The following is a 121,896-nucleotide window of genomic DNA, read 5'->3' as shown; positions in this document are numbered from 1 at the left end:
CACATGCTCAGTAGCTAGGGAAGGACTACTAGCCAGTCAGAAGCAGAGTATGAGGGCGTGCCACGTTAGCAGCTAGGAGAGCATTATGTGTGTTTGAAAGTGACCACATTTGTCTCTGAAGTAAAGGCTGGACTAAACAGAGCTGTTTGTGAACAGTGTTTTGTTGGAGATGGTAAGTCCCTTTGGGCTTTTTCACTTTGTAAACCTATAACCTGCACAAAAAAGGAAAAGCATAATGAGCACTTGAATGCCACTTCTTCACTCTCTAGCCTAGCTTGACGGACGTGCCCGCGGCTGCTCGTTGAGCCTCTACTCTAAACTACCATTTTGAGAAGTTGACAGTTTGTAAGTCTGATATAAAAGCAGATCCATGTAATTTAAACTGTTACAACTAGTCTCTCTTTGCCAGACCCTCTTGTTACAACTAACAGATATACAGTAATTAAGCACAATATTTGGCATATTCTAGGATGTGGGACTATGACAAGCATGCACACCCTGAACAGTTTCTTTGAATGAGCTCGGACGCTTAACAGGGGAAGTACTTTGACACTTTATTGCATCGGTTCCACTAATAAATAGTGCCCCACTTCCTCAGTAACTCAACAGATGTTGCTAGGATTCAGTGCAGTGTCCTTTCATTGCCTCCAGTTAAGAAATCAAAATGTGCTTACAGCATGTATGTGGGTTACAAAAAGTACCTGTAACAAACATCCAGTTTTTAATTTAAACCTGTTCACTTGCTCAGGAGAAGCTCAATGTTTAAGGGGGAAAAAGAAAAGCAAAAGTCAAGTTAAGGCTTGATTGCAAAAGCAAGATAAATATGTAACCTAAAATATCTGAGTTAAAAAAAAAAAAAAACTCCACATCTATTTCTTCACTACACAACTGCACGTGTACATCACTCTTTCCTTGGTGTTTGAAACAGACATTTGGGATCACACACACAGTTGGCATCTGACTTTCTATCTAAATAGACATCTGCAGTATGACATATTGCCATGAAACTGTATATTCTACCTTTAGGACTCGAAGCATCTTCGTACTGCACAAATCTACCAGCATCAGTACACGTTTAGCTACAATATACAGTAGGATAACCATACAAAATATATACGTTTTGGTTTACAAATGTAACCACATGCCATTGCAGAGATTTTTGGTTTGACAGGACATTTCAAATGACAGTAACATTCACATTTCAAACCAAAGAGTAACTTCAATTACATACAAATCCCTTAAAAAAAACAAAACAAAACAAAAAAGGAAAGAATAGCTACAAATGGTCCCAATATTGCAGTAGTCGTGGTGGCAAGGTGTGGGCTGGCAACTGGGTGCAACTTGTATTTCAGGTTAGTGAATTCATCTCAGAGTTACTTCAGTTAATAGGTTAAATGTGAACGAGATCTGGAATCCGCAGAAGAATCAAACACTAAATAATAGCTTTAAAGTAAGAGGGATGATGTACAGAGAATGGTAAAAGCAGAAACAGCGTATGGTGGCTCAGTAAACAAGTCTTATTCGTGTTAACTGAGCCCATCAAGACCAGAACGTGAAATGCTAAACACTAGGTTTATACACAAGAACAAGCTTTTGTAACCAACACAAGAAGATTTTCAGCACAGTAGTGTATTCGCGAGCGTTTCTGGGACCTAACTTGTGACGTTGCTCCTGCAGTAAACTCCGTGTCCTCAGAAGAAAGTCCAAGACAGAAACCGAGGCAAAACTGGCAAAGTGCGCTGCAATTAACGAAGAAGCGATGACCTGTGGCTTGGAATGATTTAAGATTGTCGATTACGTTCAGACGATTAGCTGCCAAGGAAAAAAAAATATCCAAACTAAACTACAAATCATTGCACTAAAAAGAGCCAGTAAGGTCTTTAAAACCAAACTTCTGTCAGTCAACGGCTTAAACAGCAGCTCCAGGATGCTTCCAGCGAGACTAATCGGCACAAAAACATTTCTCAAAAGTTTTTGAGAATTGTGAATGAACCCAAATGGTCACGGTCAGTTGCTACAGCTTCCCAAACCCAGAGCGTAATGAAGATAGGTCAGCGCCAGGCCGGACCTCGCCACCACGGACAAAACCGCTTCTCTAACAATCGTACGACAGTGATGCCAAAAGGTTTCTGGGAAAAATAGACAGTGAGATACAGATACTATGCAACAGTGAGATACACACCTGTTGAGTAAAGATTGCATTTAAAAAAAAAAAAAAAAAAGCCCTGACGCGAGACACAAACAGGACATTGTTTTCTCTTCGTTTCTGCATTCAGATGCTCCCTCGCCGTCTGTGCGCGTTTGAATGTGCGTCCGCCGGGCTTTTGCCGTTATGTGATGAATGGTGCGGTTCACTCTACGGTCACGGACTTGGCCAGGTTCCTTGGACAGTCCACCTGTACATGAATAGAAGAGGTCATTTACTACATGACAAACAAGCTGCTGCTGTTTACTAAATGCAACTGTCAAACTATCGAGTACGATTTACCAAAATCCTAACAAAGAGACACTTTAATGCCCGTCATATGACAGCACTGCTCTAACTTCCAAATCCTCGGCCAGAACGCGTCTCATCACTCAGACTTCAGATACTTGGACATACTTGAAAAAAGAAAAAGAAAAAAAAGGAGTGTGGGCGTGCTACAGAGCTGTGTGCACATAAAAGTTTGCCTCGAACAGCAGCGCAATTTGGCAGGGTTATGAATAGCCGGGGCAGCCCAGTTAGCTCTCGTTTTTAAGTCAATGCCAGGACACGTCTCCGTAGGGAAGTGCTCTAAACGCAGCATCAACACTGGCTATATTTAAATGCTGTACTTCAGTTAAAACTGTTTACTTAGACCTTTGACATCCTGCAATACAGCAAAGCCAGTGAAGTACACAAAAAGGTACATAATAATACACAACACTAATAATAGTGATGTTTTTTTTTCAACCTGGACCCTATTTCCCCGTTTTTGTGTCCAAGTGACTGACGGGAACAACAATCTTTTGAAAAAAAACATTTGGTCCAGTATTAAGCGAGATCGCTGCAGTAGGCGGGGGCAAAACAAGCTACAGTGTAAGTTAATAGGACAATTGTCCAGCTTGTATTTACCTTCACTAACGTGCTCGTTTTGCCGCTGGCAGGCTCAGATTAATATTCTAAGTGTCTGACAACATTATGGGAAGGATCCCTTCAGAGATAGACCTTTAAAACTTCTTTGAGACCTTTCTGTTTAACCAGAAACAGCTCTGAAGTTGCTAGCGCTAAACCCACCAGACTCCATTTAAAAAAAGAAATACTTTTAGCGTGTATAGAGCCAACATATTATCACATGTAAAATCGGTAAACTATGTTTATTTCAACCAAAACTAGAGTTGTTTTGGTTGGAAAAGTGGAAAGACCTGTCGACCTTCTGTCGACTTTGAATGAAAGTGTGTTTTACGATGCTAAAATGACTGTTTATTTACATGGAGTCTGGTGGGTTTAGCGAACGCAATTTTGTGGATGTTTTTGTTTAAAAAAAAAGATCTTACTCTTTAACTGAAAGGTCGACCTCCTTAGAAATCCTTTCCATAATGTTGTCAGACACTTAGAATATTAATCTGCGCCTGTCAGCGGCAAAACAAGCACTTACAGACCCTCCTCCAAAGTGCACTGGAGGGGGTCTGGCTAGTCCACAGAGCAGTCGGGGATGGGAGTAAAACATGCTCTGGTTTAATGGCATTTCTTTTAAACCAATCAGAATCGTCATGGGCGGTGCTAAACTCCGCACAGAGCCGCTGCAAAATAGTCGTGCGAGAGAAAACTCCGATTGGACAGATAGTCTAGCTAGCTGTCTGGATTTACCCTGCAGAGATCTGAGGAGCAGTTAACCATAGTCCTCAGAAATCCACCGCAGTTTAAAATTCAAACACAAAGAAAGCAGAAACGGAAAATACATGCATCTGGCGAAATTTCCTGCAGCACCGGAGCATCCCGGAAGTGGAACGGGAAGTATATAGACTACCCTTTAAGTGACAGATGAGGTAATTTATCTCATCTGGTAAAACAGTCAGGATCATCAGTTACTGCTCAACCTTGAAGGGACAGTACTCACGTCGAAACCTCGGAGGACAGCCAGGTGGAAGGACAGCAGCTGCAGCGGGATGACGCTCAGGACGCCCTGCAGGCAGTCCACACAGTGAGGCACTTTGATGGTGCGGCTGGAGCACTTGGCGGTCTCGTAATCATCTTTGTCACAGATCACGATGGGGCGGCCCTGTGAATCAAACAAAGCAAATCATCTGTCAATGTAATACCTTCCTCCCCCCCATCTCTGTTGATTTTTCCCCCAACTCTTAAACCTGCATCTGTTGCAGATTACCAACAGCGATGATGTCACGCTGAACCGACCCCTCCCTTGTATTTATTGAGGTGAAGGATCACAGGTGTGGCGCGGACAGGGCTGCGGAAATTAACACTAACGTGCAAAACGTGCTGCGCTCATCAAGTGTTCGGGGAGGTAAAAATTTAAATACTGAGTTGTAGATTCTTCAGATGTTCTGAATCACAATAACGGCACAAAAAAAACAACAACTTGCTTGTAAAATCAGAATTCAAATGTAATGACTAAGTCGGTTTCCACGACGTAATGTTGTACATTTGTAAGGCATCAAAATATTAGTTTTGGACGTGTAATAGTGTGTTCCCTGAGCATTTTAGTGAGTGAATAAACAATCTGCAGGGTCAATCGCACTGCAACAGGATATTTAAGACTGGATAATTTCACTTTTCCCCCCCTAAATATATCAACATTTGGTTAACATTAAATCACATTTAATATTTTTTTTTTGTTGAGTGTGTATGGTTCTTACCTGGCGGGCAACAATTTGCTGCAGTGCGTTCTGACATTTGGTGTAGGTGTGGTCTCTCATGATGATCATGATGACCGGCATGAGTTTATCCACCAGGGCCAGGGGGCCGTGTTTCAGCTCTCCAGCCAGGATGCCCTCTGAGTGCATGTATGTGATTTCCTTAATTTTCTACACAGGATAAAAAAAAAAAAAATAAAAAAACACACCCACAGGTTAGTCCCGCATTGCCAGACCTTAGTCCACACAGCATTCTGGGAAGGGAGAAAAACGTGCTCTGGTTTATTGGCATTTCTTTAAACCAATCACAATTGTCTTGGGCAGTGCCAAGTGCCGGACGGAGCCGCTGCAAAATAGCCTCGGGAAGGAACTTTTTTTTGGTGGAACATGTGTACGTTCAAAAGTAGTTTTAGTCGTGCAACAGAAAACTCAGATTGAACAGATAGTCTAGCTAGCTGTCTGGATTTACCCTGCAGAGATCTGAGGAGCAGTTAACCATAGTCCAGCAATCCCGGATGTGGAACGTCGTGGATATAGACTAGGAAAGTCTAAGCTGATGTTGTAGTCATTATGGTTTACATTTCAAAACATAAAAAAAACCTTCTTTTCTAAGACTTGAAGCCATTTTGCTCTGCATTTTATTATTAAAAACGGAGGAGTGAAATGTATAACATAACTCACTACAACTTGCCCAACTCTTTTGGTTTCTCAGAGTGAAGAAAAGGTCAAATATTTCTAAAAGTATTGTGAACGTCTGCTCCAGTTAGCAGAGAGACTTTTTGTGTTTCCTTTGGGAAAAGCGCGTGGTCCAAAAAGCCAAACAAATTATTGATCAAATCGTCCACTTCCTGTCTACACGATTCACATGAATGCCCTCAGGCCGACGTTTTATTGCGCCACTCAGGAAAACAAACCGCTACTTAAAGTCCTTCATTCAGCCTGCTGTCAGATTTTCAAACCTTTACAATAGTCTCTTGGAATGATCATCTTATTTTAATATTCTGAGGTTTTTAAATGATTATGAACCATTTGTCCACCCTGGAAATCCAGAGATCTCGCGAGAGCACAATTTGAGTCCCTCTGGCATTGAGTAATGATGCTCATTAACTATGACCTGGTAGCCGAGCTGCACCAATCACATCAGTGTATCCTATATAGGCGGGCCAGAGGCGAGCTAAACAGATGACGACAGTTTAACCTCCCGGTTAGCTCCGCTGGTAGCTAAGCGTACGGGGCTCTGGATACGTCACCCCGTGTATTGTTGTGATTGGTCGTAGTGTTATCCAATTGCGTGCAGTGAGATTTTCAAATGCATGCTTGGTGCCGCCCCTCCAGTTGGGCCATTTTCATTACTCAATGCCAGACCCTTAATCTTTCGGATTTGGGTCTGGATTTCCAGGCTACCATTTGTCTGGGAACCTTATTTATTTATGTATTTATTGTATCATTGTTCTTAACTTGAACTGAACTGTATTATCATACTTTCTTGCAAGCAGGTACTACTTTTCTAAAGCTCTCCAGAAAGACATGGCAAAAAATTTGACAAAAGTATTTTCTATTCTTTTTCTAAGACATTGGAAGGGAAAAAAACAATTAATATAAATCAGACAAAGTTGGCAATAAAAGAAGGCTGTACTTGCTCACCAGTGCTCCTTCCAGGCAGGTAGCATAATGGTAGCCTCTGCCCATGATCAGTACACTCTTCTGCTGGTACAGCTCTTCTGCCAACTTCTGGATCTCATCATCCAAACTGAGGACCTCCTTGATCAGATCTAACACAGAAAAACAGGAAAACAGATGCATTTGAGGATTTTTTTTTAAAAGCAAATAGGAAGCAAAAAAATAAATAAATACCATGCATAATCTTGAATAAAACACCGTGTCAACATGCTGCTGCTGTCACATGCTGGAATATGGTCTCAGACTCAAAATGTTGGGCAGGCAGCGGCAGAGCGGCCAGACATTCCTCATTAGTATACGATTAGGGACACGCCGCCATATGCTTTAGATCTAGAGGAGCATGCGAGAGCCTACAGCTCTCATCACTTGGCTTCCTCTTCCAAGAGGATAGCTCGAACAAACACAAATTAAACAGGCTTTGGGTGTACTTGATCTTTGCTCTGAGAGCGCCGTTTTCCATCCCTATACATTGTAAATCTCACATGATGATCACGATTTCCCTGGCTGAACCTGAATACTCGTGGCTTGATTTACCTGGAAGCACTCTCAGGCCCTGGATTATCTCTCGGCGTCTGGGCTGCATGGAAATCCTGTCATCGCACATCAAGAGCGCAAACATGATCAGGGCCACAAACTGGCTGGTGTAGGCCTGCACAGAGCACAAAGTCAGAAAAACAAAGCGTAATGTTAGCAAATCGTTAAAGTGCAATTGCTGAAACACATGTTCATATTTCATAGTTTTTCTCATCTACAGATTTATAAAGAAAACAGCTGTCCGAAGCCCCGTGCATGAATGTAGAAAACTACTACTGGAAAACCTTGGTTGTTGTGAACCGATGACTAAAAAGGTATAGTACTTTTCCTGTATCGCAGCTGAATATTAGGGCAATTATTTTGGTTGTCAATTAATCTGTTGATTAATCAATTAGTTGTTTCGTTTATAAAACGTCAGAAAATTGTGAAAAGCGCAACCCAAAGCCCAAGACGACGTCCTCAAATGTCTTTTGTCCACAAATCAAGAGATATTCAGTTTACTGTCACAGAGGAGAGAAGAAAGTACAAAAATATTCACATCCAAGAAGCTGGAATCAGAGAATTTGTAGTCTTTTTCATAAAAAAAAAAAAAAATGACAAACCGATTAATCGATTATGAAAATAGTTGGCGATTAATTTAATGGTCGACAACTAATCAATTAATCTTTGCAGCTGTACTCAATATTGAACACAAAGAGCAGGACCATATCCTGACTTGAGCCTCTTTTCAGTACAGTTATTTGAGTCCGTGAGTCTTCTTCTCCCTGTTTTGATGGTGGACTCTGTCTCCAGATAATAATCGGCACCAGATGAGAAATGAAAGGAGAGGTGGGTTTTAGTGCACGCCAAGCAGCATTAAAATGCATGAAGTTGAGCTCACTCAAGCTAGTGCTGCTCATCCTGGAAAACTTGGTGAACACACAACATCACATCAGAGAGCACACCCTCTGATCATTCATGCTCACACAACCTCAGCACAACGGAGACTCCATTCGTGCCGTCATCACTGCCCACTCTCCCTCTCTGTTCCTTCATCTCTGAGCATGTTTGGAGGCCTTCCATGCCCATGTGGGAGACTTAAACAGTGCTCGAGTGAAGCCAAGTCATTTCACGGGACCCTCCAGACTCAGAAATGCCCGTGTCTAGGGCCAAGAAAATTGCTGTAAAACCTTTACACTGTTTTTTTATTTCCCGCTGACAGCACGCTAGCCACAGTTCCTCAGAACTCTGATAGTCAGATGTGGCAACATATTTAATCCACATAGTAAACTGTAGAGTTGTTCTGTGTACGTATAGTGTTTTGTTACGCATAACATGCCGACTGTTACCCTGCAAAGCCCTAACCCTTACATACAGCTGAAACACGACCAGATTCCTCTCAGACAGACACACAGACAGACACAGTTATGGACTAGAAAACAAACCGTAACCCTGTAAATTCCTAATGATACAGCTATTCTCTTCTCTGCTTCTCTTCATAGTCATTCACCTACCAACCTATACCAACTTATAGAACTGGCTCAGGTTTGCCTTGCACCAGCTCTTAATTATGCTGTTATAGTTTTAGATTGCCGGGGGACATCCTTTGACACACTGAGCTCCTCTCTCTTTCCATCTGTGTGCATCCATGTCCCAGAAATGCTTGTTACTAATGTGGCTTATTCCCCGGGTTCCTTGTGTTTTTTCACCCAGCAGTTTTCCTTGGATTAGGGTGGCACCTACTGTAAATCATGGTTGCAGCTGTCACCGTGGTCCTGCTACGCACCCTGCTATGCTCTCTGCAGTGCCTTGCTACGTTCTGCTATGTCCCGCTACGTCCTGCTATGCCCTGCAGTGCCCTGCTACACCCTGCTATGCCATGAACTACTACAACTACCATTTCTAGTCATAGTTCCATTATAGTTATAGTTCCACCAAGAGCCTGGGTCTGTCCGAGGTTTCTGCCTAAAAGAGTTTCTCCTCGCCACTGTCGCACTGAATGCTTGCTCTTGGGGGAATTACTGGAATTGTTGGCTCTTTGTAAATTATAGTGTGGTCTAGACCTACTCTATCTGTAAAGTGTCTTGAGATAACTCTGTTATGATTTGATACTAAAAATAAAATTGAAGCTACGTAATTCATAAATTCATCTTCCACCATTTAGTCAGGTGACCTGCCAGAAGGATTTGCCTTTTGATAGCATCAAAGTATTTTGTCTCCACCTAATCAATAAATCTTGGATATGATCATAGAAATTGAAATAAAGCAACAAAAAAAATTCTCTTTTCCAGTTAAAACAAATAAAATAAAAACGCAAATTGGCGTGAAACTGAGAAAATAGAGGCCAAGTAGATGAATTTGGGGCTGCTAAGCAGTTGGGTGCAATACGTATTCTCCAGTGATTTGACGAGCTCGGTTGCAGCATTTGGTTGAGATGGGTGTGGGTGTGTGGCCCAGCCAGCTAAGCAGTAAACGATGGCGTCTCTGAGGCTCTGGAGCAGCACAAAGAGTCCCTGAGCCAAGCCCAAGGGCTGGACCAGAGAGGGACCAGCTCCACTCGCTCTCCTCACTAGCTGGGGCCGGGGCTCCACTATTTCTCTGCTCTGTCCAAGCTGGCAAATCCTTTTGGTTTTGAGAAGGGGGTGAGCGGAGAGGCAGAAAACAAAGTGTCCTAGCTTTACATGAGAATAGAGATGAGAATCTCAGGCTTCTTCAACTCCCCAAGGGTTCAGAGTGGAGGAAAATGTCAGCTTCCAGGAGGCGGGGACAGACTAATAATGGAGTTTTCATCTGGGTTTTATTCAGTGTCAGTGGGCGGGGAGTTCATTTATGAGATGATGCAACAAATTGGTGTACAGTTTCCTTAAACTGTATAAAAAGGTCTGTTCACCCTAATTATAAGTAGATTTCTTCTAATCCGGGTGCCATCTAGCCATGGTACACCACCTAACTAAGAAGAACTGGTAATGTGCATATACATTTGTGCTAGCGGTTTGCATCCACTTGAATTGCCACCAACTGGTCGGTTCTGTCTGAATGTATTGGCAAACATCCCTCAGTAACAAGTTAGACAATTGGCAGGTGTATGTCAATTCAAACTAGGGCTGCGACTAACAATTTTGTTACCTAGGCTATGAAATGTGTCAATAAAATATTGTAAATAAAAGTACCAAAAAAAAAATTTGTCTGACCAACTGTTCAAACCCAGAAGACTAAGGGAACAAGCACATTAACATTTTTATAAGCTGGAAGCAATACTGTTTGGGCATTTTGTGATTAGCAATCTTGTTACCAATTCATTTTAAGTTGATGCGTGCACGCACATGCACAGATAGAACTGTCACCCTGAGCTTAATGCAATAATGGACTATGCAATAACTTTCTGTAGTATTTATTTATAGTATGGGTATTAATGTATAGGTGGTAATGGGCATACGTGAGATGTGTGGGTGTGCATATATTTTTACATTTTATCTTGTATTTTAATGCTGCAAACTGGATTAAACCAACAAAGTTGTGTTGTGTAAATATATGCAATGACAAAGATCTACAGAAAGTCTGGAGCATTGGGAGTTACGCTCACAATTACAGCCAAGGGAGTAATTTATAAGGCTTGACACTGGGAACCGTGTCAACTCAAGAATGGAATGTAGGGCGAGGCAGACTTCCAGGTTGCAGGTTTTATGCACAGCAAGCATTTTTAGTAGGCTATATTTATCTATGTATTTACTTATCTAAATGTAACTTTTGTAAAGTCACTTTTTAATGAAATGTATTGTCTGTTTTGCCCGTGTTGCCGTCTTAGCTATGTACTGTTTCTGTGCTGTAGCTGTGTCCTGTCTCTCTTGTATGGTGATTTTTCGCATCTGTGGACAAAGTTTTTCGTATTCATATTCATTTTATGGCAAAAGTGTTATTGCATTTTGTGCGACTGAACCCTTTGTGTGAAAAAAGGTTGTAGATCTCATTACTGTAGACATTTCCCAAATATTGCAGCTTGCCGGAATACATAAAAAAACAGGCTCACCTTGGTGCTGGCTACGCCGATCTCCGCCCGGCATTGATGTGGACTCCGCAGTCGGTCTCCCTGGAGATGGAGCTGCCCACTGTGTTGGTGACGCCCACAGTCAGAGCTCCTCTCTCCTTGCAGTAGCGCAGGGCCATGAGGCTGTCAGCAGTCTCCCCTGGAGATTCGGCAGGGATAGAAAACAGTTGCAATGTAATGGTTTTCTGACAATAAAATAATGCTGATTTATTAGTTTGTTGGGAAATGGCTTTTTGTACCATATTTAAAACAGCTTCAGGGAAAAACCAACAAAAAAATATCACACAAAAGAAACAAACACATTCAGAAGACTACAGCAGAGCAGATACCGTCAGAGGAGAGTCAGGCCTTTTAATAGACAACGTACTTATTCCTTTTCTTTATCTACGTATTAGGGGTGCATGATATATCGACTCAATATCGTTATCGCGATATCACGCTGTGCAATATTATATCGAAAGTGTCACGATAAGTATGCAATATTTAGTTTATTTTGTGGAGCGCTGCGTCCCATCCGTTGGCTGTGTGGCTTAGTTGTGTTTGATGTAGAGCCCGCTTGAAACGCTATAATGATCATGTTTCATTGGCCAGTTACCGCGCCACTTGCACACGTTAGTGCACGTCAGCGCACGGGTCCACTACGTGACAAACCCTATGGAGCGTACCACGTGTGTGCATATTTGGACAGAGTGACAGTGTAAGTGAAGAAATAGATAGAGTCAACAAAATGGAACGAATCAAAGAGAAAGAAAAGTTGTGTCCTGTTCTCTTTATTTATTTATTTTATACTGTACCACCAGTAGAACATGTCTGGTTCTCTTTATTTATTTATTTTATACTGTACCATCAGTAGAACATGTCTGGTTCTCTTTATTTATTTATTTTATACTGTACCACCAGTAGAACGTGTCCTGTTCTCTTTATTTATTTATTTTATACTGTACCATCAGTAGAACGTGTCCTGTTCTCTTTATTTATTTATTTTATACTGTACCACCAGTAGAACGTGTCCTGTTCTCTTTATTTATTTATTTTATACTGTACCACCAGTAGAACATGTACTGTTCTCTTTATTTATTTGATACTGTACCATCAGTAGAACATGTCCTGTTCTCTTTATTTATTTGATACTGTACCATCCGTAGAACGTGTCCTGTTCTCTTTATTTATTTATTTATTTTATACTGTACCACCAGTAGAACATGTCCTGTTCTCTTTATTTATTTATTTATTTTATACTGTACCACCAGTAGAACATGTCCTGTTCTCTTTATTTATTTATTTTATACTGTACCACCAGTAGAACATGTCCTGTTCTCTAGACATGGTCCTTATTTATTTATTTATTTATTTATTTATTCATTCATGTTGGACCAGTCCAATATGACGGTCAGTTGAAATAAACCTTGTGTTGTAAGAAAACATGTTTAATTTGTTATGAATTCAATTTGATGCATTTTCCCGTAACTTTTGTAATTTTGTTTAAAAAGGTTAAAAAATATGGAAATTAATATCGATATTGCAGTATTCATAATTTATATCGCAAACTCACATTGTGTTAATATCGTGCAACCCTACTACTTAGGTTCTATTTTTTATTATTTATATTTATATGTTGTTTGTTTTAGTAAGTTTAATTATTTATTTTATTTATCAGTTGTTTTTATTCTACGTATTTATGGATTTTGTTTTAACAATCTACAAGTTATGCACTTATTAGCCACTGTTTAGAGCCTTTATTTATATATTTAAGTATCTTTTGGTTTGTAAGTGTCATGCTTCTGGAGTTTCCTCGCTTATGATCGCGTTTCCTCAGCTCTGTTCAGCTGTTTTTAATTAATACATTTTTGTCGATTTAGGGTTGGGTGGGTGAATGGGGCAGGGCAACTTTGTGCTACATTTACATGTATGGAAAGTGCTACATAAATACTGATTGATTGATTGATTGATTGATTGATGGACTGACTGATGGAGTAAACTCAACTGTACAAGTTTGACTTGACAATTTGCGGAGACTCAAGATGAGCACAGGAAAAGATAAAGCAGGAAGAACCACAGTGGCTCCCAGGGATGGAAAGAGGAACAATGGGGAATGTGCATTAGATCAAGTCCAGATGGCAGCGGCCTCCGCACCTGACTGGCTGATGAAGAAGCAGACGTCGTCTCGGAAGACGGGAGTGTTCCTGTCCAGGAAGTCGCTGGCCAGCTCCACCATGACCGGCAGCTCGGTTAGCTCTTCGAGGACCTGGCGGGTCTGGGGGAAGCGACAGAGCATTAATCAGCATCATTCTGTAACGTGCCAGCGCACAAACCTCACTCTTGTGTCCACAACACAGCCTGGGGCGTAATCTACTTTTGATTTCACTTGTTTGAATTCAGACGTCACGTTTATTCATTTGAAGACATTTTTTAAGTTACACATCTGTTGTTTTGCACAGTTTATACAAATAAAAGGAAGATTTTTCAGTCATTTGTCTGCAGCTCATCTGTTGAATAAATCGTGAGATATTCGTATCGTCAACTTAAACTTGTGCATCTTATCGAATAGCGTGCTGAGTGTATCGTTGCATCAATACCTGCTAGTCTGATGGATTCAATGTGAATGGCAATACAGACATGCTTTCATTATGTGCATTTAGGCCAAAGAAGAAAAAATGGCTACTCACCGCTACCCCGGCATGGTAGCTGGTGCCGCAGGCAATAAGGATCAGCCGCCGACACCTCTGGATCTCTTTGATGTGGTCCTTCAGTCCACCCAGTATCACTGAGAAGCAAACAGCTAATCCATCATTCTGCTCCGTGACTCATTAAAAACATGATGTCATGCGGTGATATGCAGGCAACTGAAATAATGTGTTCATATGTGCTTTCTTTTTTTTTTCCCTTTCAAATGCTGAATAGAAGACATTTGAGCATGACTAATGGGACAGAGTGGAAAATAGTGCATTCACAGGTGTTTTACTACATCAATGCCCCACTGAGAAAAACTAAACTGTATTAGGGCTGGGCAATTAATCTAATTTTAATCGTGAATACGATTTCTGCTCCTAAGGATCACAAATCGAGAAAAACGATTATTTTTGCACATTATGTAGGTTATAAGGAAAATTTTACAGTTAAAAGGTGTTTTCACTGCTGATTTGTTTAACATTTCACTATTGTTTTTTAAGTTCAATAAATTCAACATCTTTCCAAAAGTCAATGATAAATAATCGTGATTTCAAAATTGAAAGTAACTGCGATTATGATTTTTTCCATAATCGAGGAGGCCTAACTTTGTGAATCCCTATGGAAGGGCCATACTAAAATCACAGCAGTACTCTTATGAAAAATATGAGACAGATCAACAATGCAGTAATTGTTATGTTGAATATAATTGAGAGCTGAGAGGTTATGTTTTTTTTTTCTCTTCTCCATAACTGAGCAGCCCTAACCTGTGTTGTCGTTGAAGTTGATTCTCCCCCTCATGGTATTGACCACAGACTCGGGCTGCTCAAAGATCTCCTTCTGCATGAAGGAGCTGTAGTTGCCTGTGGTGGGAGGATCAGAAATCAGGGGAACATTTCCAACACTAGTAAAAGAATAAATAAAAGGAGGTCAATGCCTCTTAAGAACACAGTGATGGACTTTTTATAAAGTGTGAGCCCACTTGTGGCTGTCCGAGAAGGGTCTTGTTGACACACGTTAAATACCTGAAAACTTAAAACCAAAAGCTCCGAGAGGAGCAAGAAAATCTTTACAATGTTTTACTGGCTGGCCTGAGAATGTAGGGAGTTACTGTCTTATGTTGCTTTATTAATGTATTCAGAGCTAGAGGGTTAGTCATCCCTTAAAGTCAAGGAAAACAAACATGAGCCATCAGGGAGATAGTGTTTTTCCATCAATAATAAACCGTGACACTGAAATACGCGAGTGTTTTAAAGCCTGCTGCTGACAGCTATTTGGGTCATGCAAATTAGGTTATTCAGCAGAAAGGCTCCAGGAACTGAAACGGAGGAGAGAGGCTGAGTAATGACAGGACCACAAAGGAATGTCGAGAGCAGCCAACATCAGTTTACCTCTGCCCTCTGCTGGATTACTGAGGGAGAGTCGGTGGAGAAGAAGGAAATGCAAAAATCCACGTTTTTTTATTGTGTGGACATTGTTATTGTGAGTTGAAGTTGATTTGGTTTGATATTTACCCTACAGACATGAGAGAGGTTTCAATCTTCTCGCATAACTCTTGTATAGAAGTATAAATCACGCTTAAGGCTAAGAGAGGGAAGGTAATAAAGTCCTGCAACTCCGTCCAGCTTCCCTCGGGGTTCAACTGCTCCAGCAGGGTTGTAACAAACTGCATGATAACAAGGATGGCCTAAGGGCTGCACGTTAAACAGGCAGCTCAGTTAAATAAGCAGCCAGTGTCCAATAGAGACTTACACAATAATAACAGGGTTTCAGGACAAAATTACAAAGCAGCTCACCAATGATTTATTTGCAAATATGGGCAGGGGCACATGTATGGTGGGAAGAAAAGAGAGAACAGGTCAAAGGCAGACCTTCCACTCACCCTTCATGATCTGCTGTAGCTCCATCTGCAGGGTCTGGATGGCGCGGGCAGGGTAGTCTCCGGCCGTGCGCTTTATCCTGTGGATGGACAGCCGGCCTTCCATCACGGCAGCCACGTCGTCGTCCTCCAGGAAGATCACCCGGTTCGTGTGCTCGATCACTGCGCTGTTGTGACGAAAGAAACGGTCAAAAAAAACAATCAAACAGAGCTGCACAATATATCGCTTTTTCTTTTTTAACTCATCATCGCAATATCAACTTGCGAGATAAAAGACATATCACCAAAGACCCTCAGAGATTTGTTTTGTTAGTTGAAAGAAAATAATCAGCAGAAGAACTAAACTTCATAATGTAACAGTCGTTCTTTTGTTTAGTGGTGCCTTTTATATTTCAATTCGATGTTCAATTTGTTCAATAAAAGACTGTCGGAAATGTTTTCCTTTCATTGGTTTTAAATTCAACAAGCAATTTGTTGTATTTTACCAGAATACTGAAGAGCAGCAGAAATGCAGAACCGAGTACATTTTAACATCAGTTTATTTATCACTACAGCTGTCAGTCTTCCTCTATAATACCATTCAAATGTTATTTTTTTTTTAAATATTCAAATAATATTCAAATATTTAATGCTCATATGCAGCCTGTTATAAATATGTACTACACTACTCAGGCATATGCATTGTCAATGCCACTATAAGCATGTGGTTGTTGTTACACGTTCTGTCCACTAGAGGGACTTCTAACATCAGCCTGGTCTCGAAGGGGGATCTACGTCACGGCGCATTGCATTTCTGGCACGCCGCGCTCTACATTATTTTCCACCACGAGCACACAGCGACACAAATCAACAAAGAACTGTAATGAAACATGATCTAACAAGTGTAGTGAAGCAGCTCTGTTGTAAAGGCTAACGTTGCTCAGTTAGCACAATGACATCATGTTAGAAAGCACAGCCGAAACGATGTGTCATAAACTAAAGTAACAATAGTGTTAGCCACAATGCTAAGGGCATTGATAACTAAGCCAAACGGTGCTGTCACTACTATTATAGTGATTTATAAGCAACCCGTTTCTTGCAGATTGGCACATTACTGAGAATGCAGCTGTAAGAACATATGAAGTCAAAGCTAACTCTGACAGCTGTATGGCAGCTAACATTAACTTTAGCTGTCTCCATGAAGCTCCTAAGCTCCTATAACTCGCGACGCAGTTAGGAAACCAGAACGAACTAACTAATGATAACATAAGCACTTTGGCTCGGTGGATGTCGATTTTAAAGTCATGTTAAAACCATTTCCTGTCCTTCTTCCGATTTCCAGCCGCAGCCTGTCACTCACGCGGTACGTAACGTTAGCTCACAATGCCTTGCGTTTCTCACTTCCGTAACTTTTTATTCAGACGTGACAAGAGAAGACGGAGATTAGCTAATGTTAGCCCACCTATTTACAAAATGTTTTTTCCCCCCGAATAGTATTTATTTTTTTACTATTCGAATTATATTCGACTTTCGGAATTTGCTCCAACAGCCCTAATACACACTCCACCGATAAAGCGGAGACATATGGATCTGCGGAGCACGCTTAATGGAGCATCTTTGGACGCAAAGACATGGGTATCTGCTTACCTTGCATCAGAGGCAAAGTAGTACTCCACGGCTTTCTGATCCACGGGGAACAAGCAGGTGTCCTGGTCCATCCTGGGTATGGCACTGCAGCCCTTCTTGTCTTTAGCGGCTGGAGGGGGGTGGGGGGTTTAGGGGGAGAGAGAGAGAGAGAAAGAAAGAAAGATCTGGGCCTCAGAGACACTTGTGCAATCACACATGGACAAATTAGACAAAAAAATAAAAAACAAAACAGACATTTAAACTTACTGGAGCGGTAGAGCACAGGAATATGATCGGAGGACAGTTTGTGATCACTCCTCACTCCCATCAGCAGGGGACTTCCCCTCCTGCACAGCAACATTTTTATGAGCCAACAATACTTTAATCTTTAATTACTAAAGTATACAAAATAGAAAAAGGAGTAAGAGTTTTTTTGTTTTTTTTTACTTCTTCCTTCTCCTTTTTTGAACAATCCTTATTTGAATCAGTTACAAAAACAAACTTATTCTTACTCGTTACATACACACAGTACAATGTAGTGAAAATCTATTTTCTGCATTTTAACCCATCCTAAGTATTAGGAGCAGTGGACAGCAAATAGCATTGGGGTTGGTGGGGGATTTATTTATTTTTTAAAGATAATCTTTTGGGCATTTTCGGCCTTCATTTTTGACAGGACAGCTGAAGACATGAAAAGGGGGGGGGAGAGGGGGAATGACATGCAGCAAAAGGGCCGTAGGTCGGAGTCGAACCCGGGCCCGCTGCGTGGAGGAGTAAACCTCTATATATGGGCTCCTGTTCTACCAACTGAGCTATCTGGGCGCTCGGGTTGTCGGGGGATTGAACCACCAACCTCATGGTCGTGGGGCGACCACTCTTCCCGAGCCACAAGCAACCCTAAATGGAATTTTGAAAGATATGTTCGCTGAAGATTTTATTTGTCTTGGTTTTCTTGCCTGTACTCAAACGTACATTTTCTTATTCATCTTAACATGTTCAAAATGAAACTAAATAAACAGCTTTATTATCCGCAATCTTATCTGCAATAACTAACAGTTTGACAGCATCAGCGGGAGCGTACCTTGTGCCAACTGCCTCTCCGGGGTAGTGGACGCTCTTGAACACCAGGGCAAAAGCTCCCTCCTGGCAGGTGGAAAAACAAACACATCAGACAGGCTCTTCTGTCTGCTGATCACTTCAGGAGCAGCGGTGTGCTCGAGCATGCCCTTACCAGCTGCTGGGTGACCCGTTCCACCAGCGTGGCGAAACTGATGTCGTCACTCTCCCGGTTGTCAAACATGTACTTCACCAGCTTGGCGATGGTCTCTGTGTCAGTCTCTGACTCAAACTCGTAGCCTTTGCTCTCCTGTGGGGGAAGAGGAGAGAGTTAGTCCTTTCTAGTCCTGATGAAAAAATGTCTAGAATAGAGCTGCAATGATTAATCGATTAGTTGGCATCTATTAAATTAAATCGGCAACCATTTCTTGATTTCTGATTCTGGCTTCTTAAATGTGAATATTTTCCAGTTTCTTCACTCCTCTGTATTTTTAAGCACAAAACAAGACATTTGAGGACATCAACTTGGGCTTTGGGAAACTGATACACATTTTTCACCATTTTCTGACATTTTTATTGACCAAACAACTATTCATTGAGAAAATAATCCACAGATTAGTCGACAACGAAAATAATCGATAGCTGTCGCCCTAGTTTAGTTGAGGCCTCTGTGGATTTATCTGTCTCAGTTTTAAAAACTATATATTAATTGAGAAAATAGTCGTCAGATTAAATCGACAATGTAAACAATCGTTAGTTGCAGCCTTAGTCTAGAATGGTTTATGAAAAAAAATATTTGCTCACCAAGAACTTCCTCAGGTCTTTGTAGTTGGTGATAATTCCATTGTGGATGACGATGAACTCTGCAGACCAGAAAGATTATCAGAAACTTTACGATAGCTGCAACCAGGTCAGAAAAAAAGTGACTGAGCTGTTGTGAAATACAAGGTCAAACGTTTAGCGGTGTGGAGTCCGTTAGCTTTCCCTCCGTAAAACACAACCCACCGTTGGTCTTGTCAGATCGATGTGGGTGGCTGTTGACTGGGCTTGGGACACCGTGAGTGGCCCAGCGGGTGTGAGCAATGCCGACATGAACGTCAAACTCCACATCCAGGTCCATATCCTGCTGCTCTAAAAGGTGAAATAAGCAAACGCCAACACAGACAATATTTAATATTCCAAACCAGGGTTTCCTCCCAGTGCATTGCAAGCCTGGTGGCCCACCGGGCCCAAGTTGCCCCCCCACTGGGCCTAAGCCACTGGGAATTACTGTTTAATGTATTTTTAAGACGTTTTTTTTTTTTAAACTACAGTTACAGTGGGGGCAGCTCGATTGGAAACTTAGACATAGTCTCACATTCAAATCTCCAGTTAGCTTTTAGCGACGAAACTTTGATAAAATTGTCGATAAAAAAAACTTGACAAATGTCAGAAAATCAACAAAAACTTTGAAAAACCTAAGAAAAGGGCAACAAAAATGTAGAAAAAAGCGATAAAAACCATTGCAAAATGTAATCCCCCCGTAAATTACGCCTAAGGATTCCGTCCATGATTATCACAGAAACTTTACATTAATGCTGCCATCAGTCTGTGACTGGCCCCAGCCGGGCCCTTGTCGAAAATACAGACACTTGCCACCGGGCTAAACAACTCTTCTGGGGGAAACACTGCAACTGCACCAAAGTATAAAGAATGATAATCAATAAGACTGCATTTGTTAATCCATGGCACTTGGCTTACTGTTGATCTCCTCATCCAGAGCCTTCACTTTCCCACGTTGCTTGATCAGGTGGATGGACTTGGCATTTGACTCCCAGTCCTTGCCATTGCCACCATCAATTCCCACACCTAACAAAATGATAACAAAGTAAGAAATAGCGTTGAGTTACAGTAATCACAGCTCCTTAAGTATAGAAAAGAAAAATGCTATGGTGCTATTACCACTTTGCAAGTAGCGTCCTGTTTTTGTGGTCTAATGTCAGAACAGAATTCCAACATAACATGCTGCTACACTCATCTAGTACATGGGGAAGACGGCGTGAAACGCAAAATGGACTTTACATACAGGGAATTAGCTCCATTAGTGGTGCAGTAGGTCTAACCCAGCAACATGATAATGGACGTTCAGTTATTCGGTGTACATCAGACATGTCTTTTGTTTAGAGCTGCATAGATTAATCAATTAATCGATTAGTTGTCAATTAGAAAATAAAAAAAATCGCCCAAGTCGGTTGGAGTCATTTTTTTTATATATATATAAAAAAAAAAAAAATTATATAGTTATGGTGCGTTCTTTTTGTCTTGTAATCGCGACTAGTAGCTCGAGCGTGAAGTCACATCCGTGTCGAAAAACGAATAACCAGCGGGTTGTTGCGTTCTTTTTGTCACACGATACTACGAGTCGGAGAAAAGATGGATTTTTGTAACATTTTTAGTAACATTTAGGATTATATTCACCCAGTTATTGACATATTACACAGATATATTTAACAGTTTGATACATGAAAATTACGTTTTGATTAACGTTAACGTTAGGCTACTGCTCTGCTTTCTGCTCAAGACTCGGCTTAAAGCCATTGTTGTCATATAGCAACCGAGCGTCTCTAGCCAATTTCAGCTGCACAAGCTACAAAATAACTAATCAGGCAGTATTTAACTCCTAATAAGACTGTGGAGACATGCCTATAGGTAGCAGTATACAGCGCTATGTTTAACTCCTAATAAGACTGTAGAGACATGCCTATAGGTAGCAGTATACAGCGCTATGTTTAACTCCTAATAAGACTGTAGAGACATGCCTATAGGTAGCAGTATACAGCGCTATGTGTACGACTTCTTCATTTGGTTACAACAAAGACAAAAGTGCTTAAAATTGTAGAAAACCACAATGTTTACTACGTGTGATGCACGACGTAGCCATCTCTGAAAGTGAGCTCGGGGTCCTGAGATCAGACGACTTGACGAGTCGTATATACGACCTCGGGGGCGTTCTTTTTGCAACTTCCGGGTCGTAACTCCGGAAAACGACTCTTAAAACTACTTTGGTGGACAAAAAGAACGCACCATTATTGTTGTCTGTTTCCAGCTTCTTAAATGTGAATATTGTTCTAGTTCCTTCTCTCCTCTGTGACAGTAAACTGAATATCTTTGAGTTGTGGACAAAACGAGACATTTGACGACGTCATCTTGGGCTTTGGGAAACACTGATCCACATTTTTCACCATTTTCGGACATTTTAAAGATGAAACAACTCATCGGTTAATGGAGAAAATAATCAGCAGCTTAATCGACAATGAAAATAATTGTTAATTGGCCCTACTTGTGTTACTAACTCATTATAACAGATGAACAAAACATCAAGTGTGACTGATAAGAAGATTGTAAAGCTGCATTAACTTTATTTTGGACTGTAAATACTATTATCATCAACTTGGTGGCATTAACATTACATGTCATTTAGCGGACGCTTTAATCCAAAGCAACTTCCAATTAAGCGCTTTCAACCTTGAAGGTGTGTAGGCTTTCGTCCGTCAATCAATGGGAAGCTCATTCCACCATTTAGGAGCCAGGACATGAGCCATTAACAGAACAACTGTCAGACAGTTAAGGGGACAGTGAAGAAAAGAGGCCTGATAAAAAACAAAAGTGTGTGTTGTTGATTAGGGCTTTGACTTTTGCCCAAAAATCATATTCGAAGTTCGTTTCTTTATTAATATTCGAATATTTATTAATAATATTTTGACCATTAAATGCCTTCAGTAAGACCTATATTGGTATCAAACTTAAGTAAAAAAAAAAAAAAAAAAAATGAAAAGTCAGAACCTGGATTAAACACAGCTTTCACTGTAGTGGTCTGATGTTTATACTTGTGTGCTGGTGTGTGCGTCAAGCTGGCGTGTATGTGTGTGGGCAGCAACTTTTTTTTCACAAAAGCGACTAGCGATAAATCTGGCGACTTTCTGTAGAAAAGACAGCGACTTTCTGTATAAAAAAAAAAAAAAAAAATATTGTCCAGAGGGCACGGAAGGTATTGCTGCGGCCCCAAAACAGTCCCCTCTCTCTTCTGTTGAGTGACTGAGGAGCAGCCCCTCCCTCCCCTCTGTGCTCTCTCCTCATGTGCAGCAGCACTGCGAGCAGGCAGGTAGAAAGGGGAGAAGGGACAGGGTGCGGGGGCCGGTGTAGGTAGGAGAAAAAGCGGCACGCGACGGGAGAAAGACGCCGCTGAGCTGGCCTGGCGCTGGGCGAGCCAGCCTTCTTTGAGAATTAGGGGGGAATGCAACGCTACCAAGCCACGGCAGAGAGACGTGTGTCGGCGCGACGTGTAGTTACATTTTGAAATGCGTGAAAAAGTCTCGGAATCTGAATTGAAAACAACGTTTACAAGCAAACGCATTTACAAAAAGTAATGCCCATAACCGGTTCGAATATTAAGGGCTGCCTAATATTAGTTCGAATGTCATTTATTTTTTTATTTTCGAATGATATTCGAATATCAAAGTTCGGAGTCAAAGCCCTATTGTTGATATGAGCCTTTTCCTTCTCTCACCAGCTGAGTCGTAGCCTCTGTACTCCAGACGGTGCAGACCTTTGAGCAGGATCTCAAGGATCTCCCGGCGAGTCCTTGGCACTTGGTAGTTGAGATAGGCAAAGATTCCTGGGGAGAGGAAAGAACAACATGTCAAGATTCAGTGCGGTGTTTCTAGAATTACAGCCCTCAAATAGTTTTTTTGTTCATTACTTCTTCCTTTAAAAGCAAGGCCGCCCAATTCGGGGCCCGTGCTCCCTTTGTGAAACTCGTGCTTACTCTCCTCTTATTTTGAAAGTGCTGTAAAATCCTAGACGTAATGACTACGAAACGTACATTTTGTGCAGCTCAAGAGTAATTCATCCGAGTTTGACGGCAATGTAAAGCACAGCACTGGTAAACTCGTCGTCATCTGGGTGCTGGTAAACTTATTAAATTACATACGTTTTATCTGCGAACAATTATGGTATTCTTTGAGATCAACATTTATTTTTAGCACGTGGCCTTCCATCCAGATACATTTTGGCCCTTCATCTGAAAGAGTTTGGGAACCTCTGCTTTAAAGTATGCTTAAGAGTGCAGCTGAAGGCACAGATCGATTGAAATGCCTGTGATTCTATGTGAAAATGTTAAGTTAGTGGGACAAGAATTACTTTGTTATGTCAGCCTTTTATTATGTACAAGACTAAAAGTAAAAACAGTATTGTGCATGATGCACGAGAAACCAGTCTTACAAGCACGGGAAAAACAGATTTCTGTCTTGGCAGTAGGACATGCTAAGAGACAAAGGAGCAAAGCTACAGCCTTGGTGTTTGGCAAACTGGTATCTCCTGCTGTCACAGCAACACAATAAATCTCATCAAGATGTTTTGGTTTTGTTCCAAGATCCTCACATAGAACGCAAAGAGAAGATGTTTACAGAGTCACCTTGTAAGTCTGACTGAAATGTGTCGGTGTACAATTGCAAAACTGACTCGAAGACGATTATGGTTAGAGCTGAAAAGATGAATCTATTAAGATAATCAGTTAATTGGTTTGAGTCATTTTTTTTACGAAAAGAAAAAAGTAGAAATTCTCTGAGCCGAGCTTGTTAAATGTGAATATGTTCTAGTTTCTTCTCTCCTCTGGGACAGTAAACTGAATATCGTTGAGTTGTGGACAAAAGACATTTGAGGACGTCATCTTGGGCTTTAGGAAACACCGATCCATATTTTTCACCACTTTATAGACCAAACAACGAATCGATTCATTGAGAAAATAATCAACAGATATAGTCGACAGTGAAAACAATCGTTCATGGCCGACATGGAACAGTGGGTAGAGTGGGGTAGAGTTATGGTACAATAACAAGCCCACATGAATCAAGACCTAAGCATAACTAATTTCAGCAATAATCAGCAGTCTTTCCTGCATATATTTGACATCCACACAGCTAGTGTAATCCTTATCCAGCGTATAACTCACACTGAAAGGAGTTTCACCTTAATTAGCCAAAGGTGGGGCATTAAATAAAGTTCAGATAAGTGCAAATATAGCGCCAGAGGGCTGGCTGGTTCAACAGAGCATTCATTCAGAGCAGCGGGTGATGGAGGGAGGCAGTAAGGGGAAAATCCCCATGGTGCAGGGCATGCAGGGAAAATAATTTACACGGACAGCATTTTCTATTTCGATATCCTAATATGTGTTATGTAATGTATGTGTGTAGGCTATATATGAATGAGCTTATGTACATAAATGTCCATTGTGATGTCAACTTTGTCAGTTATATGTGGGAATATTGTGTTATATGTTAAATTAGTAGTTTTTCCAGACATTCTACATGTGAAAGGGATGGGGGTAGGGATATTATTGAGAGCTTATTTGTGTATAGAGTGTGCATGTGTTTTTTTTTTTTTTTTTTCCTATTTGTTTGTATCTACTCTGTTGTTCTGCTGTTCTGTTGCTCTATACATGATCCGGAGGACCCCCATGAAAACGAGATGTTGCATCTCATGGGGCTGATCCTCTAATAAATGTTCATAAATAAATAAATATCCTAAGAATGACAACTAGTCTATCTGGTCTGATAGGTCTGGTTTACTCAGAGATTGTAGTGACAGTGATGGGAGACAGAGAGGAATCGGTTATCAGGGCTGAAAGAAGGAGACAGACACCGTGGGACACAGTGGTGTAGTCTAGCTAGTAGCGGCCGGTAGTCTCTCTGCATGTTCAAAAGAGTTTGTTCGGTTTGCAGTAACATTACTCGACTCGTATTTGCGAAAAATAAATGGCTAGATGAAGTAAATGTTCTGTCACAAAACGTATGTTGTTACGGGGTATAAGTGCAGTTTAGCGCCCCAAATTATTTTCCAAAAACTGAGTGTCCCAAATGATGGTGGTTATTGTTAGGGATATACAACACCTGTTAGACAGGTGGTTTAGCAGGTTCAGGACATTGTGTGGGGAATTTGGGACACTGAAATGCACGTATACCGTTGTTACGTATCATTGCACATTTTTAAGTGGGTATATGGAAATTATGGAGGTTTCTTTGTGGGTATACGACGTAAGCCTGCGTATCACGTAGACTGGGGACACGGGCAGATACACGTAAAGCATCCAAAACTACATTCCCCAAACGGATCATGACGAAATGAACATTTCTGGGTACTTTCTCATAAGTTAGCTAGTGCAGTATGATGGATACACGAGTGTTGCATCCAACCAGTCGACACTTCTTTCACCCTTTCATTTTTTAGCACAAATAGTATGCGGAAGACTCCAATTACAACAAGTCAATGGCAATGTTAACTCTTAGCTAGTCCAAACATTCAACGCTTGATAACAAACCAACGCGACAGAGGTTTAGTGAAAAATTACGCGATGGACGTAACGTTAACTTAACGTTAACGTCGTCGCAAACCACGTTAAGTAAAGCTGCGTTAGCAGGATGAAACATGTCATCGTTAGTCCCAGATGTCGGCTTGCCGTCAGACACTGACAACTTTAAACACAGAGATAGCTAGCAAGTAGAGCAAAATGAAAAAGGTGCTTTATATTTTGCTAGCTAACAGCATCAGCAGCAGCTCATGTTCGATAACGCAGGTTAGCCACCCTTAGCTATTTTCAACTAAGGTTAGCTCATTTAGCCTAACCTAACGTTGCTTTTGCTGTTCTGGTAAATAATATATAAGACACGTTTCCCACTTAATAATATAAATGTAGGATTAATTCAGTACTCACCACACATGTCTGCAGTTTGGATGCCAGTTACAGCTACTCTGGTAGCTGGGGAACGCCTGTCAGTTAAAGCTTCGCCCCTTCTGTCTCCACACTGACTCAGAGCCAACCGCCTTCGACCATAGCGCCTTCTGATTGGTCGAGCGGTCTGTCAGTCAGGTTGCACCTACCGACGCAGGCAGACGCAGGCACTCCTGACGTGGCATCAGGATGCATTTCCGTGAGACACCCTAGACACCAGACACCCGAGACACCCAGCATGTATGGGGCCATTATTGTAGCAAAACTATTTGCATAGGTGTGTGAAGGGTTTTGCAACTGTATCTCAATCCGTGTGTGGATAAATGTGTAAAATAATACTTAAATGTGTACTGACATTTGTGAATGTGTACAAGAATGTGTGTGTGGATTTGGTTAAGTTATTCTCATATTTAGGAGATACAGAGGTGATATGATTCAGGTGTATAAGCTTGTACAGGGAATATATGAAGTAACAGTTGAGCCTATCTTTCAGTTTTGGAGCGATAGGTATGAGACACGAGGTAATTCTTTAAAACTTTACCCTAGAACATGCCTGTCTGAAAAGAGAGAATTTTTTCACACTCTACACGCGGTAAAATCACAGAGCGAGCTTCCAGAAGAAGTTTTGCGTTGCCCCTAATTCTTTTAAGAACAGGTTGGGTGCATTTTGCCTGTCAAAAGGTATAATGTATAATTATAAAGCTTGTCAGTAATTTATGTAACTTATTTATGAATTGTTAGAAAACTTGTTTTATGAAAATAAGATGATAAAATGTGAATATATTTAGTATTTGTTTTTGTGTTGCTAGAGTCTGGAATAGAGGATTTTATATCCTGTACCAGAATTTTGCTATAAATTTATCAAGAAAGTCTCTGAAATGTATAAAAATCACAACTCTTTATCTTGTACTTAAATTATATTTTCTGTTGATTTTATCGCTCTACTCTATTGTATAAATACTAGGTCAAAAGCAATCTCTACAATGTATGCAATACTGCGGGAGAATACCAAATCCATTTTGTTTTAATAAAATCCAATACATGTAATCAAAGTTAAAGCTTTTAGAAAACATGTTATGTGTGTGATCCATTAACAGTCTATGGTATCATCATTGGATATAAACACCCGTTTGTGTCATCAAACCCTGAGAAATATAAGGTTCCATAACCTAAATTACACCTGTGTCAGTAATCTCTCTAAAATTGCTTAACTTGGGTGCCTGGGAAGCTCACCTGGTAGAGCGTGCGCCCACATACAGCGGCCGCTGGTTCGACTCAGACCTGCGGCCCTTTGCTGCATGTCATTCCCTTCTCTCTCGCCTTTCATGTCTTCAGCTGTCCAATTAAAAAAAGGCCTAAAATGCCCAAAGAATAAAAATAAAATTTGCTTAACTAGTCTGAAAAACAGCCCTAAGTATTACATGTGTCACGACAAGCAACAAATGCAGTTCTTTGTAGTTTCTAAGTATATTCTAATCTATATATATATATATATATATATATATATATATATATATATATATATATATATATATATATATATATATATATATATATATATATAATATTTATAATGTATAGAGAGAGAATAAAATAAAGATACCTGTTATCTTGTACTTTTGCACTGGCAGACATTAAAAAAGCATAAATGTAATATTAAGCACATAAACTATTCACTCCACACATACACAACAAAATACAATTAGATTAGGAGGCACAACAGTTATGAAATATTTCAACAAACTTTATTTATGTACATACAGTATTGTATTTAAAGCCTTTTTGAGGCTTTTTTGGACTAGTTAGCGATTCAAAAGGTGTAACAATGTGAAATAGTAAATACAATTTCTTTCAGCTCAACAGTCATCAGTTCCTATGATTGGGCTCTTCTGTCCCACCTTTTATTTTATATCACTGTTCAGAAAAATAACCACCAAAATCAATAATGAATGATGATGATGAGTTCCCTCACACAGCTATGATATACACATTCTCATTTTATTGCAACTATGGCTTGCATTAACGGAGGCGGTCTGGGGGGAGGGAGGAATGTGTAAATGTGCCTTCAGTGGAGTTTAAACTTGAGCAGCCTCCTCCTCATCCTCATCCTTCACCTGTGGAAGAAATAAGTTCAGTTAACACCTTCAAGTAACACTTTTCCCACCGCATATTTTCTTCTATGTATTTCTGAAGAGTTTGGTTACCCTACAACTTTGTGTGTTAATTGTAGCTGGTAATTATGAGTAATGGCATGCAATAATATAAAGTAATCCGATAATAGAAAGATATTTAAATATACAGTAGCTGCGTTCCGTTCCACGGTGTACATAAAAAGTACTTCCTACTCCCTGCTGTGAATAAATGCGATTCAAATAATTTACAGGGTGTACGGTGTCAGACTAAAGGCGCAGATGCACTTGCTTTTAACTACGCGTTCGTGTATGTAAGATGGCTGCCACGCGTATCCTGCGTTCCTTTGGAGCGTAGGTTGTGCACGTCTTCAGAAATTAACGCTACGATGCAAATCAGCACATGAACGTGGGGCCAGTATATAATCTGACAGGAATGATCAGCAGCTGTTCCATACTCCAGCCAAGCGATATCAGAGAATGTCTAATAAGGGGAGAGCTTACACTCTCGGGAAAACTTATGGCTTCTAAACTGGTTGCAGTTCCACGCTGGTTCCATATGAGGGCGCTCCCGGGCAAGTGCAGAATGAATGGAGGTCTATGGAGCTATACCCCTCAAAATCCACTTTTCTCAGGATATCATTTTTTGTCTAGTAATTTGAATGTTGCATTCGAAAGGGGAGGCAAAGAAAATACACACTGCTGGGTGTTAGATTTTTTTGAAGTCGCTTTTTTTGTTCTAAAAAGCCTTTTAAAAAGTCAATGAGGTCCTACACATCGTACAGCCGGAGATACTGCTTTACGGCAAGCTCTGAGTCACTTCCTTTGTTCTCTCGAGGCATCGACAACACAGCTGACAGGTTCTCCCCATCAATACACGTGCTAGAAAGAGGTTTTGTTTGCTAATGATTTAAAGACCACGCCGAAATATTCACATCCACACACTTCGGATGCCATCAAGTGGGATCTCTGGTTGTAATCAGTCCTTCACTGACCAATCAGCATTCATTAGCAGAATGCTAGCGTGTTATGGGCAACAACGACTGTACCTGTAAGAAATCAAAAGGACATAAGTACTCGTTCATTCAACTTTCAACCTATAATCCATGTTGAACTTGCAAAAAATACAATCAAATCTGAGATTTCTCAACGACAATCAGGCGAAAGAGACAAATTTAGCCGTCTAGCTCCATAGCCTCCCATTCATTTTGCACTGGACCGCGATCACCCCCAGTGGAACTCTGGTGGAACTGCAACCAAATTCAGTACAATGGGGCTTAATAGGGAGTGAACAGGCTCTCCGTAGACGGGCTCTGGGATCTGCCCCCTGGTGGATATACGTTTAATCCTCCAGGTACACGCAAAGTACGCAGGCAAGTATGTGAACTATGCCGTTCGCGTCGCTGCCGCTTGTCTACATGTACGCAAAGCTAGTATATCTGGGCCTTAAAGATGCAGTAGGTAAGTCTTATAAAACTAACTTTCTGTCACATTTGCTGAAACTGACCCCATGTTCCACTACATGAATTATGTAAAAAAAATAAAAATAAATCCAGCTCCTCTGGCACCTCCTACAGCCTGTAGTGCCATTGGCAAAAATCCACCGCTCCCGGTCGATTTTCTCCAATCAAGGCCATGGGGGGGTGGTCTACCTGCCTGTCAATCACTGCTCAGGCACACGCATATATAGCGTTCTCCCCTCGCCCCTCCCCGCGCACGAGCTGCAGAAAAGTTTTCCAAAACTCCGTGAATAATGGAGTGGCTTTTCAGAGGTGGCGTGGCTGCAGGATTTTAAAGATCTGAAGAACGATGCAGATGTAGCCACATTTCCTCTCAACAGGTAACATAATTACCATGAATGATTTATCTTTCACTTGGTTATTAGTAGTCAAAAGTCCACAAAGCTACGTTGGTGAGGATGATAGTAACGTTAGCACAGTGGTCGGTCTGATGTGATGCTGAAATGGCTAACGGTAGCCTGCTAGTTAGCATCGTTTTACTGTTGGTGAGTAAAGTTAACATTGTGTTAGTGTTTAGTTATTGAAAATGTTGTCTGTCTGACATGCCGGCAGTTCTGTCAAACTCCGTTGTGTGGGAGGGGCTTAGGAGACGGTTTGGGCTGCAGCAGAAAGGGGGGAGGGACTGAGAAGTTGTCGATGTTCAAATTTGTTTGCAAAGTCCTGGATCTTCACAATCTTACCTACAGCAGCTTTAATAGGTAATCTTGCTTGTGAACTTTTGGCAAAGTGATGAACCGTTGCTTAGATCACAGTTCCCTTTGAACTGAGCATGTTTGCTCCCTACGGTTTTGGAGTTATACTTAACATGGCTGAATACCCTGTGGCAGTCCACTTCGCAGGGAACTACAAGGCGATCAAAATGCACCCAGTGCTTAAACAACTTACAAAAATGACAACATAAAACATCTGTTTGTATTTTTTAAGTATTGGCCCCTCTAAAAATGTATGCAGCATGTCTGCAACATATCCTCTGGCAGGAGAACAGACCTGCTCCACTGATTCAACTTCTGGGACGTAAAACTGCAGCATGTTTTGGATTCCACTCTTCAAAGTAACAATGGAACTGGGACAACTGGTGCAGGAGCCCTGCAGCTTCAGTTTAACGACGCCGTCAACAAAGCCCCTGTATACAACGTCGCCTCCATCCTCCTGCACTGTTGGCCTGGGGGGAGAAGAGCATCAACACGTGTGGAGAAAGGACAGAAAGCCATGGTACCAGAGTGCATCTTCACAAACAGCTACCTTATTCGGGTATCCAGCAGTTCTTTGATCATTGCGACTACTTCATCATCATCATCCGATGGGGCTGAAAAGACACATGGAGATTCCTTAGCGTTCACAAACACTTTGCCCCAAGTTCCTAAGTCTATTTCAACGTTTTGCGAGCACAACTGGTGGAAATCCGTACCTGTATCTGCACTAGGTGTGCTGTCCTCATTGACCACAGGAAGTCCAGAAGTGAAAAAGTCCATAATGGCAGCAAAAACATCGGGCTTGATTACTCTCCATTCCATATTGCTATCAGGCTAAACAGAGACAAAAAGAAAAACAAGCTAGTCCAAGCAATGCCATTACGATGTGCTACACTATGAGGTTCATATAAAATGTTACCCTGGTTATGGTGATGAAGTCGGGGCCCAGGAAGACACTCTTGACTCCCTCAATCCTAAACAGCTGTCTGAAGACAACACAGAACTTTACTGAGGTTTTGTTACATTTGGGACGAATTACAGTATGTCTGTTTACAACTGGTAACAATGAATGATTTAAAGCACAATTAAATTTAAAAGCTCAAACAAGCAGCATCAGTAACGGAATCTAAACAGTTCATTTTTATTTTAACACATTTATAGGAATTGGACTGGACAGATAAGCTTTTGAGGACAGTGTCTGCAGACTCAAGGACAACCTGAGGAGCACACAGAAGTCTTATTGCCATTTTGTATTTTGGGAATACAGATGCTGCTTTGCTTCTCGTGCAACTGCTACCGCAGTTGACATCTTCACAGGTTACTTACCAAACACAAGTGAGATTAAAAGTAAATAAGGGATGCATTCCTTTTGGGTGTGAAATGCTGGAACACAGCCAACATCAATATTATGATATTACAATATTATTTACTAATAATACTAACAACTTCCCTGACGCTATCAAAAAAGTATTTGGATCATTTAAACCGGTTCTTTTCTTGCCAAGCCGTATCGAAATTCCCGCTGTTAAATCAATGTTTCACTCTCTCCATTCAGTAACCTTGTATTTAAAGGTGCTCTAACATTTGTTGTCACATACAGCAAACATCTCCTCACTGTCCGCTAGCTGCCTGTCCCCTGAACACACTGTAAAAAAAACGGTCTCTGTAGACAGCCCAGGCTCCACAAACGGCAACAAAAACAAACTGCGCCAACCTGCACCACCAAACATAACAAACAAAAGATTTTGGGGGTGAGGATTGGGGGATGTGGGGGGGGGGAGGTTAGTGCGCAGAAGGGAGGGGGAGGGGACAGGATGAGGAGGAGGGAGGGGCGAGCTAGCCTCCGTTTTGTTTGACAATACTTCGAACGTCAACAAGAAGTGACATCACCCAACATCGCTTAGAGCACCTTTAAGAAGTCAATATACCTGGCTAAGGGTGAGCAGTGTGCGTCACGAGGGCTGGCAAACTCCATAGTCCCTGATTCAAGAACTGTACAACCGGGCAGAAACTTTAGGCTGTTTGGATTCGGTGTGTCCTGCGTCTGCACAAACATGGTCCTGCCTGGAAGGAGACAAAACACAAAGAACAAGAATGTAACATCGGTCATGATGTAGTGTTTTTCAAGTTAAGACAGCCACAAGGTTCTGCAGGAATACAAACCAGGAATAACCCAATGGGGGTTTTGTGGCCATCTGTTTGGGACCGCGGTGTTCTGTGAAGGCCAGTGAAATCGGGCGCTCTGACATCCACTGACTGCAAGACTGAGACAACACAAGAGAGAGATTCAAAAGGTTACTACAGCGAAAATCACACTTCATTAACAAGTCTATGCTGCTTTTGTGCAAAGTGACAATACACTACTAGGTTTTTAAGATTATTTTTGGGGCATTTTAGGCCTTTATTTTCATAGGACAGATGAAGACATGAAAGGGGAGAGAGAGGGGGAATGACATGCAGCAAAGGGCCACAGGGCGGAGTCGAACCCGCAGCCGCTGAGTCGAGCAGTAAACCTCTATATATGGGCGCCTGCTCTACCAGGTGAGCTACCCAGGCGCCCAATATATCTTTTAGGCCCAGATATACTAGCTTTGCGTACATGTAGACAAGCGGCAGCGACGCGAACGGCATAGTTCACATACTTGACTGCTTTTTTTTTTTAAATCGTCATTGCGATATCACTTGACGCAATAAACACATCGTGAAAAGCTGCGACATATCACGAAAGACACTCAAGAGATTTTTTTGTGTGTAAGTTTGAATAAAATATCAGTAGAAAACTGCACATTAAAATGTTACTGTCATTCATTTTTAGTGGTGCCTTTTGTCTTTAGATCAATATTCAATAAAAGAATGTTGGAAATGATTTCCTTACATTTGTTTTAGAAATTTGTTGTATGTTAGCAGAACACTGAGGGTAGCAGAGAGGCAGAACGGAGTACATTGTAATATCCGTTTATTTATCGCAAATAATATCGTTATCGCGATATTCAACAACAATATCGAATATTGCATATTTTCCCCTTATTGTCCAGCACTATACAACACTTAATTCCTTTGTAGTAGGAGTAATCCAAACGGTTAGGGCAATAAGTAACACTAGCCCTGCAATGGCTCATGCAGCAGATATTATGTTCTTTAGTCATCATTTGTCTCGTCCCTGCTAAGGAGAATGCACATTTCATGTCTGTATTTGACCTAATTATATTTATATAGCTTTGATTTTATTCTATAGCACCTTTATCTAGCAAAATACAGCCTGATTATTAGTCGACTAACTGCCGACTAATCGATTACTCGGCTCATTGCCAACTATTTTGATAGTAATTTTTCAAATGTCTCTCAAATATGGAGGTTTCCTGCTCTTCTCTGTTTAACGTCATATTAAACAGAATATCTTTGTGTTTTGGACTGACAAAACTAGGACATTTAAAGACGTCACCTTGGACTTTGAGAAACTGGGATGGACATTTTTCACTACTCTCTAAATTTACTAAATGACTATTAATCGAGAAAATAATCGGCAGATTAATCGATAATGAAATGAATCATTAGTTGCAGCCCTACTTGCTATTAACGAACAGTCCCTGTGTAAGTGAACAGACTTTTAGCAGAAATAACACGTACTGAAAAGGCCACACAACTACATTTTGACTTCGTGTAGGATACCTAATGTTGTCGGACTTGTGAAGAAGTATGAAATTAATGAGTCATTTTAGCTGAACAGTACTTTGAAAACGGACTCTAAAGTAACGTTAAACAATAAAAGACACGTTAATCATGCTGCTCTGACAATAATCCTTCTGCGTCACTTTGCAGCTTAGCTAGTAACGCTAACTCGCTAATAGTTAACGTCAGACGACCTCTGGTAACTGAGAGGTCGATGCATTTGTACAAGCATTAACAAAAGCAGAAGGAGACGGCATCGAACTCGCAACTGACAAACTTACGGACGCGAAAGCCTTGCTGAAATACCCAGCAACCTGCCGACCTGCATGTAAGTCGCCATGTTTGTTATGGTTAACTAAAAAAAACCCGAATAAATCGGAAATGGTCGCTCTATTTGCGGAAGTGACGTAATATTATTGTACGTTTGCTAAAGTTTACCCATCAGAATCCAACCGTCTGCTATCGTCAAGCGCAATTTTGCGAAATCTCAGAAATAATATTAAACCGCATTAAAAATGCCGTGTGGCAAAAACTTTAGGCGGAGAAGGGACTCGTCGGACGTGGAGGAGGACGAGACAACTAATGAAGTCAGGTAAAGTACTTTATTGAGACTACAACATGAACAACAATACTTAGCTACATTTAACGTGATGTTAGCTAGCTAACGTTAACGTAGCGTTAGCCAACTGGCCATCAGATAAAAATATACTGTCTATGATTAAAAACAAGTAAAAAACGATAATTTAATAAAATACAGCATGTGTTTGGTTTTAGTTGTATTGTCTTTCGTAACTAATGTCATTTAACGACGTTGAAGTTAACTTCCGTGAAAATGCCCAAAGGTACATTTCATTGTTGTTTTTTCACAGCAAGACCACATTGGACCAGGTCTATATATATATATATATATATATATATATAGATATAGATATAAAAACACTAACGTTATAAGTTAGAGAGTCTAAAGATTCTTTAAAACAGTTTCAGATGTGTTAAAGTTTAAATCTATTTGTTGAAAAATGCAATAAAAGGGGATTTAACAGATTTGTTACGTAATTTATGTGTTTATTTCTATTCTAGATCCAAGCTGTCAGAGGCCAAAGAGCTTCAGAGTTTGCGGAAACGACAGACCGGAGTCAGGTAACGTGAACGCAACAGTTGTGTTGCTGTTTCTCAAACTATGAACACGTTTGAAAAGGCGGCGTCTAATGACGTATAATAAAACATATGAGATCATATATTCATATTTCCTTTTGTTTAGTGTGACCGCCCTGTTGGTCGGGGAGAAACAGCCACACGACGCTGAAGCTGATGCAAGTGACCTTTTTTTTTTTTTATTTGTTTGGATTAACCAGAATGTGTGTGTTTTAATTGTCTACTTGTTAACTACATCGTTACTAAACTAAACATTTCTCACAGAATGACCCGTTCAAACTGAAGACTGGAGGAGTTGTAGACATGAAGAAAATCAAAGACAGGAATAGGGACATGTAAGGAAATCTGTGACTGTTTCAATCATTTCGACACAGTGTAGTTAACATATTGTGTATGTTTTTACAAAATGGAAAATGTGTGTCATTGTTACATATGACACTGATTTGACTCGAGATGACTTTTGTTCCAGGGGCAGAGCAGAAGAGGAGACAGACCTGAACCTGGGCACCTCCTTTTCCGCTGAAACTAACAGAAGAGACGAGGATGCGGACATGTACGGAGGCTTTTTTTCCCCCACTTGTGACATACACACACATACAGACACAACCTCGCTCTCCTTGGTATTCAGAAAGTCGTGACTTAAGTCCAGGGCGCACACACTGGTCAGATTACAGTTAGGGGGAACGGATTCATCCCGATCGCCACCTAGGGCTGCTCGATTATGGGGGAAAAAATCATATCAAAATTATTTTGGTCAATATTGAAAGCACGATTTTGGAACACAATTACTCATTGACTTTTAGAAAGATGTTGCATTTATTAAACAAGAAAATACAGAAAAAAACAGTTAAACAGGTAAAACACCCTGAACTGTGAAATATCCCTTCATACTTTCCCCGTTGAACTTTTTGAATTCCCCTTAAAAGAAATGATTTAAAAAATGTTACAATAGTATTAAATAATAAACACAAACTGTCGTAGTGCACTTTCACAGTCTTTTGAGAACAAGTCATAAATAAAACGCCAATAAAAGAAAAACAAAATAATGGTTGTTCCCGATTAAATTGTTTTTGTGATCGTTAGAAGCCAAAATCTAAGTGTGATTAATTCCACAGCCCTAACACCTCAACCAGAGTTCATATTACTTCAGTTCATACTAGAGGACATTTACATTTTAGACAGCAACATCAACAACATATTTATTTGGATTGGTTGGTATTTTAGTTTGAAAGATTAACGAATTGAATGAAATCTAAAATCACATCAAATACAGACATCCCAAACATTTAGGACACCATCCGGATGGATTGGATACTCGCACACAGTTGCTTCATAGAAACATTTTAAAACCCTTGATACCTTTTTTTTAATAAATCTACCCCCACAGGATGAAATATATCGAGACGGAGCTGAAAAAGAAGAAGGGCTTGGTGGAAGCGGAGGAACAGAAAGTGAAGGTGAAGAACGCCGAGGACCACCTGTACGAGCTGCCTGAGAGCATCCGAGTCAACTCTGCCAAGAAGACGGAGGAGATGTTGTCCAATCAGATGCTCAGCGGGATCCCTGAAGTCGATCTCGGCATTGAGTACGTATAGAAGAGTCTCAACACTACCCTTTAGATTAACTGTTTTAGAGTCTTCATGAGTTGTCTTTAAGGCTACATCAACATTGCTAGGTTAGGTCCGCCCCCCCGACTCATTTCCTGGTTCTCCTTCTCCATAAACAACATAAACTCAAGGAGAGGGTTAACTTTTCCTGCTCCAGATTTCTCACCTTGGTCAGAAAGAACAGGGGAGACACTTTGTTTCTCTCACTAGGACTCTAGAGTCAGTAGTCGCTCCGAAGCTAAACGCTGTCACTCTCTCACTTCTCCCTCGCTCTATCACCCACTCCTCACACACACACGTGCCGGCTCGACGCACACACCTCTGCACAAGTCTAAACTTCAGGCCACTTACGTGGCTATGGCGAAAGCTCTGCGTGGAGCCTCCGCAGGACTGTAAAACAGGCTTACGTCTCAGAGAAGGAGATGCAATGACCCAATCAGGCTGTGGAATGTTGGCATCAGGTTGTATAAATAGGTATTAAAAGGAAAGAGTAGAATAAAGAAGAAATACCTGAAAAAGTAAAGGTCTCTGTTTGCGGCCACTGAGACTGCAACACAAACCCTGCAGATTCCAAACCAAAACGGGGTCAGAAGTGTTTTCAAATGTCTCCGTTTTAGGAGCTCTATAACGCCAGAGCGGTGTGAATGCGAGGTGTAAACGCAGCCAAAAATATTGGTTTCTAAACCAAAACGTTGCAATGTAAATGTAGCCTTAATATGCTAGAAAGACATTCTGAGACAGGTCAGCGACCGGCTGACAGAAAGGACACAGCTGTGTTACTGATGGCCTGTATCTGTGCTATCTCTCCCAGTGCAAAGATAAAGAACATTATCCAGACAGAGGATGCAAAAGCCAGACTTCTGGCGGAACAAAGGAACAAGAAAAAAGACAACGGCACATCTTTTGTTCCCACAAACATCGCCGTCAACTACGTTCAACACAACCGCTGTGAGTGCTGTCGATCTGTAAACACCGGGGGCTCAAATAGTGAGAGGACACCCGATAGGTAATGAGTGGTCGGTTAAATAATATGTCATTGTCTTTTCTCAGTCTATCACGAGGATGTGAACGCACCACAGAGGCACCAGAGACACAGAGAGGAGCCCAAAGCGAGGCCGCTGCGCGTGGGAGACACCGAGAAACCAGGTCCAGAGGGTAAGAGGTTTAAAAAAAAAACTAGAAAATATTCACATTTAAGAAGCTGGAATCAGTGAGAGATGCCTCAAACCGATTATCAAAATATTCTGCGATTAATTTAATAGTTGACTAATCGATGAATCTTTCCTGCTCTACACTGTAGGGGTGTGACTCTTCACTGGTCTCACGATTCAATTTGATTACCATTATCCTGTCAACGATTCGAACGGATTCAATATCACGATGCATCACCTCCTCAATATTATTATATACTGCTACACATGGTTTTCATCGACAAATTCAAGCAGTCAGATATATATGAACTCCCCTTTTTATTGTATCTGCTCTTAAGTCTGAACACAGCAGACAAAAGGCAGAAACAAAATAAAGCAGCGAGCGGAAAATCAACAAGTAACATCAGTAGCCAATAACCGATTATGGTCTGTCACTGCATGGATGCAGAATCGCCCAGGTCCGCATTGCGATGCAATGATTAATTTCAACGCCCCTACTACACGGTTCCTTTGTGTATCGCAGCTCAGTGCCACTAGACTGCAGACTAGGGCTGTTGGAACAAATAGTCGAATATAATTCAAATAGTAAAAAAAAATCAATACTATTCGAATGTGACTTTTTTTGTTGTCTAACGTTAGCTAATCTCCCTCTTCTCGCCTTGGCCTACCCGCATGTGTCATGTCTTATGAACAATAACTTAGCAGGAGTGTGAAACACAAGGCATTGTGAGGTCTAAGCTAACGTTACGTACCGAGTAACATTAGTACAACATTGTGGAACTAACGTTACGTAACGAGTAATGTTATTACAAAATTACGGAGCTAACGTTACGTACAGAGTAACATTAGTACAACATTATGGAGCTAACGTTACGTACAGAGTAATGTTAGTACAACATTACGGAGCTAACGTTACGTACCGAGTAACATTAGTACAACATTATGGAGCTAACGTTACGTACAGAGTAATGTTAGTACGACATTATGGAGCTAACGTTACGAACCGAGTAACATTAGTACAACATTAAGGAGCTAACGTTACGTACCGAGTAACATTAGTACAACATTACGGAGCTAACGTTACATACTGAGTAACATTAGTACAACATTACGGAGCTAACGTTACGTACCGAGTAACATTAGTACAACATTATGGAGCTAACGTTACGTACAGAGTACAAGGGGGAGTGACCGGCTGCGGCTGGAAATCGTAAGGACGGGAAATAGTTTTAACGTGACTTTAAAATCGACATCCACCGAGCCAGAGTGCTTATGTTATATTCAAATGGTGTTATAGAGGAAGATTGACAGCTCTACTGCAATAATCAGTGTAAGCTCAATTAAAAAAAGGGGCATGTACTATTTGTACTACTTTCTATAAACTGTCTGGCAGGAGTGACTTAATTTGGAACATTGTTTATACAAATAGTAGAATAGTTGCTCACCACTCTTCTGAAACCTGCAATCTGATTGATTCCTTCTTGTGTTACTCCACAGTTCCAGAACCGCCCAACTACCGCAAACGTCCCAACAACGAAAAGGCCACAGACGACTACCATTACGAGAAGTTCAAGAAGATGAATCGACGTTACTGAGAAGCTGGATGATGTCGTTTTCCCCCCTCCCCCCAAAGTTACCTATTAGTGGTTCTCAAAGTGGGAATTATTTTTCACTCAAAATCCATCCATAAGTAACACGACGACAGGATGTATGGCTATTTGGATCATGGCTTTCATACTTGGTGTAATAAAACATCTAAACGTAGAGATTCAGCTACAGGACCCTGGGACAAAATCTTATTAAAAGGTGTACATGTTCTAATTTATGTCAGCTTAGGGATCCTTTTTTGTGATACTTACTTTTTTTGATAGCTTAGGGATCCTTGATGTAAAGTTTGGGAACCTATTGACTTAACTTGATATCATCTTAATAAAGATTGAGGCCTCCAGATGAACCGTAAAGATAATTTGCAGCGCGGTTTTCTCGAACGTCATCTGTTAATCAGGAGTCTACAGCCAGTGCAGTAGTCGGTCAAAAGGCTCCTTGTGGATGTCTGTGTACAGTGTTTGCTTTGTGATATGTTAAAGTATCATTCCATGTCATTGATGAAATGGCTGAGGATTGTCAGACATAAGAAATGTTAAATGGAGTGCTATTCCTGCTCCGTATTGTGAGAGATTTGCTTTTTAGTACACTTAAATGTTGACTTTTAGTTGTAGAATTGTGTATTTAGGGCTTTTTAATAGATAAAAAAAAAACAACAACACAAGATTGAAGTTGTTCTTTAATGTGACAAGTGCTTGGAGGAGTAAAAAACAAAATTAAACATGAAATCAATGTAAGCACATACACTCAAAAACAAAAATGCTATACTGATAACTAAATGCGGCAAAGGTACACAGAAAAAAAAGTGGATTTTTTTACTCAAGTATTGTCTATATACAGTATAAAAGTGTAGCGTGTATGCAAATGTATAAGTTCATTTTGAAAAAATGAATTAATACAGAGGAATGTTACTTCTAAACCTTCCTGTTATTAACTTTTCCAGGTATTTCTTCAGTAGTTTCTTTATTCTACTCTTTTCTTTTAATACCTATTTATGCAAAGAGAAATCCTTAATATCAAAAGGTTTAGTTGCCGTGGCAGACGCTAGTTCACAATGTGTAATGGAAACTAAATTAGCCAAACCACTGAAGTACAGATTGAGCACAAGTGTTCATCAGCCTTCCTTCCTCCTCATGGCTTCTCTATGGAGGACGTCCCGTGTCCGTTGAGGTGGTGTTGGGGGTTCGCCTCCTGTGACGGAGGTCCCTCCGCGTCCTCCCGGTCGCCCTGCGTGGAGCTGCAGCTGCTGCTGCCTGGCGAGGCCCAGCTGTCTCGCCGGCGGTACGCCTCGCACAGCGGCAGATCAGTGCTGTCCCACTGACTGTAGCTTTGCAGAGCGGAAACCAGTAGGAGGCAAAGAGGCAGCGCAGCGCAGAAAGAGAAGCAGACGAGAGCGACAGGTCAGAATAAAGCACATTCATCCGCATAGAGGAGCACATAAAAAGACACGCATACGATAGAAGCGTGGAGGTTATGCAGAAGCACTGGAAACGGGATCAAAACGGCGGCTTATTCACTAGATACTGTAGTCAGAGGTGTGACTTATCAACTGCTGATTTTAAAGGGTAATTTCGGTTGTTTTTTTCTTCCAACCCTATTTTCCTGTTTTTGTGTCTAAGTGACTGATGGGAACAACCTCCTTTGAAATGAGTCCAGTATTAAGCGAGACCGCTGCAGTCGGCAGCAACGAAACAAGCTGCATTTAAGAGAAATGGGCAATTGCGCACCTTCAATTTTCGTCCACCGAAAGTGCTGTTTTTTTTTCTTCTGCTGACAGACTCAGATTATTATTCTAAGTGTCTGACAACATTGTGGAAAGGATCCCTACAGAGACAGACCTTTTTTAATATTAAACAACCCCCAAAATATCACCATCAACAAACTCACCAGACTCCATGTAAATAAACAGTAATTTTATCATCGTAAAACACACTTCATTCAAAGTCGACAGAAACAAAATAAAACTATAAAAAGTCGTCCTGGTTCGTCTTTCCATTGTTCCAACAATCACCACTCTGGTTTGGTTGAAATAAACCCTTAATTCACCCATTTACATGTGGAGATATGCTGGCTCTATACACGCTAAAAGTCCTGATTATTTACATGGAGTCTGGTGGGTTTGGAGATGGGGATTTCAGGGCTGTTTCATGTTAAACAAAAAGGATCTTACTCTTTAACAAAAAGGTCCATCTCTGTAGGGATCCTTTCCATAATGTTGTCAGACACTTACTTGCATACTAACAGAACTTTTAGTGGATGGAAACTGAAGGTGTGCAGTTGTCCTATAGGTTACATTACAGCCCGGTTTACAGCTGCCGGTTACAGCGTTCTCGCTCAATACTGGACCAACTTCAAAGATTTTTGTTCACATTAGTCACTTAGACACCAATGCATGGCAAAATAGCGTCCAGGTTGGAGAAAAAAAAATAAAAAATAAACACCGAAATGACCCTTCAAGTTCAGCAAAAAGGTGCGATTAGTTGCTGATGGAGGAGAAAGCAGAGCGAGTGCAGTGGAGGAAGGAAGGCCCACAGCCAGCATGCTCCACACACGCCGGAGAGACATGTCTCAACACTTTCTCACAGAAAACAAAGACACACTACTACAGTGTTTTGTCTCTACTTTATTTCTTAATCATTCTGGGTCTCTACTGGAACAGCTTGCACGGTTACAGCCTCGAGACACTTGTGGCATTAGGACGGAACCAATTCAAAATAATCACCTTTTTAGACTTGCTTTTACAGAAAGAAAGAAAATAAAAATATTTGAGAAACTCGTTTCAGATTTGATCTTGAATAAATAACAGCAAACAGGTCGGGTCTAATTTTACAGTCGATGCCAAACATTCATGCACCGACCCTCCCTAAAATCTACAGTACAAATTGTCACCACTGTTCCATTCACGATTTAAATATTGCATATAAATACTCTTGAATAAACACGAATGGTCTATAAAATCTTTATGCTGATAAAAGTTTGAGTTCTTTCCATGTGTAATTCTTCTAAAAATGGCCTCCCTACAAAGCGCTGCGTTGCAATACCCAGAAGCCCTTTATTAACAACCATCTAACAATTCATCCATGAAGAAAATAAGTCAAAGTTCATTACTTCATTTCAAATGACTGTAGCAGTGAATGAACTAGGAGCAAAATCACACTAAAGCGGGAGCGGCAAACTCAACTCTGAGGGCCACGCTGGGAAAAGAGAATCCCATCCAGTTCATTAACATGCTTTGATTTCATCGAAAAAGTCAAATATGCCAAGAATGTCGGAAACCGTGAGAAAAACGTTGAGAAAAAAAAAAGCACTGAACATTTTGGAAAAAGTAGCAACAAAAAAATAAAAAGCTCCCAAAATGTCAGAACACGCGACTAAAACGCGACAGGCCAAAATGTATTGTGAACCTAAACTGATGTCCGGGCCGGATCAAAGTTTGCAAGGGGGCTGGATTTAAAAAAAAAGAAAAAAGTTTGCGTTTTGCAAGCAAACTTATTGTGTTGAAAAAAATAAAATAAATAAAATAAAATCTAAAAAATAAAAAAAGAGTTAAAGTTATATTGCGTAGTTTCTGTCTCTCCCATGAGCAGGGCTCTTATTCTACTTATTTCACCATCCTCCCGGAACCGTCCCGAAGTACAATCTAAGCCGCCCCGAAAGTGAATGTGGACCGTCCCGAATTTGAAATCTTTATTTTTCATAATTTATCCATAGTATAAATATACTAACCCTTTTTTTCCGGCTCGGGGACGACGGGAGGTCCTTAACCCTTGTGTTGACTTCGGGTCAAACTGACCCGTTTTCAATTGTTGTTTTCTATCAGAAAATATGGGACGTAGAAATAAGCGCTGAAAATGTGTAGAAGAAAAATTTTACAATTTAAAATGTTGGAAAAAGCAAAAACAAACTGTGGAAAAAAAAAGGCGTCAAAAACGGCAGAAAAAAATGGGGAGACAACACAAGGGTTAAGCTCGGGCCCTGAGCCCGTGAGCAATTCCGGCGCGTCGACATGATACAAGCCTTCTGGGATTTTACGGTTCAAGGTGCTCAAGGTGTAGTTAAATAAATGCAACATCTTTCCTGAAGTCAATGTGTAATCGTGTTCTAAAGAAATCGTAATTTCAATATTGAACAAAAATAAATCGTTCTCATGATTTCTCCCAAACCCGAGCGGCCCTAACTCCTCTCTCTACTTTGACTTAAGTATGACACACGTCATAGAGCAGAAAAAGAAAAAAACACGTCGAGGTACTTACTAATCAATAACAAAGTCATTTAGCGAGATGATCTCCGTCACAACGAGCGGCGTTGATGAACGGCGGCTGTTTTTATATATGACATAGTAAGTAAGTAAGCTTTATTTATATAGCACCTATCACAGATAAAATCACAAAGTGCTTCACAAGCAACGAATATAACAATTTGAAAAACATCACACAAAACATAAAAATGATAGCTCAGTCAACTGAAAGCTTGTCTGAATAGTAGTGTCTTCAGCTGTTTTTTTAAAAGAAACAATAGAATCGGCCACACGCAGCGACAGGGGCAGGGCGTTCCACAATTTGGGAGCAACTGCCTGAAAAGAGCGGTCTCCCCGAGTTTTAAGGCGGGTTTTAGGAACCATCAGGATCTGGAGATAAATTCAACCCAAAAAGCTGCCATTTTTTAGATGGCGGCAGAAGTAAACCCGTGCTGGGGTTTCAGCAGTGAATGGTGGAAGGTGAGACAGCACATGGTGCGGGCGGGGGGGCATGGGACACAACAGAGGAGCGGTGGGATATGGGGGCGAGTATGAGCCTACTTGTACCTGGAGGAGTAATATTCTTCCTCTAGCTCATACAGGTCGATGGCGATCTCGTCCCGGAGCGACGTCAGCTTCTTGTCGCACTCGTCCTGCAGCGAGCGCAGCTGCTGGTTCTGGAGGCTGATGGCGTCGTTCACCGACGGAAAGTCGTTCAGGATCAGGAACTGCTTCAGGTCCGACACCAGCTTCATCAGGGACTCGCCGGCTCGAACCTGACAAGCCGACACAGACCAGACAGATTGTTGTTGTTGTTTGTTTTTTCCTGGACTGAAGACAGAGCTGCAACGATTATGGTGCGTTCTTTGGGTCTTGTAATCGCGACTAGTAGCTCGAGCGTGACGTCACATCCGTGTCGAAAAACGAATAACCGCGGGGTTGTTGCGTTCTTTTTGTCACACGATACTACGAGTCGGAGAAAAGATGGATTTTTGTAACATTTTTAGTAACATTTAGGATTATATTCACCCAGTTATTGACATATTACACACATATATTTCACAGTTTGATACATGAAAATTACGTTTTGATTAACGTTAACGTTAGGCTACTGCTCTGCTTTCTGCTCAAGACTCGGCTTAAAGCCATTGTTGTCATATAGCAACCTAGCGTCTCTAGCCAATTTCAGCTGAACAAGCTACAAAATAACTAATCAGGCGGTATTTAACTCCTAATAAGACTGTAGAGACATGCCTATAGGTAGCAGTATACAGCGCTATGTTTAACTCCTAATAAGACTGTAGCGACATGCCTATAGGTAGCAGTATACAGCGCTATGTTTAACTCCTAATAAGACTGTGGAGACATGCCTATAGGTAGCAGTATACAGCGCTATGTTTAACTCCTAATAAGACTGTAGCGACATGCCTATAGGTAGCAGTATACAGCGCCATGTTTAACTCCTAATAAGACTGTAGAGACATGCCTATAGGTAGCTGTATACAGCGCTATGTTTAACTCCTAATAAGACTGTAGAGACATGCCTATAGGTAGCAGTATACAGCGCCATGTTTAACTCCTAATAAGACTGTAGTGACATGCCTATAGGTAGCTGTATACAGCGCTATGTTTAACTCCTAATAAGACTGTAGAGACATGTCTATAGGTAGCAGTATACAGCGCTATGTTTAACTCCTAATAAGACTGTAGAGACATGTCTATAGGTAGCAGTATACAGCGTATGTTTAACTCCTAATAAGACTGTAGAGACATGCCTATAGGTAGCAGTATACAGCGTATGTTTAACTCCTAATAAGACTGTAGCGATACGCCTATAGGTAGCAGTATACAGCGCCATGTTTAACTCCTAATAAGACTGTAGAGACATGCCTATAGGTAGCAGTATACACGCGCATGTTTAACTCCTAATAAGACTGTAGAGACATGCCTATAGGTAGCAGTATAGCGCTATGTTTAACTCCTAATAAGACTGTAGAGACATGCCTATAGGTAGCAGTATACAGCTATGTTTAACTCCTAATAAGACTGTAGAGACATGCCTATAGGTAGCTGTATACAGCGCTATGTTTAACTCCTAATAAGACTGTAGAGACATGCCTATAGGTAGCAGTATACAGCGCTATGTTTAACTCCTAATAAGACTGTAGAGACATGCCTATAGGTAGCAGTATACAGCGCTATGTGTACGACTTCTTCATTTGGTTACAACAAAGACAAAAGTGCTTAAAATTGTAGAAAATCACAATGTTTACTACGTGTGATGCACGACGTAGCCATCTCTGAAAGTGAGCTCGGGGTCCTCGGAGTTCAGACGACTTGACGAGTCGTATATACGACCTCGGGGGCGTTCTTTTTGCAACTTCCGGGTCGTAACTCCGGAAAACGACTTGTAAAACGACTTTGGTGGACAAAAAGAACGCTCCATTAGTTGACTGTGGGGAAACCATGGGGATCAGGAGCCTCTCTCTGACCAAGTAGTTACAGGAACGTAGTTCTAGGAACAGTCCACTTCTAAACAGTTCTACTAACTACTCTCCCCCAAAACCGTTTTTTCTATTTGCATTTAAACTGGCCCTAAGTGGCCATATGGACTGACCTTTTGTTATTATAACACAGCCATCTAACCACCACTATGCAGAAAAGGGAAAAGACCGTGCCCTGAAGTAGGAGCTGAAAGAGTTAAGACAGGGACACACCAAGCCGATAATCAGCCGTTGGACAGTCTGGCGAGGTCGGTGACTCGAGTCTGTTCGGTGTGTCCCGTGCCGTCGTCAGTCTGGGGGGCTGTCGGCGTTCATTTTGGCCGACCTGACATGTTCAGTCGGCAGTTGGGACTCACCCGGAAATGGCGAGCGGAATGAGCGTGACTAGAGCCTCTCAAAATCTGACGAAAATCTTTTAAACTGACCTTTGTTGATCTGAAATGAAGACAGATTCAGCAACTGCATCACGGCCTATTTCTCTCTTAAAATGTTTTCAGAAACATGTTTCAGTGAACTATTTTAGTCCGATATGAGATCGTATTCTAAACGAGCCGCCATGACAGTCTGGCTTTGAATTTCCAGAGAAAACAAACCCACGTGACGCGTTCGTCCAATCAGCTGCCGGGTTTCATTTCCTGGGCAACAATACAGAGCAGCGCCGCCTGCTGCTATGGAGACGTATTACGTTTCTCAAATCGGTGTCGCCTCAGTGTGTCCCGGGGCAGTTTTTTGGACCTCGGGGACGCGACTGATCATCTCGACTGGCTTTTCTGTCGACGGTCGGCCCGTCAGCTTAATGTGTCCACACCTTTACAGGAACTGTGGCCAGAGGAACTTAAAAATCCCCAAATTGCAAAGCCCAAGATGACGTCCTCAAATGTCTTGTTATGTCCACAACTCAAAAGATATTCAGTTTATATATTCTGTCAGAGGAGTGAGGAAACTAGAACATATTCACATTTAACAAGCTGGGATCAGAGAATTTTTACTTTTCATAAAAAAAAAAAAAATACTTACAATGTTGGCTGCTCTGACGTGCATCTCATAATGGTCCTGCTCTGCCTGGGTTGCTCTGGAAACCTGTGTCTCATCTTCTATCTGGAGGAAGAAAACATTACATATATACTCATGTTTAAAAAGGCAAAAAGGAACAATGTTTAGAGAGGAAAAGGATGGAATATGTCGAGAGAGAGAGAGAGAGAGAGAGAGAGAGAGAGAGAGAGAGAGAGAATTGATCCCCAAGGGGAAATTCAAGGTCCCAGTAGCTTAAAGGTCCCATGGCATGAAAATTTCACTTTAAGGTTTTTTAACATTAATATGCATTCCCCCAGCCTGCCTATGGTCCCCCAGTGGCTAGAAATGGCGATAGGTGTAAACCGAGCCCTGGGTATCCTGCTCTGCCTTTGAGAAAATGAAAGCTCAGATGGGCCGATCTGGAATCTTCTCCTTATGAGGTCATAAGGAGCAAGGTTACCTCCCCTTTCTCTGCTTTGCCCGCCCAGATAATTTGGCCCACCCATGAGAGAGAGAGAGACATCATGGCTTTCAAACGAGCAAAGTGGCAGTTGGTCAAGGCCAGGAATTGGGTAGAGTCGCTCGGTTGCTATATGACAACAATGGCTTTAAGCCGAGTCTTGAGCAGAAAGCAGAGCAGTAGCCTAACGTTAACGTTAATTAAAACGTAATTTTCATGTATCAAACTGTGAAATATATTTGTGTAATATGTCAATAACTGGGTGAATAGAATCCTAAATGTTACTAAAAATGTTACAAAAATCCATCTTTTCTCCGACTCGTAGTATCGTGTGACAAAAAGAACGCAACAACCCCGCGGTTATTCGTTTTTCGACATGGATGTGACGTCACGCTCGAGCTACTAGTCGCGATTACAAGACAAAAAGAACGCACCATAATTCTGCACCAAGGCTGAATTTCGGGAAAGAGACTTCAGATACAGTATTAGGGGACCACTAAGGCCTATATAAAAGAGACTTCAGATACAGTATTAGGGGACCACTAAGGTCTATATAAAAGAGACTTCAGATACAGTATTAGGAGACCACTAAGGTCTATATAAAAGAGACTTCAGATACAGTATTAGGGGACCACTAAGGTCTATATAAAAGAGACTTCAGATACAGTATTAGGGGACCACTAAGGTCTATATAAAAGAGACTTCAGATACAGTATTAGGAGACCATTAAGGTCTATATAAAAGAGACTTCAGATACAGTATTAGGGGACCACTAACAGGGTTATATAAAAGAGACTTCAGATACAGTATTAGGGGACCACTAAGGTCTATATAAAAGAGACTTCAGATACAGTATTAGGAGACCACTAAGGTCTATATAAAAGAGACTTCAGATACAGTATTAGGGGACCACTAAGGTCTATATAAAAGAGACTTCAGATACAGTATTAGGGGACCACTAAGGTCTATATAAAAGAGACTTCAGATACAGTATTAGGAGACCACTAAGGTCTATATAAAAGAGACTTCAGATACAGTATTAGGGGACCACTAAGGTCTATATAAAAGAGACTTCAGATACAGTATTAGGGGACCACTAAGGTCTATATAAAAGAGACTTCAGATACAGTATTAGGGGACCACTAAGGTCTATATAAAAGAGACTTCAGATACAGTATTAGGGGACCACTAAGGTCTATATAAAAGCATCCAAAGAGCACCATGTCATGGGACCTTTAAAGACATCACACACAACATACATATACATCATAAAAAGGATGATAAAATCCACATGAATAATATGGACAATAAACGAAAAGATACTAAATGAAAAATCCACATGAATGTACTGAGGGATGTATAAGCATGAGACGCCTGCAGTGACCGGGCAGGGACTGACCCTGTGATTCAGTATGCATGGTAAGGTGCTCTATAATAGGGGGTGTGTAGGGCAAATAAGTCGAGAGACCAGCATTAAATATGGACAATATAAGAGAATAATGTAGACATAGTAATAATAAATGAAAAAAACTATATAGCAGTGCAAGAATAAAGTTGAAAAAAGACAGCATTAAATATGGGCATTATAAGGGAATAACGTAGACAGTAGGATATACACAAATCAACAGTCAGTATTACAGGTTTGAAGTAATTGGGTCACAGCCATTGTTCAAGTAACAAGCTACACATAAAACAGGGAATTAGAATTAGGGGCTTAGCATTTCTGTACCTTTGCCGTTTTGATAATTTCTGTGAAGTTGTCCAGGATAGACCTGATGTCATCTTTCAGCCTCTTGTTGTAGTTCTGGAGCAGGGACTCTTTGCTCTGAGGGAGACCTCTCTGGGTAGCCATCGTGCAGCGAAGCGCGCGCCTTAACGTTACCTGTTCACATTAGGTTCGCGCTCATGAAACCACTCAGCCAACGAGGATGGTAAAACAGCATAAATATCATTTATTCCATGTTGTGTAATGGTTAGGACTTACTTCTTTTTACCGCATACTTTGAAAACAATCTCGCTGTGTATAACGAGACCGAGTACGTTAGCTCTTCTTCTTCTTCCTAATGCTATATCGGCTAACTTCCGGTGTGTCTGCGGGTTACCGCCCCCTAGCGACAAATCTGATGATTTCACACTAACAAAAATCTATATCTATTTTTTTTTAGCGCCATATAAAGAGGTTTTTAAATTTAAATACATCTATTTTATTATAGCATAACTCAATGCATAAACCACTGAAAATGAACCCTTTCAGCGCGGTTTTATGTGACAGGAGATATATATATTTCAAAGTAAAAGCACAACAGAATTATCAGCAAAATAAAGCAGGAACAGTTCCAAGTTCTCACTATGCGCCAAAACGGTCCCTGTCAGTGCGTGTTATATTATAATATTGGATTTTATTGTTAATATCATTAGGATATACGCATGTTAATGTTGCAGTTGGTCGAAGTGAAGCTCTGTATGTGAAAATGGAAATCTACAAAGCATTGTAAAAAGTGGGAGTAAAACTGTTTAACACTGAAATGTAGTGGAATAGAGGCATACGTTCGCACATAATAGAAATTCTCAAATTAAAAGTGCCTCAAACTGTATTAAAGTGCAGTACTTGAGTATATGTGCTTCGTAACATATGATAAGTATGATAGATAAATAAAACAAACTGTGCAAACATTTGATTTACATTCATTTAATATGTTTTTTTTATGACTTACATATTATAACAGTTTTTAAAGGTAGGCTGTGCAGCAAGTAGTTAGAGTGCTTTTTTTGTCCAACAGTATTATCATCATGTTGTTGAATCCTCCGAAGATTTCCTATACAACGGTTTGAAATACATTTTACAGCGGTGTTAAACTCAAAACACATTCTTCTTAAGGGAACCCTTGACTCTGTGTCAGTGACTATGTGCAACCTTCATGTATACAATTTGGGTGAGAGAAAAAAAAAAAAAAAAATTATATATATATATATAAAAAAAAAAGATTGTACACTTCAAAAAGAAAGCAGAGGATTTTACATTGCAACAGAGGAATACATGAATTAAACTTTGGGCTGAAACAGGTTGGATCCCCTTTTCTTAAAAAGGTGCCGTGGTGAGAACCAAAGAGTGTTCCATGATTTTACAAAGCACAAAAGACAAAAAAATATTCCCAAATGACGATGGAAATAAATTCAAAAAGGAATGTCATCAATCAGTCACCATTCAAGTTCTCACTTACAAGACACTACCGATACAATCCCTGACTGGAACTGTGAAGCAAAGTTTTCACATCAGTGTGAGTCACAGTGAGTACACATTTGGAGTTTATAGAGACCTACGATAGAGATGTATTACAGAGTTGAATGAAAATCTCGGTGCATTAGTGGACCGCAGACAGCAAAAGGAAGTTGTACATGATTGTTCACAAGTATTTTGGTGCTGAATGCAATGAAGTGCAATAAAACGATGTAAACGCGGCAGTTTTTTTAAGGAGGGCACAAAAGGCAAAAGTGATTTATGCTGTTTGATGTGGTTGGAGGGATGTACTGTAAGGGTGTAAGGCTTCAGAGATATCATCTTGTAAAGGAAGTAGAAACCAAGAAAAGGGAGTCTTCTACACGTATCTAACATAGGAACAACTATAATGAGTTTTCTGTATAACATTTTAATGACGGTTTGGACGTTACGTGGAATAGACACCGATATTCCATTTAAATTAGACAGAGTAGTGACCACAAACATAAAACATGACAAAATGCAAACATTTTGGAATGAAACAAAAGTTACATTTCATATCAACAAATGTTATTCTTGAATGCATCATTATCCAGCATCTGCCTTGTAACAAACTGTCAGGCACGAAGACCAAAGAGCCCAAAACTATGGCCTTTGAGGGGAATCATTGTAACGTTGATGTAATTACAGATACATTCCCCCGAAACATCTTTACAGTGTCTTTTCCTCTTCCGAGCTTCTGTGAAGTCATGATCTTGTTGAATTATAAGAACTAATACAAGAGGAGGAATGAGGCGTGATCAGACCATAGTTTCACAGTGAAGCTCAAATATACAGGAAATGAAACTGCCAAAGCTGCAGACGTTCTACGAACTAGGGGTGTCACGATTCGATTCAATTTTCTATTTAAACATTTTCTTTTCAGCAGTGACAGCAACGCCACAAGAAGAGCCACTAGATGGCAGAAGGGTACTTTACAACAGCTCGAGTTTCTCAAAATTAACAAAGTGCAAGTGAAAACACCATTAGTTTACCGAGATCCACATGAACGCACCATGAAGTCCCGCCGGAGCCCACGTGCTTTACCTTCATTCTATTTCCATAACTCACTCACGGGGGGGAATAAATGTTGCCACACGGTGACTTCAGGGAAGCAGCAGGAGGAGTTTCCAGTTCGGTTGTTCCTCCGTTATCTCAGACTCCGGCAGTGGCCATGGGGTCTGGAAAAGAGCAGCTGCAGGCTACCGCTAAATTAACGTTACCTTGTGTCTTTAGCTGCATGCTACCAGCCGGTAAGCTATGCTGTTTTTCTTTGGACGTGCGCAAGTAGGTGCAGGTGGGGAGAGAAACAAAGATACTGGGGTAATCGCCGACCCTGCTTTTGATTACGATAGTCGAAATTGAAAGCTCAATTTTGATTTAAAAATCGGAAAATTGTGACACCCCTACTACGAATCACGTCACTGCGTGGTGTTTTAGCGCCGATACGAAAATTAACTGAGGTAGGCAAGAAAACAATCAAATGCTTGACCACCATATTGTCTTTGTGTTGTAGATGTACGTACCAAAAGGACCAAGGACGATTCAAAAAAAGGTAAAAGGACGCGACAGGAAATATTATAAAAAAAAAAGAAGAGACTAGGAGTCAAGGATTTATGTCAGTTTTCTTACTCTAATGGAGCATTCAAGTGTAAAGATGACCTCGCACTACCACTAATTGGAGCCAGTTAAGAATGAGATCCATGCAGGCCTGCAGTCCAGCTGCAGCGCTTGCAACAGCATGCAGGACGCCTGTAATGGTTTGCATAATTCAGTTATGAGCGCTGACCTCTCCCGAGCGTGCGCTCAGGGCTTTTCTTGCGGGGCCTTGAGGTGAAAGGGGGCAGAGACGAAAGGGTCTACGGCGCTCACTTCCGAGGTCCATGAGTGAAGAGGTCCGACGGGGACCGACGCCACAGCGGCTTGCCTGCTCACGTTCGACACTACCCGGTGAGCTGCTACTGGCTTGTGCGGCGCAGGTCCCTCAAAGTGTCTGGAATATTTGGCCAGAGCTTGTGGGCGGAACGGCTGCTGGACAACTTGTCCCAACACGCCGTGGTCAGCGGTCACAGCGTGATGAACTCCAGACCCATGAGGATACGATTGCGGAGCTCCTGGAGCCTCTTTTCTTTTTCCGAACGGAGCCTGAGAGAATACGTCGAAGTGCTGCGGAGCCGCAAGGGGGCCGCGTGGAAACGGAGCGCTGGCAAACACGTCGGCAGTTTCTTCTTGCGCAACGCGAAAGGGTGCTTTGGAGAAAACGTCTGCGCCGACATCTGGCCCTTTTGCTGGCTCGTGTACATGCTGGGAATGATTCGGAGCGAAGGTGCTCGGAGTTGGTTGGTGGAAGGTAGCGGGCGGTTGCGTTGGGACTGCGCTGGAGAGCGGTGACGAGTGGACGAATAACCGAGGTTCTTCTTCGTCCTCCGAGTCGAGCAGCAGAGGTCTGGAGCCGCTGCAGTCCTGGACGGCTGCCTGACTCTCAACGGCTCCATCATCCTGCTGCTCTTCTTCGTGGGCTTCATCCTCCTCCTCCTCCTCTTCTTCTTCATCATCGCTGGAGTGCACACATCCCTCGTTTGCGCGAGATTCTCTTTTTGCAGGTTCAGTCTCCTGTCCCTCACTAAGAACTGAGTAGCCATTGCTTTCCCCTTGAACATCTGTATTAGAGAGCAGAGATAAAGAAAAACATGTCAGATGTGAGTACAAACGTTAGAAAGTAGAGCTGCAACTGCCGATTATCTTCTCGATTAATCGATTAGTTGTTTGGTCTATAAAATGTAAAAAAATAAAATTAAAAAAAAGGTGAAAAATGTCGAGATGACATTCTCAAATGTCTTTTTTTGTCCACAACTCAAATATATATTCAGTTTACTGTCACAGAGCAGTGAAGAAACTAGAAAATATTCACATTTAAGAAACTGGAATCACCGATTTCTTTTTACTTTTTCCCCCCCATAAAAAATGATTTAAACCGATTAAGCGACTATCAAAATAATTGGCGATTAATTTAACAGTTGACAACTAATCGATTCATCTTTGCAGCTCTATTAGAAGACATAAATATTGTCAACCTGAGGTCCAGCGGCTCATCTATCTATCTATCCAGACCATCAGACCTCAGTCACACAAACATGACACATACAATATGACTGATGGATCATCTGTAACATCTGTAATCACTGAAGAATGAATAACGACGACGCAACAGTAAGAAACCGGCACAGGATTACAACAATACAGACACAGTCTACTCTGAACGAGTCACGTGCGACAGACAAAACTGGCCAGCTCTACAGCATTACAACATCAAATAACCTTGTTTCCACAAATTAGCTTCAGCACAGCTGCAGCACCCTCAACCTTTTAAATAAAATAAAAAAAACAGCGCTTCGTGTTAGGGGAAACAGCGACAGCGGTTTTGCTTTTAAGTTAGAATTGATTGTGTTGAGGCAGAGGGAGTCATTAGGTCTGTGGAAACAAGGACAAAGAGCGTTCACAGCAGAAGTAGTAGGTAATTAGGGACAGACAGGTTTGCACAGATGAGCAGAGACAGATCAGTCTTACCTCAGCAGGGTTGACAGCAGCCGTTAGCTGGCAGCTCTTGGGAAGATGTTAGTTGCAGCCATTAAAAAAGGAAAACGCCAGTTTTTGTTTTACTTCTTGGGTAATTCCCTTCATCGCTCGTCTGTTTCAAACTATCCACAGCCCATTTCATATATTATACACTTGTCTACATGATTTGAAGCAAGAGTTAATCAAACTGAAACGATCATCTCACGGGTCAGAGCGCCGACTACCAAAACAGCAACAAACCGTGAGACTGCTCGTGTAATCGCGTGGAATAACAGCCATCAAATCCTTGCAACACAGCTCACAGGCTCTACAGTCGCTCTACGGGACAATTTAACTAAAAGGAACACAATCTGGGAACCCAAAGCTCTTTACCAATCACGACAACAGTAATGAGATTTTAAAATTTAAAAAACAACTTTGATATGGAGGGGTGACATGAAAAAGGAATAGGAAAAAAAACATGGAAAACACTGGAATAGTCCTTTAAATCTGAGCGGAAAGCTTGAAGGACAACTGCACAAGCTGTCAAAGACAATCTAACAAAAAGGAACACAATCTGGGAAACCAGAGCTCACAACAGTAATGTGATTTTAAAATGCATGTCTACCAACATCCAGGAAGCGTAGAACTACTTAGATATGAAGGGGTGACACAAAAAGGAATAGGAAAAAAAAACAACTAGAAAACAATGGAATAGTGCTTTAAATCTTAGAGCATTGCTAGCATGCCTGAAGGAGAACTGCACACCTTTCTGATGACGCATGTACTAAGAGGCGCAAACTAATAAATTATGGTTTAATACTGAAATCTGAGCCGAAAAGGCCTTCGTTAGTGGATACCATCAAGTTAGATTTGAGTATCTGAAATCTAATTTGTTTCCAGAATGAATAATAATCTGCCTGCTAATTAAAATAAAGAAACGTTAGAATCAATCTTTAAACTCTCTTCTCAGAGTAAAAAAAAACAAATAATATGACCCAAAGAGACTTAATTTACATTCACATTAATGAGTTTTATTCAGTCTCTCTTCCTGAACCTTAATTCATGAAAATAGAAGTACACACTCCACAATGGTCCTGCTTTGACATACAACATCTGCCAAATCATGTCAAACATTTTGATATAATCAAAGTATTTTCTACACCTGCCACCATATCCACCCAACCGGCACAAGAAGTACATTTGTTTCACAACAGCAACAAAAGTTGAACTCTACGGCCAAGGCGAGAACTCTACAGGATACAGCATTTTAGAGTTGGATGAGAACATGCAGCGTTTCTGTAGGATTGCATAGATTAGCCACAAAAAATGCAAATGACTTAACTGAACAACATTAGATGAAGAAAAAAAAAAAAAGCATAGTTTTATTTACCCATGCAAATTCTTAGTGTTGTCGATGACTAACCTTTACAATGTGTCATACTGGGTGGAGCAGGAAACTATTTAAGTCCCAAACTTCAAGTTTACACTGTATACCACTGACGGCATATCAGTGGAAATGAGTGTTTTCTGTTTCTATGTGCATATACCTAAGGTGATATGAACCCTAAAAAGAGACTTATGCCTTTGCAACGGACCTTCCTTGGCTAGAGAAAAGCCAAAATGAAAGGTAATACTTGTAATGCAAAGTCAGATGTGATTAGTGATTGTGATCAGATGTGATATACAGTACAGCTGTTTTTTCAAGTCGCACAAGCCTTTCTTAAAATCATTAGCCAAACGAAAGAGAGCGGGTATCAGAGGTGAGAGGTGCTACAGAGATATCAGGAAGTTTATTCCGTCATTAGCTCCGTTTTGCGGTTGTGGCTAGAAGGTATACAGCTATGGCCGGAAGTGACGCAAAATCTCACAAAATCTAATCTAATAATAACATTTTAATACTTTTACCCAGGAAACGTGTGTTTGTAGTGTTTTAATCCAAAGCACGACCCTTTTCCTGAACTTAACCCTCGTGTGGTCACCACACGAGGGTTAAGTCACACAAGGGTTATGTACTTCCGTTTATTTTGTTGAGAATTGCTCTCTAAACCCTGTCTCTTGTAAAGTAAGTAAGTAAAGTTTGTTTCTAGAGCACATTTAAACACAGTTTAAGCTGACCAAAATGCTGTACAAACAAGCACTAAGGTGCTGTATTAACCCTTGTTTTGACCACACAAGGGTTAACTAGTCATTTTGGTGCCTAAACTTAAAAGGTGCTGTAGGTAGGATAGTGAAGATCCAGGACTTAGCCAAAACATTTGAACATCGAAAACTTCTCAGTCCCTCCCCCCCTTTCTGCTAAAGCCCAAAACGGTCTCCTGAGCTCCTCCCCCCACAAGGGAGAATGAATGCGTGTGCATGAGCAGTGATTGAGACGCAGTTAGACACCCCGCCCCCCCTGGCCCTGATTGGTGCATCTGAACAGGGAGCTGTGGATTTTTGCAAATCGCTCTACAGCCTGTAGGTGGTGCCAGAGGAGCCGGATTTTTTTTTTTTTTTTTTTAAATAACCTGCTTCACGTACAGTACAGGCCAAAAGTTTGGACACACCTTCTCATTCAATGTGTTTCTTTATTTTCATGACTATTTACATTGTAGATTCTCACTGAAGGTATCAAAACTATGAATGAACACATATGGAATTATGAAGTTTTTCCTTTATTAATAAATAAGCAAAGGGTGGCTATTTTGAAGAATCTAAAATATAAGACATGTTTTCAGTTATTTCACACTTTTTTGTTAAGTACATAATTCCATACGTGTTCATTCATAGTTTTAATGCCTTCAGTGAGAATCTACAATGTAAATAGTCATGAAAATAAAAAGGAAACGCATTTGAATGAGAAGGTGTGTCCAAACTTTTGGCCTGTACTGTAGTTCTACTGGAACATAGGGTCAGTTTCAGAAAATATGACAGAAGGTTAGTTTTATATAAAGTAAGTGTTACCTACTGCACCTTTAACTGTCGTCACCGCATTACGCTCACTTTTTCTAACAAAACCCAGTAGCTGTGTCCCTTCTAGCCACAACGCTGTTTTGCTGCCCGTTTGATCAAATCTCTCCCAGTAATATACAGTAACTGACGAATACCGCTGTTATGTAAAGAACTGTAGCGGAGAGATAAAAATACTACCCAGTCAGGTAAGTCATGAGCACATTTGCGTCGATGGTGACGATCTAAAACAAAAGCGCTAGCTGAATGCTTGACATGGATGAAGAGAAGAGACAAGAGGAGAGGGTCAACATCTTTGCACTCTAAAATACAGCTTTTTACACAAATATTTGTTTTGAACTATATATCCTTATAAAGTTTACATATTACATAATGGTACTCAGTTCATACAGTCATTCTAAAGCGCTATCAATAATAGTCATTTTTATTCATACCATGATAGATGAAATGCCTTTATATATTACACACTAAAAAAAAACAAAAAAACCCAACATCTACTTTTACGAGTGCCGACAAGAGCAGAGGTCCGACGGGACAGTGATTTTATGTACACATAAAAGGACTTATTTTTCTGAATTTCTTTGGCCAAATGCCCTCAACGTCTGTTGTAGGAATAAATTGGAGAGGATGTCAAAAGGAGTGAGATTTTCATGTAAAACTCATTTCTTAGCCCAGTAACTACAATTAAATATTACGGAAGCAAACAAGAAGCATAAGTATTTGAAATGTTAAATGTAAAATAAAATAGATTCAGGTGGCTCAAATTCAATTGGTCCAATTCTAAGATCTAAAAAATTCAAGTTGAAAACTGGACGACTTACCGGGGCCCCGTTGTTCACGCGCTGTTCGTCACGTGACTGACCAGCACGGCTCTGATAGGCCAGAAGTACGTTCGATTGCATTCAGGGATCGATTGCCTCTCCTGTCCCAGGTAGCCCAGCTGTTGCTATGTGAATGATTTCAACTTGAATTTTTGGATCTGAATTTGTGACCATTAAAAAAATCCAAATATATTCAATCTCAGCTTTTGAAATTGCAAAACAAGAAACTTCATATTTAAATTTCAAAAAGGTGAATTCAGAACAAATACATTTTAGAGGCATGGTTTTCAAAATTAAAATATTTGTATTTAGTGGCTTTTAAAACTTGAATACTTTTGTCTCATATTCGCTACGATAAAATCTATATTGTACCCCCCTCTCTGTAAAAGTGGTATGCTGCCAGAAGAATCGGCCCATTCTTCACTGACCCTGAGAGCAGCCCGACACATGGCAAACGCAGCATAATAATAAAATCTTTCCTTTAGCTTTGGCATGGCTACAGGTCAAATCATTTGATTCCCTTTTGTTTCCGCTGTGCTTATCTTGACAATAGGGCTGCCCCCTCTTAGACGATTAGTCGTGCTAATGTAGTAGTAATGCTTTTTTCATGCTTAATGCCTTATTTTCAAGAAAATTATGAGCACATTTCTGGTAAACACAAGATTTAAAGTGGTACTTTTGCATGATTCTTTGTGGAGAAACGCAGTTTTACAGATGTAAAATGAACTGCATTGATATTGCGCTTCACTAGTCTGAACGACCACTCAAAGCGCACAGATGTGCCGATTAAATCGACTAACCGATTAGTCAACAAAATCATACGAGTGCTAGTCGACTAAGAATTTCTTTTGTCGAAGACAGCCCTACTTGACAATGGGTCAAAGATATGATGGTGAGTTCATGACCTTACACATGAAAACATGTATAAAATGCACACACACCATTAATGGTCTTGCAAAGCGTTGTAGGTAATGCTGAAAAAGAAAGCGTCCTGCCATGGCAATGGAGCCGAATTAATCAGCCATGTTAACACTGAGTTCAGACGGTTTCAGACGGACAGTTTCAAAAGGTGTAGTTTTCTAGGATACCCGGCTTAACATCCAGAGAAAAGAATCGATATATACGGTTGATGCTGAGGCTGCAGCTCTTTGAATGCATGTACTAAGTTAGCTTAGATACTGTTAAAACAGGATTACTGATCTATATTGGAGTAGTCGCACAGAATAGAGCAGATTTGACTTCCTAAGGTGACTGAAATGATTCTCCTTAGAAAACCACAACACAACCGCTTGAGACATCTGTATAGACTTCCCCGAAGCTGACATTTTTGTGCCAACTTTTCTCAGTGGTTCGCTCTGGGTGCGTCTTTGATCATCAATAGTTTAGTTCAAAGCTTTCACAGGAGAGTGCAGCGTCACACATTACCCTGGTGGTCTACAGCGTTTTGACTCCTCACTCTTTGGTCAGACCCCTGACACAAATGAGCATGCCTGAAGTTGGCGTGTTCAAACAAAGCTTCAACCCTGGACAAGTACACAAAGTGAAAACAATGCAGCTGTGATCAAGCAAGTTTTATGTGTGCATACAATGAAAGTGGATCACCATGGCAGTGCACTCAATGAGGGGATATTAATGCGGAGTATGAGGGAAAGCATGAGGAAGACCATGGTGTAGCCGGGACAGAAGCAAGACGATATGCTCAGGCATTAAAGAAAAGATTTTTTTTTTTTTTTCAGCGTGGGAATGTCAATGGCCAGCGGAGATATAAGAAGCCAGCTTATCATCAGGCAACTACAGATGGAGTTGAGGCCAAGGAGGCACATAGAAAGAAAGATTCAACTGAACCAATCTATGCTGGCTCCTTTTGTTTCACTTCATAAGGTGCTACATTAAATGATTCAGAGTCCCCATCTCCCCCACCCTCCCCCTGTCCCCCCGTCCCTTTGTTAGGATTGCACACTGCCCCCTTCAACCTCTCCCACCCCCTCTAGAGATCGATGAGCTGATCCACCAGCAGAAGGGATCGGGCCAAGTTGGGGATGCTGGATTCTGAACTGCCACTGTTGCTGCGCGAGTGACCACCTGAAAACGTGCCAGAAAGAGAGAGAGAGAGACAGAGAGACAGAGACAGAGATGGGCATGGAAGGAGAGCCGGGGAGGTTGTGAAAAAAACAAGCAAAAGAATAAGTAATGTTAACAGAGATTGTATGGACAAATTAAGTGCAGGGAGTTGATGAAGATGAAGGGGAAATGATGGCAGAGCAGAGAGATGCATGAACAGGGGGCAAAAAGAGAAAGAGAAACAGGCAGAGTGTGAGCTGGGGTAATTTTATACAGCTGCATCATTACAAGGGGGAGGAGGGGGGAGTAAGGGAATGCCATTCTAACATAAGGAGACTTTGAAGATAAACTACACAGAGCCAAACACCTTTCAGGGGCGGAGAATCACCGGCAGTATAACATTAGAAACAAAAGATAGGAAGACGACTGACGTGAGAGCTTGATGGGATAAAAAGCCTTAATGTGACAAGCACACCCATACAAGACTTCACATCAGCAATCACAGGAAAGAGCTATGGTAACGGAGCTGGGGCTGAGGCATTCATCTTCGTGGCTCGTAGCCTGTGTGAGTGCTCATCTCGGGATTCTGTTAACCTTACCTTGATTTGAGTTTTTGGAGATAAGCACGGGAATAGGGTCAAACTCGTCGTCATTGCCCTTCTCCCCACACGGCATGAGAAAAGCAGAGTCTGCGATGAAGGAAGAGGAGGTGGAGGAATGATAGAGGGGGGGGGAAAGAAGTTAACTCAGCCAAGCGAGCAAAAAGAAAGGATGATGCAAGTAGAATAAAAATAGATGCAGCCAGGGCAGTCACAGTATTTTAAAAGCCATGCATTTCAGGTGGCTTTTTGCTCTTCTACAAATGAGTCAAGGGTCTGTGAAGCTGTCATTTAATGTGCCTAATTCTAAATCCATATCACATTTGAACAGGACCTCCTGTTTTTGGAAGAACCTGGAGTCTGCGGGGGTTTCACAGCGGACATGAGGCCAGCTGAGGGGTGCTACAAAGAGTAGGTCTTACCAGAAGCTGTCTGACCAGGCAGCAGCTCCTCCAGACAGGATCCAGAGCCGGATCCAGGAGGAGCAGAGGAGCAGGAGGAGGAGCAGGACGGGAGAGCAGAAACAGACTGGCTTCCATGAGGAGAAGTATGAGATAACAGGTCGCAACCCAGCACAGAGTCCTCCCCAGTGAGAGAGTCTGAGACAGGATGAAGCAAAGCCAGAGGGACAAGGGGCAGCAGTAAAAATAAGATTTTTAGCTTAAGGAGCAGAGGAAAAATGCATTTTGTTAGTATGTCAGTTCACCGTTTCATCTCTGAAAGCATATAATCATCAGCATCAAAAGGAAAGTCTTGGAGGAAATCTCTAGAAAACATGCTGAAAAGTCAGAGACAGGAGCTACACTCAGTCCAAAACCTACAGTTTGCCACAGTTTATATCGATCATTACAGAAGAATGTAGACTGTGGGCGGATTTTAGGAGATTAGCGTCGATAATGAAAGATCTGTCAATGTTCTCAGTTGAAAAGGCAGCTTCCCACGCAGTGTTTTTGCCAGGACAACAGCGATAGTCAATGATAAATGAGTTTGTTCTTTCCAAGCCAAAGAAACAAAAAGTGACATCAGTTGTAAAAAATCCCTCAATAAAACCTTGCGGTCGAGATGATATCAACAAGTGACAAGGGCATCGTGACCACAGCTGGAAATAATTATTCTTTGGGGAGGGGAGATGCTGCAAAGAATTATGTTAAGATTTCCTATTCTGTGGTCCAGGATGCTAACCTGGTATGCTGGCAGGGAGGAGCTCTGGCTGGCCCGAGTGTCGCTGGGCCTGGGGGGCTTCCAAACCAGGAATCAGTGAATCCACACACACCTCTGCCTTCACTACATGGAAAAGACAGTAATACAAAGAAAACAGATTGCCTTAGTAGGGATAAAATTGACGAAGGCCTTCTTTAATCCTTTTCCTCAGCGGGTCTGACTTCATGAACGTGCGAGTGAAAGAGGAGAAGGAAGGCAAAGAAGACGCATGCAGTGCAGACTGGGAATTTCAGGGCAAGGGAGAGCTCGTACCGTTGGTGGAGCTCTCTGCAGAACTATTGAAGGGGTTGGCCGGTGTTAAGAGGTCGGGGAGCAGCAGAGAAGTTTCCGGGGACTTCAGTCCCTCAATCAGCTTCTCTGTGAGCAAGCAAAGAAAGAAAAGACGGAGAGAGGTAATGGGCAGACGGCAAGAGAGAGAGAACAAGGCGATGAAGGAGGATTTTTCATACAAATAAAAAAGGAGCAGAAAAACTAACGAGATATGAAACTCTAGCAATGTGGAAAAATGTGACATATTGCCAAAACCAATGAAGATAATTACAGTTAATTACAAATACAGTGAGGAAAATAAGTATTTGAACACCCTGCTATTTTGCAAGTTCTCCCACTTAGAAATCATGGAGGGGTCTGGAATTGTCATCGTAGGTGCATGTCCACTGTGAGAGACATAATCAAAAAAAAAAAAAATATCCAGAAATCACAATGTATGATTTTATTTACTATTTATTTGTATGATACAGCTGCAAATAAGTATTTGAACACCTGTCTATCAGCTAGAATTCTGACCCTCAAAGACCTGTTAGTCTGCCTTTAAAATGTCCACCTCCACTCCATTTATTATCCTAAATTAGATGCACCTGTTTGAGGTCGTTAGCTGCATAAAGACACCTGTCCACCCCATACAATCAGTAAGAATCCAACTACTAACATGGCCAAGACCAAAGAGCCGTCCAAAGACACTAGAGACAAAATTGTACACCTCCACAAGGCTGGAAAGGGCTACGGGGAAATTGCCAAGCAGCTTGGTGAAAAAAGGTTCACTGTTGGAGCAATATTTGGAAATGGAAGAAGCTAAACATGACTGTCAATCTCCCTCGGACTGGGGCTCCATGCAAGATCTCACCTCGTGGAGTCTCAATGATCCTAAGAAAGGTGAGAAATCAGCCCAGGACTACACGGGAGGAGCTGGTCAATGACCTGAAAAGAGCTGGGACCACCGTTTCCAAGGTTACTGTTGGTAATACAGTAAGACGTCATGGTTTGAAATCATGCATGGCACGGAAGGTTCCCCTGCTTAAACCAGCACATGTCAAGGCCCGTCTTAAGTTTGCCAATGACCATTTGGATGATCCAGAGGAGTCATGGGAGAAAGTCATGTGGTCAGATGAGTCCAAAATAGAACTTTTTGGTCATAATTCCACTAACCGTGTTTGGAGGAAGAAGAATGATGAGTACCATCCCAAGAACACCATCCCTACTGTGAAGCATGGGGGTGGTAGCATCATGCTTTGGGGGTGTTTTTCTGCACATGGGACAGGGTGACTGCACTGTAACCCTTGTGTTGTCCTTCGGGTCCCAGTGACCCGAAGGACAACACAAGGATTATGTACTTCCCTTTACTTTGTTGAGAATTGCTCTCTAAACCCTGTTTCTTGTAAAGTAAGTAAGTAAAGTTTATTTCTAGAACACATTTAAACACAGTTTAAGCTGACCAAAATGCTGTACAAACAAGAACTAAGGTGCTGTATTAACCCTTGTTTAGAGAGCAATTCTCAACAAAGTAAACTGAAGTACATAATCCTTGTGTTGTCCTTCGGGTCACTGGGACCCGAAGGACCACACAAGGGTTAAGGAGAGGATGACCGGGGCCATGTATTGCGAGATTTTGGGGTTACAACCTCCTTCCCTCAGTTAGAGCATTGAAGATGGGTCGAGGCTGGGTCTTCCAACATGACAATGACCCGAAGCACACAGCCAGGATAACCAAGGAGTGGCTCTGTAAGAAGCATATCAAGGTTCTGGCGTGGCCTAGCCAGTCTCCAGACCTAAACCCAATAGAGAATCTTTGGAGGGAGCTCAAACTCCGTGTTTCTCAGCGACAGCCCAGAAACCTGACTGATCTAGAGAAGATCTGTGTGGAGGAGTGGGCCAAAATCCCTCCTGCAGTGTGTGCAAACCTGGTGGAAAAAGTACAGGAAACGTATGACTTCTGTAATTGCAAACAAAGGCTACTGTACCAAATATTAACATTGATTTTCTCAGGTGTTCAAATACTTATTTGCAGCTGTATCATACAAATAAATAGTTAAAAAAAAATCATACATTGTGATTTCTGGATTTTCTTTTTTTTCTTTTAGATTATGTCTCACAGTGGACATGCACCTACGATGACAATTCCAGACCCCTCCATGATTTCTAAGTGGGAGAACTTGCAAAATAGCAGGGTGTTCAAATACTTATTTTCCTCATTGTATGTATTAAACCGTTGCCTACATGCCCTACATTGTTAGGGACAAAATAAAAAAACATGATAGGATGACGACTGCATGAAGACTATCATGTGAACATTTTAAAGTCATCACACCACAATGCAACGATAAAAGTATTGTATGATTTCTTAGTTTATTTAGTTCAGCTCACCACAGCCATGCCCCCCAAGACCAGGAAGTTGGGTGAAACCCCATGCAAAAGGACAAAACTCTACCAGTCTTTACCAGCAGAACTATGGTGCCAAACAATTACTGCAGAAAACATTTAGAATTTTGCACGCTCTTGAAGTACAAACTTTAACACCAAACATTTAATTATCAAAACAAAGCCACAGCAATCAGTGAGTTTCTTCACAGCGATTCCTAAATGCACCGTCAGTGTCCACATGCCACCTCTAGGGGTGTCACGATTCTCCAAATCCTCGATTCGATTAAATCTTTGATTCTAATGTCACGGTTCGATTCTCGAGTTTTACATTTTTTATTTTTTAAAGCACAGGTTGCTATGCCATTATTTGAATAATATTCAAAGATTTAATGCTCAAATACAGCCTGTTATTAATATGTACTACACTACTCCGGCCTATGCATTGTCAATGCCACTATAAGCATGTGGTTGTTGTTACATATTCTGTCCACTAGAGGGACTTCTAACATCAGCCTGGTCTCGAAGGGGGATCTACGTCACGGTGCATTGCATTTCCGACACGCCGCTCTCGGTTTAAATTAATTTGCCACCACGAGCACACAGCGACACAAATCAACAGAGAACTCTGGAATGAAACATGATCTAACAACGATGCTAACGGCATTGATAACTAAGCCAAACGGTGCTGTCACTGCTATCAAACGTTGTCGCTCACTGGAAATCCAAAATACTTCCACACTGGCGACTTCAGTGAAAGAGGAGTGGGTTCAAGTTCTGTCGATGGGTCTCCTGCATCTGCAGTTGCCGTGCTATCTTTTGACTAGCTGTAGCTAAGTTAGAGGAGTTTGACTCGCAGCACTTCTACACGTGTGTTTTTTTCCCGCTTGACAAGCCGACCGGACGTGACATGGGGGCGTGGCAGCATCGACGATTCCATGTTTTAATTCGAAGTTTGAGATTGTGACTTAATTTCGGTCGATTTCGAATTAAAATCTAAATTGTGACACCCTTAATCACCTCAACTCATTTTTGGACCGGCGCAGACAAATGAGAGGATATCTTTGTTAAGTTGACTTTACCAAAACTTTCATCATAAAAACAATATTCAATTTTCTGCACCTCTATTATTATTATTATTATTATTATTATTATTATTATTATAATAATAGACAATTAGTGATTTAGTTAGGCTGAAATACAGTCCATGCATGAAATGACAAGTCAACTGACTTTTCACGGCAGCTCATACTTACAGGAAACTGCTATGGGGCAAATTGGGGTTGTGGGGGTGAGGGGTGGGGGGGGTCAAGGAATGTGTTGGCTCAGAAAATGGCACAGCAGATGTGACCTTTTGCCCCCTTCACTATTGGAAAGAGGCCAACACTGATGAAAAGCTTTTTACAAATCCTAAATGTCAGTGAAGTCAATAGAAAAGCATAGGTAATGTTAAAAATGATGCACAGTATGCAGAATTTTTACTCGATTCCAAAGAGGCAGTACTTATCCTAAATGCTGCTCAAATACGCCTCTCTGCTCCATCAGCAAAAGTCAGACTGTGTTTGCTTGTGTGCTTCCAGCTTAGGCTGGGTAGAGAAGATTAACCACACCCTGATTATGTAATAGCCTCAACATTTTATCCTCTCGGTTCTGGCAACTACACAAAGGACGTTACCCAGCTAAGAAGTATGCACTTCCAAAAGGGCTAAAGGCTAAAATGAGGAGAACATAAAAGGCTGGGTCTTTATTTTAACAAGACGGCATGCTTGACTTTATTTTATTCTTTGTGGCACTGGTAAGCAGGCTCCTTCAGGCAGTAAGAAAATCCAATTAACAAAGGAGAATTTGTCCTTCGTGTTACCAGGCAACAGCGAAAGCACAGATCTGCAAATGAGATGCGATCTAGCTGTGGCTACGGTCTCTATTCATGGAAGCTGACAAGGACTCACTGTGAGGCTGCCTGCTATGTCAACAAGATAGGACCGTGTACAAATCCAAACTACACAACCAGCACTCATAAACCAACAACTGCGAAATGTGATATCCGGGGAACTACTTCAGTAAATAAAAAGAGTGACTCATAAGCTCTAAGAATATATTTGTGTGAGAGTCCAAGGCCGGAGAGAATCAAAGGCAAGGCTCGTTCTGTGTGTCATGTTGTGACAAGGAAAATTACCTGTGGTGTCAGAGAGGGAGAGGGTATTAAAGGGGTCCGGGACAGTCAACAACGCTGAACCTGCACTCATGATGTCTGCCGACCTTTCAGCTTAACATTGCACAGTGAATAAAGATGGAGAAGAACAAATGAAGGAATATGAGAGCATGAACAAAAGAATAACGTGGATAAAACTAGGGGACAGAGAAGACATAATCAAACTTTTATGGCAACGCTAGACATTCGCCAAGACAGGAACACAAAAATAGGTCAAAAACTTGTTTGAATTCCACCTTTCTCAATATAGAATTGTTGCATGTAGATACTGAGAAAAATGTCCACATGATGACCAATATATCACTCTAATAAAAGCCTCCTGGGAGATGAAGTATGCAAAGCAATGAGACAGCATACTGAAAAGAATTAGGCAAAGACTTACCTGGAAACGCATTGAGCCCTGGAATGAGATTTTCAGTGGAGCCTGTGACCTTCTCTCCTGGTGTGGCAGCTGTGCACAAGCAAACAGCAAAGTAGCAATTATTTTAAGTTCACATGACTTTTTTACCAATGCTGCAGGTGCAAGTATGCAGTGAACAAGTTGCACTTACTCTCCGCTAACTTTGCAAAGTCTTTGTTAAGCAGCTCCTCTGCTGTTAGCTTGGAGAAGTTATCATCCCCAAAGGGGTTCCAGCTGGGCTGAGCGCTGGGTGCAGTAAGGGCCGATTGGGCGTTAGCATCACCTGGATGATAAACACTCTGCTGGGACGAGCAGGGGGAGCCAGAAGGAGTCGTGCTGGCTGATCTGCAGTACACAGAGGAGTAAAACATAAACATGGGTGAGAGTGCACAGTGAAATTCAATCATGGGTGTTAAGTCTGTGGACACCGTCCTACTGATGTATGCAAATAAGAGTGTGCAAGCAGAGTTATTTAAAGACTGAATTGAGCAATTCTTTTTAAGCTGGACGCTCTGGGATGTAAAAGGGTCGTTTCTCCTCCTTCGTGGGTTCTGTCATATGAATGGACTATCTATTGAACCTTCTCAGCTCACTTAGTGCCATGAAAGGAGACAGTTCATCCTCAGATCACTGAAGGGAGTCAATTCTGCTCACTTGGACTTGTTGAGGCCAGCCTCAGCTGCGGCTGCCTGCAGTAGCTGGGTGGATTTGCTGACCGGGACCCCGAACACGGCACTGTGAGTGACATCGCTCAAAATGCGTCTGTGGCCGCTTTTAGGGGCCATCTTTGGCGACGAGGGGGGTGTCATTGAGCCGACTTTGTGAATCACTCGGTCAGCCGTCTATGAGGAGAAGAAAAAGATACAGAGGGCGGAAATATGAGATGAAAACGTCCTTGATGCCAACAGAGAATTTCTCTTTTACTGCATGAGGAGAACACACACAAATCAGACCCCTGAATATACGAAAGCCAAGCAAGCAAGATCCAGTGGAAAAGAAAATCTGAAATAAAGATGGATTTTAAATTCTTCGAAAACCACAACAAGAGAGAGAAAAACTTATAAGAACAGGAAGAAAGTATTCCCAGTCCAGAGATTCTACAGAAACAGATGCACCTTATAAATAGAGTTAACTGGCAAAATACAGAGTAGGGTCAACCAAGTATGAAAAAAACAAAAACAATTTGGATAGTTGAAAGAAGCAGTTCAGAATGCAACACTTAATGATTTAGTTATCATGTGACTTATACAGAATTCGACTGTAGCAATGCTGTTGTTCAAAGATGGCATTACAGGAAGCATTTCTAGCTACGTGGCATTAACACCGTCACATTGAATATATTCTGTGAGACCATTCCTGTGGCCCAGAAGAGGAAAAAGTAACATTCTTGGATGTGATTGGTTAGAAACGAGATGGTAATCAACTCCCCGGCCCAAAAGAGCAGCAGACGGCAATAGAAGTCGGATGTTACCACAACCTCTGGGTCAGCTGCAGGACCAACGACTGCAGACTCAGGGATGGGGGTCAGAAGAGAAGCTGCAGTTTCATGGACATGGACAAGAGCTACATGCTGCTGGTGTGGCAGTTGCAGGGCACTAACTGGATGAACAGGCTTAACTTTGGACTGCAGCAGGGTAGACGGCTGAGACGCTGTTTGTTGTTGCTGGAGGCTCTGTATCAGTTGGTGCTACATAAGAATACGACACAGCTAAGCATGAGGAAGGCCCAGTTTGTCATGATTTATAGCTCTTTGACGAGTGCAGCAGCCTTTTATAGAATACTTTTCAGGGTTTATTTTCTACCTTTTTGACAGTAAATAATGGAAATCAAGACATAACATAAGAAAGAGAGAGGGAGAGAGAGAGATAGAAATTGAGAAGGGAGGGTGAGAAGAGATTCTTTCACAACATTTAGGTTTTCGTCACTAAAACGCATTCTGTCCACAAAACACATCAGAGATGAACAGTGTTGTATGTACAGTAGGTAATAGTTTAACTAGTGTACTGACGCATATAGAAGAACACATTTTACAGGCCAGCTCAGGCAAAAAACAGTAACAAGAGGGAATAATCAGAGTCACTGTCGCATTTACAGTCTGAACCAAGAAACAAATGTCTACCATGGTCACACAAACGTGCAGGCCCTCAGCACGTTTGTATTTTTAAGCAATTTGTGTGCGGTATCGCAATGTTTTTGTTATTGCATGGAAAGTGATATCGGGAATTAAAGCAGCAGTAGCTGAGAAAACTGATAAACCAAACAGACTGTATTGTGGTCAATCACAGCTAATCAAATACATTGGTAACAAGTGTTGCTGAGTGCCCCGTTTTGCAAATGGTCCATTATACACGTCGACATACAGATTAACCGCGACAACATTTCTAGAAACAGGGAGGCCTCATGTACTCTACCTGTAAATATTGTGCAAAAATTACATCTCAAACCAAGCCATTGCTCGGTCTAATGTTTTTGAGATGTAGTGGAAAATCAAGCATGAATGGACTGAAGGAAGCAGGAAGATTCTCTGAATAAAAGGAACATTTATTCCCACGTTAGTTTTTCCTGGAAAATTTGCTTAAAAACCTCTGATAGGTGTTTTTTTTTTTGGTTTTGAAAATTAGACTTTCATGACTAAAACTGTGTCATTACTTGTGCACAGCATTGTCACACACCTTCCACCAGTATCCGTGAGTGAGATTCCAAAAACTATTTGCATTCTTGTTCTGCCGCGATGCCTACCTGCTGGTTACTCTGTGGGCTTAGAAAGGCTGAGGCTTGCTGCTGCTTCATGAGAAGCTGCTGATGCTGTGGTGTAGCCTGTGGCTGCATGTTGGCTGTGGGAGCTGGCTGCGGTGCAGCCTGTGCAGCAGGAGCCTGTTGAGCAGCTTGCACAGCGGCTGAAGCTGGTGGCGGGACATTGATACCAACACCTGGAAGGGAGAAAAATAAGAAGAACATAGACCGTAAATCATTTTTAACACATCAAAATGATCTTTTTAAAATGCACGCACATTTCTGGTGACCTGAAGTATCTGTGCAAATGACAATTGTTTTCATTCAGTGATTGAATACTAAAAATGCTTAACATGTTGTAAAAATGAAAGGCGATTTAAGTGTTTTGATCTTAGTGCAAGTATTTGTGTGATTGTAGGCCTCCTTGAATGTCAAAAAGGACCCTCCAATTAGACAAATTAAAGTCTTTCATTAACTGGTAATATATGGATGATGCTTTAGGCCTAATCTCCAAAACAAGTGAATACTTTATATTATACATTCTAGATTATATGGTAACAATCAATGCATTTATTTAGTGTAAAGCATTTAGCATAGCTAAATAAATACAGATTTTTTATTTTATTTATATTATTCATTATTTCAATACATACATTTTAACCCACAAACACTACTTCCTTGGAAACAACAAGTGAGTGAGTTAGAACTGTGCATAAGTCTGCCTTGTCAAAGATGAATTTCTGTCACTCCTGACAGAAGCTAAAGTTTTTCTTATCTTATAACAAACATGAGTATGCTGCTGTATTTAATCTTTCATCATGCCACCATCTATTCTGTTTTTGCAAGTGGACAGATGAATAGCACTGTCAAAGTGTAAATGTCAAAAGCTTCTTTAAAAAAGACTGGGAAAACAAGCCCTTGATAGGCATTAGAGTCAAATTCTTGAGCAGTTCACTATGCTGAGTTCAATACGAGATGTCGCTTTGAGTATAGGATAACTGTCTCCATAAACGCAGGCTCCTGTTACCTAGTAAGAATGGTTTTAACCGTGACACACAAGGTATCAGGTATCACAGAGCTACTTATACCTATGGCCTGGGGTGCTCCAGCAGCCACAGTGGGTCTCTTGCGTGGGGTGAGAGCTGGCTGGATGGGAAGAATGCCTGATATCGGCTGGGGCTGAGCCTGGCCAGCCTTGGGTCGTTGGCGAGGTGCAATGGAGGTTTCCATGGTAGGAACGGGGTCTGTGAGCCTGATGGAAGGAAGGGAGAAAATTGACTAGTTGTGTAGTAAGTTTCATACAAGGATAACACTCAAACGCTTTGCTTTTTTTACTCACCTGGCTTTGGTTTGACTCTTTTTGGCCACTGCTTCACTGGCTCTAATGGGCTCGGGAAGTTTTGCAGGAATAGGTGAATTCTATAACAGTAAGAGGATGTGCAATTCTCATCTGATCCAAGGATAATAAACCAGAGTTTTAAATTTTTTACATCACTGAGTCATTAATAAAAACCTTTTGAGTGCCACAGCTACACTCAAGTATCGATTTGCTGCTTCGATGAATGCACCGTTATTGCCCACTAAAATAATACTTAAGGGGCGAGGTGGGAAATGTGGTGGAATCAGAAGACCAGTGGCTAAGCTACTTTGTAAATATCTTTACAAAAAGGCTATCGTGAATGGAGGGAAGCCAACTGGCAAAAGCTAAAAAGGCATAGCTTCCGTCCAATACCATTATGTCCTAGATTACTTTCCTTAGATAGCAACAAGACAACTGAAACCACTGTACCGGAAATGCATAACAAGGCCTAGATTATTAGAAAAAAAGAGCTGTTAATATTTCACCCTACAACATATGCAAATTCCTGCTATTCCTCTTGCCATGGTGACTTACATGTACATTTGGGACCGGACACTCTCGTCGTGCCAGTTTAAAGGCAAAGTAGGATATTTGGTAGACGTCTGGTCTCTTATCTGGGTCAGGTTCGAGCATGTATCCTGAGAAATCAACAAAAAAAGGATGTATAATTTGAGTCAGACACATGAAAACACACATTAAAGATGCTAATATCGAGGGGTTTTTCCCTGTCCGACGACCCTCGTTAACCGATCATTAACCATTAAGCGACAAGCATGCAACAGAGTCTCAGTTCACCTGTGTGAGAGGCTCAGACATGCTTTCAGCGTTCCGTGGGCAGCTGGGGACTTGTATCGGTCATGCAGCCACAATGTTCCGTGCATTGTCGTGGACACATGCAGCCACTTTCCAGGAACAGCTTGCGCGACCGACACAAATCCACAGCTGTCCGCGGCGCGTATTTTCCCGAGTCTGTCCCCACCGCATCCACCTGCGAGGTTGTCAGCTTCATGTCCACCTGCATACTCTGTGTGTAGGACGGCCGATTTAACAAAAATAGATTGTTTTTATTTTATTATGCAAAAATTTGTTGTTTTTGTTTTTAAATGTTTAACTGATCGGTCAAAAGGTATTGTCAGTTAACATTTAACCAGTTAGTCAATAACATCCCTAACACACATTCAAACTTACAATAATTGCACATATACGGTATGTGGATGCTGTAAATAGGGCAGTGTGTATATTCTGAGGAACAAGGTTACTCACTGATGAGACAGTGCATATCCTGGGAGTAGCGGGAGTTGTCTGGGATTGTGAAACTTCCATCACAGATCGCTACTTGGCTCTCCCCAAAAGGTAGCGTGAAGTAGCACAGCTTATAGAGAAGACAACCCATGGCCTGTACAGACAAAGAGATTAAACACACTTGATGTAAATGTCTCGGTCGAGCATGTCACTATAATGGTGTATTCATGTGGTCATGCAGTCATCATAATGTGCAATAGGGGTAATGAACACCGTTCTTCTCACCCAAATGTCTGCCTTTGTTGTGATTATCATTCCACCATAGAGGTTGACCATCTCTGGAGCGCGGTATGACAGAGTAGTGTACCTGGTTTTAGGAGCAGACCAATGAGCTTCTGGATTTTAATAAGAGAAAAGGGTCGAAGGTGAAAGAGCCCGGAAAACTCACTTTTTGATTTCCTCCTCCACGACTGCCACCCCCTCTGTCTCAGGGTTTTGGAAGTGGTTGGTGGCACTTCCAAAATCACAGAGCACGTAGTGTCCCCGGTCATGCAGAAGAATATTTTCCACCTACAGTACATGAGGAAGACGAGATGAGACCCGTCAGAAATGATAGCACATGAGGTAAACAACAATGTCACTATCAATTACTTCAATTAGCTAGCCGTATCCAGCGAGTGAGTAGTACATTGGGATATGACTTAGACTTGCCTTAAGATCTCGATGGACGATTGGAGTCTTGCACTGGTGGAGACGAGCGACCGCCTCGCACGTGTCACAAAAGATCTGTAACACCTCGGCTTCAGTGAAGCCTGTCTGTAGCCGCTGGTTCATTAGATTAACCACCTGCCCACCTGCATGAAACAAAATAGGTCAACTTATGACTACAATACTCTGAAAACGGCGGACACCATCTCATATTTAAAGACAATCTGTCATAATGTCACTGAATTTTTAGACACAGACTAGAAGATTTAGCAAAAACTTCACTACCAAGACTTAAAACTTCTGATAACATCAAGTTTGATTTTGTCGGAACGTCAAGACGGGAAAGACTGACTTAAATTGAGTTTTATGACCACCTTACACCAAACGATTGAGGCGACGGGAGCGTTCCCTCAACTCTAGCAAGACATTATTTCAATCCAATATTGGAAATGTGTCTGCAGCAGTGGAATCGGTTGAAAAGTTTGGTATAAGTTTGGCATAAAAAGTCTATAAATGTCAGCTGATACAAAGTTAACGCTATGCTGTAAATACCGTAACTTTCAGATAAAGGCCCAGCAGAGGTTATACTTCCTGCGACAGCTAAGGAAGTTTAATCTGCCTAAGGAGCTGCTGACCACTTCCTACTCAGCCATCATCGGCACCTCCATCACTGTCTGGTTTGGGTCAGCCACCAAACAGGACAGAGCCAGACTGCAACGGACAATTAGGGCTGCAGAGAGGATCATTGGAGCTGACCTTCCCCTCCATCCAGGACCTGTACCGGTCCTGGGTCAGAAAAAGGGCAGCAAAAATCTCTGCACACCCCTCACATCCTGGTCACAAACTGTACAACCTCCTTCCCTCTGGTAGGCGATACAGGGCACCGTTCGCCAAAACCAGCCGACACAAAGACAGTTTCTTTCCGAACGCTCAGAAATAGCCCCCACCCTTACACTGAACACAGCCAATCAACACTGTTCTGCTAATCTACCTCATGTATATTTCAATCTTACAATTACAATATTGTTATTAATATATGACCATTGCACCGAACTGCTTTGCACTATATTTATATTCATACTTAAATCTCAGACTATACTGATATTGCACCATTCCTTCCCTCTCTTCAATTGCTACTGTATATTTTTAGCAAATTTGTAAAGTCTTGTGCAGTGTTATACCGTATACTTAACAGTATTTTTTTAATATTTCTTACTGTCATTTCTGTTTTTTATTCTTCTAGGTTAAAAGACTGTTGCACTTGAGAGCAAAGATTAACCGGAGTCAAATTCCTTGTTTGTCTACGCAAACCTGGCCAATAAAGCTGATTCAGATTTCTTTTTAAATAGATGGTTATAATAAGGGCTGGCATGAGTTTTATATGTACCATAAATACAAAAGCTTATATTTATAATTGTTTATTGTATACCGCCAATTGGTATGGCAGTTCTGAAAGAGGTCAGCCAAATTATTTCACAGTTTTGTTTCCGGCAAGCTTTGAAACAGCCCGGCAACATCTGCTTTGCTTTCAACAGTGGTAAGGCTTTTTAACATCAAGGGAGACATTTTTTTTTTTCTAACCCATGTCATCATGTCAATCATTTTTAACAATCATAAAGATTAAATAATTGTTTTTGTTACTGTAAATTGGTGACTTTAACACTGCATTACCAATGGTGCTTGCATAAAAAGTTCTGAAAGAGGTCAGCCAAATTATTTTACAGTTTTGTTTCCGGCAAGATGTGAAACAGACCGCCAACGAGACAACGTACAACACATTCTCTGCAACATCTGCTTTGCTTTCAACAGTGCAACAAATTTGATCATTTAAAAAGTAAACAAAACTTGTGAGGAAGAAGAAGAAAAATGTTTACATTACTGTAATTGGTGACTTTAACACTGCATTACCAAGGGTGCAGAAAATGCATCTGAATAGCATCTATCTTACGCTACAAGCATAAGATGGCTTCTACAACTGCACAGTGAAGTTAAATATTTAAACTGTCTATAAATAACTCCCCTCAGCTATGTATTGACTGAAACAGAAGTTCTATTGACCACGACAGCTGTCAGAAGACTACTTGCTTTGGAACAGAGCAGGATGCTGTGAGGAGCCGAGGGTAATGAAGCTTTGAAATCAACAGAGACAGAAAGGCATGGGGGTGGGGGGGGGGGGCTATTTACCTCGACAGAAGTCCATTAAGATTAGGACTTCCCACACATCGTCAGCTCCAACTGCAGTTATGCTGGAGTCCAGATAACCAACTATGTTTTTGTTGCCCACTAGGTCCCTCTGTGTAAACAAACACAGAGAAAGCAACAATGACAACGGAGACACAGTTTTCATAGATGTTACAGTCCTAAAACATTTGGGTTAGTATATTACAAAATACATCTATGTGTGTAACTACTAAGCCTAATTTTAACAGTAGAGAGATGTTGTTGATTCCCTGCCAAAGGTCTGAACATAATGGTGATAACCATCCACAGTAGTCATGCCACCCAGGGTGTGGCTGCAGGAACTGCTTAGTTTCACTTACAGTAAGGACTCCAGTTAGGAAATGGACCGGCAAGGGAGCTTAGATTGCATTTATTACAATCCAACCCTTGAGCTACCTTCAGTAATTATCACTAGTCCTGGGTCAAAGAGTATTTTCAGAAAACTTTCGGTGCTTGTATGTGAAGTACAGAAGACTTGAAGCATTCAGGTTTAGTCGCCTTCAGACCACAAAGAAAATTCAGAATATCAAAAAGAAAAAAAGCATTTACATGTCATCTCCGTATTTCTGTGTGTGTCATAAATTAAATACACTGATGCTGTTAATTCCACCACAGGGTAACATTAACGCACAATAACACAATCCCCTCCTACAGTGCTGCTCATGAGTATAGGAACCCCTGCTAAAGTTGACTAAAAAGAGGAGAAAAAAAATAAATGGAAAAATAATACGATACTATGCATCCTAATAAAGTTCCCTTGGCCTTTGGAATTAAAATAGCCACACATCATCACATGCCCTTCACCATACCTAGAGATTGGCATGGGGTACTTTCCATAAAATCATCTCTCAATGCAAATCAAACCAGCTATCAGGCTAACTGAATGATGATGACTATTTTAATTCCAAAGACCAAGGGAACTTTATCAGGATGCATAGTATCCTGGATCCATGAAATAACTGGCCTTTAAAAATAAAAATCTGCCTGCCTCTATGGGAATTTAACATAGGGGTGTCTATACTTATGCCCTCTGTATTTTAAGGAAGAACATTTATTTATTTACATTAGATACATTATTCATTCACAAAGAAAATTGGTGTCCTTACAGGTTGGATTTTTCCTAATTTTGTTTAATTGAGGCATTAAGATCAATTTCCAAATGATGATTTTGTTTTTATTCCTCTTTTTAGTCAACTTTAGCATGGGTTCCTATACTCATGAGCAGCACTGTTTATGACCATCTTCTAGTGGTGTCAAAGAGAAAATGTAGTTTTGCTTTGGACTGTCTTACTTACCATAATCTGTATCTCAAGTTGGCAGACTTGCAGATCATGTTCATTGTTGACATACATCCTTTTTAGTGCACAACGTACGCCTTGATGAGTCCGCACCAAAAAAACGATTGCAAAACCTCCTGCAAATGAGTGGAGAGATGGAGAAGGAACAAAACAGAATGAAAACATTTGAAAAGTAAAAACACCAACTAAATACACTGTCATCCAGAATTAATTTCTCAAAATGTCCCGTTCCACTGAATTTATTGGACTTTTAGCTGTAGGAGCAGCAACGCAACACATTGGGACATTGTTTTACAACATATACGATGTGGAGGGATATCCAAAACTGGTTCATTTCTCTTTTCACGACAGTCCCTGTCAGTTGCTGACATTCTGTAGTTCTCCACCAGTGTAACCAAAAAAAAAGACTCCTGTGCAAGTATTGTACGTCAATTCCAGTGATTCCGTTTTTTGACCTTATTCCGAAAAAGACAATATTCTGACTAAGCAGTTTACACGGCAAATGAAAATTAATATTCCCCTGTATTCCCATTCACATGCAGTCGTGCAAAAATAGGATTTTTTTCAAAGTTTTCCCTTTCATTCCTTCAACTACCTTCTTGAAAACGTCAGCATTGTAATGTGTGCGCATTTTCAACAACCCGTTGATATCCAAGTCTTTTAATTATGTTTAGAAGTAGGTGTGCTTCTCCTTTTGACCAGAGATGTGGGCTTTTCTTTTGGGCACGCATCGCTACCGCAGCACTGCAAACTGTTGGCTGGTTGGTTGGTTTGTGTACAACAACCATAGCAACGCACAGAGCTGACTGTAAGCCGTAAACAGGGCGTAAACTGTCACAGACTCAGATAAACCCCCCTAATGAGACGCATATTCTGAATGTGCTGCATACATGTCCAAAGAATGCTTTTAAAACCTGAATAGTACGGGTATAAACCGGAAAATGTTCAATTCGGAAACGGACCTTTTTTGGATTACCCAAACAGAATATGCTGTTTACATGATGATTTAACATTTGGAATATTGTCATATATTTGGATCAATAGTGTGGATGTAAACATACATAGTGATTCTGACAGCAACATGAGATGTATCTTTCCTGAGAGTGTCTTCAAGTCAAACGTCCCTCAGCTGTGCTCTGACCCTGACAGATCAGACATCTCTTAACCCTGACAGATCACGAGGCTGACTATGATAGAATTATGGAATTGGCTACTGCTAAACCAATACATTACATACAGATTTCATGTCATCATGGTGCTAAGGAAAGGAGTGCTTAATAGGGAAAATTGTGTATGAAGAGTGCATGGTCAGCGGTCCAGCACAGTGGTAAAAGGAGCACAGCATAGTGTGAGTCAGCAGTTGGGCTGAGGGAAAAGATGCAAGAAGCAGACACAACTGACACAGGACACAGGAAGTGAGAGAATTCATCATCCAACCTTTGGTCGCAGTGCTGCTGCTGACACATTCGCCCTGATTTTCCGCTCGCTGACAGTTTTTGGAGCTTACTGACAAAAGCCCCATATCGGACACAAATCGGCGTTGTGTCGTTGGAGCGCCATGTGCGAACTGTTCAAAAACGTGAGACGAAAGGCTCGCTTGTGCCTCGCAGACACATTCTAGATAAATATCTGGAGCTGTTGGGGACTCTGCCGGGGAGCTAGGGCTGGACGATAAGGAGAAAATCAGATATCACGATATTCTTGACCAAATACCTTTATATCGATATTACGGCGATATTCTAAGGTTGACAATTGGTGCTTTTAACAAAATATCTTCACACTTAGATTTTAGATAAATAAGCTATCAGTAATGTGGACATAATATCTAAGTGGTGAAAAGGCAAATAATAGAACAGCTAGAACAGTCTGGTAAGTTCAGAAAAGTACATCACTTTACTGTAATGCAGCCTTTAAAACAGTAAAAGACAACACTTATGTCATATCACGATATTACGATATCCAAAATCTAAGACGTTATCTAGCCTCATATCACGATATCGATATAATATCGATATATTGCCCAGCCCTACGGGGAGCTACAATCAACTAGAGCGAAAGACACTGGCTGAGGGGAAACCAGGGAAAGTATTCCAAGTGCATGTACTTGTGCGCCAAGCCAACAGCGATTTGCCTCCGATCTGGCGCTTTTGTCAGGGGGCTCCAAAACATTGTCGGCGAGCGAATAATCAGGGCTCAAGTCCTCTACTGCAGTGGTTGTCAAACTTTTTTTTTTTCAGTCATGTACCCCTAATGAATTTTTTAAGCCAAGGACCCCCTGACTGGCGCAAAACATTTTTGGTAGAAAACATCTATATAAAGAGATGCAATACAGGCAGTGGTAGATTTACTAAACAAAAACATTTTTGTGCATGAACTTTTGAACATGTGTGCCAACGACAACACCCCTAAACCCTTCTTTTCTTTTTCTGTTTTGTTTTATCGCTGCAAATCCATCACCAACAACTTGGAGTGATTGTTTCTGGTGGACATGCAATACTCCTGTCTAGCTTATGGTATTACATCATGTCCCGTGTCACTTCTGGTGTGTGCTTTCGTGCCAAAACATAGTTTGGAGACTTGACTCGGGGATTCCTCCTGGCGAAAGATCTAGTAGCGGGTGAGCCTCTGCCGCTGGTCAGTCAGGTAGTGTAAAAACAAGAGAGCAAGTTGTGTAGTGTGAACAGTACAGCGAACTGGCAACTTTTAAAGTCTTGAAGTGGGATCTTTGCTTAAGCCCAGGGCAGCTCCATGTGACTGGACTGGGTGACGTTGTAGGAGTGCAACATTACAGTGTGAGCCGTATCAATGAATAAATAGAGTATAAACGGTATAAAAAATACACTGACCCTATGATATGAAATAATGCGTGTTTCTGTTTTGTCCTGTCACAATGTCACTTATGTAATTAGCTATAAATTCATACTGGAATTTTTACAATGAAGTGCAAGAATGTGCAACACGAAGAACACTTCATGAGAATGTGAAACACAGACTTTTAAGTGTGTGTGTGTGTGTGTGTGTGTGTGTGTGTGTGTGTGTGTGTGTGTGTGTGTGTGTGGGTGTGTCAGAGTTCAGACAGTTGACCCCCTGCTGTCTGCTCTAATCTGAGATGCCTTTAAGAAATTAGAAGGATTAGCAGTCTTCTTAAGGAACATTTTTAGCAGTGGTGTGCGAATAATTGTAAGTACAGCTACAAATAGCCACGGCCTGGTGACGTAACTGACCATCAGGATAATACCACTCGAGCTTATGCATACACGCTCGGCAAATGCACGTACAAATACAGTATGCACCTTCAGGCAATGCTATGGAAAGCGCAGCGACAGCTATAGTGTTCGGTCACAAATTGTCATCGGTGTAATGGAACTTGCATAACTACCATCTAGGCTTAGGACTACTACACATGTCCTCACGACTACTATGCTGTTTACAAACATGCAAGTTAGACAACACTGCAAGAAATACTACTGGGGGACATTCTCTGTTAAAATGCAACACATTGTCTCATCTTGTTGAAATTAAAGTAGAGCTGCAAAGATTATTTGATCAGTTGTCAACTATTAAATTAATCAGTTGGAGTCATAAAAAATAAAATTCTCCAATTCCAGCTTGTTAAATGGGAATATTTTCTAGTTTCTTCTCTCCTCTGTGACAGTAAACGGAATATCTTTGAGTTGTGGACAAAACAAGACATTTGAGGATGTCGTCTTGGACTTTGGTAGCCTGGGTAAACCCTGACAAACTTCTGGCAAATTTGAGATTTGCTCTGCAAGTCCATGTGGCCAAGAGCCCATTCAAGCCCATTTCCAATTTTTCCAAATCGAGGCACCAATCACAACCGTTGAGGCGGGCTTTACACGATGACGATAGCTCAGCGACGGTGAGCAGCTTTTTGTTTACAGTCAACATGACGGCCACCAAAGCTCAGCGACCCGTTGTTGCCGCTGTCGCTGCTACGTCCCCTGGATCGTTGATCTGATTGGTTGAAGGACTATCCAGTTGCGCCCAGAGGCATTTGAGTGGGCATCCGTTGGTGACGCCCCTTTGGAAATGAGCTGTGAATGAAGCTTGCCCAGACCCACTCGCAGTTACACCCGAGAAGGGTCTGGTGTCTACCAGGCTAGGACGTTGGGAAACACTGAACAATATTTTTCACCATTTTCTGACATTTTATAGACCAAACAACTAATCAATTAATCAAGGAAATGATCGACAGATGAAAAAAAACAAATCACAGACTGCCTGAAGCCCAAATGTCTAAAATAACAAAGCCTTAGGGCTGAAGCTACAAAAGCCAGTATTTCCCACTGACTGCCTTTGTCTGTATATTGTGAAGAGTGTCTTTATTTCAGCCAAAGGCAAAAAAGTTCAACAATGACAACAAAGGGAGTAGACACAGGGGAAAAAATTTCTAAATGGAGCAGCCAGCTAACAGAAACTTATAGCCCAGACTAGAACCCAAACCTCCTGAAAAAATAGGTCTAGAGACACTGGGGGGGGGGGAGGGAGGGAGAGTCACATTGCAAGCAGTAGGTCCACTGCCAGAACAAGAGAAAATATGATCTGCAGAAAAACATTCCAACAAGTATTTTGTGAAAGATTTATAATGTTAGGGAAATTATTAACTTTCACTGTGTGTGCAAAATCCTGTTTATGAGGCCTGAAAGTTAACAATCTGAATGGTGTTTTTCTCTCGAGTGAATGTCTGCATCAAGGCCAATTTTTTTACAGAACTGATAAGAAAACTCTCTCACACTCACAGAAATTCCTCTAAAAGTTTGCACCACCATCTCAGTTCAGGGTAGGACTGCAGTTAAAAGTCTAACCCATTGATAAAGCCACGGTGTGGCCAAAAACAGATGGGGCCCATCTATGGTGCTGATGAATTAATCAGTCTTCTTCCATCTATTATTTAGTAACAGCCACTCTTAGCTAACAGAGCATGGTAGACTCTCATTGCAAAGACAAACGACCATGGGGAAACCTGTTTGCCCTATCACAGAGCCTGTTCAACCGTGTTCTGGTTAAGACTTAAAAGTTGAGACCAGTTTCCAACAACAAAAAATCCTCCCCTTTTAACTCAATGATTTGGATTAACCTACAGCTAATCAAGCAAGATAATTTAACCATAGATACGTACGGGCCCCAGGTATTTTATTAAAGTCCCACCTTGTCAGGAGGTCATGTTTTATGTGGCTGTGAATCCTGACAACCTTTCCCACCTTCTAACCAACAAAAAATGGGTTCATCAAAACTTGGCATCGGTTCTTTATAACACAGCAGAAAATCCAGTTATACAATGTAACCTCCCAGGCTCGAGGGAAAGAGTGCAAATCAATGCAAAATGAAGACAATCTGAATAACTGACAATTGTATGTTACACATCCTTCTCCCATATTTGAATTTTAATCTTTGAAATATTTGTATTCCACTCTAGAAATCATTTACACAGAAGAAAGCCAGTTTTGGCCACAAAAGAAAAGTATGATTGGAGCAAAGCTACCTGCCTAGTAAATAAACATCAAAAGAACTGCCTTGGGTGGTCACAATTGATACTGTAACTGCTTTAGCCTTGTGCCAACAAACATGACCACTGCCTTTCCCATTGATATCATATACAAAAGTGGTAATGTATCATTATGTTGGTACTCTAGCTAGGCCATAGCCCAAGAAAAACAGGCCCACTCATATAATGTTACTTGACTGTCCATCCTCACAGCAGTGTGGTACAGTTCAGATTGTGCATCTAGCTAGTTAAACGTGTTTGTGTGACGTGTGTGTAATCCCCACAACAGAAAGCCACATAGTTTACCTTCGGCGACGATTTCCTCGACGGTCACTTGATATCGTCCGATGGTGAAGACCCTTCCGATGAAGCTGCCACCGCCGCCGGAACCAGCGCCTCCTCCACCGACTCCGGAGCCCGGCCCAGAGCTCACCAACTCCCGACGAGAATCAAAAAATTTCTTCATTTCCCCCCCCCCGAGGTTATCCAAAGCACGGCCAAGTCCAATATATATTAGTAGCAGAACAACTGTGATTGGATAAAACTGTTCGTTGAGGCTCTGGTGTTAACGTTAGCGCTTTAGCAGGTTTTCAATAATTGAATGAATTTAGTCAGCTAGCTTAAAGCTAAATGCTAGCTAACTAGCTGGACCTCAAAATATCCCAAACACTGCGGTCCGACGCTCTTTGGCTAACTCATTTGAACAGCAGGCGGAGTCGAATATTGTTGAGAAAATACTGAGATAGTTATAACGTTCATGCGGAAGTCACCGGTTTCCACTCTGAACGGAGAGCAGCACTGCCTGGCTAAATTCGCCCGAAAAACACTTGTTAGCCGTTAGCTCACCTATGCAGCTAGCTAAGCAGCTAGGTGCGGTGACAGCTGTCAGTTGATAGGCTGATAGCCAGGTAGGACCTTAATGTCCAATGCAGCTTATTACACATCTCAACCGATATCATGCACCCGAAATGTTCACCTGCTGCTCTACTCGTCTGTATCGTAGTTAAAGATGACCTCCACTGCTTTTATGCGTCCAGCAGGCTGTATGAAGGCTGGTGAACTGACTTAATGACAGAGCTAACGTAGCTACAAACAGTAAATGCTAGTGGGAAGAATGCTGCATTCATGTGGCGTCGGAATAATCGGAAAAAACAGTACCCGACTGGGTAAATTCACGTTGGAACAACTCGGAAAATCAACGACGACATTGTGTAGCAAGTTGTGTATATATATAATATATGTAACAAGGCTAGCGCTTAAAGACATGAAGAACCCCAAAACGCTTGGACTTGCAACTACTTTATTTACATTTTCTCACTTCTCTGCATTGAAAATAAACAATACAGTATATTTCTTTGTCATATGTCAGAAAGTCAAACAAACATGGAATTTCAATAAGTGAGCAGTGAGTAGCCTACAAGATAAAGGCAGAAGGTGACCCCCTCCACGACCGTCAATGTTAGAGGATACTATACTGGCACAATAAATATTGACTGCTCCACCATGTATGTCTTCAGAATATCTGTAATGATCTTTAATCTTAATAATACTGATGTAGCTTTTGTAAGACAAATGTCATATTTAATAATAGTTTATGCTGTTCATTGATGCCCTACGGGGAAATTACAATTTACACTGTTATTATTATACACTACACCTGGGCCTAGGCCTGAAATACACACACATGCTCAGGTTCTATACATGCTCTAATGGAGAGACGTCATAGTGAGTGGGCTGCTGAACAGGCACCCTGAGCAGTTGAGGGAGGTTTGGCTCAAGAGCACCTTGGCACCTCCTGGTGGATGCTGGCATCTCTCCAGCTACTGGTCCACACTCTGTACAGGGACTTGAACCAGCGACCCTCCAGTTCCCAACCCAACTCCCTAAGGGCTGAGCTTCTGCCACCTGAATATTTGGGGGAGTTAGTTGTTTTTTTATGTTAAAAAATAAAAATAATTTATAACAGACAAAATAAAAATAAAAAAATAAAAAAAAGTCTTCCAGCTTTGCATGTAAACTTTTAAGAATGCCATCAGGAATTGCATTTATGAAAATGAGAAGGACTGTATTCTGCTGAACCCCTATTGTCTGTGGTGAAAAGTAGTGATTACAGTGAGTAGATGTTAGTCCTGTTCATCTGCCTTTTGGTATTATAGCATCAGATCAGATTCAAACATGACTTGAGAGTTGATAACACCCCATTGTGACTGTCAGTGAAACTAAATGAACTCATAATCCACGATCTGTCTTTTCCCTTTTCTTTGTGCTTTCTTGTTATCTGTCCCAAGAGTTGCTGATATTATTATTTTTTATTATTTTGTGTGAAAAATCCTTTCCTTTTGATGTCATTAATTGCAACATTGCAGAGTCAGTCTATTAGCTATGTTCAACTTTATTTGCAATCTTGGAATGAGCTACAACTGTGATTTTAGTCAAAGATATTCGATTTACATTATTGCACAATAAACACCCAATGAGTATTGGTATATGAAAACCATTATGACACAAGAACTCAGCACAGGCTGTCGTCATCATGGGTCCCCTTTGAATATTTAGAGTAATTCAGGTACACAGAGATAAAAATATTCCAAAATCCCCACACTACGTATTAGTCTGTTGTGCATCAACTTCTCTCCTCATATGTTTCTCCATGTCTTCTGCTGACATGATTCAACACTGACTTTGTCAATCTTTCAGTTTCTTTTGAAATACAAATGTAGCAAACACAATCAGAATATCACTTTTACAGATCTGCTGCAAGCCTGGTTCCAACTCCAAGGTTGAGACACTTTGGGTTAGAATAAAATGAATAAAAGGTCGACCTCTGTCTTGAATTTGTTGTTGCATCAAAAGTCTAATTTTACCAAAATTACACAATGTCTGAGTACATTTTACAATTGATGATACACCTGGTTGGCTGCATCTTTATGGCAGTGTGAGAAATTCTCCTGCAGGGGTCACTGTTCCATCACTAAATGCATGAATCTATGCAGCAAACCCCGTTTTTTATTTTTTATTTTTTTTTAACTTTGCACCAACTTTACAGAGCTTGATTCAAGGATAATACTACCATGATTAATTCCTTATCACAATAAGAAAGAATGTTTTGCATTAGTATTTGTACAAACTTTGACTAAATACTTTTCTTGCTCTTTCACGGATCTTTTTTATTAATTGGTAGACAGGTTAAATTCCACAGGAGCCACTATTCATTCCCAAATACCTGACTACCAGTGCCACCTGAAGTGTTTGCAGCCCAGATGATTAATCAAGCACCAAATGCATGTTTTCCATTTCTTCTGTAAGTGGTTTACATAATAGAGCTGTTTAAGAAACATGGCTGTTGATTCATATTATGCTCTCATATTATTTGTTTACAGAGTACAGGACGTTCATTCTCGCACAGCTTAATGCCTTGGAACAAATGTAGCCACACTTTTAAACATGTGGTCACCATTTCGCTAAAATAATTGAGCCATTAAGCTATTTGAGCGGCAGAGTTGTTAGTGCTGTGGTGATAAATGACACAGCTCTGATGCATTCTTTCCTCTGTGTACATCTACAATATGCTCAATCTGACCCAAAAGCTAAAGCTAAACATACTTTGTTCTCACTTTGTGTGGTCCCCTGAGAACCAAAACATCATTACAATTTGGTGTCTGGATTTAGAAAATGTGAAAAGGAAGGGTCAAAAAAGCAAGCATTATGCATACCAGTAAGTATTAGAACAGTCTAATGGTGCCTGTGAACTGAGCAGAGCTGTGGTTACGTCACTGAAGAAAGTTGGATGTGTCACTTTTAAAAAGGTCTCACAAACGTTGATATCAAACCATTTCTGTGTGTCTCAGCGGGGTTGTTGTCACATAAATGAGCCTCTGACACCTGAAATATCCAAAACTTTGGAAATATTAAAGTAATACTCAAAAATCTAAAATCTATCCTTTAGAGTATAAAAACCCTCTGTAGGCTTGAAAGGAAGTGGCAAAAAAACTCAGGGAAAGCTAGTGAACTTTGAGTTAAGATTTTTTTCTTCTTTTTTGTCAAAGTTGTAAAACGTCATAATCCACTTGTCTTTTTTTCCATCCGTGTCATCAGTATGTGCCACACAGTCCTATTTTTGTAAAAACATGACTTAATACCAGGGGTTGATGCATAGACTGAATACGTGAAGCCAGACGTCTCTATCGCCTCCTGGTGGCTGGCTGCAGTGTACGTCCTAAACCCCGCCCCTCGGATGGGACCAAGGGGGTAAGCTTCGCTTCAGAACTCGAACCTCCTATGGTGCCATTTTGATGCTACCTAGCCATCCCCTCCCGTTAGCATTCCATTGACTCCCATTCATTTTGACGTCACTTGACAGTGAATAACTATACATCTGAAGCGTTTAAAGACTCTATTTGTCCGTTGTTTATTTCTAAAGAAACACGACAATGTATAAAAGGCTCCATTACCTTGTACCTCACGTTATGGCTCCGTAGCAGACGTTTTTGTAAAAATAGGCTAACGATTGTGTCACATAGTAGAGGAATTACCGTATAGTAGTTTTGACTTACATGAGCTGTTTAGGTTTAATTACTAATGTTAACTAGCATTTTTGTTAGCAATAATTAGCCTGTGCCTATGTTATCTCCTTACATATACCTACGCTCTCCGTCTCTGCATGATTGGGAATGATTGAGATTTCTCTTGGCACAGCTACCAGAACAATTACAACTTTCAGACAGGTTGCTCACGTCACATTTACGTTGTCTCTCTCAGTTGGAGGCTGCGCAGTAAAGCAAGGGATCACCGGAAAAGTGCTTCTAATAGCCTTCACTGGTCTCCGTCCAGAGCAACGGGATCTGTTGGTCCATTCTCATATACTGTCTATGGATGGGACATGGGCCAAACTAAAGAATCAATCAACGTCAAATAAATGTTTCCCAAAGATGGTTTCTGTCATTTTAGGTAGTTCTGATCATGCTGATGTTTGTTCAAGTGTTCATTTTTCTGATAAGTATGATTTTTATTAGTTACTAGATGCTAAAAAAACGGGATGAAACATCATGATTGACAGCTGTGATTGACTCAACCGATTGGTCAATCACAGCCGTGTCGGCCATCTTTTTATACAGTCTAAATACCACCAATAGCACAAGATAGTTCAAGAGTTTTTGGTAGGGTATCTCTTTAAGAATTGGCCAGAAAACATCCCAACTGCAGATTTTTCTTCTTTATGCGTAAAATGATCCTTTCAATTAATCAACCCAAAATAACATTTCCTTAATTCTTGAGACCAAATGGATACAAAAGTCACTTCTTTGCCTCATTGTTTCCCCTACAGTATACTAAAAATCTGTTTTAAATGAAGAAGAATGTAAACAAGGATTCATTTTATGCTTTAACCTCAACTTCACCTCAATGCCTGCCTGAAGATTGAGTCGGTCCTGAAAATACTGCAAGCTCAAAACCATTTATGCTCAAGTGCTCATATTATGCTTTTTGGCTTTTTCCCTTTCCTTCTTTTTAAATCAATGCTGAAGACTTTTCTTTTTGATGTTGCCTTTCTTGTTCATTTCTTATACTGAAGTTGCATTGTTGAAACTGTATGAAAATCTATATAAGCATATAAAGAGAAATTAAAAAGTAAGAACGGTGGGACCGGCCCGTTGGCAAGGATTGTGGATGGATTACGTGTATAGAGCAACGGCTTTTACATTGTCCCATACTAGCACCATAAAATCACATATTTTATCTGCTTTTATATTTTTAACTGTTTTTAACTGCTCTTTAATGTTTAATTTCTTATACTATACTGTAACTTTTATTCTTGTATTTTAATAATTTTTATGTAAAGCACTTTGAATTGCCCTGTTGCTAAAATGTGCTATACAAATAAAGCTGCTTTGCCTTGCCTTGCCTTTATTGTTTTTTATATCTTTTTTGTGCATGTAATCAGTTTACAAAGTGAAAAAGCCCAAAGTCCCCCCCAAAGGGACTTACCATCTCCAACAGAAAACACTGTTCACCAACTGCTCCAAACAGCTCTACTGTAGTCCAGCCTTTACTTCAGAGACAAACGTGGTCACTTTGTAACACACATTATAATGCTCGCCTAGCTGCTAGCGTGGCACGCCCTCATGCTCTGCTTCTGACTGGCTAGTAGTCCTTACCTAGGTACTGTCAGGGCACGCCCTCATACTCTGCTTCTGACTGGCTAGTAGTCCTTACCTAGGTACTGTTCATGTGCGACTCCCAACAAAGATTGAACAGAAGTGAGATGCCTCACTCTGTAGCTAAAACAAAGAGCTCAACACACAGGGTGAAAAGAGGAGCTGCAGTAATGTGTAGTACAACAAAAATATGGTGTTTTCAAAAAATTTGATATAACCTCTGATTACAATTATGAACCTGAAAATGAGCATAATATCAGCACTTTAACGTGTGGGAATTTCTCCCATCTAGCGTTGACATCATATATTGCAATCAACTCTCTCTGCACCACGCAGTTCAAAGTACGTATTACAGCTACGGTAGCCTTTACGCCTCAAAAAGCCGGTCTCTTGCTCTTTTCAATATAATTTTTCTTTTTCTGGGTGAAGAAGAAGAAGACTACTGTTCCTGAATTTTGGATTTTAAATATGTGTGGTCCTTCTTGTTTCCTTCTTCAAACTTGCCGGGGGCCGGGAAGCTACGATACCCATTAGCAGCATCAGCACCTGTGAGTTTATCATGTGACAGGGAAGGCGGAGCAGTATGTCCTGTATGTCCCTTAACGGCTAACGTATTTCAAGATGGCGCATGAATATGGAGCGTCTACCCCAGTTCATGCAAATGCAAATGTAGAATTTAAATATTTTCAAGGAATACTTGGAATTAATGGTGGAATTCACAAGTTTGTGAATTGCGATTTTGATAATGAACAACTAAACACGTTACACACTGGACCTTTAAGAAAATGAAAACTACTTACCATTAATGACAAAGACTGACCTTTATTTTTCCTTAATTCCAGGTAGCTGTCTCATCTAGATGGCCTTTTGGTCCGAAAATGACCTTTCATTATCTTTCCATTGTTCCTCAGTTAATGTCATACAGAATGTTGTTCATTGTCTATTGTCTTTCACAACTGGGTGTCGCAGCTAATTGTTCAAATTTATCTGATTTAGGATGGTGACTTTAGTGAATATCGTTGGCTCGGGCAATACATAACATTTTTACTTTCCCCTCATTGTAAGTTGATCTTTAATGTTCATGCAGAATTTCATTACACAAGAAACATATGGCATGTCAATACTTACTGCAAATAATCAAAGACACTCTAGCCAGCATCCAAGGTTTGCTTAGATATTCCATGAAGCTTGCTGAAAACAGAACATAGTGGTCACGTAAAGATGTCTGTGAACATTAAATCACAATCAAAGCAGCTGGATCGCAGTTCCTGATAGATAGTTTATTTTTGAAAAACAAATCAGACACGTTTGTTAGAGACATGGACTGTCAGATTCCTTCCTCTCTGCCGGCTTGTTTTGGCATTCATTACTATTTTAGAGTAGCTGATTATTAGACTTCTGGAGTGTGTGAGACAGAGCTGGATTGCCCTTTTTCACTCCAGTAGCAGACACACTACACATCTGGATCTCATCCCCCTTGCAAGGGAAAGCCAATCACCACATACCTGAGCAAACACTCTTGACTTTCTTTCGGCAATGGAGAAGTTCCAGCCTTAATTATTGTGCCCATTTGTCAGAAGTGTAAAGATTTTCATAAGTATGGTCCAAACTCTGACATTATATATAGATCCTGGACTCTGGAAGCTGAGCAGGCACATTTTGAAAGAAATTTGGCTCACTATTGAATACTGACACTGTGCAGTAAAGTGCACCGTGAGTACAATGGGAAACATTTTAGAAGAATAAGATGATCACTTCCTTTAGTCAATAGCCTGATGCAGGTCATGGTTCATATCATAGAGACAGAGCGCATTTAAATCTCGCCCCCACCGGAGGGGAAAACAACTCTCTGCTTTCCATTGACTCTATATTGATAAATGTTTCCTCCTCGTCCAGTCCGTCTGCTAGCAAACAACAGAAAAATGCGTGAAAGCTGTTGTGTGACGGGATGCACTACAAACATGATAAAGAACCCATAACTGAAGTTTTTAAAGGCTGGCTAACCGAGAAACTGACTTTTTAGGAAGACAAAAGTGGATACAGATGTGAGGAATCAGCAGGAAGAATGATGCTAAGCTAACGTTATGCCCAACGTTACGTCTGCAGCGAGTGTTTTGTTACCAAGTCAAATACCCAAATGTCAGTTTAGGGCTAACTATATTTCTGTAAGTTAAGCGAAAGCATTTTGACAGTATGCATCTTGTCTTATAGTGGAATATGGATAAATCAGAAAGATGTAGTATTATCTTTGCAAGTACCTTAGCTCGCTAACATTAGCTTTCTAACAGCGAACTTGTCCTCTCTGGTAGACAAAGGCTGCTAAAATAATCATTTGACATATTTAAATCTCATGTTTTAGTTAGCAACAAGCACTTTGTTTGTGTCTCAGCCCTTAGTTTGTTACCGATGGGTGTGGTTTTCAGAGCATGACGCATTGTGCTGTGTCTCTATATATTCATATATTCCAGCATCAGGGGACATGGCTGGGGCCTTTTACCTGTGTGTGTGAATGCTTTTAACAGAATTCTCCCAGCTTATTCCCTGCACCAAATCCAATTTAGAAAAGGAAATAGAGAGGAACAATGCAGAAAATTGAAAGTGAATTTACTTTTTGCATTTCAAGGTTGGCCATGATGCCTATGAGCTTCCTGCGATGCCTCTTCACCAGCCAACACAAGACAATTCCTTTTTTCATTCCTACTTAAAGTGCTAATGCAATCAAAAGTGTCTTTGAAAACCCTGGAAGATAGAGAAATATCTTCACTCAACAAATAATGCTAGTGAGGCATTCATTGGTTTCTATTCAGAATCTTTTGAGGCTGAATCTTAAGCCTTATGGCATTAGGGCCAGAGCTGCCATTGAAAACACCAAGGCTATGTCCTTTGTATTTGTAATTTTAATTAATGGGAATTTGTGGGGTATAGCAAGTTTAATGGTCCAATTAAAAACTTTAAAATGTACACATGAAAGGTATTTTATAAGTTAAAAGACAGCCGGCTCAAGTACCAAAACATAATAATGAGCACAACACCAGGGTAGATGTTTACTGCATCAAGGTTAATTGAAATAATTGAACAGTTCTACCCATCTTTACTGTGAAATCCTGGCTGCAGCCCAGCCTGACACACAGTGGCCGGCAGGCAGGAAAACATGTGTTAACAGTAATACAGATAGGTCAGTCAATCCACCTGACACGCATGAATTTAGAGGAGGAAAGCTATGCAGACACCATGTTGTGAGGCAGACAGCACTTACCCCTGAGCCACCCTGACAACGGCTCCTGAATTCAATTCAGTGTGTTTGTGTGTCAGCAACAGCGCACAGAGACACCTGCTCTATAGCAAAGTATGATATGCACGCATAGTGTTTGTGGCATTGGGACGTGCTTCTTCTCACAGGTCTGTGATGACTGGCAGCTATTCTGTCAGCCACAGACAATGCAGTAGCAGCTTTTGGATTAGTCCTCTGGTTGAAGCGGCAGCAGGTGTGCTGACTGGGAGTGGATGGTGTTGACGGCCCGTGGTGACAAACAGCCGACCTGTCTGGAACAATCACGCTATCTGATGGAACTTTTGGCAGCTGCTACAACAGTATATTTTGTGGGAGGGTAAAACAAATCTAATCAAATCTGGGACCCTTGATGGAGTCTGAATGTGTACAGGATGAACATGTGTTTGTGTTAGCCTTGAGATGGGCTGCTGACCCATCTGGGCTTCAACCATAGACTGTAAAGAATAATGGACGAGGCATTCGGGTCTGAAAAGTGAAGCCAAAGCTGAATTGCCTTAACCCTGCATTCTATCTAATTTCCAGCAGGGGGCGATTCCACTGGCTCCAAAAAGAAGTCTGTTTCTAGAGAAGTCTTTGAGAAAACGAGCCTACTTCTCACTTGATTTATTACCTAAAACCAGTAAACATTTCATAATGAGTTTATGGTCTCAATCGCTAGTTTCAAGTCTTCTTCAACACAATGTTTACTTAGTAAATTATTGCCCCATTTATTTTAAAATAGACGATAAAGCACGGAATGCTTTAGGACCTGTCAATCAGGACAGAGGCTTAGCAATGCTAACCATGCTAACACTGTGGACATTAAAATAGACCCCAACTTGGGTGTTGTCCATGTTTTTATCTTAAACTTTGACCTTCTCTCTGTGTGTTTTCACTTCATCAGAGTTAATTGAAAGATTTTGTTAGCTTAAAATGTCTTGGTTAGCTTCTGCCAAGCTAGCTTGCTACCCTTAGCATAAAATAAGGAAAAGTCTGCCAATCTGTGTATTGCAATTCCACCATTTTGCTGCTATGTTCAGTTTGCCTCAAAGCCCGGCGCACTTTCTGGGGGCCTGCTTCAAAACAAGCAGTCCACAAACCAATTGGTGAATGTATTGACTGCTGCTACAACCTTTATTTTTACAATATATGCTTTCAACCCGGTGTATGCTGTGTTTACTGACTTTTAACTGTCAAAAAACACCAACATACCGCAAGTCTATATCCTCTACGTTCCACTTCCAGGATTACTCCGGTGCCGCGGGAAATTCTGCCGGATGCATTATTTTCCCATACGTTGGTTTCCTTCCACTTTCTTTGTGTTGGCATTTTAAACTCCGGTGGATTTCTGAGGACTATGGTTAACTGCTCTTCAGATCTCTGCAGGGTAAATCCAGACAGCTAGCTAGACTATCTGTCCAATCTGAGTTTTCTGTTGAACGACTAAAACAACCATTGAACGTACACGTTCCACCCAAAACAAGTTCCTTCCCGAGGCTATTTTGCAGCGGCACCGTGGCTCCGTGCGGAGCTTAGCGCCGCCCAAGATGATTGTGATTGGTTTAAAGAAATGCCAATAAACCAGAGCACGTTTTTCTCCCATCTCAGAATGCTGTGTGGACTAGCCAGACCTTCCTCCGCAGCGGTCTGGCAGAGCGAGACTAACATACCGCTAACATAAAATGGCCATAATCATTTCTATCTATAATCTTTACATTGATAACATAAAACAATGTTTTTAAGCCTTCCTCTCATAACTTGTGTGAAAAATCTAAGGGTCTCCTCTCCTCATTAGCATGTCTAATCGGCCCACCCAGCCATCAGTAATCAGTGAAGATCAGTTAAGACAGGAAGAGTGAGGGACGAAGGGAAGAGGGGATGGGTAAACTTCCTGTGGAATGTGCCTCTTTTTTTTCCAGCAAAGGGTGGAGTGCTTCTCACAGACAGAAGAGGGGAGCATTTTACCCTGTTTCTTTTTTGAAATCATTTGTGGTCACAGTACACTAAGCAAGAATACTTCCCTGCGTTGGTAAACAGAGACTGTACTTTCAGAAGATAAGACTTCTTTTTATTTTCAGGAATGAGGAAATGACCTCATGATGTCGACGCCTTGAGTGAGTCAGAGTACATTTAACTTGTTTGTAACAAGTCACAAGTTGACTGCCATGTCCGGTGAATCATTATATTTCAAATGGTACATGTCATAATGTATTTATAAAACATTCAAATGGTCAGACTTGGCTGCCAACTGAAGCAACAGATCTATGACAAGCATGGCTCAAATTATGAAGCCTTTAAATGCAAATGTATCATCGATCATAGCATAATAGAATATCTATGATCATGCTGCCTAATATGATCTTAAGTAATACACTTTAGATCAGTAAAATCAACATTATACCTTTGCTGCAACTCAAACCACAAATTACAGATTGATTTAAAACAAAATCTCAGAGCAACCAATCTCTGTTTGCATCTCTGACTTATTTTTAACTGTTGAAATCCTTAAAAAACTATTTAATCAAGGATATTCCCCAGCGTTGAATTGCCTCAGCACCGATTATGTCTTGCATAAGTGGTTTGGGAAATAATAATTAGCACTTTGACTTAAACTTTTTTGTGTGGATGATTCCATCACTATAGCCTGCTGTCGCTGTTGGTCTGCCTCTTTAGGATAACAGACCTGTATTACTTTTCAAATTCAGGGATTTAGATTTTATTTTGTCACTTATTCCCCCTTTTCTTTTCTTTTTTACAGTTTTTCTTCTGAACTCAAGTTTTTTACATCTTGGATCCTCATTGCTATCTAAACAGGCACCTATAAATTAATTTCTTGTGAAAATACAATGGCCTGAAACCATACAAGCAGTGGACAGCAGCAAATCAGTTTTAAAAATGTATTGTTTCTGGAAGCACTGCTTATGTCTTTGGTTTAGTGGTGTTGTTTCTTCACTTCACGATTATGTCTTTAGTGGTTTGGGAAATTATAATTAGCACTGTTTTAATTTTCCAGATTGAATTTCCTTATTTATTTTTTATCATCAGATTATGTGGGTGCGAACCAATTGAATTAATGTAAGTAATTCTTCACAGATGATGCCAATGCTGTAATTATTTTTACACAATGACAAAAAAACCCCAAACAAACAGAAAAAGTCAGCTGTGCTGATTATAACAGATGCGTACGGCTCAGATGTGGTCAATCTTGAGTGGAAAGTTCTCACTGTATTTAGACACCACCTTCTGTAGATGGAAATAAAGCTGCTGGGTCCCCAGAGTCACTGGAACAGATATCCTTAGCGCTTTCATCCTGCAGTACCTCCTGGCACAACGGACTGCATTCATCAAATGTACAACAAACCCCTTGTGGATTGTAGCACCATGCTAATGAGTAGTCGGCAGAGTCCTTGGGCCCGACCTTAAGCTCCCTGGATGCCACTACAGCAGCAAAATGCATATGATGGCACCGCCACAACACATGGATGGTTTCATTATTTCCATGCATGACGCGGCTGGTTTGGAAAATCAGCTGTCGTACAGTCATCTTTCGGTGGATGACAAGAAGATATTCTGCATACTGTTTAAGTTCAACGTTTTTTTTTTTCTGTCAAAATAAAAGTTAAAAGACGATATCTCCGCTGCATCGATTCTACTCTCTTACTTATCGTCCAACAATGTTATGTGAGTGTTTATTTGTTTCTTGTTTTGTTTCTTTCTTCCGTATTGTTAATATTATGGGTTATTTTATGGATGGTATAGGATAGGCATAAATTAGCCATGGGCATATTCCTTTTTCGGTTGTTGATTGTGTGAGTTATATCGTGTGAAATGGATTAGTGTAAAAGTGTGTAAAAATGTTTCCGTCAATTGCATATTCACACAAATGGTCACGCTTAGTTCATTTTATCGTTAACCGAAAAAAACAAAACTATTCATTCTATTCCAAAAAAAAATTCTATCAACATAAATACCAGTACATTCATAAGACAATTCTTCTTGATTTCATGTGATAACAATGAGAAAACAATCCAAATTCAAACCACATAAAATCGAAAATCTGTTTTTCTTCTTAAGATTCATAGTTTTCACTGTGGCTTCCTATGTACGGCAAAAGCATATTTTTAGCAAAAAGAATGAAGATTTAGTCATGCGTTTCAGTTTTTTGTTTTTTAATGACATGACTGGTTTTGTTGTGGCGTCTGTCAGCAACTGACACAAACAGGAAAGGTCTTCTGGCACAAAGCAAGTGATGAATGCAAAGTTTCTTGCAACAACAACAGCTAGTATGAAATGAATTGGGACACAAATTTGACAGCTAGCAAAAGTAATGATTCATAACATGGCAACTTTCATAAACTGAATATCCAATGAAACACTTTTTGAACACCCACAGAGAAGCAATCGCTGAGCCAAAATTAGAGTGAACGTTGGCTTCACCTTCTGAGATGAAAAGCACTGAGATGACGAGATGAGACAGATGAGGCAAGTCTGTTGTTTCGGGCTACAGTGAGTCATTTTGTATTTAGTTTGGGCCAGTGGTGACATGGTGACATGGACTTTCAGCTTGGTATAATTACTCTGTTTATGTTGTTCTCATGCCAGAATTACTGTAAGATTTCACTTTCCTTTTAGAAACCAATAGCATTTTTATTTAGGGCTTACAGACATTAGTTGTAAAAGAAATGTAGCATTCATTGAAACCTACTTTATAGAAATGGACCGAGTCACATGGACCGAACACTGACAATCCATGTCACATCAAGCTAACATTTACCGAATTAGTTTAGTGTTATTTAATCCAAATGTATACTTTGCCATCAAAACCAGTTGAGTATTATCCAGCTGAAGCAGCTCAGAAAAGAGATCTGTATTTGATACAGTAGTCTCACATTGCCAGACCTGGCTGGGTCAGCATTGGAGTATGGTCTGCCTATCTATGGTCCATCTATTCTGGGATTGAGGAATAAAGAGCTCTGGCTTGTTTGTATTTCTTCAAACCAATCACAACCGTTCTGGGCGGCGCTAAGCCCTGATAGTGCAGATAGCAAGAGGGGAGGTGCGATGGATGTATGGTAGCAAAAAAGGGGAAGACACATACATTTTTTAATCCTGTTTTAATTAAACCATGAATTACACTGTTAGTGAGTTTAAAAGTCAAGAAAGTCACAGTTTGTAATACCACTTAGTTTTGTGTTAAACCGCTACAGGAGATTGTTCGTTTACTCGAAACACTCTGCTTGGTTTAGGCGAGGGGTGGCGCCTGGGTAGAGCGTGCAGAAGGCAGGACCTGACGCGGAATTAAACCGGTAAAGTAGCCGGTTTTTAATTTGGTCATAAACAACCTAGTCGCGCTTTGCCAGACTTGGAGACAGACTGTGGAGGAGGGTCTGGCTAGGGAGAAAAAAGTGCTCTGGTTTATTGTAATTTCTTTAAACCAATCACCATTGTCTTGGGCGGTGCCAAGTGCCGGACAGAGCCACGTTGCCTCTGCAAAATAGCCTCGGGAAGGAACTTGTTTTAGTGGAACATGTGCTCATTCAAAAGTTGTTTTCGTCGTGCACCAGAAAACGAAAGATTGGACAGATAGTCTAGCTAGCTGTCTGGATTTACCCTGGAGAGATCTGAGGAGCAGTTAACCAAAATCCTCAGAAATCCACCGGAGTTTAAAATTACATCACAAAGAAAGCCAAAGTTAAGGGACATCCAGCCGAAAAATGAGGGAGATCTGGCGGAATTTCCGGCGTCACCTGAACAATCCTGGAAAGGAAACCTTGTCGATATACTGTAGACTAGAGTCTCTTGCCGTTCCTTGAATTTGTCTGACGATTTCGGAGTCAGTCCTTAGCGACCGAGGTTCCCAGATCTCGTCGTCTCTCCAAATGGATATTTTCGTTGGCTTCTTCGTATAACCCTTCATCTTCACCCTTGGATGTTTCTATTCTTACGAGTTCTCGCCAGCCGCATGATAGAAACGTCATCTGTGAATTCTCCGCATAATGAGCTGCTCTATTCACACATGGGCTCAGTCGGACATTACACTGACTCTGTACTCTGGAGCTGTCAGTGTAGACTGTTTAATGTCCGCTCCAACTGATTCTCACATACAGCTCCACCGGGTAACGTCTAGATTCTAGATTAGATCTGTCGATTAAATAGACTAATTGATTAGTCGACAAATTGCACAAGTGTTGGTTGAATAACAATTTCCTTAATCGGAACAGCCCTAGAATGATGCATGTACATTTCACCGGAACCAGCACGGATCTTTGAAAAAGGTCTTAAATAAGGAGTACTGCGTTGTGCAGGTCATGGCATAGATGCAAGTCCATCACTGAAGCTACATTTACATTGCTACGTTTTGGTTTAAAAACGAACTTCCTTTTGCTACGTTTACACCTCGCATTCACACTGCTCTTGGTATTTCAGACGGGAGAAAATTGAAAACACTTCTGACCCCGTTTTGGTTTGGAATCTGCAGGGTTGTGTTGCAGTCTCAACGGCCGCAAACGGAGACCTTTGGCAACATTGGCACTGACGCTGATGTTTCGCCGCCTGATTGGGTCCTGTCGGTCATGACGTCTTCTTCTCTGAGACTAAGCTACTAATGTTACCATGGCATCTACCAGCAACTTGCGGAGTAGACATGCTGCCTCCTGTTTACTCCGGCACGCGCATGGCCAGTATACGAGAATGTTGCTGAGATATGCGGTTTGGACGTGATAGTTAGATAGATTAGATTGGATAGATTATTCTACTGGACCTTAAAACACTTGCACTGTGAGATCGCTTTTGGCTCAAAACTCTGCTTAAAAACCAAAACGGCGCAATGTAAATGTAGCCTAAACCTTCATTGCCTACGTGCGGATCGGAGTTGCTTCTAGAGGAGACCTAGTCAAAGCCCACGTCATGCTTGGCTGAGGGAAAAGGTTGACAAACATAAGACAAATGAGCAGTCACTGTAAAATGAGATGGATGGTGTGAATTGAAGCAGGCATTAAGGGGGTTGTCATACGCATCAGCAATGTTTCCTGAGCCTGACATCTCATCTCTGGTCTCCAAAATAACATGCAGGTTTCTGGCAGGCAAAGCCCTCCAGATTGAAATAACAAACTGAGCGGCAGTAGGAGGATAATGCTTTCTCCTGCTTAGAGAGCTGTTTTCAGAAACCCTTTACATGCCAATGCCATGGTGGAGTACTGTGAAAGTGGAAATATAATGTGCATGATTTAGCTTTTAATTTTACGAAGACACTTCACTACTAATACTTTTGAACGGACTACTGTTGTACCTAAAATGACGTTATACAACATTATTGTGGAGATCTGGAAATGCGATCGGAGCTCCATTTTAGTCCTGAGTCGCCAGATATCAACAATTAGGCCTAGTGAGATTTGGAAAGTAAAATGTTTTCTTAGCCAACAGGAATGATGTCCGTAAGTATTGAAATAAGACCCAGACTTGTGCTGAATATATGATATAGTTTCAATGCAGCTGTTTTTTTTGTTTTTGCTGAATAGGCTGCATGAAATTGATTTGGACATTTATATTGATCTAGAAAATTATGCCTATGATATAAAATCTTTCTTAAACAACTGGCACAGTTGTTAGCGCTACTAACTCACAGAGAGAAGGTCCTGTGTGTGAATATCATTTCTTTTTATATTTTCATTTTCTTAACAATTTGCAAATACCTGAAATATGCAAAACACTGATATTACAAATGTTGCTTTTGTATTGCTAGAAACATATTAGAATATTTTGATATGAAAATGGAGAATTTAACATCAATTACTTTTTCAGTCCACTCCCATTTTGCAGCAATACAATTGAAGTGTGATGAACAAACAGAGAAATTTTATCTTTTTAGATAAAACATATGTAGACAAAGTATTGCTTTGGGGACATAATTTGAAGATGGAAAAAGCTAATAAATTGCAATATATCGCAGAATATCTTTTAAAATATAGTTTTAGCATATGTTTAAAAATCGCGATAATATCCTTTTGTGACATGAGTACCGTGATAATTTTGTATCATGGAGACTTTGGTGATTCCCACCCCATTTAGATACTATAATAAACTAAATTCATACTTTAAGTCCCATCGATGAGAGACAAACCATAGCTGTGAATGACGTCACATCCAAGATGAATGAGTTCCATTTACAAGTCAGATTTTTCATTGTGGGGTTTGAAACCTAACCAGGTTAGCCATTGTTAGCAATACCAGTAGATAACAACGCATTACGCCGTTTTTGTGCATACAAACAGCGTAGTGACATGTCCACAGATAGAAGTTGGACAGCGCTGCGTGTATGATTGATTTAGTGAGACACAAATAAGACAGGAAGCGCTAATAACTGTATGTTGCTACAGCTTTCACAACTGTTAAAGCACAGAGCAGCCATGTTGGATTATTAGCTCGGGGTACTCGATGGTTGCCCGAGTTCCGAGCTCAGAAATCCGAGGTCAGGGGGCGTGTTTCTGACTTTGACCTCGGAAAATCTGAGTTCTGAGTACAAATGGAACACACTATTATATTAGTGGGGTCGGGTCTAGCCAGGTTAGCCATTATTAGCAATACCAGTTGATAACAACGGATTATGCCGTTTTTTTGTGCATACAAACAGCGTATAACAACAAGTCCACAGATAGAAGTTGGCCAGGAATGTGTGTACGACTTATTTTGTGAGACACAAATAACACAGAAGTGCCAATAACTGTATGTTACCACAGCTTTCACTACTGTTGATGCACGGAGCAGCCATGTTGGATTTTGAGCTCAGGGTACCGCGAGGTTGTCAGAGTTCCGAGCTCAGAGGTCAGGGGCCGTGTTTCTGACTTTGACCTCGGAAAATCCAACTTCCGAGTACAAATGAAACACACTATTATCATTGTGTCAAAGGTGACTAAGTGCTGATGTTTTCATTAGAGGCAGCACAGACAGAGGATAACCATTCTGCAGGCTTATAGAGCCACTGAGTAATTGCTTACTTAACAGAAGCAATTGACTGTGTTCAAATAACAATAACTTAGTGTGTGTTGTTGTGAGTATGGGAAAGCTATTACCTCAAAGCTTGGCTCCACTGAGTCAATCCGAGTCTCTGGAGAAGTGTTTGTTTCCAAGTTTTTAAGACATTTTCATCAGCAGGACAGATTAGATTGATCCAGAGGAAATATCTAGGATTACTCACTGTCTTTTATAAAAAAAAAGGGTTAAAAAAAAGCTGGAGGGATTTAGTTTCTTTCTCTGACCCAATTCAATAAATCACCGTCTCCAACTATTAACTACTGTTTGGTGGAGGGATACGTGTGTTTCCTTTAGAAGTCAACAGACTCAAACTAAACCACATAGATGCAATTTCCTTGGCTGCGGTGGGTAATAAATCACAGAACCAGATGGGTGGGGGAAGGTGGTGACATTTTGAGATAACCCCTCTTCCAATAGTTCATTGGGTATCGGCAATCCTGCCTACTGCTTACATTTCGTTGCATTCTCATGAACGGGTTACAATGATATCGTACAAAAACTTATGGACAACATTTCGTAAGATATCCTACGAAATTAGGCGCCAGCTGGTCACAACCAGCCGACAAAAGATTACTGGGAACCGGCTTCAGAGCCCTGGAGCTGCCAGTCGTTTCAGTGGACGTAACAGTTAAGTTAAGCCGTCAAAAGGTGATCGTCAACAGTTATGTTTAAGCACCAAAACAACTAAGATTAAGATTTGAAAAAAGATTGCGGTTTGGATTAAAACACTCCCGGGACACTGACTCCTGGTGTTTTCCCGGGGGAGGCAAACTTCGCTCCTCCCGGGTTGAAAGCAATGCATTGGGTTTAGGGGGATTTTCTCTCTCCGACCCAATTCAACAAATCACCGTCTCCAACTATTAACTACTGTTTGATGGAGGGATGCATGCATTTCTTTTAGAAGTCAACAGACTCAAACTTAACCACATAGACGCAATTTCCTTGGGTTTTGCCTTGGCTGTGGTGGGTAATAAATCACAGAACCAGATGGGTGGGTAATGTGGTGACATTTTGAGATAGCACCTCTTCCAATAGTTCATTGGTTGTGGGCTGGAAAAAGGATTAATGAAGTAGGAGATTGGGCTGAGTGTCATGAGCGTGTCGAGTCACCACAGAGGTGGAAGCCTCAGAAAGTTCACTTTACCTCAGGAGACACAACTCATTTCATCCCACTTTCTCTGCCGGTTTCTGAACTGAGGGATCAACGCAACACCGCCTCACATCATTACTGTTACTTACCAGGCCCAAACCCCAAATTGGCTGGGTTTAGTTACTGACAGCATGAATAAGGTGGTCAGCTTTACTTTTTCCAAAGACTCAGGCACCTATACAGGGCAATTTAGTGTCCTCAGAACACAATTTCCCGATCTAACCAGGAATGTGTTATTGTGTCCTGTTTAGGCTGTCAAAATTAACACGATATTATTACACGGCTTGGTTGTATTCGACGGCATTCTGCGGTCTGCTAATTCTTTATAACAGAACGTTGCTAAGTATAAAATGCATAGCAGAGCGGCAAATTGTTTTTTTTAAGATTATTTTTTGGGGCTTTTCCCTTTATTATAGTGACAGTGGATAGACATGAAAGGGGGATGACACTTGTGTTTTTGTATTATTTGATCACATTTAAAGATACAGCCCTGTTTTGACTTAAGCTATCTGTTCTAGTTTACATCTGTATATAAAAAGACCTGACAATCACTCTGGAAGTAAAAGCTGCTTATTTTCCATATTAAGTCAAACTATAAATATTATATACGGTTATATTATTACACTACAATACTAAAAGTAGCCTAACTATTGTTTATCAATCAGTCAAGTGTCACAGAACATTAATTTGCTACTCTGCTTTCTCAATTGCAAAGTAGCAACAGTCCATTCAGCATTTAGTGTCCAGCCCACTTCTTCTGATGAGGCATGAGTTGACCACACAACCATGATAATTGTAAGACTAAGCCATACACAAAGTATCAAATATATTAAAGAATAACAACTCATTACGCTTCGATGAATGAATGAAATAGTATTTTTTATTAAACAATGAGTGAGACAACAACTGGAAAAACAAGAACAAAGTGGAGGAATAGGGCTGAATATTGTGTGTATATGTAAGTGTTAAGAAGAGAGGAATACGGTGGGGAAGGGAGACAAAAAATAATGAATTTGGTGCTAAGAAAGAGGAAGAATTTAGTTAACCAGAAGTTCACACAAATGTTTAACAGAGACTAAATTAGTGTTTAAATTAAATTGGGGAAGAAATTAGTCACACTACTGTCTGTGTAATAAACATTTCAAAGCTCATTTGGGTTTATGATATTTTTTGTGTGGAATAATTTGTATTAATACATGTAATCCAACAGCCCTTTCAAGATGACTTTGAACTAAAAATGACTCCCGTAGTGCTCCTCATTTTCCCGGAGGCCTGCAGTACACCGCGGGACCCCGGTCTATCCCACCAGAGCTGTCCACCGTTAGGTGCGCAGCAGTCGGATAACGTGTTAGCCTGCTCAGCTCTGTGCAGCCCCGAATCCCCCAATGATTGTATTGTACACATACAAATAAACATAAAGGGCATCATAAAGGGCCTCTGATATAATATAGAGAGTTGACACATCAAAAGAGGTAGTTATTTAATCAATTTACCTCTGGAGATACCTTCACAGATGGCGAAGTCGAGCTAACAAACTAGCAGGCAATCGGTCATCTACCAAGTTAAAAATATATATAATTACGCTGTGCACATACAAATAAAGATCAGTATATGCATCATAAAGGGCCTCTAATAAAATATATGCAGCTGACAATTCAAAAGAGGTAGCTATTTAATCAACTTACCTCAGAAGTTACAGAAATGGAAATGAATGATGTCCAACGCTGTAGAATGGATTGTTTGCAACTATGCAAGACTGCATATCCCGGAAGTAGGCTGCAAAAAGCGTACAACGTAGTCCCAAGGGGGTAAGCTTCGCTTCAGAACTCGAGCCATCATGGCGCCATTTTGTTGCTAACTGGCCATCACCTCTTGTTAGCATTCCGCTGACCGCCATTTTTTTTTTACGTCACTTGACAGAGAATAACGTTACATCCGAAGCGTTAAAAGACTCGATTTGTCCATTGTTTAGTTCTAAAGAAACACAACAACGTATAAAAAGCTCCATTACCTTGTATCTCACGTTATGGCTCCGTAGCAGACGCTTTTGTAAAAATACGCTAACGATTGTGTCATAACTAAGTGACTTACTGTCGCACAGTAGAGGAATTACCGTATAGTACAGGAGAAGCTCGCAGGCAGTTTGGACTTACGTTAGCTGTTTAGGTTTAATTACTAATGTTAACTAGCATGTTAGTTAGCAATAATTAGCCTGTGCTTATGTTATCTCCTTACATATACCTACGCTCTCCGTCTCTGTAAGATTGGGAATGATTGAGATTTCTCTTGGCACAGCTACCAGAACAATTACAACTTTCAGACAGGTTGCTCACGTCACATTTACGCTGTCTCTCTCAGTTGGAGGCTGTGCAGTAAAGCTGGCCATCACCGGAAAAGTGCTTCTAATAGCCTTCACTGGTCTCCGTCCAGAGCAATGGGGTCTATTGGTCCATTCTCATATACTGTCTATGCGTAGTCCAATGGGAGTGTCGCCACTCTGTCTTTCTCTATCACTCTGGCGCCCCCTAATGCGTGGAAAGCCTTAACTTGGACATAGTTGCTCCAATATTCACCAGATTTACTACACATATTGATCTAATCATTGCGGACATATTTCCAATTTACCTTCATTAGCTCCGCCCAACCAGAAGGCAGCCATTTTTTATTTATTCATTTTTCATGTGTTTTACATTCTTTCGAACTCCTCCTAGACGGTGATTCCATTATCAAAGTTATCAAAAGAATTTTGATAGTTGAAAATATGTTATAATATAAGTTAGGGGGGATCCAACTTCCTGTAGGTGGCTGTCAAAACACGAACTTGCGTATCTTGGCCACAGTTATTCCGACGATCACTTGACAGAGTTGTTCCTCATAGGCGGTTGAGCATAGCCTGACAAGCCAGACCCACATCAAGGTGTTGGGTCTGGGAACTCACCATTGATAGAGCTCAATCCGAGGGGCGGGATAAACAGTTGTCTTTCAAATTCCCTCTGCACGCAATAGGATAGCGCCACAACCAGGCAGAGCAACGAAGAAGGTAGGAGCTAGTTGATAGATTAAACTTTTGCTGTATCCGGTCGGCAAAACTCCGAACACATCTTCCTTTTTTAAGAATGATTTCTGTGCCGTTCTTTGTTCTTTTCTCAAAGAAAAGCTTAACTCCAGGTCTTCCAGGAGACTGCTGTTCCCAGCAGCAGAGCCATAAGCCCGCCCACCGACTCTATACACGATGTGATTGGCCTGACCAGAGTTTGGTTTTTCCAGCTCGCAAGCCAACGGAGAGTTGCTAGACTGATCCTGGCTGCAAATTAAATTTGCTGCCACTAGGGTGCGTCTAGATTTCCAGGCTAGGTTGAGCATCCATGCCAAAGTTTGAGTGAATCGGCCATTAGATGGCGCTGTTTCAATTGTTTTTATTAATTACCCACATTGCAATAAATGGGAAACCTCCTTTATCTAACTACTCCTGGGCCGTGAGTCCGATCTGCACAAAAACTTGCGTATAGACTCGGTGTACCCTCGTGACAAAAAGTTATCAAAAGAATTTTTACAGCTAACACAATGTGCAAGTAATAGAGGACCAACTTCCTGTAGGGGGCTGTCGAAACAGGAAGTTGGCGTTGCGTCCTTTCGTGCTGTAAACACATCTAGGAGAGATACAGACAACACAAGACCTGAGCCACATGTTGTAACTTACTACAGAAAAAATGTGAAGCGAAAAGACTCAAAAATGGATTTTATATGAATTTTATAATGAAAATTGCGTTTTTCTTGGGTCCATTTGGAAAGTGCAAAGCAAAAAGACAAAAAAGTGCAAAATACAAAACTTCTCAAAGACACAAAACCACACACCAACCACACACAAACTTGAAAGAACTATTTACATAAATATATAGAAATAAGTAATTATAAATTGTTCAGGGTGTGCTATGCATTATAACAGTCCCTGTTTATGATGAAACAGAGATACTCATCACAGGAAGAGCATTTCACTGTAGTCCATGGTGTCGTTTGAATCGTCTCCTTATTGGCTAAAAAGGTAGGAGGGTCTCGTAACATGGAATTGCAGCTGGCTCAAGCAACTGTCGATCAAAACAAACGTGGTCCACATCGAATACAGAGGCATCATTGAGTTTCCAGCTGTCTATCTCTGCCTCCCGGGAACCGATTGGCTCATGAGAGGTCTTGTTTGATTCGTAAGACATTGACACCCACATAGAGCGTTAGAAGTCTCGCGTGAGAAGTGAGACACGATTAAAAAGTCCAGAAGTGAAATACTATTTACTGTTTTCCGTTGTAATTCGGTCAGAAACTTCAAGATTGTGAGGCAAACAGCTAGTTTTGTATAAAATGGCTTGGATATTCCATTTTCCTGGACTCTTGGCAAGTTCTGAAAAAAAATGTTTTGGGACAATATCACCGATGTAAATAAAGGGAGAATGAAAAGGTATTAATGCACACTCGACTCTCAACGCTAGCTGTGTAGTCTTTTTCAGTGTCATGGCAACTTTATTACAGTTATATAACTGCTATAAAATCATCTTATGCTTTGTGTGTGGGCTTAATTGAATCATGAGAGGCTAAGCTTTCAATTGTTGTGTCGCATGACCGTATACTTTGAAGATTGAATGCTTAAAAGTTATAACGAAGTTTATGAGTGGAGGTAACAGCGGCTCCACCGTGAATGAAGTGTGCCTTCCACGATACACTGTTACCAAATGAATTAGCCATTGCAAAGCATGCGAAACCTACGTTTTCTAACTCCTCCTAGAGCATTAATCCGATCCGCACGAAATGTTGAATGTATCCTCGGTCGACCCTCATGACAAAAAGTTCTCAAAAGAATTTTGATAGTTAAAAAAATGTCCAAGTTATAAAGGACCAACTTCGTGAAGGGGGTAGTCAAACAGGAAGAGTTGCGATTCTTGGCAACAGTTATTCTGAATCAGAGGAAACTCCGCACAGCTGTTCCCCATGCTCCGCTGAGGCCGTGGGCAACATCTGTAGTAAATCGCCAGGGTGTCCCGTCGGTACCCCCGACGCAGGGCGAGGGCCCGTTCAACGCTGCTTGCAGCTTTAATTCTTCTTGTATTCTATCCTATTTATTATTTCTTGTATATTCTGTGCTGTGCTTAAGCATTAAAAACCTGAAAAAAAATCCCCTCAAAGTACATTTAGAACAGTTAAAAAAATAGTGTGATTACTGCAAGTTAACGATTGACAATCATGCAATTAATTGCAATTAACTATTGACAATCATGCGATTAATGACAAGTTAACTATTGACAATCATGCGATTAATGACAAGTTAACTACTGACAATCATGCGATTAATGACGAGTTAACTATTGACAATCACGCGATTAATCACAATTAAATATTGTAATCGATTGTCCTGTTATCATGTCAGTTATGACGAGAAGACACCAGGACGAATCTGCTGTGTGCTGGCGGTGTATGCCTATATGTCACCGGCCATAACAGCTGTGTGCTGAAATCACATCCATTAATGTGATGTAATCCCGAGGAGCTCTCAGCTTCTCTACAGAGAATTGCTTGAATAACCTACCATTGTCATTTTATTTGTATAGCACATTTAAACGAACAACCGTTGACCCAAAGTGCTTTACAGGTAGAACAGTGAAGGCAGAAACAATATGCCTTAAAAATACATTATTGATTTAAAACTAACAATTGTATTACATGGTTTGATATGGGGTGGGAGGGAATTCCAGAGTTTGGGGGCTACTACAGAGAAGGCTCAGTCCCCTCTGGTTTTTAGGCGTGTCCGGGGGATACCATTACAGGTCCTGTCCTGACACATTACATTATCACAAGCATTATACACCTACAATAAAATGGCCCTTTACTGTATCTTATATAAAAAAAAAAATTTGTGTCAGAGGAAATCATGTGCCGCACAGCAGTGGGTGTAATGGTCTAATAGTCAAAACTGATATTGTGAAAGTGAGGTAAAGATCATCTATGACAGCACAGCTGCTTGCACAGCTACAGTTGTGCAAGGCTGCCTTTATTTCTCATATTTTGGCACGGGCTGTGATATTTTCCCAGTAAATTTCTTTCAAATTAGGTAAGGGTATCATATCATGAAGTAATGCATTCCTAAAAAGAATTACCAAGAGACACAAATTGAATGGCAAAAATGTGTGTAATAAGGAAGATCTGATTCAACCAGGAAGGATGCATTAAGAAAGTGGCCGGTTTGCAGATTCTCAGATAGGAATTAATCATCAGGTATTGGTTCATTAGGTTTGTATCCAGCCGTCTGAGTAACAACATTATCGATTATGTTGTCCCTTTATAAGAGTTATTTAGGAAGCAGTTATCACCAATAATTACCAACTACTAGATAGACAATATGTTGAATTTCTACACCAATCAGCAAACAAGAAATCTGTTTCAACTTAATGTTAGTTTGACAAACCCAATAACTCATGGTCCACTAAGTAGCTTTTTATTATTATTTTCTTTTTTTTTTACAAGCATCATCTATAGCACTTAGTTGAACTTTTTCTTCCTTTACAAAATATTTTATAGGCCTTTTTCCCAGCAGACATACTGATTTGTAAGAGTAGGAAAACACAGTTTCTACTTATAACATTAATTGCGATTCTGTCTAAGTATAAGTAGGGCTGCTTGATTTTGGAAAAAATCATAATCACAATTATTTTGGTCAATACTGGAATCACGATTCTTTAACACAATTACCCAATGACTTTTGGAAAGATGTTGGATTCATTAAACAAAAAAAACAACAACAGTTAAGCAAATTCTCCACGTCTGATTGCTCAAATCCAAACTGTTCCGATAACAGAATTTGCTCTCCCCTTCTTGTTTACCTTTACCCCTTCTTTTTCTCTCCTACCGGCTATCGCCATCTCCACTTGCACTGATTTTTAAATGCCACCAAATACCACAAACAGGACCTCGCAGACTATTGGCTAAGTGAGTTTAGCCCTACAGGAGGGGCAAAAAGTGCACATGTAATTCAGAACACAAGACAAAATAAGACTTTACCTGCAAAACGTAATGTGCAAAATAATTGCTTTTTTCAAAACTGATTGAAAATACGATTACGATACAATTGATTGTACAGCCATAGTCTATATCCTCGACTTTCCACTTCCGGGATTGCTCCAGTGCCGCAGGAAATTCCGCCAGATGCATGTCTTTTTCGCCGATGTCCGTTTCCTTCCGCTTTCTTTGTGTTTGAATTTTAAACTCCATTGGATTTCTGAGGACTATGGTTAACTGCTCCTCAGATCTCTGCAGGGTAAATCCAGACAGCTAGCTAGACTATCTGTCCAATCGGAGTTTTCACGTACACATGTTCCACCAAAACAAGTTCCTTCCCGAGGCTATTTTGCAGCGGCTCCGTGCGGAGCTTAGCTCCGCCCATGACAATTGGGATTGGTTTAAAGAAATGCCAATAAACCAGAGCAAGTTTTTCTCCCATCACGGAATGCTGTGTGGACTCGCCAGACCCTCCTCCGCAAGCGCTGTGCAGGAAGGTCTGGCAAAGCGAGACTAGCACAGCCCTAACAGTGAGCCAATATTGTGCATACTGCAAAAAAAAAAACGAGGAATACATACAAATTACAGTGCTTTCCTTAAGAACAGCCTGAACATTTTGAAGTGGATTTGATACCAAGTTTAATTTTGCTGCTACAACTGTTCTTGCTGCATCACGAGGCCATAAAAACTAAGTTAATAAAGAGTAAATCACATCTTCTTTGCATTTATGAGCAGTGGAACATTTTTTGGCCTTTTTATTTCTTTCGCAACTGCCTCTCAGTCCACAATGCTGCAGTAGTAAGTTAAAAAAAATATATTTTCATCTGGATTCAACTGCGGCAGCAGTGTGGCAGGGAGCGACCCGGGGGATGGCCATGGGGGACCCAGCGTGAGGGCATGAGAACAAGACTGGAATGTAAATATACCAATTCACAAGCAACTGTACACTGCAGTGCTGGGCCTCAAATAGCCCTCAGAGGCATTATAAATAAATATATAGGTTTATGCAACTATCTCTTGTTTTCCTATTTAGAATATATACCTTGTGTGTCTCAAGGGAACGAGCCTTTGAAGAATATAATTGTACAGAGGATTCCCATTGGTCTGAGCTAAGTTCCCACAAACTCCCATTGGCCATGGCTCTGTCTGTGTGTGTGTGTGTGTGTGTGTCTGTGTGTGTGTGTGTGTGTGTGTGTGTGTGTGTGTGTGTGTGTGTGCGTGCGTGCGTGCGTGTGGTGTGTGAGATTAGGCATGCTGGCGCACCGAAACCCAGACATGTCCATGTTCACAATGGTCTCATGTTCCCCCACCGTTCACTCCCACCATCCCCACCCCAACGTCCTCATTTCCCGTTGTCTCCTCCAGTAAAAACAGCCCGTGTTATCTCCCGGATTGCTGATAATGCTAGTTGTGCCAATGCAACACTGTTTGTTCAGCCATTATGGACTAAATTCGCCAGAAAAGCCTCTGTACTTCGCAGCCACTATCAACGAGCGAAGTGTATTAGACAAGTTCAAAAACAGAAACCCATCTGGGCCAGTTTGTGCTGAGGCCACCACTCCTTGCACCGCTTAATCGCAAACATCAGAGTATCATCATATTTTTGAAGTTGCATAATCGATGCACTGATAAGGACGCAGCCCTGCGGCATGCCATGATGTCCAATCAGTTTACAGTATCACCGATGCTGACTCATTTCGTTCCTTCGAAAACAAACAGGCTGCAGGTGGATGTCAGGCTCGGGCCAGAAGGTGAAAGGGGAAATGCAGGTTTATCTGATCGGGAATGAAAAGCCTGAAGGAATCTGATCATCTGATGTAATGTGTCTGGAATCACAAACGGCGCCTGGCTGAAGCGGCATACCATCCTACAGACCCAGGTCACTCCCTAAAGCCAGAGAGACGACGCAGAGAGGGCAAACAAGTGTTTGGGGAGGGGGAAGGGGGGAGGGGGGGGAGAGGCTTATACTCAGACCACACACACTAACAACTACAGCTGTTTTTTTTTTTTTTTTTTGTTTTACAGCGGATAGCCTGTCGCCTGATCAAAGACTTGCTATTTCTGCTCACTCGGACACGGAGGATCGAATGTTTCCTTTCTAAAGCTAACATTAATGTGTTGTCAGTTAAGCTGACATCATGTAAGAAGTTTGTACAATGCATACAAGGCTTTGAGTTACGTTAAATTAATCCTTGTAATAAATATGTTATGGTGTCCTGTCGAAGCGTTCAGTGTTGTCTGGGAATTGGATTCACAGGCCGAACAGATTGCCAGCCTCATCACTCATCCACTCCTTTGCCAGGAAGGCCAAGAAAAGTGATACACAAGCAATGCAAAAGAAGTCAATCTCTTCCCTTTAATGTGGCCTCCATGCACAGTCAGATACTTTTCTCTTCCCCGTGCATTTGAGATGCTTTTGGTTGGAAGGTTTTAGGGGTCAAAGCGTGGTCAGTTGCAATTTTGCCATCTGGGCTCTACCTGAACAACAGATGGAGGTGGAGTTTACACAGCGCGCACACACACACACACACACACACACACACACACACACACACACACACACACACACACACACACACAAAAAAGCGCATTCATTCAACACGTCGACATGCAGCACTGGAAATTTCCTTTGTGCCACAATCGCACCCGAGGGTTAAGAAAAGCTCTGTGCGGAAACTTGATTCACCACGGTTCTGGAAATTGTCAATGACTGAACCTGAGAGAGTGCACCTGTTGTGAATGAACACATCGTTTTCCATGCACTATGTGTTCATACAGTAGCGTAGGGACCACAATGATGTAGCAGCAGCTTTTCTGAACGTGATATTTATTAAACGACAAAAAAAAGGCTGTTCTTATGACCCAATCGTACATATAGCTACGAAAAGTAATGCACTGTAATTCGTATTTATTCCACGTATTCATTGCTCTATGCACCACAGTGACTTCTGATGTATAAGAGCGCTCAGTTCCGTGTAGGGAGGAGGTCGGGATGGATGTTTGGGTCACAAAATATGGCGCTTTCAAACAGGGGAGCAGAGTTTGTGTCCTGGGAAAAAACACAAGGCTTATACCCAGGAAGTATGTGTTAGTGTCCTGGGAGTACTACTCCCACTACCTGTGTTTTAATCCAAATCACAATCTTTTTTTCTAATCTTAACAGGTTGTTTTGATGCCTAAACTTAAAGGTGCCCTGCCACATGTATTTCATTACTTTGTGGTAATGTCTGAAGTTCCACCATGGACTAAAAAATGCCTTGGTTACCTTGTTTCAAGCCATTCTAGCGTGGTTTAGAAAGCCTGCAGGAAGACTCAGCTCGATTTCTGCCAGTTCTCATTAATATTCAACGAGCTAAGCTGTTTGAATCTGATTGGCTAACAGCTAGCCAATGAGAGCCTGGCTGTCAGAATCCTTTACCTAGCCCAACTGGGCGAGCTAAGTAAGGGTTAATGCCCGACGAGGTGTCCATTGTCAGATATTAATGGACGACGGCGAGGCGTGAACCGTTGAACCGTTGAACGGTTGCCTCCGCCGAAGTCCATTAATACCTGACAATGGACACCTCGAAGGGCATTAACCCGCTTATACCATGGTCACTTGCCAAATAACATATTTTTAAAACATTAGTTCATATTTTAATTAGTTTTACAATCGAAATCTAAAGTTTATCCAAATAATAACTCTGTTTCCCTGGTTACGCCTGACGGTTTGACTAATACCTGGAACAATCATTCCCATCCATCAGGTTCTTATGCAATGCAAACGTTGTTCTCTCCACCAGGAATTAGGAAGAACCTTAGATACGACTTGCCTCCCTTAGCAACCGGAGATATTTATATAATCCGCTCAGCTGATAGAACCCTTCAGTTTAGCTACGAGCCAGAAAGCTAACGCTATGTCAGCTAAACTCAACTATAGGAGCCCACTGAACGGATCGTCACTTTACGGTGCTCTGTACCCGTCTCACAGTCAGGGAGAAGGTCGGGGTGAATGGTTGGGTCCTAAAACAAAAGCACTTTCAACCCGGGGGGGGGGAGCTCAGTTTGCAGCTCCGGCAGACACAAGACTTTCTGACTTTTCAGGAAACACGTGTTTGTGTCCTGGGAGTGATTGAATCCAAACCACGATCTTTTTTCAAATGTTAACTAGTCGTTTTGGTGCCTAAACTTAACTGTTGGCGCCGCATGACGCTCACTTTTTGACGGCTAAAATCAACTGTAACTGTAGCTCCAGGGCTCTAAAGCTGGCTCACAGTCACCTTTTCTCGGCAAAATGTCACTGTAAAGACCGCTAAACTTAACCGCCATGTGACCGGTCGCCACGTGACCAGCTGGCGGTCGCCTCATTTCGTAGGATATCACAAGAATTGTTGTGCAAAAGTGTTTGTACGATATACTACAAACCCGTTCATTAGAATGCATTTAAAAAACGATGAGATTTTTTAACATTAATATGCGTTCCCTCAGCCTGCCTATGGTCCCCCAGTGGCTAGAAATGGTAATAGGTGTAAACCGAGCCTTGGGTATCCTGCTCTGTCTTTGAGAAAATGAAAGCTCAGATGGGCCGATCTGGAATCTTCTCCTTATGATGTCATAAGGAGCAAGGTTAACCTCCCCTTTCTCTGCTTTGAAATTCCACCCAGAGAATTTTGCCCACCCATGAAAGAGAGAGACATCATGGCTTTCAAACGATTGCCAGTTGGTCAAGGCCACACATCCTCCCTCCACCTTGCCCCCCCCCCCCTCTCCTCCTCATAAGCTACAGACACAAAAATGGCACATACTAAGAAAGCTCATTGTGGGACTGGCTCTAGTGGCTGTAATTCTGCACCAAGGCTGAATTTCAGGAAAGAGACTTCAGATACAGTATTAGAGGACCACTAAGGTCTATAAAAAAGAGACTTCAGATACAGTATTAGGGGACCACTAAGGTCTATATAAAAGAGACTTCAGATACAGTATTAGGGGACCACTAAGGTCTATATAAAAGAGACTTCAGATACAGTATTAGGGGACCACTAAGGTCTATATAAAAGAGACTTCAGATACAGTATTAGGGGACCACTAAGGTCTATATAAAAGAGACTTCAGATACAGTATTCGGGCACCACTAAGGTCTATATAAAAGAGACTTCAGATACAGTATTAGGGGACCACTAAGGTCTATATAAAAGAGACTTCAGATACAGTATTAGGGGACCACTAAGGTCTATATAAAAGAGACTTCATACTACAGTATTAGGGGACCACTAAGACCTATATAAAAGAGACTTCAGATACAGTATTAGGGGACCACTAAGGTCTATAAAAAGGGATTTAGGATACAGTATTAAGGGACCATAATAGATTACTAAGTATATAAGACTTCAGTTACAGTTATATAAAAGAGACTTCAGATACAGTATTAGGGGACCACTAAGGTCTATATAAAAGCATCCAAAGAGCACCATGTCATGGGACCTTTAACGATGGCTCACTTCCATCAAGTGTCCCAGTAAGCTATTTCAGTGAGTCAGCATGCACAATGCCAGGGCCTCTCCTAAGTGGAATGCAGCAATCACTAATGGCTTTGAATACACCCGTGCTTTTCCTATTATGACATGTCAACATGTCTGCCGTGAAAAAGGTCTATTGTTTTAAGATACACATCCACACTTTGTTGGTAATGTGTGATAAGATAAGATGGAGACAGTGTGTAATCAGTGAGATCAGATGTTTCCGCGTTAAGAATGTGAAAGATGCAGAAGGTGTCATCAGTCTGGGTCATCAAGGAGAAGTCAGAATCTTACACAATCAGACAAGACAACATGGGCCAATTAAACTACAGTTGGCCTCTGTACTCAGCCTTCCTCTAAACTCTGATTCACTAAGGGCCACAGTAGAAAACGAGAATCACATCAAGGGCCAGACATGTATAATTTATTGACGTGCTTTTATTTCATTGAAAAAGTAAAAAGAAAAATGTGATTGTACTATTTCATGTCTCATATAGGCTTCTCACTTACAACTTGGTCCACATAAAGCCCTAAAAAAGTCAGCTAAAAAAGTTCCTTAGCTATCATAGAATAAAACGAGTCAGACAAAACAATGCATTCTGGTTACATTTTTAAAAGTAGGCTACCACACAGCCGACTCACAACAAGCCTGAATATGCAAACTCACTGGTTGTGTAGGAATTTCTGAGTCTCAGTCGGCAAATCTGCCAAAATTCTGCTCTCACTGCAGTGAGTGGTGAGTGCGTTTGTCACAGACTATCAAGTCACATAACCACTCTTTTTTCTCGAGCGCGGCGAGGGCTTTCCCCTTCCTAGTCATGAAACTGGCGATTTCCCCCACACATCTCATAAAATCTGCACACAATTTACTACGGTTTACGTTTTACGATAATTTACGTTATCGCAGTTTGCAAACAAAGTTTCCCATCCTTTTGGTTTTGTGCACAGCTAGGTGGGTGAAAAATAATTATTTTTCGAGCTGGATTAAGGGCATTAATTAAGGGCATTGGCGAAATGGAGAACATCAGATATCATCTTATTCTTGACCAAATACATCGCTATCGATATTGTGAGGATATTGAAGAGTTGACAATCGGTGCTTTCACAAAATATTTTTACAATGAGATTTTAGATCAATAATCATCAATAATATGGAAACAGTTTCAAGTGAAATTATAGAGGAAAATAAATGTTGTTTTTCCAGCTATATACTGACTTTGTTGACATGCATGTACAAAAATAGTGTGATGTTAAAACAAATCTGCAATTCTTTACATCAGGGTTCTTCAACGTTTTTTAAGCCAAGGACCCCTTAACTGAAAGAGAGCTGGAGCAGGGACCATCTATTACATATATTATATAAAATGAAGTTGCATATTAAACTGGGCCTACAATTATGTGTAGGGCTGCCTAAAGCCTTTATACCTTTTTGCATAGAATACTAAGCTATTAAAATAGCCAAATTGTTGGCGTGATTTTATAAACATGTTTAAATGTTAAACATACATGTGGCACAGTGAACCCTTAGGACGAACTGTGTATGTGGATGGCCTTAGTGACTACCTTACCTATGGGCCACATAGGGTTAGGGTTAACCCCCTAACCCAACTATAGCAGTGGGGATTTAGGTTTGCTAACAATATGTTGGATTCATGTCAAGACTTAAGGAGGGGGGAGGATAGGGCAATGCTGGAGACAACCAAACAGGCAGCAACCCAGGAAGCTCTAACCCAAGAAGGAAGCACGATTTCACTCTCAGATAAAGGAGGAATTCGATTAGAGGACACTCTGAGAGGCATCTGAAAAGAGTGAAAAAGCAAAAAGCAGGGTGAGATACGAAGGATTGATTGAAAATGTTTAATTGCTATGTAAAATCTACCTCAGAAATACGGTTTAAAATAGGGTAACACTTTACTTGAAGGTATCTACATAAAATTGACATGACACTGTCATGAACACATGACACTGTCATGACACGGTCATGAAACATGAACCTTAACCCTAACCATAACTTTTCATGACAAAACCGAATGACACTTATCACTATCACTACTCATAAACGTTTGACTTGTTTATAATGTTTTATGACACGTTCATGACAGTGTCATATCACTCTTAAGTAGAAAACTTCAAGTAAAGTGTAACCTAAAATAGTCCTTACAAAATCTTTTGAGTTTACCTGCAGACGTACAGACCAATATGGACTAAGGTAACTCTAATCTGATCCAATTCAGAGACTCTGAAAAGCTCTTTTGAGTTCCCATGGCTCACTGTACATGCCTGCATTTAATCTGCCCATGCAAGAAGAAGAGTGGGTGTTCCAAAAATGCATGAGAAATCACTGAGGCATATTTAATGATCTTTTTATTTGTGTTGTTAACTCCAGCTGAACTCATCTCTTTCAGTGCACTCTCACAGAAACAGAGGATTTATCATCCATTCTATTAAGGCTAAGTGGGTCATGACAACGGACAGGATAATCAGATAACTTTATTAGATTTAAACTACAGACTCTTGGCAGTATATGTACCTTTGTCTTTTGGTGGGAAGGTCCTCTGTGTAAAATCACAAAAGATTAGTTACTGAGCTTAAGCCTGAGAAAAAGAAGAAAATAAAATGGCTTCGTCTATGAACAAATCTTTCACTTTAGCTGCTTGCATGCTTTATTTCGCAGCCCCTCACTTGGCACACTGGGGGGGAAACCATGATTACAAAATGGTTTGTGCAGTTGGCTTTTCACACATCAGACACGTACTACACGCACAAAGCCGTGCAATAATTTGTGCAAACACACACGTGCAGAAAATAATGGACCAAACTTCTGTGCATGGATGCGCACAGGATGATTGTGTGCCGCTGAGTTTAACCTTTGACCTGAGGACACTGCAGAATGACCGGTGAACCTGCATGCTGGTGGCAGTGGCCGTCGGTTCAATCCCCAGACCGACAGGATAAAATCTGGGTGGGAAAAGTGAGAAGAGCAGCGCTTGTCCCTCCATCATCACCACCACTGAGGTGCCCTTGAGCAAGGCCCTTAACCCCCAACCTGCTCCAGTGGAGCTGCTCAGTGGCCAGCAGATCAGACTGTGGTTGTACCGGGCAGCTTCCAGGTATGAATGTGGAACTGTGTGAATGTGATCAGGGCGTCGTTGCAAATGAGAATTTGTTCTCAATCGACTTACCTGGATAAATAAAGGTTACATTAATAAAATGCTCCGGATTTAGAGGCAATGATTCTGTAAAAACAACAGCTTTATAGTCAAATTATCATCATTATAATCTTCTTGTTTATTCATTTATTATTCTGAACAAGGGTTATTATAGTAAACTGAAACCACATAAAAACTTAAAGGTCCCATGACATGGTGCTCTTTGGATGCTTTTATATAGACCTTAGTGGTCCCATAATACTGTATCTGAAGTCTCTTTTATATAGACCTTAGTGGTCCCCTAATACTGTATCTGAAGTCTCTTTTATATAGACCTTAGTGGTCCCATAATACTGTATCTGAAGTCTCTTTTATATAGACCTTAGTGGTCCCATAATACTGTATCTGAAGTCTCTTTTATATATACACCTTAGTGGTCCCCTAATACTGTATCTGAAGTCTCTTTTATATATACCTTAGTAGTCCCCTAATACTGTATCTGAAGTCTCTTTTATATAGGCCTTAGTGGTCCCCTAATACTGTATCTGAAGTCTCTTTTATATAGGGCTTAGTGGTCCCCTAATACTGTATCTGAAGTCTCTTTTATATAGACCTTAGTGGTCCCCTAATACTGTATCTGAAGTCTCTTTTATATAGACCTTAGTGGTCCCCTAATACTGTATCTGAAGTCTCTTTTATATATACCTTAGTGGTCCCCTAATACTGTATCTGAAGTCTCTTTTATATATACACCTTAGTGGTCCCCTAATACTGTATCTGAAGTCTCTTTTATATATACACCTTAGTGGTCCCCTAATACTGTATCTGAAGTCTCTTTTATATAATAATAATAATAATAATAAATTGAATTTATATAGCGCTTTTCATGGACTCTATACCTTAGTGGTCCCCTAATACTGTATCTGAAGTCTCTTTTATATAGGCCTTAGTGGTCCCCTAATACTGTATCTGAAGTCTCTTTTATATAGGCCTTAGTGGTCCCCTAATACTGTATCTGAAGTCTCTTTTATATAGGCCTTAGTGGTCCCCTAATACTGTATCTGAAGTCTCTTTTACATAGACCTTAGTGGTCCCCTAATACTGTATCTGAAGTCTCTTTTATATAGGCCTTAGTGGTCCCCTAATACTGTATCTGAAGTCTCTTTTATATAGACCTTAGTGGTCCCCTAATACTGTATCTGAAGTCTCTTTTATATAGACCTTAGTGGTCCCCTAATACTGTATCTGAAGTCTCTTTTATATAGACCTTAGTGGTCCCCTAATACTGTATCTGAAGTCTCTTTTATATAACCTTAGTGGTCTCCTAATACTGTATCTGAAGTCTCTTTTATATAGACCTTAGTGGTCCCCTAATACTGTATCTGAAGTCTCTTTTATATAGACCTTAGTGGTCCCCTAATACTGTATCTGAAGTCTCTTTTATATAGACCTTAGTGGTCCCCTAATACTGTATCTGAAGTCTCTTTTATATAGACCTTAGTGGTCTCCTAATACTGTATGTGAAGTCTCTTTTATATAGACCTTAGTGGTCCCCTAATACTGTATCTGAAGTATCTTTTATATAGACCTTAGTGTATGTATATGTAACTACATACTTCTGAGACATTATACCTGGCCCCAGGGGCGGACCGGGACAAATATTCAGCCCAATTTCAGACGGGGACATTATTTGCTTTATAATTGTAAAAACCAGGCTGACGTTAGATTATGGTGCCAGAAGCATGGGGCGCTTTCATAATTAAATAATACACATAATTTATAAAACCTAAAGAAAAAACTACCATGGCACCATCTTACAATAGAATGGTTGCACATTTAAAACATTATTACATACTTTAAACACCTAAAACACCAAAGTAAGAGCTTTTATTTTGAAAAGTAGAAGCCCAATGGCACCAGACGGGCTGCAGCTGTACAGGCTTGCATATTTATGTCAAACTTTGTGTGATATGCCAGTGTTTTATAATAATTCCTGGCTTAAAGGTTTTTGCTTTGTTTTCGAACAAACACACTATTTTCCGTTTTTTTTTTTAAAAAAGCTATTTTTAGTTTTTTTTTTAAAGATGGAAGGGCTTATATTTATACAGCTGAAGACATGAGAGAGAGGGAACAACAACAGGGGCGCGGGGCGGAGGTCCGAACCGCGGCCGTTGCGGCGAGGCGTTAAACCTCTACAATGGTAGGGCGCTCCACAAGGCGCCCGTGTTGCTGCATTTTTGTCTTTTTTCTTATGGTCCAAATCGGCCAAAGAGTGCATCGGTCTTTCTGGTATTCACCAGAACTGCCAGATTGCCAGTCCGCATATGCCTGGGCCTCACAAAAAAAAAAAAAACTTTCGGAAACACTGAAAACTAACCTAAAACTAAAACGAGCAAACACTCTCTGAAAACTAATATTAAAACCTAAATGAAATTCAAAAGTCAAAACTAAAATACACTAAAAACTAATTGAAAATGAAAACTATTATGACTTCAAACTAAATTGAATGAAATTTATCTCGAGATCCAAGCAGCGATCCACTTCAACACGTTTAAACACTTTTCACATGTCCTTAGTAACACTAATTACTTTCGTTGAGCCGGAGTCTGTCCTTGGAAGGCAATTTTCTCATGGCATGCAACAACAACAACACCAACACCAACAACAGTGAATCGAGGAAAACAGGACAAGGCTCACGTCACAAGAATGTTGAAACTGCCGGAGGTGTAAAAATGGAAAACATGTATTACTTATATTCTTACTTGAATCCAATATGTGTGAGCAATAGATCATTTACTGTAAATATGATACTGTTGACAGAGCTGATAAGATAAATATAAGGAGCCACAACGAGAGAAGGCAATTGCTTCCATATCTCCGCAAACAACTTCCCCTGGGCTATTAAGTGCCCATTTGGCCTGGCGCTGCCATTTAGTGCCATTAAAATGAGTTTATAAGGGGACGATTCTTCTGCTAACTCCAGGTCTAATCTGCCAACATCAGGCTGCCGCAGCAATGGGAAGTGGAGGTTTCTGCTGCTGACAGAGTGAGGGACAGGGAAACACATTCAGAAATGGATTGAACGCTGTTGGTTCGGTGGAAACTCTGCGGCGCATAAGGGACTCATTTCTTACTGCAAACTGTAAGGGGCCAGAAGGGTTAAATTCCAACAGCACTTAACAAGCATCAACATCCTATTTAAGTTGTGGTTTATGCAGAGCTACTTTTAAGTCTTTTGGGGGCAAATATAGTCTAAAGAAGCATATTAATTCCAGTTGGGAAGTCTTTAGGGAAAACACTACAGGGGAATAGGGACAGTTGCTAACAAGTTCGTCCCTACGTAGTACCCTTATTAAACCCCTTCAGGCTGATGCAGGACCCCTGTGAGAAATAAGTATTTTAGATTATAGATTGTAGCTTATTAAATTAGTCTGAGGGATTTTAGCTGAGAGACAGAGGAATCAAAGTGTCATAATATCAAAGGGTCATGTTTTCCATACAAATGGCAGGAGACAGCATAGGGAGGCAGTTTCTTCGACGTATACATTCAAAAGGGTATTGTGAACTACATTAACATGACTTGTGATTATGCGGAAGGCCTCAGGAAATGTATATTGTATTGCCAGACTCAATCAACCTTGTCATGAGTTTAGCATTTTTCACTTGAGGATGTTCAAGGCAAAGGATTCTGAATGTCGAGAGAGGAGCGCCTTCACATGCCTCCCCTCCATGCAGCATGACACGAAGACTTGATTCATCACACCGCTGACTTCGGGATTTTTAAGACAAATGCACTTGTACCCATAAAAATGGTTTGCAGTGACTAATGTGTTTACACTAGCACACAGGTTGGGGGGGGGGGGGGGGCAGAGGAGGTGGAGTGTGTTCATCAGTGCAACTGCATGTCGTGCAACAGAAAACTCAGATTGGACAGATAGTCTAGCTAGCTGTCTGGATTTACCCTGCAGAGATCTGAGGAGCAGTTAACCATAGTCCTCAGAAACAGACCTCCGGCTGAAAAGAAGGACATCTGGCGGAATTTCTGGC

At 41.0% G+C, this 121,896-nt stretch overlaps 5 protein-coding genes across 15 annotated transcripts; 1 reads left to right on the top strand and 4 right to left on the bottom strand.

Moving 5' to 3' along the window:
- Positions 1–541: 541 nt before the first annotated feature.
- LOC120560121 (glutamine--fructose-6-phosphate aminotransferase [isomerizing] 1-like) lies at positions 542–26,126 on the bottom strand. Its single transcript, XM_039802304.1, is given in 20 exon segments — positions 542–2,396; positions 4,080–4,241; positions 4,837–5,004; positions 6,478–6,605; positions 7,048–7,162; positions 11,054–11,079; positions 11,082–11,210; positions 13,205–13,325; positions 13,738–13,835; positions 14,506–14,601; positions 15,621–15,784; positions 17,244–17,352; positions 17,490–17,569; positions 18,304–18,365; positions 18,454–18,588; positions 19,083–19,141; positions 19,284–19,409; positions 20,019–20,126; positions 22,825–22,932; positions 26,026–26,126. Coding segments are annotated over 20 exon segments (2,046 nt in total). The 5' UTR covers positions 26,033–26,126; the 3' UTR covers positions 542–2,351.
- A 1,875-nt stretch (positions 26,127–28,001) lies between these two features.
- On the bottom strand, positions 28,002–34,461 carry nfu1 (NFU1 iron-sulfur cluster scaffold homolog (S. cerevisiae)). Its single transcript, XM_039802300.1, has 8 exons — positions 34,335–34,461; positions 32,548–32,648; positions 32,313–32,448; positions 31,304–31,370; positions 31,101–31,218; positions 30,935–30,998; positions 30,680–30,854; positions 28,002–28,157 (listed from the first exon to the last, which is right to left on the bottom strand). Exons 1-8 carry the CDS (start codon positions 34,391–34,393, stop codon positions 28,119–28,121), a joined length of 759 nt encoding a protein of 252 aa, XP_039658234.1. The 5' UTR covers positions 34,394–34,461; the 3' UTR covers positions 28,002–28,118.
- Positions 34,462–34,468: 7 nt separating this feature from the next.
- On the top strand, positions 34,469–40,229 carry c6h9orf78 (chromosome 6 C9orf78 homolog). Its single transcript, XM_039802299.1, has 9 exons — positions 34,469–34,645; positions 35,134–35,193; positions 35,315–35,366; positions 35,473–35,543; positions 35,678–35,761; positions 36,596–36,793; positions 37,627–37,763; positions 37,866–37,970; positions 39,464–40,229. Exons 1-9 carry the CDS (start codon positions 34,569–34,571, stop codon positions 39,559–39,561), a joined length of 882 nt encoding a protein of 293 aa, XP_039658233.1. The 5' UTR covers positions 34,469–34,568; the 3' UTR covers positions 39,562–40,229.
- Positions 40,230–40,232: 3 nt separating this feature from the next.
- med22 (mediator complex subunit 22) lies at positions 40,233–49,887 on the bottom strand. Of its 3 annotated transcripts, none has more exons than XM_039802301.1 (5): positions 49,767–49,887; positions 49,516–49,668; positions 47,330–47,410; positions 44,376–44,584; positions 40,233–40,898 (listed from the first exon to the last, which is right to left on the bottom strand). In XM_039802301.1, exons 2-5 carry the CDS (start codon positions 49,636–49,638, stop codon positions 40,703–40,705), a joined length of 609 nt encoding a protein of 202 aa, XP_039658235.1. In that variant the 5' UTR covers positions 49,639–49,668; positions 49,767–49,887; the 3' UTR covers positions 40,233–40,702. The 3 variants fall into 3 exon arrangements, with proteins under 3 accessions (XP_039658235.1, XP_039658236.1, XP_039658237.1); XM_039802302.1 differs by having other exon boundaries at positions 49,771–49,880; XM_039802303.1 differs by lacking the exon at positions 40,233–40,898 and having other exon boundaries at positions 44,366–44,584.
- Positions 49,888–50,459: 572 nt separating this feature from the next.
- LOC120560422 (AP2-associated protein kinase 1-like) lies at positions 50,460–83,684 on the bottom strand. 9 transcript variants are annotated; one of them, XM_039802910.1, is made up of 21 exons: positions 82,871–83,684; positions 77,056–77,174; positions 75,725–75,833; positions 73,544–73,686; positions 73,281–73,402; positions 73,118–73,199; positions 72,854–72,986; positions 72,125–72,228; positions 71,570–71,649; positions 71,319–71,482; positions 70,237–70,427; positions 68,975–69,184; positions 68,152–68,339; positions 67,649–67,842; positions 67,480–67,548; positions 67,062–67,151; positions 62,504–62,608; positions 62,213–62,314; positions 61,453–61,629; positions 61,031–61,120; positions 50,460–53,702 (listed from the first exon to the last, which is right to left on the bottom strand). In XM_039802910.1, exons 1-21 carry the CDS (start codon positions 83,028–83,030, stop codon positions 52,849–52,851), a joined length of 3,486 nt encoding a protein of 1,161 aa, XP_039658844.1. In that variant the 5' UTR covers positions 83,031–83,684; the 3' UTR covers positions 50,460–52,848. The 9 variants fall into 9 exon arrangements, with proteins under 9 accessions (XP_039658844.1, XP_039658846.1, XP_039658847.1 ...); XM_039802919.1 differs by lacking the exon at positions 50,460–53,702 and adding an exon at positions 60,333–60,452; XM_039802912.1 differs by lacking the exon at positions 61,031–61,120.
- Between the last annotated feature and the right edge of the window lie 38,212 nt (positions 83,685–121,896).

This window comes from Perca fluviatilis, chromosome 6 (assembly GCF_010015445.1).
Source record: "Perca fluviatilis chromosome 6, GENO_Pfluv_1.0, whole genome shotgun sequence".
NCBI lineage: Eukaryota > Metazoa > Chordata > Actinopteri > Perciformes > Percidae > Perca > Perca fluviatilis.
The sequence above is the reverse complement of the archived record's forward strand: the minus strand, read 5'-3'. Positions and strand labels throughout refer to the sequence as shown.

What these genes read in the sequence shown, in the direction of transcription:
- nfu1 (XM_039802300.1), bottom strand. Translation starts at nt 34,393, where the DNA reads ATGGCGACTTACATGCAGGTCGGCAGGTTGCTGGGTATTTCAGCAAGG. An exon ending in CACTGCTCACCCTTAGCCAG is followed by an intron (nt 31,371 to 32,312) that starts GTATATTGACTT and finishes TGTTGTCTTCAG; the next exon opens with ACAGCTGTTTAGGATTGAGG. An exon ending in CACACCTAGTGCAGATACAG is followed by an intron (nt 30,999 to 31,100) that starts GTACGGATTTCC and finishes GTGTCTTTTCAG; the next exon opens with CCCCATCGGATGATGATGAT.
- c6h9orf78 (XM_039802299.1), top strand. Translation starts at nt 34,569, where the DNA reads ATGCCGTGTGGCAAAAACTTTAGGCGGAGAAGGGACTCGTCGGACGTG. An exon ending in GAGACAACTAATGAAGTCAG is followed by an intron (nt 34,646 to 35,133) that starts GTAAAGTACTTT and finishes TTTCTATTCTAG; the next exon opens with ATCCAAGCTGTCAGAGGCCA. An exon ending in AGAGACGAGGATGCGGACAT is followed by an intron (nt 35,762 to 36,595) that starts GTACGGAGGCTT and finishes CTACCCCCACAG; the next exon opens with GATGAAATATATCGAGACGG.
- med22 (XM_039802301.1), bottom strand. Translation starts at nt 49,638, where the DNA reads ATGGCTACCCAGAGAGGTCTCCCTCAGAGCAAAGAGTCCCTGCTCCAG. An exon ending in ACGTCAGAGCAGCCAACATT is followed by an intron (nt 44,585 to 47,329) that starts GTAAGTATTTTT and finishes TCGGCTTGTCAG; the next exon opens with GTTCGAGCCGGCGAGTCCCT. An exon ending in GAAGAATATTACTCCTCCAG is followed by an intron (nt 40,899 to 44,375) that starts GTACAAGTAGGC and finishes CGCTCTGCAAAG; the next exon opens with CTACAGTCAGTGGGACAGCA.
- LOC120560422 (XM_039802910.1), bottom strand. Translation starts at nt 83,030, where the DNA reads ATGAAGAAATTTTTTGATTCTCGTCGGGAGTTGGTGAGCTCTGGGCCG. An exon ending in AACTTGAGATACAGATTATG is followed by an intron (nt 75,834 to 77,055) that starts GTAAGTAAGACA and finishes TTGTTTACACAG; the next exon opens with AGGGACCTAGTGGGCAACAA. An exon ending in CTCCCTCTCTGACACCACAG is followed by an intron (nt 62,609 to 67,061) that starts GTAATTTTCCTT and finishes GCTTGCTCACAG; the next exon opens with AGAAGCTGATTGAGGGACTG.